The sequence below is a fragment of the Taudactylus pleione genome, unplaced genomic scaffold, assembly GCF_031769625.1.
Source record: "Taudactylus pleione unplaced genomic scaffold, aTauple2 ptg000117l, whole genome shotgun sequence".
NCBI classification, from domain to species: Eukaryota; Metazoa; Chordata; class Amphibia; order Anura; family Myobatrachidae; genus Taudactylus; species Taudactylus pleione.
The window spans coordinates 20732236-20876414 of NW_028284519.1; the positions used below are offsets into that span (position 1 = coordinate 20732236).

Sequence of the window (144179 nt, forward strand, 5' to 3'; positions counted from 1 at the left end):
AGTGTTTTGCATTTAATGTTATTGCTCTTTTAAATCTCTCTTGACAAGAACTGCTGACAAGTGGTAGCTTTGAAAAGTTGAATGCTTAAGCTGCGTACACACTTGCCGATATTTTGAACGATAACAATATCTTTATCGTTCAATCATTCACTATATTGGCCATTGTGTACGCCATCAACAACCAGCAATGCGCACCCCCGATGGTCGTTGACGATAGTTTTCGTCGCCCGTACTTGCAGCCCAATTTTCCCAATGTCATTGAAGTTACACTGCATATCATTATATCGATGTATCATTCATCGTTTGTAAAATCATTCACTTTGTATGCCCAATATTGTTTGTCGTTCACACCGGGAAGGGAAATCTTACAACAATATCGTTATTGTTGAATCATTCATACTATCGGCAAGTGTGTATGCAGCTTTAGTAAGTATACCCCCAAGAATGCATTTTGGAAGACACATTTATGTTTCATGCATTGAGCAGGACTCAACTTAAGGAAGGGTTATAACACATCAGTAGATGCAATGAAGCCCTTTTTCAGTGATAAAAGTGGCTCAAATTAAGATTAAAATGGTGCCATTGTATTTTCAAACAGTTTTTGTGCATCTGCAGCACAATTTTTTGTTTCTCATAGGAGTTGTTGAAAGGGCCTGATTCAGACCCGGTCGCTAGCAGGCATTCGCTCGTGGCTGGCGATGTTTGCAAATATGCGCATGCGCGAACTAGTCCGAGCGATCGGGAAGAGCTCTCTCGCCCAGCAAAGACAGCCCAGTGACAGGAGAGGCCGTTTGTGGGTGGTGACGGGGCAGACCAGTAGTAACAAGGGAATGGAGGTGCGAACGCAGGCGTGCCTGAGTGTTTCAACGCCGTTTCAGAGGCATGCATAATTAATAGGCAGCGTCATTGTACACGTCACCTGACTGGTTTTTACACTGAAGTGCTCGCAGTGCTTGCGGTAGGGTAAAGGCAACCACAAGCGTTGCGAATGCTTCCGTTGGTACCTGATGTACCGATGATTGTATACACTTCCTGGAGATGACGTGCGCAAGTGGGTGTCTTAAGACAGGCTGGTGGGTGTCTGCATACACAAAGTGATCACACGCCAAGACATAGTGGGTGTGCTTATGCCTTGCCGTGCGATCGCCTGCCTTGCTGGGTGTGTTCAGAATTTACATACGCTGGGAACGAGCGTACACATCTAGCGAGCGGGTCTGAGTCAGGTCCAAAGTGTACAGATATAAATAATGCCATCAGAATATACAGTTAACATACTGTAGGCTACTTGCCCCACTTTTATACAGTTTTACATATGTGTGTCCTGGCCAACCCCTTATCTATCAAATGCAGCTTCAGGAGGTCGTGAGCCAGATCCTATGGTTGTATCCCAGAAGTCTCAGCAGCCGGAACTCATTGCCCATCATTAACACTGTTATGCCACTGCTGCATTTCATTTCTCAGACTCCGTACCTGAGGTACATCAGCCAAAAACTGCCAGGCCCACCTGGAACCCCAATTACACTATTACAATATGACTACACAAAGCATACAATGAAATAGTATCACTATCCAGTATTATTTATTTATTATTAAAGGTGAGTTATATAGTGCACACATATTCCATAGCGCTTTATAGGGTATATATTGGCGTTGATGTATCAAGTAGTGAAAATAGTGGAGAAGTTGCCCATAGCAACCAATCCTCTTTGAGGAAGCATTTATGAAGTACACACCCTGCACTAATTGTAGATATGCCCCTGAGTGGTGGGAGGATGATAGGATGAATGATCAGCTTAAATAAAGCATAGGGAAAGGGGTGAGAGCTGCAGGCTGAGAGGGGAAAGACTGAGGTGACAATACAGATGAGGGGTGTATGGAGAAATGATGGGAATGGATGGAGGCCTCTGAGGAATATGTGGTCAGGAATTGGTAGGGAAACATATTTGTACGTAAGTAAGAGATTATTGCTAGTAAATAATATCCTCATATACAGGTATAAACTCCTGATAAGTAGATCTGCTGCTTACAGAATGAGGAGCATGGTCTTATTCTGAGCTAGGCGTAATGTTGATTTTTTTCAACTGCGATTGTGCCCAGAGCCGCATGCACAGAGTCATAGTTACTATGGTGACACACAGTCTCAGAAATGTCTTGGGCGTCCCTGAAAGGTGGCTATGCAGACGCATGGGGATGGTTCTCCTTATGGGCGTGTTATGACAATCTAAAGATGCTGAATTGGGCGTCTCAGTCCTTGCACAGTCAGATGCACCACGGAAGGGCTTGTAGCGGTGTTTGCATGAAGTCACAGTAGCAGTACCAGCAAAAGCTGCAGACATGGACACTGCAGCATCCGACGCAGAATCAGGCCCTGTAATCGCCGTTATCCACATTTCTCCTCCTTTACAGTAATTGTTTGAGTTGAGGGGAAAATATCACAAGAGGATCCAGTCACATTTTATAATAGTTCACAAAGAAACAACATCTGACCGAAAAATAAACCAAATGTCAATGTTGATTCTGTGACACATGCCATACATTAACTGCATTATATTCTGATGGGCAAAACATATTTGTATGAAGCCCATTTGGATTACTGGCACCTCAGGAGATGTGATAACTTGGGCTGTGGTAAGGGTCCCAATGACACAGACTTTGTTTCAGTGCAACTAGGGTCCAGATAGACCCCAACCATGTATTGTTTTCCTTTTGTATTTGTCTAATATAAATATGAAGGAATTAATTATATCAAAAGAAGTACAAGGCATGTCGTGACTGTCTCAGAGGCGTCTGTGCCTGCAACTGAAAATTGGTGCACAGTGATCAAGCATACTTGCAGACTATCTGGCTGCTCCTTCCGGGAGGGAGCAGCAGAACAAGGGGCGTGGCCTGCAAAAGGGGGCGTGGCCGGACGGGTTGAGGTCATTTGCGGCCGTGACAGGGGGCGGGGCCACACGATCGCGTAATTTTAGCCCCTTCCCCACTAAACAATGCCGGAAAAAAAAAAGAGACGTTGTGAAGCAGGGGGCGGGGCAAAAATTACCCAATTCGATGAATCGCTTCAGAGCCCCCCCCCCCCGCTGCAGGTGTTTAACAGGGAGACAGGGGATCGGCAGCAGGCGGGAGGCTTGTCTGCCTTTCTGGGGAGGGTAGGCAACCCTGAGATCAAGGCTCCGGCGGCTTACTTCCAACAGACATTCTGATTGAGCATAGGGTTGCACAGTACATCGATGCTGCAATTGATCATGTGTCCGTGTATGCAAGCGGCTGACTTAAGATGTCGCTAATGGGCTTCTCAATACAATTCCCAGTGGTTGCGACATTTGCATGTTTTCACACAACCGCTACGTACGGGATTGCAGCCGCTATGGGATTTCCGTCCACCTCTGAATTAGGCCCATAGTTTTTAACAATTTTTAGGCCAATAAACCACTGTTATTACAGGGTTGCAAATGTCCTCATCCCAATTGGAATACAATAAAGGTATCCATGTCAGTATCCTACAAGGAACCAGAAGCCACAGCAGGCTAATATAGTGTAAAACTGGTGGATCTATAAACAAAATTCAAACAAACTTCATAAAAGTGGTCGCTTACAATTTAAACACATAAAAGGCTTATGTGAAGGTTGGACTAGGGGTAACCCTGGCTCCCATCCGCAGAAGAAGACTCCAGAGACCCAGACAGCATAAATGTGAAAGTCCGTCCTTAAATTAAAGGCATTCAATTCCCCTCAGGAGTGATAACTTTGGGTTGTTATAGGGGTTCCAATAACACAGACTTTTTTCGGTAGATATTTAACAGTCCCCAATAATTTTTTTTTTTCCTCTTATATTGTTTTTAGAACTATTATGTAATGTATGTATTCAAAGATTCTTGTTACAGAACTTTATATAATATCTACATACAGTCAGGTGCATAAATATTGGGACATTGACAGAATTTTCATATTTTGGCCTCTATTCACCACCACAATGGCTTTGAAATTAAACAAACAAGATGTGCTTTAACTGCAGACTTTCAGATTTAATTTGAGGGTAATTACATCCAAATCAGGTGAACGGTGTAGGAATTACAACGGTTTCTATATGTGCCTCCCACTTTTTAAGGGGCCAAAAGTAATGGGACAAACTAAACAATCCTAAATCTAACTTTCACTTTTTAATACTTTGTTGCAAATCCTTTGCAGGCAATTACAGCCTGAAGTCTGGAACGCATAGACATCACCAGACGTTGGGTTTCATCCCTGGTGATGCTCTGCCCGGCCTCTACTGCAAATGTCTTCAGTTCCTGCTTGTTCTTGGGGCATTTTCCCTTCAGTTTTGTCTTCATCAAGTGAAATACATGCTCAATCGGATTCAGGTCAGGGGATTGACTTGGCCATTGCATAACATTCCACTTTTTAGCCTTAAAAAACTCTTTGGTTGCTTTTGCAGTATGCTTTGGGTCATTGACCATCTGCCCTGTGAAGCACCGTCCAATGAGTTCTGAAGCCTTTGACTGAATATGAGCATATAATATTGCCGGAAACACTTCAGAATTCATTCTGCTGCTTTTGTCAGCAGTCACATCATCAATAAATACAAGGGAACCAGTTCCATTGGCAGCCATACATGCCCACACCATGACACTACCACCACCATGCTTCACTGATGAGGTGGTATGTTTTGGATCATGAGCAGTTCCTTTCCTTCTCCATACTCTACTCTTCCCATCACTCTGGTACAAGTTGATCGTTGGCTCATCTGTCCATAGGATGTTGTTCCAGAACTGTAATGGCTTTTTTAGATGTTGTTTGGCAAACTCTAATCTGGTCTTCCTGTTTTTGTGGCTCACCAATGGTTTACATCTTGTGGTGAACCCTCAATATTCACTCTTGGGAAGTCTTCTCTTGATTGTTGACTTTGACACATATACACCTACCTTCTGGAGTGTGTTCTTGATTTGGCCAACTGTTGTGAAGGGGTTTTTCTTCACCAGGGAAATAATTCTTCTGTCATCCACCACAGTTGTTTTCCATGGTCTTCCGGGTCTTTTGGTGTTGCTGAGCTCTCCGGTGCGTTCTTTCTTTTTAAGAATGTTCCAAACAGTTGATTTGGCCACAGCTAATGTTTTTGCTATCTCTCTGATGGGTTTGTTTTGATTTTTCAGCCTAATGATGGCTTGCTTCACTGATAGTGACAGCTCTTTGGATCTCATATGGAGAGTCGACAGCAACTGATTCCAAATGCAAATGTCACACCTAGAATCAACTCCAGACCTTTTACCTGCTTAATTGATAATGAAATAACGAGGGAATGGCCCACACCTGTCCATGAAATAACTTTTGAGTTGATAGTCCCATTACTTTTGGCCCCTTAAAATGTGGGAGGCACATATAGAAACTGTTGTAATTCCTACACCATTCACCTGATTTGGATGTAATTACCATCAAATTAAATCTGAAAGTCTGCAGTTAAAGCACATCTTGTTTGTTTCATTTCAAAGCCATTGTGGTTGTGAATGGAGGCCAAAATATGAAAATTCTGTCAATGTCCCAATAATTATGCACCTGACTGTACCTCCCAATTGTCCTGCAATTGCGAGGTTCCCTCCCTTTCACTGAGGCTCCACCCCATTTCTCAGATGCCATAAGCCCTTTTCCAGAGACACTGCCACTTATCGGGTGCACATAGACTTTCGGCGTGAGAAATTACCTGTATCTAGGAAGAGAAAAGATGGGAGGTATGTATCTATTATGGTGCTACTAAGGCTGGTTGCTGAGCTCACTATTTCCTACACTTCCATTGTTCTGCTTTCTGTTCTGCCACTATGATTACGTTTTGATGATCTTCTCACAATTCCTATTATTATCTGTTATTCATCTGGGACCACAAGGGTTTGGTATGGAGAAAATATACTTTTTATATTAATAAACAATAGTGAATTAATAAAAATGTAAAGACTCCACTTACAGATAGAATATCCTGAACCGCAACAGTGGGGAGGAGGGTGTTGTCCTGCACCATATAAGTAATATCTGCAGAATATTCTCAGAAAGCACTCGTTTTCAGGGGATAGCCAAAAATATTAAGGGGCATATACAATTGGGCGCGGTATTCAATAAAAAAAAAATAGTGGTCGCTGGGTTTTCAGCTCTGAAAACCCCGCGCCGCATAAAATGAAAAAAAACAAAAAACGCCTACCTGGCAGGGGGTTTCCGCAGCTCCCAGTGGCTTCCCCTCTCTCTTCTTACTGGAGAGGGGGCTGCTGGGAGTCACGGGGGCTGAAGGGAGGAGCAAGGGCTGCTGGGAGATGTAGTTCTCCCAGTGCCCATTCCGGGGGGGCCACACACACACACACTCATGCACACTTACATACACCATACACCACACCACACACACTGACATACTGTCGACGCTAAATGCAAAAGACAGCGCTGAGGAAGGTGAGTAAGGACTAATTAAGCTAATTGGAAACTTCCAATTGCTTAATTAGTCCTCAGCGGGGGTGTCAGAGCAAGTCCCGGTGATTTTTCCTTAAATCATCGATTTTAGGAAAAATCACGCTTGCTTAGGAGGTGCGTGAAAAAAAACCTCCCGGTGCGTGTTTTTTAAAAAACCACGCACCTAATAGAGTAGCAAAAAACCCACACCTGCAGGAAACACCTCGCAGGTGCGGGTTTTTTGCTATTTTCGCACACAATTGAATATGCCCCTAAGTATCCACTAAATGTACCATGGAGAGTACTATGGTCCCTCCATTTCCAACAGCCCCGACTCACAATATAGAAGTGAAATGATTGCTGTTGCGATCGTATCACTAATTTACACATCTCATGGATGGGCTCATTTCAGAGCCCCTCTCCCTGCGTGTGATTTTTAGTACATTCCCTGCAGTGAAACAAATGGACTCAGACTGGAACAGATGCAGACACACTGAGGTCTCAGGAGAAAAGTTGTTCTGGCAACGGGCGGAACTGCCAGAACAGGTTTAAATAAGGCGCCCTGGTCCCTCATAGACTGCAGGTTAGCAGCCTCTGATTGGTGGTTAGTCAGTCAGGTGACAGCAGCCAAGATGGTGGTGCCCATGTGCCACCAGTGTGAGAGGTTACTCAGGAGGGACGCCAACCACTTAGCGGGTAGGCAACCATGGAACTTAGGGATGTCTTCGGCAGCCAACAGGAGCACCCATGGCTGTGAGGTGGCACTGCCTATTCAGGTAATGGGACCTGGAACCCTGATGTGTGACAATTGGTGCTGGACATTTTTTCCTGTATTCTCTTCAAGTCTTTATCATAAACACTCCACTACTGCAATACTAGATCCTCAATGTCTACGTATCTGGCACAGAACTTTCGTTGCCCTTGGAACACAGGGGGCGGGGCTTCTCAAAAAGGGGCGAAGCATCTAGAAAACAGGGCGGAGCCTCGCAGCACTAGTTTATGTCACTATAGGGGCCGTGCCCAGCACTCTCCGAGATGCTGGGCAGCCCCCAGGCTCTCCCTACACTGGTGAACAGATGCCATGCGCATGCGCATGGCATCTGTTTACCTTCTGCACACCCGCTGCTCTGCTATGTAGCTTAGTGGTATGTGCTCTCCCCAACTTCCCCCCCACCACAGGACACTGTGGCCTGTGGGTGGGACAGTCCCAGAAGAATGGGACTGTCCCGCTGAATGCGGGACAGTTGGGAGGTATGGTCTAGTTACTAAGCCTTGGGTGGAGATAAAGTGGATGGAGATAAAGTACCGACCAACCAGCTCCTGTCATTTTTAAAAAACAGCCTGTGACATGGCAGTTAGGAGCTGATTGGCTGGTACTTTATCTATGTTCACTTTATCTCCATCCAAAGCTTAGTAACTAGACCCCTATAATTTTAAAACCAAAGAATCCATTCTATCCTCCTACCATAAGACTCCCTCCTTGGATGTTGATGTCCACAAGTTCCTACATTTTCAGAACTTTTCGGTTGTGCTTTTGCAAAAAAGGGGGGAGTTTTGAGGAGTGTTGATTTCTACATCAAAACAACTATTGTTTTACCCTCCATTAGCCAGATCGTCTGTGAGTTATTGAACAAGGTCAAACCACATTTTACAACACCCCTGAGGAGGCTTATAGACATATTTCTGACCTGTAGGTCACTGTCCCACTCTACAAATCCCCCATAACCTGTAGATCACACTGATGTAGTATGACATAGCCATACATAAGTTTTGGGAGATTTGAATGTTTTCTCTCTCCTTTGTAGCAAGGTCGGGGAACTGGTATCATGTCCTGGGGTAGATCGCACTGCGCAGCAGCTGAGAAATCACACAAAGTCCACTGGTCTGGTGCAACAGGTCACCGCCAGTTTTATTAGGCAAACAAACAAAATAAACAGAAATAAACACCTTGCCGTCTGGCACTAACTATACAGATGTGATCCTAGCTCACTAATAAAACAAAGTATTAGAAGGGTTTTTCTGGTTTAATTTACCTGCTTTCATCAATACTGATTCTCACACAGAGACACGAAAGTCTGTCCTTTCCCCAGGCAGTGTCTCCTGTAATGATCAGCCTCCAAGCACTAAAAAGCAGCCACACAGCTGAAAACCCTAATTAGCTTCCTGTGAAGCTAATAACCCAAAAAACTCCTAGCACAAACACCTTCCTGCGGTTTCAAAAGACATAGGTCAAGAATCCAGAGCAAATATACCTGCCTTCCACTATGATGCCAGTGACCTTGTCACATATCCCCCTCTCCTGTTTCGACCCTGGTGGCGGAACACTTGCAGCCCCCAAACAAAAGATGCGGGACAACGCATCTGCATTAGCCAGTTGGGACCCAGGCCTATGTTCCACAGTACTTGTAAATTCCTGCAAAGCTAAAAACCATCTTGTTACTCTGGCATTTACTGTCATCCATTTTAATGGGGCATGATCCGTTACGAGCTTAAACCGTCTGCCCAAGGGGTAATACCTCATAGTGTCCAACGCCCACTTAATGGCCAACTCCTCTTTTTCAACAACAGCGTACCTTTTTTCATGGTCATTGAGTTTTCTGCTCAGATAAACAATGGGATGCTCCTCCCCATCCCTACTTTGGAACAACACTGCTCCTACGCCTACCTCTGAGGCATCTGTCTGAACCACAAACTCTTGAGAAAAGTCTGGTGTTATCAACACCGGTTATGAACACAAAGACACTTTCAATGCCTGAAACGCTTCTTCAGCCTCAGGGGCCCATTTCACCAAGGTAGACTGTTTCCCTTTTGTTAGGTCTGTTAGTGGCACCGGTGTGGTGGCAAAATTTGGGATAAACCATCTGTATTACCCAGTAGTCCCTAAAAAAGCTCTAACTTGTTTTTTGTTTACGGGACAGGGACAGTTTTGTATGGCATCAATTTTGTTTGACTGGGGCTTAATCAAGCCTCTCTCTATGGTGTACCCCAAGTATTGAACCTCATCCATTGCAAGGCAACATTTCTTAGGGTTGGCTGTCAGGCCGGCCTTCCTAATTGAGTCCAGTACCGCCTGTACTCTGACTAAGTGAGATTCCCAGTCTGGACTTTGGATTACCACATCGTCCAGATAGGCCGTGGCATACTATCTGTTGGGTTTCAAAATTCTATCCATTGTAAGTTGGAAGGTTGCTGGGGCCCCATGCAACATCCTATACTGGAATAGCCCTTCTGCAACAGAAAAGTCTGTTTTTTCTTTCGCCCTATCAGTTAATGGTATTTGCCAATAACCCTTTGTCAAGTCCAGTGTGGTGAGATATCTGCCTGTCCCTAGCCTCTCTATCAACTCATCCACACGTGGCATGGGAGACGCATCAAATTTGGAAACTGCATTTAACTTACGAAAATCGTTACAGATGCGTAGGCTGCCATCAGGCTTCGGAATCAGAACTATGGGACTGGACCACTCACTATTAGACTCCTCGATGACACCAAGTTCTAGCATATTCTTAACCTCTTTAGAGGCAGCCTCACGCTGTGCTTCCGGAATGCTATATGACTTTAGATTGACCTCAACTCCTGGCTCTGTAATGAGATCATGCTTTATAATAGCCATGCGGCTGGGCAGTGCTGAAAACAAATCTCTGTTCCTAATAAGCAACTCCTTAGCCTCATTCTTTTGAGCGGCTGACAGGGTTTCGGACACTTTTACTTCTGTAATCAAAGGGACTGACGCTACTGGTGAACTTGGTTCAGCTAACAGAGCTAACCTATCTTTCCAGGGTTTGATAAGGTTAACATGGTAAATCTGTTCAGGCTTCCTCTTGCCTGGTTGGTATACTTTATAGTTAACCTCACCCACTTTCTCCCTGATTTCATACGGACCTTGCCAAAAACTTGCTTTCCACTGTGGGTATCAAAACAAGCACTCTGTCCCCAGGGGAAAATGTACGAACCCGGGCATTCTGGTTATACACTCTCTGTTGGGCCTGCTCCGTATGTTCTTTGACAATGGGCACCATGGCCGCAATCCTATCTTGCATCTGAGAGACATGTTCAATTAAATTTTTATAGGGTGTGGGTTGTCCTTCCCATGTCTCCTTAACAACATCTAGCAACCCTGTGGGATGTCTTCCATACAACAGATCAAAAGGAGAGAATCCTGTGGAAGACTGTGGTACTTCTCTAACAGACATCATCAAATATGGCAACAAATAATCCCAGTTTTTTCCATCCTTGTCAACAACCTTTTTTAGCATACTTTTCAAAGTTTTGTTGAACCTCTCGACCAATCCATCCGTTTGAGGATGGTAAACCAAGGTTCTCAAGTGAGTAACTTTAAACAATTTGCACAACTCCTTCAAAAATTCTAGACATTAAGGGGGTACATTGGTCAGTTAATATTTCTTTTGGTATTCTCACCCTGCTGAAAACATGCACCAGCTCTCTAGCTATACCCTTGGTTGACATATTATGCAAAGGGATTACCTCAGGATATCAAGTAGCATAATCCACTATTACGAGGATATACTGATGTCCCCTAGTAGACTTTAACAAGGGCCCACTAGAGGACTCTTGAAATGGGGTCTAGATGCATGATACTGGCACTCAGGGCAGGAAGAACAGAATTCAGACACATCATTATACACCCCAGGCCAAAAGAACCACTGCAAAACCCTTTCAATGGTCTTTTCAGCCCCTAGGTGTCCTGCGGTGATATGACCATGAGCAAGGTCCAACACAGTTCTTCTATGTCTGTGGAACAACAAGCTGTTCTACCACATCCTCACCCCTTTTTGTCACTTGATACAAGAGCTCATTGTTGAGGGCCATGTGTGGAAATGTAAGCCTGCTATCTGGGTCTAACGGGTTCCCATTAACAACTTTCACATTTTCTCAGGCTCTTATCAAGGTTGAGTCCTTTAACTGTTTAGATGAAAACAAATCCTTTCTCACTTCAAGGGGAGGTATGCTTTCCGCCATGTCTATCACCTCTGCCTCCTCTGGAGGAGGTCTCACTTTGTTCCTCATCATCTATCACTTCCCCAGCCATACTAGCAACAGGGCAAGCGTCTGAGGGTTCCGGGGTCACACCTGCGGCCAGCATATCACCAGGATGGTCTACTGGCTCTATACTGTTCGCCTCTGCGACCACACCGGACTTCCACAATTTCCAAAAATGGGGAAAGTCTCTCCCTATTATAACATCATGTACCAAGGAAGGGACCATTCCCACATTAACCACAGCTGAACCACAAGGGGTCTCAATATTCACTTCAGCAGTATTATAATAACGGGTGTCACCATGTATGCAAGTTACACCAACAGTTGTTTGCTGGCCCTTTAAAGCATTTACCAACCTATCTTTCACAAGGGTGATTAGACTTCCTGAGTCCAATAATGCCTTTACCCGGTTACCTCCCATAACAACCTCACACATTTGTTTTTCTGACTCAGTTGAAGGTGTAACAGTATAGGCTAGCCTGAGAAAGAAAGACATTCTGCAACGTTCAAAAACAGCATCACATTGCATAGGTTCTTGAACAATTGGACAATTAGCAACAACATGTCCTGGCATACCACACCTAAAACATTTAATCACATAACTGTCAAGTCTTTTAGGCATGTGAGACCTTTCTGGCCCCACTGACCCATCTTTAAACTGAGCACTAACAGTCTCTTCAGTTGTAAGTTCTCTTAACCACCCAGGACCCTTTTCCCACGGAACAGTCTTACCGGGTTTCACCGAAGTGCGCTGTCCTGGATCTAGGAGCCGCTGAGGTATAGTCAGCAGTTCCTCTGCCGCCAGATACCTTTCCACCATCTCCACTATCTGGTCAGCTGTCTTAGGATCCCCATGGCTCACCCACTTGCGTAAAGCCATCGGCAGGGACCTCAAGCAACGGTCCATGACAACTCTTTCAACCATCTGAGGTCCAGTTAGTGTCTGTGGTTGTAACCATTGTTTGGTCAGGTGAATTATGTCATGCACTTGTGAGCGGATAGGTTTGTCCATATAATACACCCAGCGATGCACACGTTGCGCTCGGACCGACAAGGTAACTCCCAGGCAGGTCAGAATTTCTGCTTTTAGCTTTTCATAGTTCAAAGCATCTGCTGTGCTTAAGTAAAAGAATGTTTTTTGAGGCTCGCCAGAGAGAAAGGGGCCAGCAATCCAGCCCACTGATCCTTAGGCCAACCTAAAAAGCAGCCACACAGCTGAAAACCCTAATTAGCCTCCTATGAAGCTAATAACCCAAAAAACTCCTAACACAAAGACCTTCCTGAGGTTTCAAAAGACATAGGTCAGGAATCATGGACAAATATACCTGCCTTCCACTTTGATGCCAGTGACCTTGTCATACCTTGTAGTGATGGAACGCTCCTCTCTATCGATAGGAATGCTCCCTATTGCTAATCACTCACCCTACGTTATATAGTTAGCTTATTGTTTACTGCTCACCTCTCATTGAGGTGCAGGTTTACTATTTGGTTTTATGCTTTATCTTTGGTAACTGTGGCATGTATTGCTCTCACATAGCAATGCCCAACTGTTTATTCTTTTGGTTAGAAAAATGTGAAAGTTACTGTATGAAGCACCACTTTGCATGTTATTTTAATGATGATATTTGGCCACTGTACTGCCATGTTTTCCTTTATGCCTTCACCTTACTATTAGCTAATAATGGCTGTTGTGTGTCTGGTAATGTGCCTCCTTCCATCATTTTGTGGGGTGCTTGGAATGCTGGTCCTTGTCCTTTACCTTGTCTAGATCCTCAGTGCCCCCGGGGTTGTGGGTAGACATGTCATCCTCTACTTCTCGAATCCCTGACCCGATCCCTATCTGGTTTAAATTTATCTTCTGGAATGTGGGAGGATTAAATTCACCTAGTAAACGGAAGAAAGTGGTAACTCATCTTAAAAAGTTTCATCCCAACATAATGTTTCTTCAAGAAATGCATTGGGCTAACTCTGACTCCTCTACTTTTAGGGCCCCTTGGATTTGGACTTGTGTTTCTGCCTCCTTCTGATCTAAGGACCTGATAGTGATTGCGGGAACATGCAAATGCTAATCTAATTTTTTCCCTTTGTGCTCTATGGTGCGATGGAGTGTATGAGCTACTGTGTTCTCAATTACAAATCCAATGCTTCAGAGGCCATGTTTAGTTGGATTAGAGGAGATCAATCAGGTAGGGTTGGAGAATTGCTGCTCTTCAAGCAGTCCATCATTTGATTGATCCCTGACATCTTCTGAACCCCTCAGACCATTAATTTATCTTCTTCAGTCCATTGATCTTTCTCCCGTATAGAGATCTGTATATACTTATTTCTGAAACTTTGGTTGCCAGACTTGTAATGTATCTATTCATGACTCATGATCTCTAACCATGCCCCTTTCTCTATGACCTCGTTGGGCATTCATTTGATTGCCATTGGCACTTCCTTGCATATCATAGCAATTAAGAGGACGTAAAAAACTTCCTGAGTATGTGATGGACAGAATATCTGGATGACAACCTAGAACATTGGAATTCTCCAGTTTGTTTTTGGGAGGTGTCAAAGGCGGTTATGTTATCAGTTCTGTTTCTAAGCAATGGAAGGAAGCTGAAGCAACCTATGAATTTCTTCAAGCCCTACTGACTGCAAGTTTCTCAACCTATTTCTCTGACCCGACTGACAATAATTTACTTATATACAAACGTGCCCGCCATCTACTTGACAATTTCCTTCTGACACATGCTCGTAACAATGTGGCCTTAAGTAGACAAATATTACAGATGGGATTAATAAATCTGGCCCCTTATTAGCACACATGGCAAGACCATCGCGTACACACCCGTATGTAGTGCCTCTTTAGTATCCTCATACATTTTTGCTAACTACTTCCTCTAGGCTATACATGTCTTTATGCTGACTCCACTGTGGATGCTGAACTTCAGACTCTGCTACTTTATGATGCCAATCTCTCAAAGTTATCGCGTTCTCAAAGAGAATTATTATAGGGTGGTGTGATGGAAACGTAAATACTTTTTACAATATCCCATCTGCCTCTTAATAAGTCCCCTGAGCCTGATGGCTTACCTGGTGTATATCATAATTTAATACCTACCCTTCTAGAGTTGTACAGGACCATTCAACCTAATGCCCCTCCATTTTCAAGTTTTAATGAGTTGCATACTATTCTCATTCCCAAACATAAAAAAAGACCTGGACCGCCATTGCAGCTATTGCGGCATAGGTGGCATCCTCTCGCAGGCCTCAGATGGAGGTAATGATTCCTAGCCTTGATACACGGAAGGCCTTTGACTCGGTTTTTTGGTCCCACTTGTATGCTGTGCTTGAATTTAGGGAGCTTGACCATGATTTTGTTAGACTGATCAGATATTTTTACTCTTCCCACTCTACTTTACTTGTGATGTTCTAAGGGGTGATGGACTCATTTTGGGATGGGGAAGTTGCCAGTGATCTCCCTTTTCTCATTACAGGTTGAGTCTCCCATATCCAAATATTCCGAATTTTTTTGGCATGACTCAGATAATGAAACCTTTGATTATTGATGGTTCAATGTACACAAACTTTGTCTAAGGCACAAATTATTACAAATATTGTATAAAGTTACCTTCAGGCTTTGTGTATAAGGTGTATATGAAACATAAATGAATTTCATTTCTGTACACAAACTTTGTTTGAGCCCCAAAATTATTGAAAATATTGTACAAAATTACCTGCAGGCTGTGTGTGTAAGGCGTATATAACACATAAATGCATTCTGTGTGTATGTTGTGGTCCCATTCCCAAGATATATCATTATGGTATGCAATTATTTCAAAATTCAGAATATTACGTTATTTAAAATACCCCTTGTCACAAGCATTTTGATTATAGGAGACTCAACCTGTACTAGTAAATTTAGCCATAGATCCTGTACTTCGATTACTTCAACAAATTTCCTACTTTAGGGACATTTCTCTTGGTCATCGTGAGATCAAGGTGTTTGCCGATGACCTCCTCCTCTGTTTCCGACCCTCTGGATTCTTTACCTCAAATTCTCCATTTGTCTGAGTTGTTTGGCCAGATCTCTGGATTTTAGAAAAACCCTAGTAAATCTATAGCTATGCTACTGGATGCCCGCAAAGTCTATCCTAGTTGTGGAAGTTTTCTTCCCTTTCAATGGGAGCCTACCAGTTTTGCCTATTTGGGTATTCAGCTACCGAGAAATGTTGGTGACCTGAATGTACCGTAACTCCAGCCACTTAACATTTGGTCGACAAACTGAAGGGCTGGAATCACCATGCATTATCCTACATGGGTAGGGCAAATTTCATTAAAATTACATATTTCCCTAAATTACTTTACATGTTTTGACTCAAAGTTGTTCAACTCCTTACATATCTTTTTATCGAAAAATGGTCACCCTCAAATTATTATGAGGAAATTATATAGTCTAAGGCAAATGGGGGCATTCATTTTCCTAACATACTCACTTAGAATTACGCTGTTATTTTTTGGCATTTGAGGGACTGGTTAGGGACTACTGATATCTATTCTGCTACTTCATTGGAAATATATTTCCTCCCCAATATGGAACTAATTTATTACATCCACCTCCACCTCTACGACCAGGAGGTTCCCACGTCCATGAGGGATAATCCACTACTTTGGTCCATTAGGAAACTCCGGCATTTACTTTGTCATGTGATGAGCCTTAATGCCCATAAATCCCTTTATCTAACCCTGTTAGGAAACCTTGAATTTCTGGATGGCATGGCTGCCCAACCCTTTACATTTTTGGAACCTTGGAGGAATCTCCTCCATAGAATATTTGGTTAATACTCACACCCATAGACCACTCTCTTACCTAGTAGTGACTCAGATTTGAATACAAGCATATCCGCTTGCCTTTATGCAAGCTTTTTATTATACTGGACTCTGTCCAAGTACGATTGGCACAACCCCTTGGACTGCGGATAGCGCTGGAGTGATAATGTGGCTCTCTCACTTTGGATTTTATTCGGTCACACTCAGGGTTAATTGTAAGGTATTAAGGACGAGCTCCTATAATGAGCTGTTCTTCAATGTCTTTCATTAAACATATTTGTCACCCCACCTTAGATATCTCATGGGCATTTTCTCAACATGCCCGAAATGTCATACTGAAAATGCAGATCTATTTCACTGTTCGTGGGATTGCACCCTGGTCCGTAATTTTCGGCTCCAGGTTTGCCAGGCTCTGTGATTTGTCTGGACTCGAAACAGGGCCCAAAGTCTGTAAGGCTGGAGGCCGTATAGTGAAAACTAGGAGGTTTGATAGGATTTCACCTCATGTAAGAAGTGGAACTGGTGTATTGATACTGGTAGTACAGTAGAGATCTGCAAGGCACAATGTAACAGTCAGGGACTGTGGAGAGTGTCCAATTCAGACAACATACAGAGTCTCTGAGGATAATGAAGAGCTAATTAGCACAGGGACCAACTGTATATTCAGAGCTCACTTAGTATGCTGGTAATGCTCAGATATATGCTGACGACTGCAAGAGGTACTGATAGCACAACAGGAACATACTGGAATTTGTGGATGATGCTGAATAATATTAGTAGCACACAGGAACAATTTGAGAGCCTGTAATATGTGCAAAAATATACTGGAAGCACAGTAGAAGTACAATGGAGACTGTGATAGTGCTGAAATAATACTAGCAGCACAGTAGAACGCTGGAGACTGCTTAGTGCTCAGTAGTAATGATCAGTACATGGAGTAACAGCAGGACACTGAATAATACTAGCAGCACCACTGGAGCAAATTGGAGGCCAAGGATAGTGCTGATAGCACAACACAACAAAATCAATTGGAGACTGTGGATAGTGCTGGCAGTACAACACAACAGGAACTATTGAAGGCTGGGAGTCAAATGCTGGATACTGCAGGCTGGAGCTAACAAGCAGGTAACAGTAGGTGTACTAGCAATGAGTAGTGGCCAGGGAGAGACTTAAATAGGGTGCCCGGGCAGCCGATAGGTTTCTGGAGATGTGCAGGGAATCTGGTCCAGGATTGGTAGTAGAGCGGTCAGCTGATCTCAGGCAAGATAGTGGCACCCATGTCCCGGCAGCACTGGCTCCACATGAAGAAATTAAATAGACTCTGGGTTTGGAATTACTTGAAACACGTTCTGAGAGCCTAAAAGAGGTATGTACTGTGTTTTAGTGACAGCGTTGAGTATCTAATATTTTAGAGCTTGACAGTCCAGGGTGTGACAAGAATTAGACATGCAGAGACCTACTTGCTGATTTATGTCACATTCACCCCTGAATGGGCGGTGTTGGGAAATCTTCCTGGAAAGCAACGAATGACTACAGGCTTTAGGACATTATTGCTGGCTATTAGTGCTGCGGCCAAGACGACCATCCTCCAAACCTGGATACACCCCCCTGCCCTTCGTTTGCATAATTATTTTATTTGTTTCGTATGGAGTGGATTGTCACTTTAAGAGAGAAAAAAGAACTGAATTATTCTTGGAAGTTTGGGGAAGTTTTATAGTACCCTTCTCCTATCTCTACATTCCTAACTTGATAACAGATTCAAAACAACTACTACTTGGTATGCTCTCCGACTCCTGGATGGCGACCTTCCCATGACTATTTCATTCTTGGTAGAATTCTTGGTGTTCTTGGCTCAGCCCTACTTCATTGATTTTTTTTTTTTTACTTTGTCTCACTTTGTAAGCTTCTGTAAATTGTGGATTATTGTTTTTCCAATGTCATGATAAGTAGTCAGTAACATAAGTATAAAAAAATTGGTACAATATTATATGTTCCACTCCATTGCTTTATCCACTCTTCTAATGCTGTTTTTTATAACCATCAACTTTGTATTGTCATGTCTTCTTAGCCATGCTTCAATAAAATTGCACAGGTCAACAATTATGACACCTGTTTCCACAAAAAGAAATCCTGAAAACATGACCTATTGGTAGTACTTGATAAATACAGTAGTTTGCACCAGTCAACACAGATGGGTATATGAAATATAATAGTTTTCTAGAACCTGAACATCTTATCTGTCCAATGATATCAAAATTTCAAAAAGTGTTACCCAAAAGGTCATGTAATGATATAATCTCCTACACCTATTTATGGATTATTTTCTAACCCTGTGTATCAGAAAATCAGAGTTATTTAAAAGATACAACTATTTATTTTTACACAATATACGCATGAAAAATATCCCACTGATAACATTACTGGCACCGAGGTCTGTTCACTTTATAATACAATCACATCATCAGGGATGTAATGCAGTTAGAAATAAGCTTATCCAGAAAGCAAAGGACAGCCATCAGTGGAATTTGCATGTGAATTAATTAGACTTATTATTGAATATAATCACTTCAACTATGCAGGCAGATATTATTATCTATGGCAGAGTTGAACGCAAATCAGTTTTGCGGATGGATATGGTATTCTTTTCACACTGTGCATGCGGCAGGGCTGAGTGCACTCATTAACAGGCACTTCATAGTTGTATGTAACTCAGTCGCCTCTCCACTTACAGCTGAAGTGTCGCAATTGGGCGTTCACTAGTAGCCAAAGTTCAATAAGGGCATGTTGCTGGAATTGCAGAGATGCATGGAAGCAATGATGGTCCGGTTCTCAGATGGATCTCTTACACCAAGGATAGGACTGGGGCAGGTGCACATTGTTAATGACTGCTATGAAGCCAAGTGCATGGGCAGGGACATGCTTTTGCACAGATGTGTAGAGCAGCATACAGGAGAAAACCCGCAGTTTCTTATGTGCATGCGACGCGAGTGCAAATGCTCCCAATATGCATTCGAAACTGAATCAGGGCCATTATGTGCAGACCGCTGGAACAGCAATGGGTTCTAATTTTGCACCAGCATACGCCAATATTCACATTTAACATGAATAAAATGTGAAATTGCCCATAAAAATTTCCAGCATTCTGCATTACAAATTGCTAATTTGTGTTATCTTTGTGATTTGTTCAGATATAAGATAAAGATTCAGACGTGGTTTACCTCCATTATTGATTTAAACAGCATTCACTTTTTAGATGTTACTATATTTCGCACAGATGAACAATACTGTATATGAACAGACTGCAATACAACATTTTATTGTATTAACCATCACCCTACTCCATTTAAGGATGGACCTCTTATATAACAATTTATGAGAGTATTGTGTAACAATCCAGGGTCCACATTACCCAAAATACAATTGGATGAAAGCAGCTGCTAAAAAAGCATAAAAAGGAGGCAACGCTACCAAAAGGAGTGACATGAAGCCTAGGAAGACTTATAAAATTACTAACATGTTTATCTTATCTACAAGCAACAAAATTAATAAAGTGACTAAACAACACAGATGACATTTTGGAAAAATACAGATGCTACTACGCCCAACAGTGAATATTGGGACCACTAGGTTTGCTAACTGGTTAGATCATACGAAATGAAAATGCTTCAAGTGTACCAGTTATGCAAAAATGTCAAGGAATACTCACAGGAATTAGCTTTTTGCACTCTGACAGTTGCAGAAATAATAGAATTAAACACAAACTTGTACTATGGATAATATTATTTATATGCTTATTTGTCCCTCTGGACCAACATATGTGGCCAAAACCGCTAGGAACATTCATGAATGCATGGCGAATCACAGATCACCAATTAGAATTGCATTGACAAAAGAAACCACCAACAAACCGGTCGACAGACATCTTTTAGAAACAGGTCATCAAGTTTCCAATTTAAGAAGTATGTTAATTGCCTGTATGCCACTTCTCGTTAGAGAACACAATAGAAATAAAGTATTACATAAAAAGCACGCCAAGTGAATACATGTACTTGACAAAGTAGCAGCAAGAGGACTAAATAAAGCAAAGCATTCACAAATTTTTTGTACATAAAAACATTCAGGTTAAATTTTTTTTATTAGACATCACAAACAATGATCGTTGTATGCATTAGTTGTCTCTAATAAATGCAATATTCCTTTATCTATGCTGTGAATTTTCTAATGTGAATTTGAGGTAGGGCTGTTTTTGATATGTCCTTACGTGTTCCATAGTGAAAAGCAAGTTATATGTTCCTTAGATACTAATAGGGGTATTCAATATGGGAGCGAAAACATAGTTTTTGCGTTAATATAGCACCTACGACATCATTATCGCAGGTTTTAGTTTTACACCGTATTCAATTTCAAAGACTTTTCGCAGGTTCGAAAAGTCTTTGATAAAAAACGGGGATAACTTTTCACCATTGAATAGGTGTCGAAAAAAAGTGCAGAATTGGGGTTTAGGGGTGTAGGCTTAAAAAAAAAATAGCCTGCACCCCTGGGAATGACATTTAAAAAAGAACTGTGTCAAAAAAAGTTTAAAAAAAAATAGGGACACCCCAAAAAATTTATTTAAAAATTGGGGTGAAAAAAAAAAAAAGGGAAAAAATTGTTTAACAATAGGGAAATAGGTTCAGGGCTATTCTGCAAGTATGCGGCAGGTGTTTTCTAGAATAGATTTATAGTGGCAGGTGCACAATTGCAGAATTTTTAAAAACTTACTTTAGGGACATCAAGATATGCTAGTACGACTTCCGGTGGGCGGGGCATCAAGCATGGCCGCTTTTTAGTTCAGCTCCTCTCTGAAGGCTTAGGATCCAGTACCATCCTGCAAAGCCTCTCGATTTAAGGGCTTCTCCTGATAATACCATTAATTTGGAGACCCTGGAGATACCTTCATTGCCAAGGAGCGCCTTTTGATTGCACTGGAGTCCGGCCACCAACTTAGATGGCCTGCATGAGCGCTGGCAGCCTGTTTGGCGCGAAACACATCTGAGAGCTGGCGGCTCTCCCAGCGGAGTTTCCTGCATCTGCCCTCCGGCCTTGTCTAGGAGGAAACACTTACCTGCTACCTGTCGGCGACCCCAGACATCCTGCATCGGATACGCACGGGTGTGCTGTGTAAACCTGGCGCCGGCGGGACCACGCGGTGCGGCTGTACGTAAAGCTCCCTTCTAACCGTCTGGTCCCTGGAGATAACGACTTTACGCTGCGCTGTTGTCAGCCTGGAGGCTCCGACTGCTGGATCTGGCTGCAGGGAGATTTTACCTTCCGGCGGCGGGAGATGTACTCACCTGATAGCTTGCTGTGAAGCTGAAGACGTGGTTCCCTGCTCTTCCCGGTGATCGCACTGTTTGTCGGACGCTGGACGGGCTCCTGTGTACCTGAGGGGCGTTTGTGTGAGTACCGTTGGGGAGCGCTGCTACTATCTCGGAACATATCGCATAAACGACTGTGCTGGGGGAGACTCACATCAGGCATTATGCCTTTCATTGTCTCTAACTGTGGGATCTAATTAAGAAGGGCTGAGAGTACTGCCGCTGAGACTTCCTTCAGACAGTCACATAATTGAGAAGCGGCCAAAGTTTACTGCCCTGATACTTACTTGGGACTCGTCACGGATGTGACTTTCGACTCTGACCACTGGCTATTCAGCTTTACAAGAAGATACCGAGCCCTACCAGCCGAAAAATTTGGCTATTATAAAACAGTCTGGAACGCCAGTGTCTGCTGTTTGATCTATTGATCTTACTGGTTGGTGACCAATCGTAATAACTATCCGACTCCCCCTGCTTCTCTCCCAACGCCGGTTGCCAGCCAAGGTGTCAATTTTATCCCCATACCGCTGTATCTGCGAGCTGAGGATTCGCTGGTTCTGACCCTGGACTGCTGATGACCGGACTTTCTATTTTTGCTATCCTGGGAGAGGGTGGAGGCCGGGGTGCTTGGCTTGCTACACTTGGCTAATAATCCGGCTGATCCTGATCCTGGACTTTGTTGTACCGTACTGAAAATCTGATAAGTAACACAGCTAAATATATATACTTGCTGTTTTTCTTTATGTGAGCTTTTAGTATATTGTACTTTGAACAGTGAAGATATAATTGCGGTTATTATCTGTATTATATCTGATCTAATATTGGTGCGTGGCTGCCATCTACTGGTCATAGTGACAAACAACAGTATCTAATTCTAGCCTCTAAGCTGATGGACATTTCACAAACTATCTATACAGCATTGTTACCACATACTAGCAGTAACGGAAGCAAATTTTGTTAGTTTTACTTTATAAGAACACGGTGTATCATGGAACCATATTAGGGCTTCATTATATAGAGGAATGTAGTTCAATCACTATTGTTCAGAATATAAGACATGGGTGTTCGACAGAGTGATGCATATTTTTGAATCTTCATAACATGTCTACAATTTAGGGATGGTTGATGCACATCTACTCCTGAACCGTGCTTTACCTCTTGTTAATTTAGTGTCTTGTTGAGGAATTTGGAAATTATCTGACCTTATTATCTGCGAAGGATCTACTTTGAGTAGAATTTTCAAGGGATCTCTCGTTAGGTTATGGACAGATACGTCCGTAAATCTACTCCCGCTACATCTTCACAAGGGTCGACAAGTAAAATGGGCAAAGTAACTAAGACTCCAGCTAAAGTTGTTCCTCCTTCTCCATCACGTAGTGACACTGCTGATGTGGAACCTGAGGAAGCTGCAAATTTCAGTCATCATTCTCAGGGTCCTTCATCGGTTGCTGAAACTGCTCAGGAAATTTCTAAAATACTAATGCCTTTAATAGATAAGAAACTGGATTCCCTCCAGTCATCTTTTGACGCTGCACTTGCCAAAATAGATTCAAACACCTCCAGACTCGCTGCCTTAGAGCAGCGAGTTAGTGACGTAGAGGATCGCTCCCATGATGTGCAACAAATTGTAGGTATGCAAGCAGAAAGCGTTCAATCGCTTTTAGTCAAAATTGATGATATGGAAAATCGGCTTCGAAGAAGTAATTTGAGGTTTATTGGGGTACCTGAGCAAATAACTGGTCAGGCTCTGGTTCAACTGGTAGCCCACAAAATTCCTGCAGCCCTAAATTTGTCAGAAGATTCCATTTTGCCCCACGTAGAGAGGGTTCATAGAATAGGTCCAGAAAGACCAGCGCCTAATTCACGATCCAGACCGGTGATTGCAAAGTATCTAGACTTTCGAATGAAGGACAGGATACTTGCTGAATATAGGAAGACACCCACACTAATGGTAGATGGTTTTAAGGTGCTCATATTCCAGGATTTTTCAGCAGCGGTAACACAGAAAAGACGGGAATTTTCAGATGTGTGCAAATTACTGTATGAGCGTAACACTAGATTTGCTTTATTATACCCTGCCAGACTGAGAGTGGAGGATGGGGGTCAAACATTATATTTTTCAGACCCTAAGATTGCTAAACGTCATTTTGGTGTGGGTATAGACAGGGAGCGCTCACCGCAGCAATCACCAAACAGATGATTGGATAACTGATATAACACTAGTTTAGGGTTTGGCTCTAATTTCTAAATAACCACGATCATCCCTGAGAGTAGATTATGCACTTATATTCGCTATTATTTTGTTAAATGTGACACCAATGTTGAATACCATAACGTCTAATTGACATGAAGGAGCATTCCTCGTTTTGGTGAAGATTTTCTACTGTACTGATATACGTTTTGTTTTCTACTTTATAAGTGTTATTGAGTAGTTCAGGTGTGAATCACAGGTTGCAAGTGATGAACACCACATTGAAATGTTGGAGAGAAAATAAAGGAAAAGGGTGTAAGAGACATTGCTCAGAAGTGTATAGTGCATCTATTTTTTTATGGTTTGTTTTTCATTTTTATTATTTTTATTTACATTTTTTATTTTGTTGGCTCTCTCTCGTTTTCTCTCTCTCCCCCTGGGGGACTCCGGGGCCAGAAGGCTCGCATTCTTCAAAAAGGGTGGTCTCCGCTTGCTGGGACGGAGTGCCACGTTTTAACTTAATTTTGTTCTTAGACTGTTTTGTCCCACGGCAAGGTATTGGATAAGACATGTCTAACAATATGAGTACCGGTAATACTGGGTCACAGGTTGATAAGTTAAAATTTTTATCCTGGAACATTGAGGGTTTGAACTCTACTATTAAACGCAAAAGAGTAGTAACTCATTTAAAAAAATTTAAGTCTGACGTAATGTTCTTGCAGGAAACGCACTGGGCAGAGGGAGATATTTCCACATTGAGGGCCCCATGGATAGGGGAATGTGTTAAGGCTAGCTGCAGTAGAAAGATCAGGGGGGTGGCCATAATATTTCAAAGGGATCTGCAATATTCTATTATAAATACCATTGCGGATCCCAATGGAAGATTTTTGATTATTGATGTAGAGATTGAGGGAACCTGTTATACTCTGGTAAATTTGTATGCACAGAATGTTTCACCTCAAGAATTCATAGGAAGGGTGATGGACATTTTGGCGCAACGTACTAACTATGCATTGATAGTGGCGGGTGATTTCAATTCAGTAGAGGATCCCTCATTAGACAGACAACCGACTCCCCAATCATCTAATATGGCAATATGGAGACAATTCCAATCTTTTAAAGCAAATCATCAACTTACAGATGTTTGGAGACTATTGAACCCTACAGATAAATCATACACCTTTTACTCTGCAGTCCATAGATCTTGGTCGCGAATCGATTTGTTTCTGGTCTCAGATAGCTTGGTATCTTGCATACAGGATTCCAGATTGCATTCAATTCTAATATCTGATCATGCGCCCATTACAATTTCTTTGAGTTTAACGCAGTCATCTAGGGGCTTGAAACATTGGAGGTTTCCGTCTTATTTATACAAGTCCACTAAATTTAAAGATCACCTACTAGTACAGTGGATGAATTATCAAGACGATAATATAGAGGCATGGGATACACCAGCAATCTTTTGGGGTGCATCGAAGGCTGTAATGCGGGGACAGATCATAGCTTTTGTCTCTTCCCAACGGAAGGCAGAAGCTGCTGTGTATAAATCAATGTCAGAGGCCCTAACTTTAGCGCTACAAAATTATATAGCAGACCCTACTGATGTCTTTAGGGAAACGTATGTTCAGGCAAAACAACTCTTAGAATCACACCTTTTATCCCAAGCTAAAAAGGATGTACTGTTCACTAAGCATAAATTTTACAGGTGGGGGAACAAAGCTGGACAGTTGCTTGCTAACATGTCTAAGCCCTGTCGTAGAAGAACTTATATCACAGCCATTAAAGATCCGCATACCAATGCTTTACTCACAACGAATAATGAAATTATAAATAAGTTTGAAGAGTACTATAAGGACTTGTATAGAGATCTTCCTTTTGATCAGTCTCGGTATGAAGCTTTGATCCCTGATGACCTGTTGCCTATATTAACTATAGAACAACAGGAGGCACTTTCTGGGAAAATAACACCAGATGAAGTGCTGTTGGCTATTTCACAGTTACAACTCGGGAAATCACCGGGCCCAGATGGTTATTCAAACGAATATTATAAATTATTGCGCCACCAGGTAGCCCCGATTTTAGTGGATCTGTTTAATGACATGATAGACAACAATTCTCCATTCCCATATTTTACAAATACAACTACAATATTGATCCCTAAACCTCAAAAGGATGTGCAAAAATTAGAATCGTACCGACCTATCAGTTTGTTAAATACAGACGCGAAGTTGTTAGCTAAAATTATGGCAAGTCGCTTACAAACTATTTTGCCAGAATTACTAACTCCTCATCAATTGGGTTTTGTAAAAGGGCGTCATTCAGTTTGAGGAGTTAGAGCGGCTATTGCTGCAGTGGCAGTGTCAGCAGGGGCATCTTCAATTTCTACTAACACTCTATTAAGTTTAGATACGACAAAGGCTTTTGACACAGTGTTATGGCCCCATCTATTTAATGTATTACAAATGCGTGGGTTTAACTCTTCATTTATCGGATTGATCAAATATCTTTATTTAACCCCAATGACGTCTCTAATGATAAATGGTTGTACTAGTGCACCTATAGAGATGTTCAGAGGTACTAGACAAGGGTGTCCTCTTTCACCCCTCTTATTTGATCTAGCTATAGATCCGCTGATTAGAATACTGGAGAAGGACGATCATTTTAAGGGAATAAAGATTGGTTCTAAAACAATAAAATTAACAGCATTTGCAGATGATATAATGCTTTACATTGCAAATCCTCATGACTGCCTAACGCATATACTAGGGCTTTTGAAAAGTTTTGAAGAAATATCAGGGTTCGCGGTGAACATAGGTAAATCAGAGGCACTTTATTTGGGTTCGCGCAATTCATTACCACGTCTGCCTAGTGATGTTCCACTTAAATGGGCCAAAGACAGGATTACAAACTTAGGTATTGTGCTTCCTAGCAATTTGGCAAATTTATATCCTTTTAATTATAGACCCATTATAAAAAAAATTTCGGACGAATTGGATGGCTGGAGGAATATCACTCTGTCATATATGGGTCGCGCGAGCTTAATCAAAATGATTTCATTTCCAAGGTTAATGTACACGCTCCAAATCCTACCTTTGCTCATTACAGTTAAGGATCTGAGTCTTTTAAATAAAATATTTAGGTCCTTTATATGGAATGGTAAGCGGTCTAAGATTAGTTTGTTAAAATTGCAACAAACCAAATTGAATGGTGGAATAAGCTTTCCAGATATCAGATTATATAATAAAGCAGCTATGATCCGTTATTTGTCGGATTGGATAAATGGATCAGAGAATTATGCTAATACCTCACTTGAGCGAGAATTTTTAGACCAGGGCGATTTGATTACGTTTCTTCACTTCCGTGACCAGGAGTTACCAATCGCAATTAAAAATAATCCTTTATTGTGGAATACAAAACGAGTATGGCACTTGATAAGACAAGAGGCGGGCCTTAACTCACACAAATCATTATTTCTTCCTTTAGTGAAAAATCCACATTTTCAGTCGGGGCAGGCGACATATCCATTCACAATATGGCGTGTGGGTGGCATTCAGAGAATAGGCTGCTTGGTAGATAAAGAAGCATGTCGGGTTTTATCTTTTAGCGAAGCGGCAGAACAGTACAATGCTTTGTCGGGGTTCCCCATGGCCTTCCTGCAGGCACAGCATTATATCAACTCAGTAATCCAGATGTTTGTGGCGGAAGATTGGAATAATCCAGTAGATGACATTCTTTCCAGGCCTCCAATACTCAAGAAAGCTATTTCTAATTATTATCAGTATTTTAAAATATCTTTGGATCACGCGTCCAATGCTAGGGGACTTTCGCAGTGGGTTCAAAAATTTCCTCTGTATACACCGGAAGAGTTATTGACTGCCCTTAATTATTCCTGTAAAACTTTAACATCAACAATATATGTGGAGATGTTTCTAAACATTTTTCACAGAGCTTATTTGTCTCCGCATAGAAGTTTTTTAATGGGACGTTCGGCTTCTCATTCCTGTTATAGGTGCGGAGAAGATAATGCGGACTTATATCATTGTTTTTGGTCGTGCCCAATAGTCCGAGGATTTTGGTTACGGATCAAACGATATGCGGAGTCAGCTTTACTCAATTATGTCCCTTTCATTCCAGAGTGGGCTATTTTTTGCATTATACCTACAGATATGAGAGCTAGCAAAGGAAGCAGAAAACTGTTATTGGCAATTAGCGCGGCTGCTCGTAAAACATTATTGCAGGAGTGGATTTCGACCACCTCCCCATCTTTTGTGTTATTTAAGACAAAGTTATATAACATAATTCGAATGGATTGGGTAGAGGTAGTCTTAGAGAATGAAAAGAAAGTGGAGAAATTTTTTGATATGTGGGAATCATATATATCTACATTATCCCTCGACGTGCGACGCCAAATATATTATAGTGTGAAGGATACATCTTGGTTTTTACTCCAGACTGTTGGAAATAATACACCAATAGACATCAACTCTGCCACGACCTAATGTGTTTTCATCAGATACAGATGATTATGGATCCTTTGGGGGTGGGGGGGGAGGATTGGGAGAGAGCTCTTTTTTTTTTTTTTTTTTTGGGGGGGGGGGGTTCTTTTCTTCTTTGGTAGACACACTGTTACTATATTATTTTCACAACAATTATGATCTATATGTCTACTGTACTCTATGTATATTTATACTTTGTGTGATTGTTATTTTGATGTATCTGATTGTGCTTATGTGCGATGTCTCAATAAAAGAAATTGTTTAAAAAAAAAGATATGCTAGTACCCATTTTCATGTACCGCAAATTTGATGGGACCACTTAAAAAAAGGAAAAAAATAACCTAAGTGCTCTTCTGCATCACTTCTTCAATGTCGGGAAAAAACACCTGCTGCGGCTATTTAAATCCCCGACTTTCAATTACAGGCTAAAACGGGGGTACCCATAGTGATCCCCCATGTTTTTACAACTTTAAGGGGGGTCCTACAATTTTTTTAAGGAAAATTTTGTAACTTTACGCAAATCCCACTTCGCAGGCTCCCGTTTTTGTTAGTTTCATATTGAATACGGGGACAAGCGGGCGCGCGCCCAATACTTTAACGCAGGTAAAAGCTCCGCGAACTTTACGTTTCATATTGAATCCCCTCTTTATATCAAGAGTATGCACTTGTGTTCATTAATGGGGAATTGTTTTACTAATCGGTCCTAAGTGATGTGTATTATACGCCAAGAATCGTACTATACTTTTTGTAACTGGGTTGACCATCATAATTTCTGTTTGCGCAGTTCAGTGTCACAAGTAACGTCGGTGCCTGAAATTGTCATGGTATACTTGAGTTATTCATGCTAGAAAGCACATTGTTTCACTGGCACAGAACACAGACACTTCATTGATCACAGCTGAATCAAATATAAAACCTTAGGTAAGTAGTGTTCTTTTCAGTCACTTTTGCACTGGTATTTTTTTTTTTTTTTTAACTTGAAGGAGGTCCTTAATGAGGACCGAAAAGTTGACATTGTGACACAGCTTTAGAATAAATAAGAGAATTTTTGAAGAAGCATAGCAAGTTGGCTCTCTCAATATACATTTTCTATAAACACACAAACACATTTTTTACATTTCTACTGCAAAAGAGTAAAAAAAAGTAAGAAAATATTTTTCTATGAATTTTTTTTTAATATTACGGTGCATAAACTCATACCTCTTCAAAATCACTTTTTAATTCAGTAACAATGACATAGGATCATTTTTTTGTGATGCTTTGGGATGAGAGAAGTCATGTCTGGTTAACTCCACACTTCAAAATGAAAAAAAAATATTGTCCTTATGAAAGTCTAATTAAAACGCCCTTTAAAAGGATCTATTTGGACGTATTTTGAACATTAGAAAGTGGGCTGTCATTCACAGTACACGAAAGCAAAGTCCCAGAATCCCTTGTGGTTTGAGCGATTGGCATCTCTGAGTAGACTCTTGTGATTGATGTGTTTTATGAACCTCATGGTTTCTTTGTCTCTGTAAACCAAGGCCAGGCAATTGTTCTCTGGATACACTGTGAGAAGCTAAGAACAAGAGGAAGGGTTATGAGCAGGATTAGGTGTAACCAATACATACAACAGCAATACATAGGAGGAGGGAAGAAGAGCAGAATACAAACTGTAGAGAACATAACAATCACCCACATGCTGCACTGTATAGGAATGCCCATTCGCTGCTCTCTTTGTGCAGTGGAATACAGTAGATTATGGTATTTAAAATGACTAAATCTGGAATATGAGGATTATACAAAAGAGCTACTAATATTTGCAAATATTATATGTATGTAAACGTTTCTGGAGCATATCACAGCTGAAGATACAGGAGACGTACTTCCCAAAATTTCCAATTTGAGAATCATCATATTGTAGGACTACTACCCATGTTTAGTTGCAGGACAACCAAATCTCTGCAGGATACAGATGTGTCCTACATCTATCCTCAATAAGCCATGCAGCGTGACATGCTTGGCGTGAGTGAGCCGCCAGTACCCGTGCAACTAAATATGGACCCACAAGTGGCGTCATCAGCGGAGGGATGGGAGGTCAGCGCAATGACGACAGGCTACACACTACAGGACCAGGATGCATACCGGGTTCCCATGGTAGCGAACTGAAGTGATCCGTACTACGAGCCAGGAGCTGATATCATACAGACCTCAGTCGTCACAGACAACCATCCCCTGGACCACCACAGCAAATTTTCCTGTATCCTGTAATAGACCAACCTGTCAGTTGTGACAGACGGGGTGTTCCTTATAGGTTACTCTCTTGTGTCTCCTATAGGATGGACTGATGGATGGGCAGTGCAGATCTCAGTGTAGTATGAGAATGAACTAACTAACAGCAATGACGGAATGCTTCTGTTCATGTATTAATGTTATGTGCAACATAGTTACTTGGTGGTCAAACTACAATTGATTATATTCAATCCATTTTTAGATAAATCAATCTGTGATTACTCTGTCCAGGTGCCGTGAATAAACTAAAATTATAGTGAGCCAGATGTTAATTGCTTAGTGATACACCTAATATCTATCTTTTGTATCCATGACCTCAAAGACGAATAACTGCAAGATTTTGACAAACAGATCATTTTGAGCTACATTATGAATGCTTACATATTCATCTTGACAGATTTATTGAAGGAAGTCTCTGTACTCTATTGCATATTGAATGGACTGTACCGGTTCCAAGTATAAATTAATTAAATTGAGCCTCCTTAGATCTAGAACTGTTCAAAATCCTCCTGAGGTTTTGTATAGTAGGTAAGAACTTGTGCCCTCTATGTCACAGGAACAGCAGCAATTACCTTATTCTAAAAGAGTCTGTAGACTGACCTGCAATGCCTTCAGGTCAACTGCAGCTGACGGAATCTGGGATTTCACTATATTAATACCTCCTGGTAGAGAGTAAAATTCTAGCTTGTACCTTTGACATACATCACAGCCCTATTGAACTTAAGTGGTGAGAAACCATTCCTCCACATACAGAATTCTGCAATCTGCTAGATTTTGCATGGATCTGTTTTTAGTGCTGATAGTCACCATAATGGTCTTGGCGCTATTCCCTATTCATGAAGGAACGAAAAGGATGTTTAAATTTAGTCTCAATAAACTGCCGAAAATGCAACTTTGTGCTTCTCTGGACATAAGATGATGGTCTTTTTAGGAAAGTGCCTTTGTTGGACAAAATATAATTGTCACTTCATAGTCGTGCCTATCACCTTAGGACCTCTCGCTGCATTAATTATATTATTTACATTTTTCTCATATTATGCTACTCATTTGATCCTCATTCTTACCTTAATGATACAATAGGAGGACATCAGCACAATCTCACATTTCTGTCTGTTTGGTGCAAAGAGATAATGAACCTACTGGATGGTACCCGATCTCAAGCCCGACATTTAAAAGTCAGGTTCTTTTACTGGGACATAATAGCATTTGCACTGCAAACCAGTATTTGTGCAGCTTTGTAAATGAGAATTAGTGCAGATGGCATCACATAGCAAGGTAATATGAGAAGATTTCAGCTGTAGCACTAGAATTCACTAATAATGTGTATAAAGTGCAGGGGACATCTACAGCTGTTGTTGTTCCTCAGTTTCTCCCATTTACTTTACCTCCTCATCTTCCTCTTTGGCGATGTAAGAAGTGAATCCTCCATACTCTGTTTCCCAGTCTAAAGCAAAAAGGAAAATGTTATAAAACTAGCCGCAAGGTCCAGCATGTTAGTAAAATGAGCAGCATGTTTACACTACATTCACTAAGCTGCATTACCTTTTACCTGTCACCTAACTACACCCAGTGTGGGAAGCCATTTGCAGGCATCAAGCAATGTTCAGATAAATGCAGCCAGTTTACAGGGAACCAATGAAATCACTTAGGCACTGAATGGAAATGAATAGGTGGCTATGGGGGAAAGAGTAGAGAAGTTGCCCATAGCGACCAATCAGTTGCTATCTAGCATTTACTAAGTACATTCTATATGATAGGTAGAAGCTGATTGGTTGCCAAGAGCAACTTCTCCACTCTTCAGAAAGTTTGATAGATCACCCACATTGTCAAAAATTGTTGTCAGCTAACAAGATGGCTGCCATCACTGTGTATACAGAGAGTGAGACATGTACTTAAAGATGTAAAAGATAATGAAGGGATAATTATAATATATGTACTCTAGCCAGGTTCACTAAAATGAACTGTGATACTGACCTTCACAACCACAGAACAACTGAAGGTCCAGAGCAAACTCCTGCCGCTCAGGATCATGGTCATGAATCATGGTGTAGTGCCCATGCTCCCAGTGTCTTAGTTCTCCACTACACATTGGAACACTTTCACCTGTAAGAGAGAAAGGACCCAATGAAAAAGAGAGATAGAAAAGGGAAAGATAGACATAGAGAGAGACACAGACAAAGAGGGGGAGAGAGAGAGACGCACACACAATGAGGGAGAGAGAGAGAGAGACACACACACACAAACAAAGAGGGAGAGAGAGAGAGAGAAGCAATGAGAGAGAGAGAACAAGTTAAAGAATAGTACTAAAAGTACTCACTCCCTGCCTCAGCATTGGGACCAGATTGCTCAACCCCACAGTCACCAACTTGTGCAGAGGTCCTAGCACTACTTTGGGAGGATCCCTCTTCTTCATCAGACTCCTCATTAATGGGAGCCAAGAAATGTAGCTTAAGGCCAGTGAGATTAGACAGCAACAGGAAGAAGGACTCTGATCTCAAGAGCTCCATGCAGCCAGTCACTGCATCAGGTAGGTCTCCTGTTGCCCGCTTGTAACACCTAAATCACACCCGGACAGGTAAGAGGGATACCGAATATTATTTACAGAAGCAGTGCCCCCCCAGGTCATTCCCTCACCTCCTGTTGGGTGGACCCAGCAGCTCCCACTCAATAGCCTGTGTCTCCAATGCTGCACATACTGCACTGAATTTCTCTTCCTAAAATGAGACGATAGCAAAGAAATAATAATCTGCCCTCTATTCTCTCATTTACAAACATCCACTTTTTATTTCAACAACACAATGTCTTCTATGCTAATGTCAGTTTACTGATTATGATGTTCCTATCTATTACAGCGTTCCCACCTTCTGTGATATTCCCTTCATAATGTCAGTCTGGTCCTTATTTCCTTCCTATTACCAACTCATTTTGGCTAAATAAACAACTGTATCTGCGGGTCCTTCAATCCCCCCTTCAGCTGCTGTAACACAAACCTTAAGGAAGTCTTTTAGGAGAATTTCAGATGCTTCTTCAAATTCCTCTTGAATCTGGTCTTCCAGAGTCAGGTAAAGTGGATTTATCCACTCATGTAAAATTTCATGCTGTGGAAAGGATAAGCAGATAATTCACTAGTGATATATAGTGCATCCGGAAAGCGCTTCACTTTTTCCACATTTTGTTATGTTACAGCCTTATTCCAAAATGGAATAAATAAATGTTTGTACTCAAAATTCTACACACAATACCCCATAATGAGAACGTGTAAAAAGTTTTCTTTGAGATTTTTGCAAATTGAATAAAAAAAAACAAACCTAAGAAATCACATGTACATAAGTATTCACAGCCTTTGCCATGAAGCTCAAAATTGAGTTCAGGTGCATCCTGTTTCTACTGATCATCCTTGAGATGTTCCTACAGCTTAATTGGAGCCCACATGTGGTAAATTCAGTTGATTGGACATGATTTTGAAAGGTATACACCTATCTATATAAAGGTCACACACTTGACAGTGCATGTCAGAGCACAAACCAAACATGAAGTCCAAGGAATTGTCTGTAGACCTCAGAGACAGGATTGTCTCGAGGCACAAATCTGGGGAAGGGTATAGAAAAATATCTGCTGCTTTGAAGGTCCCAATGAGCACAGTGGCCTCCATCATCCGTAAATGGAAGAAGTTCGGAACCACCAGGACTCTTCCTAGAGTTGGCCGGCCGTCTAAACTGAGCGATCGTGGGAGAAGGGCCCTAGTCAGGGAGGTGACCAAGAACCCGATGGTCATGCTTTCAAAGCTACAGCATTCCTCTGTGGAGAGAGGAGAACCTTCCAGAAGAACAACCATCTCTGCCAGGGGCGTATCTATAATGTGTGCAGGGTGTGCGTCGAACATGGGCCCCGCACCGCACACCCTGCACTCATAATATTACTTACCTCTCCGGAGTCCCACGTTGGCGCTGGTGTCCGGCGCTGTAAAACGACTGGAAAATGGCCGCGCGGCCATATTCCCGACATTTACGCATGCGCAGTACAGGGAAAATGGCTGCCGCGGCCATTTTCCCGCTGACCTGTGCGTACATTATAGATTCTGAGCACACTCTAGTGTGCTGCTGGCCGCCGGGCGGAGAAGAGGGAGCCCGTGTCGGAGACTGCACACGGGCCCCCTCCTCTCTAGAAATGCCCCTGATCTCTGCAGCAATCCAACAATCAGGCCTGTATGGTAGAGTGGCCAGGCAGAAGCCACTCCTTAGCAAAAAGCACATGGTAGCCCACCTGGAGTCTGCCAAAATGCACATGAAGGACTCTCAGACCATGAGAAACAAAATTCTCTGGTCTGATGATACAAAGATTGAACTCTTTGGCGTACATGCCAGACGTTATGTTTGGAGGAAACCAGTGAAGCATGGTGGTGGCAGCATCATGCTAGGGGCAAGTTTTTCTGCGGTAGGAACTGGGAGACTAGTCAGGATAGAAGGAAAGATGAATGCAGCAATGTACAGAGACATCCTGGATGAAAACCTGCTCCAGAGCGCTCTTGACCTCAGACTGGGGCGACAGTTCATCTTTCAGCAGAACAGCGACCCTAAGCACGCAGCCAAGACATCAAAGGAGTGGCTTCAGAACAACTCTGTGAAAGTCCTTGAGTGGCCCAGCCAGAGCCCAGACTTGAATCCAATTGAACATCTCTGGAGAGATTTGAAAATGGCTGTGCACCGACGATTCCCATCCAACCTGATGGAGCTTGAGAGGTGCTGCAAAGAGAAATGGGCGAAACTGCCCAAAGATAGGCGTGCCAAGCTTTTGGCATCATATTCAAAAAGACTTGAGGCTGTAATTGCTGCCAAAGGTGCATCAACAAAGTATTGAGCAAAGGCTGTGAATACTTATGTACATGTGATTTGTTAGGTTTTTTTTTTTTATTTACATTTGTAAAAATCTCAAAAAAAAACTTTTTACATGTTGTCATTATGGGGTATTGTGTGTAGAATTTTGAGGACAAAAATTAATTTATTCAATTTTATAATAAGGCTGTAACATAACAAAATGTGAAAAAAGTGAAGCGCTGTGAATACTTTCTGGATGCACTGTAATTACACTGGGTTCTATGTAATTGCAGAATCTTACATCATGGGATAAGCCAGCAGGTAATGCACTAGTGATATAATTACTCTGGGTTCTATGTCATTTAAGAATCTTACATCATGGGATAAGGCAGCAGGTAATGCACTAGTGATATCATTACACTGGGTTCTATATAATTACAGAATCTTACATCATGGGATAAGGCAGCAGATAATGCACTAGTGATATAATTACACTGGGTTCTATGTAATTGCAGAATCTTACATCATGGAATAAGGCAGCAGATAATGCACTAGTGATATCATTACACTGGGTTCTATGTAATTACAGAATCTTACATCATGGGATAAGGCAGCAGATAATGCACTAGTGATATCATTACTCTGGGTTCTATGTAATTGCAGAATCTTACATCATGGAATAAGGCAGCAGATAATGCACTAGTGATATCATTACACTGGGTTCTATGTAATTACAGAATCTTACATCATGGGATAAGGCAGTAAATAATGCACTAGTGATATAATTACACTGGGTTCTATGTAATTGCAGAATCTTACATCATGGGATAAGGCAGTAGGTAATGCACTAGTGATATCATTACACTGGGTTGTATGTAATTGCAGAATCTTACATCATGGGATAAGCCAGCAGATAATGCACTAGTGATATAATTACTCTGGGTTCTATGTAATTGCAGAATCTTACATCATGGAATAAGGCAGCAGATAATGCACTAGTGATATCATTACTCTGGGTTCTATGTAATTACAGAATCTTACATCATGGGATAAGGCAGCAGATAATGCACTAGTGATATAATTACACTGGGTTCTATGTAATTACAGAATCTTACATCATGGGATAAGGCAGCAGATAATGCACTAGTGATATCATTAGTCTGGGTTCTATGTAATTACAGAATCTTACATCATGGGGTACGTGAGGATTACGGACAGGCACAGGGTCCAAAGTCCGTGGTGGTCTTTCCAAAGATCTGCCATGAAACCATCCGCTTACAGACAAGCGACATTTGTCCTCACAGAGGACCTCTGAGACCTGCAACACGAGGGAGGAATATGCAATAAAATATGAGAAGAAACACCACCTAGGCAGGTTAGATTTACTAAAGTGCGGGTTTACAAAAGTGGAGTTGTTGTCCACAGCAACCGATCAGATTCTACTTATTTATCTAGTACCTTCTAGAAAATTATAGCTAGAATCTGATTTGTTGCTATGGGCAACATCTCAATTTTTTTTAAACCTGCACTTTAGTAAATATACCCCTAGTGTTTGATGATATGAGAAAGAATGGGGAAAACATAATGCATCCAATCACTTGCATGACTATTTTACGTTATTTATATGGCGCCACAAGGAGTCCGTAGAACTTACATAACACGTAATCAAAAGCAATGCAAACAAGACCAGAAAAAAAATGCAAAAGAAAGTATGAAACATAACGTGGGATACAAGCTATATAACCATGATGCACATACAGTCAGGTCCATAAATATTGGGACATTGACAGAATTTTCATATTTTGTCCTCTATTCACCACCACAATGGCTTTGAAATGAAACAAATAAAAAGTGGGAGGCACATATAGAAACTGTTGTAATTCCTACACCGTTCACCCGATTTGGATGTAATTACCCTCAAATTAAATCTGAAAGTCTGCAGTTAAAGCACATCTTGTTTGCTTCATTTCAAAACCATTGTGGTTGTGAATAGAGGCCAAAATCTGAAAATTCTGTCAATGTCCCAATATTTATGGACCTGACTGTATATGGTCATAAAACCAACAAAGCAGCGGCGGATGAACCCACAGATTCAGTGCCACCGTTGGCAATGGGGAGGAGATGATGGTATAAGTTAGGGAAGGAAACACTCACAAGGGAGGAGGGTCCTGTCTGTAAGAGCTAGGATAGGAGTGACACAGAGGAAAGAGTGGGCAAGGACTATGGAGCGTGGGTAGGATGAGAGCTGTAATAAAGAAGTACATTTTGAGAACCTGTCTGATGCTTTGAAGTGAGGTGGAGAAAATAATAGGGAAAGGGAGAGAGTTCCAGAGGTAAGGAGCAACACGGACAAAACCTTGAGAGGCAGGAGTGAGAGGAGATAATACTCATTGTGTCCACCGCCATTGCAAGCTTTCCCTCGTATCCCATAAAAATAGACGCGAAACTTGTAATGTAGGCACTACAATAAGTGCCGATATGTCAGCAGTTGGCGATGCACAGCAGGATATCACATAGAAATCAATTCCCCCCTATACAGCCTTGATTGACAGCATGTTTTATAAGAGCTAAATATTACTCCAATATCCTCACAAACATGATAAAAAAAACCTAGAACAGAAAAAACATTAGGTGGCCATTGCATACTGCGGTCACATCTTGCACTTTTTACCTGGTGGAACGAAACTGGAGAGACTTCAAAGAAGACGAGTGTGTTCCATGATGGGATAAGAGACTTCGTAATAGGTCCAGGCTGTGCCCGCTCTGTAAAAAGGAAAAAGTACAGTATGAGTGAATATATATTATATATATATATATATATATATATATATATATATATACACATACACACATATATACACACACTAGTGGTACACAGCGCTAGACTTTTCTCAGATAAATTGTTTCAAATATATGTTCATAGAAAACAGTCAGTTCAGTATTTCAGTCCGCTTTAAATGCACTACCCCTATATATAGGGTGGCTGCTCCTCTTCCCAAATAACTGTGCTTCAACCAGCTCCAATAGTAATCTGAAAAAGGTGGAAAAAAGCACCTCCTAGTGCAGTATTTTTGGTAAGAAAGAAATCCTTCACCAGGACTTGGCACCCTCTATGTGTTGAAGGTGTACCTTTATATGGTGGACTACACCACTTGATAATTCACATGTACAAAAATCTTGGATAGCAAATCACTGGGTCCTTATCCCTTTGGCACAGTACCAGGATTAACTATCCGGTAAGACTGAGAGCAGGCATGAAAAAAAGTAAAATAACAGTGTAATTCTACACACACAGGTTTATTTACAGATCAAACCAAATAGCAAATGCCTGTACATAAAAAAAAGTTCAATAAAAACGTATCTGAAGTATACCGTCTCCATATTGGTAGAGGATGTAGTATATGACCTTATCGCCTCAACGCGTTTCGTCCTTGTGTCTTAACCTTTGGACTTCATCAGGAGGAATAACATAATAGTATGCTCATGCACATATATCTTTTTTTGGAGTCATTACATATATATATATATATATATATATATATGTGTGTGTACTTTCTTTCTAAAGTATGGTTCACTATTATTTTCCCCTAATGACAACCTTAACTTTTAATAACTGAAATTTTGCTAGACACCTTCATTTTTTTTCTTTCTTATTTTAATATACAGATTTAGTTGGACATATTATTTAGAAAACATGAAAAACGGTTATTGTAGGGCTTACCAGTGCTGTATAGGTCAAGAGACCCCCCATCCGCCGCAGTCCATTCAGGAACCAGATACAATATAAAAGCAAATCTTCTCCCTTCCAGCTCATCGTCATGACACAGCAACACGTCTGTGCAGAGTGAGAAAGAGAAAGGCTATGGGACACAGTAATATACAGAGCCTCAACAAATAGGAATATTTTTCTGGAATATATGACACCTAGGTGGTGCTGTTCCTTAGAGGGTAACTATTATTTAGATACCAAATGCCCTGTCTCTGGTGAAATCTTATAAAAGTGGAAGAAAGGCTAATTTAATGGATGATATTACTCGGTGGAGCTATAAAACACAAAGATTTAGGAAATTAAAGAATTTGACTTGAATTAGGGCCTGATTCACAGATATACGTTCTCGTCTGATGATGAATGCACTTCTATGATGGTTAGGGGGTCTGCGGAGGACCTGTTCTGGGCATATGGAGAATGGGTCCTGCAATCTCACTCGCAGATCCCCACAAGCTGCAGCATGATTGACATGCTGCGGCGTTTGGGGTGTGTGCCTTGTCGCCGTTCCCGGAAACTGGGGTGTGTCGCCCCCGTTTTCCAGGAGGTACAAGGCCAGGGTCTGCGTCAGCGGACACAGATACCTGGCCCAGTGTTCTCCTCAGAAAATTTTTCCAGCTGGGTGGCATCAAGAAACATCCGGGCGGGGGCCTTCGCAATAATAAAATGTTTTAAATCCATTTTTTAAACAGCCCTCAGATACTGGCCCCTATTGCAGGCTACATAGAATATATATTTATAGAGCAGCTCCACATATACTGTCCCCACTTGCAGGCTACATAGAATATTTTTTTTATACAGCTACACAGATACTGGACCCACTTACAGACTCCCAAATACTGTCCCCACTTTCAGGCTCACAAATACTGTCCCCACAGATTTTTTTTTTTCAGCTCCAACACTGTGAGAGTGGACGCAGGTCTACTCTCTTCAATCAGTTCAGGCGACTGTTCCCGCCTTAACAGTGCGCCTGTGCTTTTATACAGGGGGAGGGATCTTTGCCCTCCAGTCTTACACCTCCCTGCACTGTGATGGACAACGTCCCCCTGCACCGTTGCAGCATCCCCTGCCCGGCGCTCTCACCCGCCCCAATGATGCATCCCATGCTCGGCACCTCCCCCCATCCCAATGCCGCGTCCCCTGCCCGGAACCTTCCCCGCCCCAATGCGCCGCCTCCCGGAAGCCCCACTAACGTATCCTTATTGCCGGCGGACACGGAACCTCCAATGTGAAGAACATGTGACGACGGCGCTCGGCGTCACATCCGGCATCCGTGGAAACAAGTACACATTAAGGTTGACCTGGGTAACAGGGGACGCAGCGCATTGGGGGAGGGGGAAGTGCCGGGCGGTAGCTGTTTCTTGCCCGACGTTGCACCTGCTACAAACAGCCTGGGGAGAACACTGCTGACCTCATGCATGACCAGGCACCAAGCTTCAGTTCCCGCAGCCTGACCAAAGGGAGCAACCATAGTGACCATCGATCGGCTTCAGTGCTGAGATCGCACATGCAGCAAGGGGGTGTCTGAGAGCTCCTTCTGCACATGAATCTGAGATGGACGGATTTGCACAGCCACTTGTGTGCACCTCTGAATCAGGCCCTTAGTCAGGGAAAAAGAAGAAAGGGGGTTGCAAACAGGACTAGTAAGTTTCTATATATTTTACTTCTGACAACACTAAAACACTATTGAAACTTCCAATAAGTAGAGGAATTCCTGTCTTTAAGTTTTCAGACAAAAGCTGTTTGCACATCTATGGCACAGTAACGCATGCAGCATATTGCTGGCTCTATGTGTCTACCTCACACCTGTGTAGTTGTACTGGGCGCACGATACATCTACAGTCGTCTCCAACTCCACATTGGTCACCTCTGAAAGCCACTGGCGGAAATCCTCAAACAGAACCTTCCTTAAACAGAAAGAGGATGAGAGAAGTGAGGCAGGTGGGGGACTGTGTGATAAGAGTGGTGGGTGGAGCACACTGGGAGGAGGGAGGGGGGGGTTGGATGTCCCAAATATGAATCTATCACCTAGCAGCCAGATTTGCTCAGTGTGCCTTATGGAACCGGGCCAAATCAGAGAGAGCGTGGGCAACCACTGAGGCAGGAGTGCTAGGAATGGAATCGGTCCCCTCACGACTGGCACGTCCTCTGCGCGCCATCCAGTCATATCGCATCCATTAGCTATTTGGGACTTTGCTTATCGCGGTTATAAAATCGCACCCACTCCAGCCCAACAGTTCCACTATTAACAATCCTGAAATCCTTCCTGGGTGTAGCCTGACTCCATTTAAACACTGGAAACTCGGAGGGGGGGGGGGGGTATTAAGGTGCCTTCCCCTGGTGTAGTAGCCTGCATCTGAATGAGCAAGCACTGAGATGCCCACTTTCCTTGCCTCTGGACGCTGTAACACTGCCGGTGATTCTTGACTCAGCACCATCAGCACTTGCACCAGTCCTATGGCAGGTGCAGTGTCTCCATCTGACTATGGCCTCTGTGGTTGTGGCTCTGTGTCTGGGAAAGCAGCTGCCATCACTGACATGCCTGAGACACTCCCATGACACGCCTGCGACACTCCCATGACACGCCTGCGACACTCCCATGACACGCCTGCGACACTCCCATGACACGCCTGCGACACTCCCATGACACGCCCATGACATGCCTGCGACACTCCCATGACATGCCTGTGACACTTCCATAACACGCCTGCGACACTCCCATAACACGCCTGCGACACTCCCATAACATGCCTGCGACATTCCCATAACACTCCCATGACACGCCTGCGACACTCCCATGACATGCCCGCGACACTCCCATGACATGCCTGCGAGTCTGACTTTTTCTGCGTTCACTTTGCTGTCCCTTTTCTGACACCATCTGTCCTGATTGCAGCAGTATCTTTGTGTAACACGTATCGTAGGGGTTTGCAAGACTATTGGTGCATGCGCAGTTTGCTGAACTGCAGGACCATCGGCATTGCCTGCACCTCTGAACCAGGCCCTAGATGAGCACTAAAGGTTCTATATAGTGACCATATAACAATCTCACCTTAATGCACTTATGTGTGGCTCTTTCCTGCTTTTCAAATCCTCTGACTGTAAAAGAAAATTCATAGAACAATATTGAGGACACACAGCTACAAACACCATACGCACTGTAGAGGGGTCACTGGTATCTGGATGCAAACAAGTTGGATGTATTAATTTCATCTCATACAGAGATATGTGTGAAAGATTCCTGGCACCAGTTTGATCTGACATAATTTGGTGCTGCTGGCAAATCCTTCCCCTGCCGCTATATAGCTCACTGTCTGTGACTTTCTGTATTTGCCATTGACCTCATCATACAATGATACTGCCCCCGTCACATGCAGCCCCTCCTCACTCACATAATCACACGAACAGACATGTCACTGTAGAGATGGCCAATGAGCATCGATGGTCTTGCAATTGATGGAGGATATCCAGTAGTTCTTCACCATCATATGGCAACATGACAGCGACGGCTTTTTTTTGTTATCCCCTCTTGAAGGGAACAGAGCTTAGCCCCACTTACTTCCCTGATTGGGCCGCCAAGTGCCATGCCCCTCTGCAGAAATGTCCATCGTCAAGTGCAAACCATTGATGGTTCCCACTGATGGTTTCATGCCATCGATGTTAACTACCAATTGCACCATCAATGGTTAATCGCTAGGTCACTGTTTCCCACAAGACCTGCTGCGAGTATTCAAATGAAAGTCAAAGTAAATTGCTTTTGAAAACACAAATAGGGATGCACAGACTATGAGCATCTAATGAATAAAGGAAACAATAATACAAAATATATAATAAACTTAAAACAAACCTGACACTGTCAAAACATGCTAGGTAACGCTCCCATAAATGACAACTAAAGTAACATAAAAAAATAAAACTAAAATACAAGAACGTTATCTGAGCTCCCTAGTCCAGTGGTTCCCAAACTTTTTTGAACCACAGCGCCCTAGAGTATCAGAACTGTTTAAACGGCACCCCTAAGCCAAAATGTTATTGAGAAACTCCGAAAAATTTTTAGTAAAGTGCAGTAAATTGTGCTGTCCTGTCATCCTTAGGGTCAGTTATGTGGTGGGGGACAGGTTTGCGCTTCTGTTTGTCTACAAATTTACATTACATTGACCATAAATAATTTGATTTGGTGCTGGACCACCAACCGGAGGCATCCCTGCAAGTGTCCTGAGGCACCCCAGGGTGCTGCGGTGTACAGTTTGGGAACCACTGCCCTAGTCTTTTTACAGGAATATTCAAAATATGATTGGCTGCAGGTTGTCCAACACCCACCAATTTCAAAGCTGAGGACATCCTTGACTCTAAACACTAGAAGAACAGTGGTCACAGGGGTATCTTCCCCTCCCTATTTTTATTACTGTACAGTAGGGATCCGGTTGAAATCCCAACAGTCAAGATGCTTACAATGCCGGAGCCGGCATCCCGAAACCTGTCAGAATCCCGGTGCCGGCATCCCAACGGTAAGTACTGCGGTTAAGGGGAAGGTTTAGGCACTAAGGGGGGGGGGGGAGGTTAGGTTTAGGCACCAGGAAGGGAGGGTTAAGGAGAGGGCTAGGATACTGACCGACAAGTGTTGGTATCCTAACCCTGTCAGGTTGCCGGAGTCTGTATTGTGACCGCCAGCATCCTGTATCCAAGCCGTACAGTATGATGATGTACCATACAATAGAAATTCTGATGTACAACAGTTATTTATTAGTGTATGTACTTTTTATCTGTACAAAAAGATAGATCTGAGAATATCCTAGACAAGAACAAATTGAATATAATCAGGTGTTCAGACATCAATCAAAAGCACTGTAAAAAACAGCAAAACAAAGACACAGACACTGTAGTATCAAATCTGGTCAGGTGGTGGCAGCAGTTATCCTCCCCAATAATTATTAATGGCAAAACTACATCATGTAAACTTATCAATTTAATTAGGCTCCAGACAGGAAGAACTGGGTCATTGACTGCTGATTTGTTACATCATGTAAATTGTCCGCATCATATTAGAATTAGTAGGTTTTGGGGAATTAAAGTCTTTCTATATTGCAGATTTTATTTTTCATTTTTAATATAAATAAAAGGTGGAATCTCCATCATAAAATCATACACTTGCCACTAATCTACTTTTCAACTCTTTCATGAAGTAACTTTTTTTCTTTATTTGCACAAGTAGTCATGTGGCTTACTGTACCTGCTGAAATTTGTACAGATCATTGGATTTGTCATTGAAATTCAAGGCCAGTAATTCTTCCTTCAACCCATACAGAAATTCTGTGTTTTGAATGAAGGGATGGATCACACAATGCTGGAAAGGGACGCAATCTAAGGTAACAGGACCTAGAGAGAACACAGTAACATAAATATATGCAACATGAACAATATAGATAAACCACGTTCAGACCTGGCAAAATGATTATATGTGTGTACATATAATATTCAGGCGCCCATAAAAAATGACTATATACTTGATGATGTCTAAAAATGAAGAAAGCAGATCCTAATGTGGTAATCTGTACTACACACCTAAATATACTAAAACAATAAAAATCTGGATCTATAGTCAGTATCAAATGAATAAAACTGATACATCAGTGGTGTAATTGACAACTCTGACCAGCCAAACAAAGAGCGCTAAATTGTAATAAAAATCGATTTAATACATAATTAGATAAAAATAACACATCGATAACACACACATAAACATTCACAAAGCTGGCGATTAATAATGAGAATAGTCTAACTAAGCAAATTGGGTACACCTCTGCAGTAGGTGTATCTCAAAAATTGCCCTAAGAAAAAACAGTTCCACCATATGGTTTTGATTATCCGGGTAGGTAATGTGTTTCAGACATCAGAGTCACCATAATTTAAATCTCACCCTTGAAGGTATAATTACGTTTGTTTTGAAGTTGGTACTTAATAACAAAGCACCAATTAATGTCAGTCACCTGTACCAAGTGATTCTGAGGTTCTTCAGCATATCTTCATTGGTATGAACCTTAGTCACAGTAAGATAAAGTACTGTCCATACACGTGTGTTAAAGACTGGTTCCCATAAATCAGTTGTAATAATGTGTCTTACCGCCGGCCGGCTGTTGCACAAAAAGTCCTGCTCTGTCAGTAGAAAACAGACGGGACTCTCCAGTCGTCACTCGCAAAGCATTAACCTACCAATGAAGATATGCTGCTGAACCTCAGACGGACTTTTCGCCATCGGACTTTTCGCCATCATCGCCATTTTTTCCTGGGATAAAGTATCGGGCGCGTGCCCACTTATCCCCGTATTCAACTAGGAATTAGCGAAAACAGGACCCGGCGGAAAGGTAAGTATCGAAAAGTCCTGTCAGTTTCGGGGAAATCAGCCTGTCACCCCCTAGAAGATGGTATAACATGGGGGGATCATTATGGGTACCCCAGATTTGGCCTGCAGGAGGAAATTTGGGTTTTCAAATAGCCGTGGCAGGTGCATAAATGCGGCTTTGAAGAAGTGGTGAAGAATAGCACTAAACGGTTTTAAAAAAAATAAATAACTAGTCCCATCAAATTTGGGGTACATGAAAATGGGTGCAAGCATATTTTTAAGTCCCTCAAGTGATTTTTTCAAAAATCCACCTGCCGCAACCACCCGCATTCTAGAAAACACCTGCCGCATACTTGGGAACCCCTCCGGAATCAATTTAGCTAGTTTAGAAGTTTGTCCCCCATTTTTTTTTTTAATCGCCCCCAAAAAGAGAGTACCTTTTTTGGGTTGTCCAGAGGAAATTTGTAAAAATGTTTAGACATAGAATACCTTTGGGGGACATTCCAAGGGGTGCAGGCTACATTTTTTTTTTTTTAAGTCTGCACCCCAAAACCCCAATTCTGCACTTTTTTCCACCACCTATTCAGTGTTGAAAACTTATCCCAGTTTTTTTAAAAAGACTTTTCGCACCTGCAAAAAGTCTTTGTAATTGAATATGGGGACAAGTGAAAATAGCGAAAATGACGTCATCAGCGATAAATTATCGCCGATAACAGACTTTTCGCCTCTAATTGAATATGGCCCTAAGAGCCATATATTATTGCACCACCACTAACAGCATGGCACAGTATTTACCTTACCCTTAGTGTTCATGCTGCCCATAGTGTTACAAAAATGTATAACTAAAGGTGCATACACACACAACAATTTTTTGTACGATTATCGTTTAACAATAATCGTTTGAAAATATCGTTCACTTTCTGAGTCAAACGATGAACGATTATTGTTCATGCGCGTTCACGTTTGTAGTTCAGTCAGACTTGTCAACTCAACGATTTTCATTAAGTTAATATGCAAAAATCATTCATTACATTTAAATGAACATAGTAAATGAACAACTTTAGTAAACGATTTTAGATAATTTTTTCAAGGTAGAAAATAGTTTACTAAAATCGTTCATTAACGCAATCGTTGTGTGTGTATGCAGCTTTTGCCGTGGATGTTGTACAGATGTAACCAGTGGCTGTGCCAAAGCAGCGCGCCTAATGTGTTTCATGGAATAACCCACCACTTCATCAGATGAGACTGCTGGTTAGTCCACAATGATGCCACAGAAACGTTACTTTAGGACTACTTATAGGGCCAATCTTTACAACATCCTCAGCCTAGTTATAACTCATTGATCTTGGCACTGTACCCGCTAACATAACATGAACATTAGGCATAAATAAACCTCCAGCTCATGTGCTGTATATCATCACACAGACCGATCTGCTTGTGCATTGGACCAGTTAATGGAACGCCAGGATATTTTATTCTCTATTTCATATACTCTTCCAATAAACTGACAGAATGACATGATAACATAATAACTAGGGCTGTGCTGTTGAGTGGGTGTGGTATATGTGTTGAAATATTCTGTTTTTTCCATAACTCTGTCTCTAACTGAAGTGTCAACATTTGACAATGTTGACATTTCTGAAGTCTACTTTTGCAGGTGTCGACATTAATAATGTTGACATAATCAATGGAGACATTCTGACTGCATACTCTGTTGGGTATAATAAGAAACTGAGCAATGATCCAGCACAGGGGGCAGAATGGACACAGCGTGATCAGTGTATACTTATTATTACTCTGCTCTATGCTGCTGCCCACACTCCTTACTCCATGGTGATCACTGTATGTCACTGTGTGGCACATGGTTCGTGTCTTGTCGCCACTCACCGCAGCGGGCAGCCTCCCTCCCCTCCCAGGCTGTCCTGGCCTCTTCTCTCCCGGCCTGCTCCCCCAGCGCCGCTGCCAGCTGCGCCTCCACCTCCCGCCGGCCCCTCTTGCTACCCCCGTGTCCCCCTCTGCGCTGCTGTTGCCGCTTTCCGCTCATTTCCAGCCCCGGGGATAGAAACAACCGCGGCTCCCTGAACTACCACTCCCATAATCCCTCAGTGTCGCAGCGCTGTGACGTCTGTCTACCATCGCGGCGCCCGGAAGTGACGCGCGTGTCTTTCCGCAGCACCATTGTCTCGGGCTTTGAGCGTTTCGGAGACCGGGAGAGCTCCCGCGCCAGTGATACCCGATCCCGAGGGACAGCGGCCGCCAGCAGCGCCCAGGATGTCGGTGATTCCTCCCAATCGCTCCCAGACCGGCTGGCCGCGGGGGATCAATCAATTCGGCAACAAGTACATGCTGCAGACCAAGCCGCTGACGCTGGAGAGGACCATCAACCTGTAAGACCACTTTCACCGTTCATATGTGTGTGCCCGGCTCATGGTGCCCACTAGTGGATGAGGAGAGGAAGGAGACTGGTGCCCACCAATGGAGGGGGAGAGGACTAGTGTCTGGTGCCCATCAGTGGAGAGAGTAGGGTCTGGTGCCCATCAGTGGAGGGAGTAGGGTCTGGTGCCTATTACTGTGTGTGAGGGTGGTAATTGGGACAGGTACTGTGATTGCTGCTGCTAGGCCTCTCATGGCTGCTGTTAGTGCACAGGGAGACTAGTCCACCATTAAGTGGTCTATTTACTAAGCAGTGTTAGTGAAAAGAGTGAAAAGTGATATTGTGCCAGCCAATCAGCTCCCAACTGTCATTTTTCAAACACAGCCTGTGAGATGACAGACTTAACACTTTTCACTCTGTCTCCTAACACTGCTTAGTAAATAGACCCCTATGGGTCACTATGTCAGCACTGAAAACCCACATTCTAGTTATTTTTTCACTTTTATGACACTTTGAATTGCACTTTTTATCACATGCATTAGTATCTGGCTGCATCATTACTTTATAATATGGTCTAGTTCGATGTTTAACTTTAGTTTTCCTTTGCTGCTTAAATAATGAGACTGGCAGTCAAGGTAGATTAAGTAGTAATGCTTGCTGCCAGGTATGACACCTGCTTTATGGATGAGATTCAATTATCCGCAATGTGTGGCAACTGTGCACATGACAGATAATTTTAGCGGGGCAACATTGCTCTTTTTAATACGTACCCCTATGGAGCAATGTTGTGCATGCAATGTGCCGCCATTACCCACGTTTTGACTTTAATTGAATTGCACATAATGGATGAAATTGAGCATACTTAGTAACTATGGCTTATTCATATGCCAACATTTGTTAAGGGTACATGAAATGTGTCTGCTCAGCTATATGCAGCTCTAATACAGTTATTGTTTAAAAGGTGGCCAACTACTGAGAGCGATCCTTCCTTTGAACTTACAGTACACAAAACTACACTTGTGCATCATGCTTCTCAATTATTCTATTGGTGCGTTCATTGCTTTCATCTTTCTCTATTCCTGCCACCCCCTAATTTATGCCGGTGTCATTCAGCACACGTTGGATAAGTATTGTAGCTATTTAGAACAAGAATATTTCTATCTCTGACAATTTAGGAAGATGGAAATTAAAGTGGAAAAATGACATCTTGTGTATAGGGTGTAGTAGGTATTACCGCCGGCAGCATGGACGGCAGTTCAAATCCCGACAGCAGCAGCCCGGCAAGGGTGAAAATCCCAATCGTCCTAAGGTAAGTATCGCTAACCTAATTCTACCCCCTAACCCTCCCTTAGGGGCGCCTAAACCTAACCCCCCCCCCCTTCCCCGCAGCCTAAACCTAAGTCTCCAGGGGGGCTGCCTAACCCTCCCTTCCCCTAGCCTAACAATCCCGGGGGGGGGGGGGGTGCCTAACCCTAAGTCCCCCCGGGAGCCTTAAAACCTATGACCTCAGTGGAAATGTCTCCCAAAAAGTCTGGAGTAATTTGGCTACCTAGCTCCTGGGATTCCGAAAGTGTAAAAAAAAAATTTTTCCTTTGTTTATGCTTCGATTTCTCGACAATTACTTGTGAAATATTGGTGCCCAGACAACTTAAATATGTCCAATATTTTGAATAACTCCACATAAATAACCCAAATTGGTACATCATTCTCAGATATTATACATTGGAAACCTGTATGTTACTTTATTTTCCAGCATTCAACTTTTCTGATAGATACACCATCTGAAATACCTGGAATTGCCCATGTTTAAATCTTCAAGTTACTAAATTTTATGTGATGTCGTCCAAATCCATTCAGTGGAAGGTCCAGAACAGGCTCCCTGGGTCAAAGTTCTCCTCGGCACACTCCAATGTGAGGTCCGATTCGGACCCCAACCACTCCATTAGGCATCCCAGACCAATTGCAACTCCTCTGGATTTGGAATCCAGTGGAAGACACGGAACAGGCTCCCTGGGTCAAAGTTCTGCCCAGCGTACACCAACTAAAGGTCTGACCAGGACCCTAACCCCCTAAAACCTGTCAAAGATCCAACTGGACCACCTCGCGTTGGTTTCATCCCAATTGGTGCAGGGGTGTCCAAATGCACAAACAAACAGACCAATGAATTTTATATATAAGCTTTGTCGATTTATCACTCTGCCGCGTTGTCGCTATGTGATCTAATAGCTTACTTTTTCGACATTAGATTTGGCAGCCTTACCTTGAAAGCTGTTGAAGATATTGTTAGACAAACTAACTATATATAGATAGATAGATAGATAGATAGATATCAGTAAAAGTCAAAAGTTTGGAGACACCTTCTCATTCAATGGTTTTTGTTTATTTAAATTATTTTCAAAATAGTAGATTAATACTGAAGACATCAAACTATGAAAGAACACATATGGAATTATGTTGTAAACAAAAAAGTGTTAAATCAAAATATGTTTTATATTTTAGATTCCTCAAAGTAGCCCTCTTTTGCTTTGATGACAGCTTTGCACACTCTTGGCATTCTCTCAATCAGCTTCATGAGGAAGTCTCCTGGAATGGATTTCCAACAGTCTTGAAGGAGTTTCCAGAGGTGCTGAGCACTTGTTGCCTTCTTTTCCTTCACTCTGCGGTCCAACGCATCCCAAACCAGCTCAATTGGGTTTAGGTCAGGTGATTGTGGAGGCCAGGTCATCTGACGCAGCACTCAATCACTTTCCTTCTTCGTCAAGTAGCCCTTACATAGCCTGGAGGTGTGTTTGGGGTCATTGTCTTGTTGAAAAACAAATGATGGTTCCAGTAAGCACAAATCAAATGGGATGGCATGGCACTGCAGAATGCTGTGGTAGCCATTCTGGTTAAGTGTGAATTTTGAATAAATCACCAGCAAAGCACCCCCACACTATAACACCTCCTCCTCCATGCTTCACAGTGGAAACCACACATGCAGAAACCATCCGCTCACCTTCTCTGTGTCTCACAAAGACACGTCGGTTGGAACCAAAAATCTCAAATTTGGACTCATCAGCCCAAAGTACAGATTTCCACTGGTCTAATGTCCATTCCTTGTGTTTCTTGGACCAAACAATTCTCTTCTTCTTGTTGTTCATCCTCAGTAGTGGTTTCTTCGCAGCAATACGACCATGAAGGCCTGATTCACGCAGTCTCCTCTGAACAGTTGATGTTGAGATTTGTCTGCTACTTGAACTCTGTGAAGACTTTATGTGGTCTCTAATCTGAGGTGCTGTTAAGTAGCGGTTTCTGAGGCTGGGAACTGTATTGAATTCCTCATTAGAGCCAGTTTCATCATAGCGTTTGATGGTTTTTGCAACTGCACTTGAGTTCTTGAAATTTTCTGTATCAACTGACCTTCATGTCTTAAAGTACTGATGGACTGTCATTTCTCTTTACTGAGTTGAGTGGTTGGTGCCATAATATGGATTACAACAGTAGTCAAATAGTGGTGTCCACTGTGTACTAACCCTACCTCTGCACAACACAACTGATGGTCTCAAACACATTAAGAAGGCAAGTAATTCCATAGCTTGACTCTTGACAAAGCACACCTGTTAATTCAAAACCATTCCAGGAGACTACCTCATGAAGCTGATTGAGAGAATACCAAGAGTGTACAAAGCGTCATCAAAGCAAAAGGGGGCTACTTTGAGGAATCTAAAATATAAAACATATTTTGATTTGTTTAACACTTTTTTTGTTTACAACATAATTGCATGTGTGTTCTGTCATAGTTCTGATGTCTTCAGTATTAATCTACTATGTGGAAAATAATTTAAATAAAAACCATTGAATGAGAAGGTGTGTCCAAACTTTTGACTGGTACTATATATATATTTATTCTGTGACAAATGACGATAGCTGAATATCAGTTCTGCCATGGTTAAACATTGATGTTCCATCTCTGCAGAACAATCTCATGAGATCATTCGAATAGTAAGTGCAGTTAAATTTTACCTGTTTAATTTCCCTAAAAGGGATTTAAAAAACAAAATGTATTTTAAATACCAAAAAAACATTTACTTCTCTAAACTGGCAAAACTCTGAATGAGTGATTAATTGCTTTATCTTATGTTCCATATGTTTTGTAATAGTAACTCGCATTTACGTGGTAACTTTGTAGAATGCAGTGGTGGGAATTACAGTAATGATTCTTTTTTGACCTACCTTTTATGCACTTTAACAACATGAAAAAATGGATGTGTGTGAACGAGTCCTGAGAGCCGTTTGAAGCTAAATATGTCCAGAAATAGATGGGGAATAAAAATTAGGAGCTACCGGAGTGGGCTATTACAGATGTGTCCACATCTATCCTCCGTGCGCTACAAGTCACGCCACACACAACGCAGGAGCTCCGTGTGACTCGGTAGCGCTGAGCGTATTTTCGTGCAACGGTTTACATTTAGATGTGTCTTATTCGCATAGCGATGCGAATAGTTAGCACAAACAGCTTCTGCTGATTAAAATGATATGCAGCATGCCAATGTTCTGTGAACAACTGCGGGTGTATCTGCATGTGAAACACTACGTTAGTGTTACAATCACTGACACTGTAATGTAGCGTTTCATATGCAGTTACACCGCCTGTTGCTCACAGAACATAGGCATGCTGCATATCATTTTAATCAGCAGAAGCTGCTTGTGCTAACTATTCGCAGCGCTATGCGAATAAGACTCTTTTGAAGGTAAAAAGTCACACGAAAAGACTCTCAGCACTACCAAGTTGCGCCACTGCATGGCGCGACTAGAAGGACTGTTTAGCGCGCAAGGAGGCTAGATGTATGTGGACACATCTGTATGTAATCTTGAGAGATACTTGTGCAGGATGTCTTCCATTGTGGTCTACTCAATCTTTCAATATCAGTATGCTTTTGGTGTCGTAGAACAGTACCAAGAAACATAATTTTTTAAAGTATAAGACTGTCACAGTATATATCCCTATTCACTGTACTAGGACCAGGGTTGCATAAAATCTGATTTAAAAAAAAATATAAAATCAAAAACAAATGTATTTGATTTAAATCAGATTTTTTGGAATTAAATAGGATTTTTTCTTAAAAAATTTTTAAGTAAACGTTTTACATTTTTAAACGATTATATATAAAACATTTCATAGAAAAAAACCTATTTAAATCAAATAAATCAGTCTATGATTTTTTAATTTATTTTTTAAATCCAATTTTATGCAACCCTGATAGGACGCTATGATTTACCTTATTCCATTTTCGATAGTGTTCATTCCAGCACCCTGCACCTGTCACAACCTGTGCAGTTCCTCTTTCGTGCCCGGGGTGTCTCTCTCTGCTCAGCAGTTTGTTGAACAAGAGCAGAGAGAGACACCCCATGCAGGAAAAAGGAACTGCACGGGGTGTGACAGGTGAAGGGTGCTAGAATGAACACTATAAATCATCCGCATCTGTTAATATCTATATTTTCACTGATTCACAATGTCTGGCTGTTCGTAGCTCGCTCACAATAGTGATATTCTAATCTTTATCTGCTAATACATTTCTCTTCATTTATATTTTGTATATATCAATTGTCATTACCGTCATGCATCTTATACATTAACTATCCCCCTATTTGATTATTGGGGGGGGTCCTGACTGTTCTCACATGGTAATTATATGCCGCTGTTGTCTTTCCAGATATCCTCTTACAAACTACACTTTTGGCACGAAGGAGCCCCTGTATGAGAAGGACAGTTCTGTGGCAGCTCGGTTCCAGAGGATGCGGGAAGAGTTTGATAAGATTGGAATGAGGCGCACTGTGGAGGGGGTTCTAATTGTACATGAGCACCGATTACCTCATGTGCTTCTACTGCAACTGGGTACCACCTTTTTCAAGCTGTGAGTTGGGCCACGCTTGTTTGTCTGCAATACATAACTAGCTGCACCATTGCTGCTCTAGCTGCATTTGCCTGTGATTTAAATGAGCACCCAGTCTGTGGAGTGATGTATTTTATAAAGTCGTTACATTTAAAATCCATGTTACATTATATAAAAGTATTCTTCAAAACATCCATGTGTGGTGACACGCTGCAGTTTTGTCATTCAGTCCAATCGTAGAACTGTTTCCCACATAGAGGGCCACGTTGCACATGTTTTGTAGATGAGGATTACCGACAATTGTGGAAGACTGGCTGCCAGCACTCTCCTACCACTTCCAGGAATCGCCTGACTTCACACATGCACCATGGGAGTCATTAGCTGATCTAGCTTTCAATTGAGCCGGATGATACCCGGGGGGGATATGTATGAAACCTTGGAAAGAGATAAAATGGAGTGAGATAAAGTACCAACCAATCAGCTTCTTACTGTCAGTTTTTTTTTCAAACACAGCCTCTAAAGGGACAGGAGCTGATTGGTTGGTACTTTATATCCATTCACTTTCTCTCTTTTCAAGCCTTAGTAGATGGACACCTCAGTCTGTAAAATGGCAGTTCGAATCTAATTGGTATTTTATCTCTCTCCTCCTCCCTCCAAGGTTTGATACATCTCCCCTTAGGTCAGATGAATAATGACCAAAGAGGCCTTCCAGATATGCATATGTGCAGCCAGCCTTAGTTTCCTTACCTTGATAAAAACCTCTTCATAACAAAAAATACATAAAAGTTATTGTTCTCTGTTATCAATCATCTCATCTTATCATGAATTGTTTTATGTTTCTTGTCAGGCCTGGCGGTGAACTCAATCCTGGAGAGGATGAGGTGGAAGGACTTAAACGTCTTATGACCGAAGTATGTAACTGTTTTATTTGTTCTTAAGGGGGAGTGTGGTTTTATCTCATCTTGAGAAGTATTATTTGTGCACGCTATCTTACAAAGTTAAGGTTACTGTTTGTTTTATCAGGTTGAAGGTGTTCACTATTGAACCTATTGAAGTAAGCTATCGTATACATTAAGCTTAGTCAGCGCAGAATTCAGTTTGGTATGTGGTGTAAATGCTGCTGGCTTTAGCAATGAAATCGGGCAACAGCCGGAATCAGTAAATTATATTCCATTCAGCTAATAATTTGTTTCTTGTATAGTGTCATTTTAATGACTGATTTAGTTCTTCTCACAGTTGGGGCAGTGTTGTGAGAATATAGGTGACTTAAGGCAAGTAGTACGAGAGTAATCCTTTCTCAAGCTGTATGTATGTGATCTGAAACAGAGATTGCCGGCCCAATATGTGAGTGAAAATGTATAAAGTATTATTTGTCTTCTAGATCCTCGGTCGTCAGGATGGGGTGCAGCAGGACTGGGTAATCGATGACTGCATCGGCAACTGGTGGAGGCCAAACTTTGAACCACCACAGGTTGGTGCCTAAAAGTTCCAAGCTGTACAGAGGGCATGTAGATGGACCCTTTAGATTTTTGTCCAATCAGTTTTCACGATTCTTTGGTGAAGTAAAAGTCTAAACTGATTTGTGCTGATCTCCATTTTGTTTTCTCTAGTATCCCTACATTCCTGCTCACATTACAAAACCCAAAGAACACAAGAAACTGTTTTTGGTGCAGCTTCAGGAGAAAGGTAAATAGATGGTTGGTTTTCTGCTGGTATTGTCTTTGTATCACCATGGTAGCATATAGGGTGATGGACAGTCGGGTAGTGGCAGAGTTTGATAAATGCCAGTATACTACTTACAGTGCACCTGTCTCCGTAACATTTCTAGTTTGTTCCTATTATTTTTTAAATACCTGTTACTATGGGGCGGTTCAATTCATCGGGAGTTAAATAGCGCCGGGAAGTTTGTCCCAGAGCTATTCAATTCAGCACGATGTTTAGTCCAACAATTGCAAGTTAGTCCGGAGAATGCTGGTTCTTGCGACTTAACCTGGGTGTTTAGTCGCAAGAACCGCCACTAAAGTGCTGGCTGCAAGGCTGTTAGCGCCGCGCTAATTCGGAAAACAGCCTCGCAGCAGGCACTTTAGTCTGATTTCTCCTCGCACCCACAGGAGGGTGGGAGAAGAAATAATTTAGTTGAACTAACTGAATTAAATACTTGATGCCAATTTTCCATTCTATCACGTCATCAACTGTTTGTCAACCTCTGTGATAGGGGATATAAACCTCTAACACATTTACCGTAATAACTGTCATTAGCCCTTTTCCCCTTCTTGTTTTAGAAGTACTTCTATATGCCACTAATTTTATACCTGTGATCCCATTCTTTATTGGTTGGTTCCAGTTTTGGGTTACTGTTTTTTTGGTAATATAAGGTTTTCCCCCCTCCTTATGTTATATAGTAGGATCTGTATATACTCCTCCTCTTATACAGTACTTTTACGGATAATTGCCAATCCTGCCTCATATAGAATCTAATAGAGCCTGAATCCTGTGTAGAATGTGTTATCCAGTCTGAGCTATGCATGTAAGCTAGGGTCAGATCAGCTGAGGTTCTATGGTACATCAATAAAATCAGTAGATCAGGATTTTCAAAGTAACCACCTCCTTTATGTTTTAGCTCTGTTTGCAGTCCCAAAAAACTACAAACTTGTTGCAGCCCCTTTGTTTGAATTGTATGACAACGCCCCAGGTTACGGACCCATCATTTCTAGCCTTCCGCAGCTCCTCAGCAGGTATGTAACATTGACGTTAAACTAGCAGAGCCCAATGCTTTAATTTTCCTGCCTGTTTCATTATAGTTATGTTTGTTTCCTTTTTGTTCTTCAATAATCAATTACAATAAGACAGGTATTCATATTGTTGCAAGTTAGTAGTATGATTTCTGTATCATTCGATTTTGGGCACCGGACAGTGGGGTATATAGAGTCTGTTGTAGGACATTGGTTCTCTTACACATACCCATTGTACAGGGAACTCGGCATAGACTGATCCAAGGCAGGGTGTTTTTTGTTAGGCTCCATCGGCAGTCTGGACTTTTACTTATGTTTTTGCTTAATGCTATATGTAAGGTAGACATCCTCGCTTGACTGTCAGCAGTTCAGAGCAGGATGAGGCGATGCTATGCTCTTTATCACCTCTCACAACCTCACTTCCCCAAGAGACGTCTTTTAGTACTGACACATAGCTAACTTGGGCCCAATCAGTTGGGTGTAAAAGTCCCCAGGAGGTGCCACCTCCTCCCAAACGAAGTGACTGGAATCCACAGTCATTTCTGATGGAGGACTTGAACCTGCTAGGCTGCAGATTCCAGGTCACGTGGGGCCACCATCAGAGGGGTTGACTATCTCCAGAACAGTGGCTGCTAATCTGTTTGGCCCTGGGATTTGGTGCAGACCTCAGTCAGCATAGATGGCACCTGCTGCGGGAATGATTACAGTTGAGAATTGCATAGCAGCCTAAAACAGACACTGTGCTAAAAACTTCTGCCCTCCTCTCTGTCCCCAGCTGCAGGGAAGTACTTCTAGCTGGGGTTGGATTGCATTGCAATGTAGCTTATGTTTTGTTCTTTACTAAGTTCATTTGTATTTGTTGATACCTAGTAAACTTTTTTGGGGTGCTTTTCAAATTTGGGCCACGATTGTAGCTGCAGTAGTCTCTGCTTGCTCTGGTTCAAGGTTTGGCAGGTGGATGCAAATATAAAAATAAACTCTAGAGCCTCGGTGATATCGTATATATGCTTCTGAGCTGGATAAGATTATTGGTTAGTGGATGGGTTGAAAGAGTCCTTTCCTGCTGATAAGTTTGGCAAAAGTGCAGGGCCTTTGATTTCTGACCTATTCCTATTCTGCCCACCTGGTGGAGATGCTGGTGGATGTCTGTCTGCTACTGTACCGGGATCAGTGGTTTCATGCCAATTCCTTGGTGAGTGCATTACAGATTGGGGATGCATCATCAATCTCCAATCACCCTTCCAATTGTTTTCACTGTGGACTATATGAAGTGCACTTCATTGTGATTATCCCAATGCTGTTACTGTGATTATCTCAGGTGGATGGGTTCTATTTAAAATAACTTTTTGTTCATATACCAAATTATTCTTTCTTCTTCATCCACTAGGGGACACTGGAGCTTCATGACAGTGGGGTATAGAGGGTGGGTTGAGTTGAGCCTGGCACTTTAAAAATCTACAAGTGTGACTGGCTCCTCCCCCTCTATGCCCCATCAGCCCCAGTTTTTAGAATGTGCCCGAGTAGAGCCGGTGCACAGGGGCTGTCTCCAGCCCTTAAATTAAATAACATTTTGTAAAAGAAAATCAAGCAAGAGGACAGGCAGACTGTTGGCTGTGACAGTCTGCCTGCATCGTGGGAGCCGCCTGAGAGGGGACCACACGGCTACTGCAGCCTGTGTCCGGTCACTCTATGGAGGGGAGGCTGCTTTAGGCAGTTAAGGAGTCATCAGACTCAGCGGGGCCCGCCACAGCTAACACTGGCTTGTGTCCGGGTCCCCGCTCTCCCCTCACTGCCCAGCGCTCTGGCCGCAGCAGCCCGGTAAGTAGCACACCTCTCCTGACTAGCAGGAGAGGTGTAAATAATATGCTGGGTCTGGAACAGCGCGCGGCTGTCAGTGCCACGCTGGTGTTGCAAAAGAACACCGGCGCTGGCTGTTAGGTAGGCGCGCTTGGAGCGGCAGTCCTACCTCTGCGTGCCGGTGCTTGTGTAAAAGGCACCGGCACGTTTATAACTGGCGGCGGTCGTGCCGCTGGCCCCCGCTGTCAGCGCGGGAACACATGAGCGCCTCGCTTCACCAGCCGCGCATGTTCAGCTTAGATGAGTGTATGCTGCACGCATACAATAGCGGCGGCCATTGGGAGGAGGAGCTTATGGGTCCCTCCTCTTCCTTCCTTCCTTCACTGCCTGGGCTAGTTTGGCGCGCTCTGAACGGGAGTGGCGCCTCAGAGAGCTAGAGGAGCTACTACATTGGGCTCCCTGCAGGCACTGGACGGAGAGAAGAGGAGGGGGAGATCTGACAGATTCTACAGGGGGTCTGTAATTACAGAAGGTAGTTTTAACTACCTTCTGGTTTCTATTGAGTAGCATTATTAAGATCTGCTCCTCCCTTATATTGCACTGTCTGCCCCTGTTACTGAGCTGCATTATTATTGAAATTCTGCTCCTCCTATATTGCTTTGCCTGCATCCTGAGTAGCATTATTATTGAAATTCTGCTCCTCCCTTTATTGCTCTGTCTGCTCCCATACTTGTGTAGCATTATTATTGAAATTCTGCTTCTCCCTATACTCCTTCTGCATTCCTGAGTTGTATGTGGTTTCTGGCTGTGAGTACATGATGACTTCCAGGACAGAAAAAGCTGCTTCACAAAAGCTGTTTGCCTGCACTAAGTGCAGGAAGAAATTTACCCATGCTCGCTCCGAAGGGTCTTCCCTGTGCGAGACGTGTGAAGCAGAGAGTGCTAACACGCAGTCTGTCACTCCCTCCATCATAAATAGTTTGGCAGGGTTCATGGCGGATCTTTCTTCTGAATTAGCCGCTTCCCGTAAGGAACGGGAGGCCGCCAGAGATCTACCTAGCACATCTCACCCTTCTTTTCTAGCAACAGAACCAGCGTGGGCTCAGAATTTAGTCCGCTCGGTGAATAGCCTTGCTCAGGTGATGGGTTCTGCGTCTAAAGCTCCTGAAGCTACGGTAAGTTGCTCATCTAAGTAGAGGGCTCTTCCGGCGGTTCTCCAGTCAAATGAGGATTCGGCAGCGGATCACTCGTCTCAGGAGGAAGGGGAGATGCTGGACGAATCAGACGTAGAGACTTACTCACAAGAACCTGAGGCAATGCACTCATCCTAGCCGTAAGGGAAGTTCTTAAGATTTCTGGCCAGAAAGCTCCAGAATCGTTAGAAGACTCCTTATTTGCCAGGTCACAGAAGATTGCTGTCACATTCCCTGTTTCTCTCCAGTTGGACGAACAGATGACGGCAGCCTGGCAGAATCCGGACCGTAAATTCCAGATTCCTAAGCGTTTTTTCTCTCTTTACCCATTTCCTGCGGACAATAGGAAGAGGTGGGAGACCCCGCCACCTGTGGATTCTTCGGTTTCTCGGTTGTCAAAGAAGACCACGTTACCTGTTCCAGAAGCTACTACATTGAAGGAAACCTCAGAGCGGAGATTAGAAACCACTTTGAAATCCATTTATACGGCCGCGGGTGCACTTCTCCGGCCGGCCTTGGTAGGATCTTGGGTCAACAAGGCTGTGAAAAAATGGGCGGAACAATTGACTGAGGGTCTTAAATCCAACACTCCGCGGGCAGATCTGATTACCTTGGCAGAACATATTCAGGAGTCTGCAGTATACTTAGGAGACTCCTCCAGAGATATCGGCCAGATAGGCGCTAGGATTTCTGCTTCGGCGGTCTCTGCTCGCCGGGCAGTTTGGCTTCGTGCCTGGCAAGCGGATGCCGAGTCAAAAAGAGCAGTGGAAGCTCTTCCTTTCACAGGCGATATTTTATTTGGTCCAGAGCTGGACAAGTGGATCTCGCTGGCCACTGGAGGTAAGAGTACCTTTCTATCTTCATCAGCACCTCCTCCGCGTCACTCGTTTAGGGGACCTTCCTTTCGTTCCTTTCGAGCATCTGCAAGATTTCAGGGACGATCGCAAGGTTCGTCTTCAGCGGGGCGAGGAGGCCGTGCTAGAGGACGTCAAGCAAATAATGCCCGCCGTCCAGATCCCAAGCCAGCAGACAAGCCTGTGGCATGATGGGCTCCCATCCCATCTCGGAAATCCGAAGGTGGGGGCTCGTCTCCAGCGTTTCTCGGAGGTTTGGAGACGGACTTCTCCAGACACTTGGGTTCGGAATCTGGTATCTCACGGATACAAGATCGAGTTCGCTTTCACTCCTCCTGTGCGTTATTTTACAACAGGTTTGCCCGTCGATCCCTTGAAGCAACTAATTTTGCGTCAAGCGATCGAGAAACTTTTGCTGGCCGAGGTTCTTGTGGCGGTTCCCACTGCACAAAGACAACAAGGGTTTTACTCAAACCTTTTTGTGGTTCCGAAACCGGATGGGTCAGTCAGACCCATTCTGAATCTGAAATCCTTGAACCAGTATCTTTCATTTCACAGGTTCAAGATGGAGTCTCTCCATTCTGTCATTGCGGGACTAGAGGCAGGAGAGTTTCTGGTGTTGATAGATATCAAGGACGCCTATCTGCATGTCCCAATTTGGGTTCCTCACCAGGCTTTCCTCAGATTTGCCATCAGGGAAGCTCATTACCAGTTTCAGGCCCTGCCATTCGATCTCTCGTCAGCTCCCAGGGTATTCACCAAAGTGATGGCCGTCATGGTGTCTCACTTGCGCTCTCGGGGGGGTGACGATAGTTCCATACCTAGACGATTTACTCATCAAGGCTCCGACGGCAGAAGTCCTTTTACACCAAGTGTCCCTTACACATCAGATTCTCATTCAACACGGATGGATTGTGAACTTCCAGAAGTCTCAGTTGATGCCGTCCCAGAGACTTCAGTTCCTAGGAATGATTCTAGACACTGTTCTGCTTCGTATATTCTTGCCAAGGGACAAGGCCATAGCCATACAGGAGCTGGTTCGTCTGGTGCTCAGACCCAGGAAAGTATCTGTGCATCTTTGCATCTGTCTCCTGGGAAAAATGGTGGCTTCCTTCGAGGCCATCCAATTCGGCAGATTTCACTCCAGAATTTTTCAACTGGATCTTCTGTCTCAATGGTCCGGGTCCCACCTACAGATGCATCGGCTGGTGCGTCTGTCTCCCTGGATCCGCATATCCTTGCTCTGGTGGCTTCGGACGGAGCATCTGTTAGCGGGTTGGCGCTTCGGAATTTGGAATTGGACCTTGGTCACCACGGACGCCAGCCTCCGCGGATTGGGAGCGGTGGTGCTGGACAATCACTTCCAGGGGCTTTGGTCGCAGCAGGAATCCCTCTTACCAATCAATGTTCTCGAACTGCGGGCAGTCTACAGAGCTTTGATACAGGCTGCTCCTCTGTTACGAGGACTTCCGGTTCGGATACAATCCGACAACGCCACGGCAGTGGCATACATAAATCGCCAAGGAGGAACCCGCAGTCGTCTGGCAATGAGAGAAGCCAGTCGCATCCTTCTGTGGGCAGAAAGACACGTAGAGGTAATTTCCGCAGTGTTTATTCCGGGAGTCGACAACTGGGAAGCGGACTACCTCAGTCGTCAGGATCTTCATCCCGGGGAGTGGTCCCTTCATCCCGAGGTCTTTCATCAACTGGTTTGCAGATGGGGGAAACCACAGATAGACCTGATGGCATCTCTGATAAATCAACTACCCCTTTACTGCTCCAGGACCATGGATCCGGCAGCGGTGGGAGCGGATGCTTTACTGATCCCTTGGCCGTACAGCCTTGTGTACCTGTTCCCACCGTTTCCGCTCCTCCCTCGGATTCTCAAGCGGATCAAACGAGAGTCGTCCACCGTCATCCTAGTGGCTCCGGATTGGCCTCGTCGGGTTTGGTACTCCGATCTATTATTCCTTCTGGCAGACGAACCTTGGCCTCTTCCGCTACGATCGGACCTTCTACAACAGGGTCCATGTGTGTACCCGGATTTACGGCGGTTTCGTTTAACGGCGTGGCTATTGAAACCGCCATCCTAAGAAGCCATGGTGTTTCTAGGTCGGTCATTCCTACCATGCTTAGGGCTAGAAAACCGGTAACATCAGCGCATTATCATCGCATTTGGAGGGCTTATATCTCCTGGTGTGAAGGTCGTGGATCCTCCACTTCCTCTTTTCATTTACCGCGTCTTCTTCTTTTTCTTCAAAAAGGCCTTGATGCGGGCTTACGCTTGGGATCGCTTAAAGTGCAGATTTCTGCTCTTTCAATTTTTTCCCAGCGTCGCCTAGCTTTGATTCCGGAGGTTCAGACCTTTTTTTCAAGGGGTACTTAGAATTCAGCCCCCCTTTGTGCCACCCACGGCTCCTTGGCACCTGAATCTTTTCTTCAGTCAGCCGCCTTTGAGCCTTTGCAGGAGGTGGAATTGAAGTATTTGACTTGGAAGATGATCCTTTTATTGGCCCTGGCTTCGGCCAAACGAGTGTCTGAACTTGGAGCCTTGTCCTGCCGTTCCCCTTAGCTGATTTTTCACGAGGATCGGGCGGAACTTCGTACCCGCCCTTCCTTTTTGCCCAAGGTGGTCTCGGGTTTTCATCTGAATCAGCCGATTGTAGTGCCAGCGTTGTCGGACTCTTGTGGGGATTCTCACTCCTTGGATGTGGTTCGGGCACTTCGCATTTATGTGTCTCGTACTGAGGGGCTACGTAAATCAGAGGCTCTGTTCGTCCTTTATGATGCTAATCGGCGTGGCTGGCCTGCGTCTAAGCAAACTTTGGCCAGGTGGATTCGTCTGACTATTCGTCGGGCATATGTGGCTTCTGCTAGACCACCGCCGGTATCCCATTTCTGCGCATTCTACGCGCTCTGTGGGTACTTCTTGGGCGGCACGTAGAGGTGTCTCAGCTTCACAGCTTTGTAGGGCAGCGAAGTGGTCTTCGGTTCATACTTTTGTACGTTTCTACAGATTTGACACTTTTGCGGCTTCAGCTTCAAATTTTGGTCGTAGTGTTTTGCAGGGCGTTCAGCACTCTTCCCCCCCCCCCCCTACCCCAGGAGGGTAGCTTTGGGACGTCTCCAGTGTCCCCCTAGTGGATGAAGGAGAAAACAGGATTTTGGTACTTGCCGTTAAATCCATTTCTCCGATTCCACAGGGGACACTGGACGCCCACCCAGTGCTTCTTGCCTGTTCTCAGTTACTTGTTCTGCTTCAGTTCTGTTGCAGTTTGGTCTGTTTTCGTTGTGTGACTGTTTACCCCTGCAGCCTGCTGTGTTCTTGCAGTGTGTCAGTATGTTGGATTGTTTATTTTCCTGTTCTCCTTCTCTGTTCTTCAGTCTGTTCTCCGTCTCCTCTCGGGCTCAGTTCTTTAAAACTGGGGCTGATGGGGCATAGAGGGGGAGGAGCCAGTCACACTTGTAGGTTTTTAAAGTGCCAGGCTCAACTCAACCCACCGTCTATACCCCACTGTCATGAAGCTCCAGTGTCCCCTGTGGAATCGGAGAAATGGATTTAATGGTAAGTACCAAAATCCTGTTTTTTTTGGCAATTTTGAATCGCCAAACACTCAACACTTGTGTTCAGATGGGAGGGCTCAAAGTGGAATTGTTGAGATCCATAACCAACTGGATAGAAAAGGACAAATACATGGAATCTATGGTTGTCAGTGGTGCTGCTTGCATGTTCCAATTTTGTAAGGTCACCAATGCTTGTATGATTTATGGTTCAATCCCACCATTCTTATTATTGGGTGCTGTGATTTGGTCTTGGAACAGCTGAATGAGTGTTCACAGAAATGATGGCAATCACGGCTGCTCTCTTGTGGTCCAGAGTGGTGAAACTCATCCCCTATCTCACCTATCTTTTGATCAAGGCAGAATCCACAACTTTGCTTTCAGCACCCTGTTAGGAGCCAGGGAAGACACAAGTTCCACTGGAAGTTGGATTATCCAGAAATCCAGTCTGGTCCCTGATTAGAAGTTGGTCTTTCTAGTTCTGTTGTTTGACACTCGACAGCAAGATGATTCATCCAGAGGGCAAACTGGCCTTTTTACAGAGTGGTAAGGTGTCTAGTCACTCTTGGACTCTTTCCACATTTCATGCTGGGCAGTTTGCATGGCTCTATTTAAGGGCATTTCAAAATGAGCTTCCCTCAAAATGGGACAAAAATCGTACAACCACTTGATTAGATAATACATTGGTCTGTCTCCGAGAAGGCCTTTGTTGCTCCTCTGGTGGCACAAATATGAAAACCTCTGCGGTTCTCCTTTGTCATAAAGAAATGGAAAATTGTGATGACAGATGCCAACCTCCTTGGCCTATGGAGCTGTCGTCCTTGACTAGCGGTTTCAGGGTCTGTTGTTTCCAGTGGAACTCAATCTTCCAATAAATATTTCTTGGTTTTATGTGCCAGAACAGAGGCTCCTTCTGTAGCTGGGAAAACTCATAAGGATTCAGTCACAGTGTTATCGCAGTGAGGTACTTCAGCCATCTGGTAGGCACAAAAAAACTCCCTTGCAATGAACAAAAGAAGCAGGATCATGCACTGGGAAGACCAAAATATTCCTGCAGTATCTTCTTGTGTTTATACCAGGGGTGTAAAACTTAAGAGGCCAACACTTCAACCGCCCCGTTCTGTAGCCCAGAGAGTGGTCCATTATGCTAGACCTCTTCCAATGGATCATGTAGTGATGAGGTCAGCCAGGTGTTGACATGATGGCATTCTCGATTGGACCACATGGTGGAATGTATCTGCACAAGGACCTGGGATAGCAAGTGTTTCTTCTCAATACTATGTTGGTCTTATGGAATATTCAATTGATTATCTATTCCCTCCGATGGTGGGAATTATCTATTCCACGTATCCGAAAATGGGTAAAGCAGGAATCTGTCCAATAGTAGTGGCAGACTGACCAAGATGGTCATTGTACACTTATGTTCTCAGGATATTAGTAGGTCTGTTACGTTATGTTCCTCTAAGAAAGCTCCTGTTATCTAGAGGACCTTTTACCAACAGGGACTGGCTTTAGCGGTGCGGCAGTTGGAGAAAAAGAAAGGGGTGGGGGGGTTCGCATTTCAGGATATGGTTTCTCTGAACCATTTGCACGTCTCAACGAAGTATGCTCATAGGGTCTGGAAGACTTATGTCAGTTGGCGTGAGGGGCGGATATTTCCAGCTACTTCTTTCCCATTAGTCCGCATACACTTTCTGCAGAATGGCTTCGTTTATGAGTTAAAATTGAGTTTTTAAAGGATCTGCACTCTGCTTTCTTCCAGAAGACTGTGTACTTTCTACCGGACGTGCAGACCTTTTTGTTGGATGTGCGCCTTTGCGACCACCCTGCAGTCCTCATTTAGTATTGGTGACATTCCAACAACCCCCGTTTGAACAGTGGAGTTGAAGTTTTTCACTGACCAATTTATCTCTGCCCATTTCCACGGCCCGAATGGTATCAAAGCTTGTTTTTGGAAATCTCCCTATCAGATGTTTCATGAGTACCAAGCCTGGTTTTAGCCTGTTGTGGTTTCTGAGTTTCACTTGGCTCAAGATAATGTGATCTTTGCATTATGGGAGTCATTCAGACCCACTCGCGAGCGGCAGTACGCTCGCAAGTGGGTCGATGGTCCCCACTGCGCATGCGCACGACGGAGGGAGCTCCGTCGTGCGCATGCGCGAGACCCGGCGAGCGAAGGACTTTCCATCGCTCCGGGTCTCGCACCAAAGGGGGCGTGCTGTCGATGTTGATTGACAGCACGCCCCCTTTGGTGGGCGTGCCTGCCAGACGGAGGCGTTCCCATGGGAACGCCTACCGTCTGAAGCCGGCCCCACTGACATCACTAGTGATGTCAGTGGGAGTGATTTTGGCTCTGATAGAGCCAAAATCACTCCTGGCCTTGCGGCTGGGAAACCCGACCGCAGGGTTTCCCTCGCAATTCCGATGGTCGCGATGGTCAAGACCATCGCGACCATCTTTTTGCACGCTCGTATATGCTGTGGGTGGTGACCCACAGCTATACGAGCGTCCAGGAGGACGCTCCATATTAATGGAGGAGGGCCCTGATTCAGAGCGAGCGCTCTGGTCAGAGCGTCCGGCTCTGAATCAGGGCCTATGTCCTAATTCACATATGGAGAAGGGAAATTTCTTCACTTATTGGATGTTATGGCATTAATGATCTATGTCAAAAGGTCATTGGAATTTAGATGGTATATGATGCTTACAAAAGAGGGTGGCCTGCATCAATACAAACTGTAGCAATGTGGATCACCTCGGTGATTCATCAGGCTTATATTAGGAGTAGGAAAAACTATCCCTTACAATGTGAAGACACATTCAACCAGATCGGTGAGCACCTCATAGGTCGGTCTGGGACAGTGCTATGGCTGGGCAGTTGTATCCGGCAGCCACATGGTCTGTGGTCTAGATCTTTACAAAATGTTACAAGTTAATTGTGTTTGCAGCTAAGGACACCAGTTTTGTTGTGCAGCTTTGGGACATTGCTATAGTCCAGTGTCCCCCATGGAATCATAGACAAAGCAGGACTTTAATATTTGCATTAAATCCTTTTCTCTGAATCAATTGGGAGGCATTGTGTGTCCACCATATTTCACTGTTAAAAAGTGTGCCCAATGTAAATGTTGGCCTCACTTTGTGTTAGTTTCTTTCAGCTCTGTCCTGTAACTGAAGGCCTGATTCAGTATGAAACGCAGCTGCGAATCCGTATGGAACGCAGCTGCTAAAATATGCTCATTTGCCAAAACTCAGCCACCATAAAGACGCCCAATGCTGCCTTCTCATATCGGTCCAATCTCTCTCTGCATAAACATCGGTACCATCAATTCACATCGGCTACTCGCAGCAGTTACAGCAGGTCTGACCAGCCACAGACACTACAAGTCTCATTGCACGCAGAGGGCTCCAATTCTGCGTAAGCATGCGCAGTGTCTATTTTATGCACGCCCATGAAACTGCCTTCATGTGGACACACACCTGCGTTTTTCTGACCACTCCTTCGTCCCCCCCCCCGGAACGCTGACAGCCTGTCACTCACTTTGCGATGGATTCTTAGGTACCATGAATAAAGTTAAAATGCATGTGTAAAGGACTCTGTGCACAAACTAGTTGTGTATGTATGTATGTATGTATGTATGTATAATATATATATATATATATATATATAAATATAAACTGATGAAAGAAAAAAATATATATGTATATATATAGTGTTTTTTTATTTGGGAAAGGAAACTTTTAAAAGTTTTCGTCATCCCTCAGTATGGAGTTTAGCCAATGTTTTATCAGCTATATCTATTAGATTTTCATAAAATAGAAGCTGTTTAACTGGATTAGTTACTAGTAACAATCAACCTCGTTTATAAGGTATTCACCTTCTGATTAACATCTGAAAGCACTATAGCAATAATTTCCTTAGATAGAAAATAGTTATTTAAGACACTGCTTTAACCAATTGATATTATGAGTATGATGTAATTAAGGTCCAAGGTAGATCCCAGCTACAGACAGTCTGTTCTGTGGTTGTTATCTCCATTTGCCCATATCAAGCTCTGACTACCTAACGTGTTGAACACAGGCAGTCTGTTTTGTTTAGCATGTTTTGTCTTACATTGTGCTCTTATGGTGTATGCTTAAAAATCACAGGGAAAAGATATACGGAAGATAGCAACTGCAAATCCCCTATAATATAACATATACAGTGTTCCGACCTGAAAATAAAATTTTAGATACATACAGTATTATTTTTACAACCATACACTTGAGCCTTATCAGAGAATAATAGATTATCTACCATTATTTGGGAATGCCACATCTGTCTGTGGATGAAAAGATTACAAATATCATGAGCAGAATGTCTAACAAAGTAATCTACACTCCTGAGCATAATGTCTAACAAAGTAATCTACACTCATGAGCAAATGTCTAACAGAGTAATCTACAATCTCTAAATCTCTTCCACAGGTTCAACTTTATTTACAACTGATCTTTTGTGAAGTCTTTAGATAACAACGTGTGGGTGAAGCGGTCTCTGTGAGCACAGCTTCATAATGTGGTAAACTTGACAAAATAGTTTTTTTTTTCTCTCCGAAGTCCACATACCTTGTTGCTGTCACAATATAAAGACTGTGCCGACTTACGCAGCAGCGAGATATGTTAGTGTTTTTATTTTATTTTTTTTATCGTTTCATTGTCGATCACTTTTCTTACATAATAAAATGGTTTAAAATTGTCTGTCAGTTTATTTTCTAGTGCTGTTACGTAAGAAGCCTGAGGATTTTGATTTTTACAATGGAAGTATTCTCATACAGTTCTGGTCAATATTATCTATCATATACTATATCTCCGGAAAAAATAGTGACACAGCTTTGGTTTATAGACACTCGTGCATGGCACAGAACAGCTAAGGATAAATCAATAACAATTTGAAAAACTAACAGGAGGAAATCTATGTAAAAAATTTAATATTTCCATGACACAATTATTAACACCCCTTTTGAGCAATTGAAATTAGATTAGATTCAACAAGTGTGATATATTAGAAATTAAGCAAAATTCCTGCACAGGCAGGCCAAAGAGACTATTGTGTGGGGCACTCTTAGTTAATGAAAAATATAATAGTAAAATATAATAAATATGATGTATACAGGTGTTCATAAGTCAAAAAAAAGTGCAAAGTGAAATATGAAGAGGTTTTAAAATACCGTGATAATGTAATAATGTGAACTATTTCTTAAATTATTTAATGTGTCGTGTTTGAGATGTATTATAATTAATTTAATATTAAAAGGAATTTGTTATGATAATATTGATGATATTTTATAAAAATACAGTAAAATTGACATGTTCATTCATGCCATAAGGCGCAATGCTATTTAATCTAAAAGTCCAGCTGCTCTCTTTTATGAGGAGTTCTTTAGTCACGTCTCCTCCTCTTATACCAAGGTTGACTGTTTCTAGCCCATAGATTTTTATCTGTTGATAGGAGCTATTGTGTTTATGATAGAAATGCCGTGCTACAGTTGGAAGTTGTTTCATTTTGGATTAATCAGATTTTGCATTCCTAATTGTACCCATATGTTCCATAATTCTTTGCTTCATCATACGTGTAGTCATCCCCACGTATCTCATCCTGCAAGGACACTCTATGCAGTAAATTACATTATTGGTTCGACAATTAATATAATTTAGTCAAAGATATAGTGTTGCCAAATTTGTCCTTGATTTTGGTCTCATTACTGATGTATCTGCAAATTTTACAGGATCCACATGGGTACGTTCCGACAGCAAGTGGTTTTTTTTGGGGGGGTGTTTTGTGTAATGTCTTTTTGTCAATTTGTCCTTTAAATTTGGAGCTCTCCTCCAGCTCATGGAGACTCTCTTATCCAATTTGGCTGCTAGATCATGATCTGACAACAATATGTGCCAATGTTTTTGGATCCTTTGTTTGATATCTCTCCAATTGTGACAAAAATTCCCCACGAATCTGGTTTCTTCAGATTTCTTAGAATTCTTATTTCCAAAAATCAGAAATTCCCTTGTGTTCTTGGAAACATAATTGGATGCCCTTTTGATTAATTGAGCAAAATTCCTGCACAGGCAGGCCAAAGAGACTATTGTGTGGGGCACTCTTAGTTAATGAATTATAATAGTAGAAAAATTGAATTGTTTGTTTATTTAAAACATAAACTTTTAATAATACTTGTTAAAATAATAGTGTGAAAGACACCAAGAAAAATATGGTAAGGTGTCCACTATAAATATATAGAAATATATATTATTTAAGATTGAAAAATCACTGGTTTCAATAATAAGGTCCTGCTTTACAGAGAAAAACTTAATTGTTATAGCAGGAAAGATTAGGCGAAAGTAATATGAGCTATCTCTCTATCCCATATATGGAGAAAGAAGAGAGACTCACATATACATATATTTTCATGTAGATATATATGTATAATAGCAGCTACAAGATAAATGATACAAAATTATCACTGGTAATATATAGTATCTTTTTTATGCATGGGATTATGATGAATAATTTTAGTAATTTCTATGAGACACCAAAGATTGTAAATCAGCTCAAATTGTTGTGAAATAATGCAATTAATTGTTTCTAGTCAGAATTGCAAGAAAATTATCTCAGGTCTATTACTTGTGTCAACTCAAAACACTCTACGAATAGTCTGAATCAAAATTATATTCAAGTGTCATACAGTAAAAGTGTATACATATAAAAAAATGAGAAGTTGATACGTAAATCACTTGCATATATATAAAAAAAACACAGAATATTTGAGTGAATAGATAGTCTGATACAAAATCTTACATAGATTGTTCCCAAATATCATTACAATTAAATTGTGTACATATAAAAATGAGAAGTTGGTGCATAAATCACTTGCATATGTGTCACAAAAATAGACTTATGAGTGAATAAATGTAGAGAAATAAGTAAAGTCAAAACACTGGTAAGTGTCACCCCCACTTCTGCTTTTGCATGGAAATGGTGCAAGCCATGCAATGAGAGAGTGAGGAAACTGGTGTCTATAGAAACAACAGCAATGGTAAAGTCTGCTAGGGCTCTGCCAGGTGTTAGATAGACCTTGTTACCATAAAGGCATTGCAGGGTTAAATGCTCCCAGGAGCGTGTGCCCCCACGTATGCCAATTTATTTTTGGGATGGTGGGATCGTGAAATTGTTTTTGATGAAAGCAATGATCACCTTACACAACATATCACCACCTGGCTACGTTATATCGACGACATACTGTTGATGTGGGATGGCACTCTCATAGAACTAGAAGAATTGATGCGCACCCTCAACAAAAATAACATCAATCTCAAGTTTACATATGAGGCAAGTTGTACTGATATATAATTTTTAGATCTAAAGATATATAGAGATGAAAACAACATGTTGGCTACAGAATTATTCAGGAAGAAGACCGCTACGAATAGCCTTCTACATCATTCCAGTTCTCATTTTCCCCCAACGTTGGATAATATCCCTAAAGGGGAATTTTTGAGACTTAAAAGAAACTGTTCTGATAATACCACTTTTCAAATTCAAAGTTTGGAATTAACAGAGCGCCTCAAAGAAAGATGATATAGTAGGAAGATCATCAAAAGGGCATCCAATTATGTTTCCAAGAACACAATGGAATCTCTGATTTTTGGAAATAAGAATACTAAGAAATCTGAAGAAATAAGATTCGTGGGGAATTTTTGGCACAATTGGAAAGGATCCAAAAACATTGGCACATATTGTTGTCAGATCATGATCTAGCAGCCAAATTGGATAAGAGAGTCTCCATGAGCTGGAGGAGATCTCCAAATTTAAAGGACAAATTGACAAAAAGCCATTACACAAAACACCCCCCAAAGAAACCACTTGTTGTCGGAACGTACCCATGTGGATCCTGTAAAATTTGCAGATACATCAGTAATGAGACCAAAATCAAGGACAAATTTGGCAACACTATATCTTTGACTAATTATATTAATTGTCGAACTAATAATGTAATTTACTGCATAGAGTGTCCTTGCAGGATGAGATACGTGGGGATGACTACACGTATGATGAAGCAAAGAATTATGGAACATATGGGTACAATTAGGAATGCACAATCTGATTTATCCAAAATGAAACAACTTACAACTGTAGCACGGCATTTCTATCATAAACACAATAGCTCCTATCAACAGATAAAAATCTATGGGCTAGAAACAGTCAACCTTGGTATAAGAGGAGGAGACGTGACTAAAGAACTCCTCATAAAAGAGAGCAGCTGGACTTTTAGATTAAATAGCATTGCGCCTTATGGCATGAATGAACATGTAAATTTTAGTGTCTTTTTATAAAATATCATCAATATTATCATCATAATAAATTCCTTTTAATATTAAATTAATTATAATACATCTCAAACACATGACACATTAAATAATTTAAGGAATAGTTCACATTATTACATTATCACGGTATTTTAAAACCTTCATATTTCACTTTGCACTTTTTTTGACTTATGAACACCTGTATACATCATTTTTATTTATTATATTTTACTATTATATTTTTCTACACTTATTAACCTACAGCCACACCATACTGGACATACCCAACCTCGTCTGATCTTGGAAGCTATGCAGTGTTGGGCCTGGTTAGTACTTGGATGGGAGACCACCTGGAAATACCAGTTATATTTTCTACCACTAATATAACTCAGCTGGACTATATAAACACACTTTCACACAATTCACTCAATGATATAGTTGTCACACTTGTAATTTATTTTATTTTATATCTAATTTATTTTAGGTTTGAGACAGTATTATTATAATTTTTCGGTAAATAAAAAACAATATTTTTTCCTTAATTTTTTCATTAATCTGTTTTTGTTAATTATATTTATTTTGTTATATAATTTTTAAAATAAATGTGGTTTCAAATAGTAACACTAGATGTTTATTTGTGACCAATTTAAAGTTATGACAGACTAAATGATCTGTCAATCACTTTATCTCACTAATGATGGATTTTCTTCAGTGTTAACTGATAAATTGCCCAGGTACACATCAATCACAGAAAGATGTCCCTGATTGGCCAATCCATGTATTTATACTGACAGAGTCTCCTGCAATCTTTGTGTGAACAAGCCTCTTGGGCGAAACGCGCGTCACCACCTGAGTACCTGTCAGCTGATTACGGTCACATGACCGCAACTGCATGATTGTCTGCAGAGTCCGTTTCCCCTAAGTCGGACTGGAAGCCTTATCCGTGAGCTGGAGACTTACAGCTTTGACTACAGCGCTTGTTAGCTGAGTATCAATATATGATTACTATTGTGCGATTCACAATAGGCATTCTTTTATTTCTGACTTAGGAGGTGTGCATTTAACCGCTAGGTATACTGCATAGAGACATGTGATCGCCGCTGTGCGATTCTAAGCAGACGCTACTGTGCTTTTGATTAATAGATTTGTGCATTAACTACAGCTATACTGCCAATCAATTCTTCATTAAACAGGAGTAGAGATATGTGATCGCCGGTGTGCGATTCAAAGCAGACATTAGTATATATTTGATTTATATTTAAACCAGAGTAATATTGACAATTTTCATCCTGACAGGAAGAGAACACAGCAGCATTGTATTGGACTAATTACTTGTATTTAAACACTATGTGCATGGTCTAATAGATATTTCTCTATCTCTCCTGGTAGTGGTCTGATTGCTCCTGGGCGCATTTAACCCTGCAATGCCTTTATGGTAACAAGGTCTATCTAACACCTGGCAGAGCCCTAACAGACCTTACCATTGCTGTTGTTTCTATAGACACCAGTCTCCTCACACTCTCATTGCATGGCTTGCACTATTTCCATGCAAAAGCAGAAGAGGGGGTGACACTTAGCAGTGTTTTGACTTTACTTATTTCTCTACATTTATTCACTCATAAGTCTATTTTTGTGACACATATGCAAGTGATTTATGCACCAACTTCTCATTTTTATATGTACACAATTTAATTGTATGACATTTGGGAACAATCTATGTAAGATTTTGTATCACTCTATTCACTCAAATATTCTGTGTTTTTTTGACATATATGCAAGTGATTTACGTACCAACTTCTCATTTTTTTTATATGTATACATTTTTACTGTATGACACTTGAATATAATTTTGATTCAGACTATTCGTAGAGTGTTTTGAGTTGACACAGTAAATAGACCTGAGATAATTTTCTTGCAATTCTGACTAGAAACAATTAATTGCATTATTTCACAACAATTTGAGCTGATTTACAATCTTTGGTGTCTCATAGAAATTACTAAGATTATTCATCATAATCCCATGCATAAAAAAGATACTATACATTACCAGTGATCATTTTGTATCATTTATCTTGTAGCTGCTATTATACATATATATCTACACGAAAATATATGTATATGTGAGTCTCTCTTCTTTCTCCATATATGGGATAGAGAGATAGCTCATATTACTTTCGCCTAATCTTTCCTGCTATAACAATTAAGTTTTTCTCTGTAAAGCAGGACCTTATTATTGAAACCAGTGATTGTTCAATCTTAAATAATATATTTTTCTATATATTTATAGTGGACACCTTACCATATTTTTCTTGGTGTCTTTCACACTATTATTTTAACAAGTATTATTAAAAGTTTATGTTTTAAATAAACAAACTATTCAATTTTTCTACTATTATAATTCATTAACTAAGAGTGTCCCACACAATAGTCTCTTTGGCCTGCCTGTGCAGGAATTTTGCTCAATTTGTTGTTTCTGACTATTGGGTGCACCACCAACACCATTATCACTGCAAAGGATTTTTTCCAAAGCATATATCATTACGGTTGGTTTATCTATTTATTTATTTTCATAATCATATTTATAATATTTACTCATTGTCTCTCTGTGCAGAATCTCAGTTCCCACCTTCCCCTTTCCTGTTTTTTATGTATATTAGAAATTAGTCAACTGTAATAAATTGTCAGTGCTCACATGACTAGAATTAACCAAGGAATGAGATCGCTTTATTAATTAAAAAGGCCACTTTTTATTCCCAATTACTTTGTTACAATGTTGTAGACAGATTGCAGAAGTGCGATTTTCACCAAACACTAGACCTCTAAAGGGTACAAGACCATCTCCAAAGACCTTTGCAACCCTGCAGCAATGTTATTTAGAAGTTTGCTACACATGAAGCTGTGCAGAACCTCCCTGGATGTGGGGGGGAATGAGGAAATCTATGAGAGAAATTAGAAGTTTGAAACGAACTGTGGAAAAAACACCTATAAAACATCAAGAGCTTGAAGCTGACCTGGAACAATCTCTCGACTTATGTTTTTAACCTGTATCATAGGACACACATTAAACTAAGAAGAGCTTTATGGGCGAAGACCAAGGAGGACTACTGAGAAAAAAATAACCATCGGTATGACCAAAATGTACCTAGACAAGCCACAATCCTGGGCAAATGTTCTGTGAACAGACATAAACAAAATAAAATCGCAGACCAACCATTTGTTTAAAGACTATGAAATGGAGATTTTAAGCATAATAACACCCTATCTACAGTTAAACATGGTGGAGGATCCATAATGTGTGTCTGCTTTGCTGCCTCTTGTACTGAAGGCCCTCACCGTGTAGAAGTAATCATGATATCCGAGGATTACCTGAGCTTTTGGAGTGAAATGTGCTACCCAGTGTAGGAAAACTAGGTTTGGGCCAAAGATCATTGGTCCTCCAGCACCATAAAAATCCAAAACACACATCCAGTAGCACAAAAGAATGGTTGAAAAAGGAAAAAATGGTCTGTTTTAGCGAGTCGACAGTGGAACCTTCGGAATTTAATGAATAGAGACTGAGAATCTGAGGTCTTTCAGTTAACATGACCAAAATTCATCTCAATCAGCTTGACTGGTCTTTGGTTGCCTGCTACCATCCCTCTACTCTACACCATCACACCTCTATGCACATCAACACTAGTAGGCCAGGGTGCTGGTGAAGGAGAGACTGTCCTGTCCTGCTGACTGATTAGCTTTTGATTTGCATACTAGTTGCCCCTCTCACATGATTGCTTCACTGGCCTGACAATGGGGGTGATTCAATTCGGAACAATGTTGAAGGAGTTCCCGAGCTTTTCAATTGACAGTGCTGTCAGGTCTGACTACAGGATTTCTGCTCGCACCCTTCTGGGTTGCAGGCAGAAATTGGACTTAAGTACAGGCAGCGATGCTGTTGTCCGGTTTAGCATAGCGATAGCAGCAACGCACCTAGGCACTTTAGTCAGAGACTGCAGGTTGCCGCTATTAAACACCCAGCTTAAAGTGCGATAACCGGCATTGTCTGACTTAGGTGGTTCTAGTCAGGCTAACAGCGCGGTCAATTGAATAGCTGCGGGAATTCCTTCCTGGGGCTATTCAACATCAAGCTGAATTGAATTGCCCTATATGTCCTTATTAAAATGATAATAGAATTAACATTATTGCATTTTAAGGCAACAGCATCACAACAAGTTAACTTATAATTTAATGTAATTTTGTTATTAGACATTTGATAATTGGACAGTTGTAAATTACAGTATATGGGTAGTCGAAGTTACTGAGAATATGGGCATAGCCTAATACAGGTCATGGAACTTGATTTCAAATTGATGTGTTTCTGGGGCTAAATCACACATTTACAACAAACAACATAGATTTAGATCGATTTGAAATTGATTAAAATTGACCTTTAGTAAATATACCCCATAGTCGTCTTTTATAATATATAAAGTGTAGGATATGTTCTATTTTTCTATGATAATATTTTTTAAATATATGAAATAAAATGTAACTGAAGTAAGAGGGAGTATACTGGGTAGGGGAGGAGAAATCAGGTTTTAACTGTTTTAGATGTGTTGCCACAAAAGTACATTGTTTGACATATTCTGACTTACTTGTAGCGCTATGTTGTGGTTGCTTTTGAATGGTCTGCTACTTTTTACTTAAAGAATTTAGGACCTGGTTCATATTTGGGAATTGAGTAAGAAAGAGCAAGTAACTGTGCACCTTGGCAGAACCATGTTGCACTGCAGGTGGGACAGATTTAAAATGTGCAGAGAGATATAGATGTTGGAAAGATGTGTCCAAACTCTCATCTAAATTGCATTGTAAAAATAAAGCTGCCCAGTATTTGTCTACATGCAAAGGTATTTACCCTGCATGCAGAAACAAAATGTATGTATTTGCACCCCTTGTATTGCAACAAGGTGTGTCCAGGTGCATAGTAATAACACTTTCAGACTTCGCGGCTTCAACCTGGCTCGGACCCGGGACACCGAGCACTGGGCTGCCCCTTTCACACTTATGGGAGCGACGCAGGTTATTCCCGGATCATCACCCTTCACACCGGATACAGTTGCCACTGTCCCCGGGAATCAGTTTATCTTAGGCATGACCCGAGTCATCAAGATCGGGGTCGTAGACCCGTGTTGCAAGCCCCGGGAAAAACCCTGCTAGCGAGCAGGGTCGTGGACCTGGGTCGCACTTTTCAGACTTACGCCACACTCGTGTTGATGCGCGTTCACGTGCTAAAAATCCGAGTTTGAGAGCAAGTACCCCTTACAGACTTAAGTCTATCTTACTCTATTCCCAAATCTGAATCAGGCTCTTGTGGAACAGAGATTAACATTGGCAATAACGAACAGGATAGTAGCAGTTCAAGTTTTTCTTCCATATGTATTTTGGTTATGGATTGAAAGATCTACAGTAAAAAGGTAGACAATGTCTAGATAGACACCAGATGTTAGACAGGCAATAGGTCGACAGGGACAAAAGTTTGTCATGTAAGAAGGTCGACAGGTAAAAATGGTTGACATGGGTCAAAGGTCGACATAAAAATGGTCCACATGTTTGTGGGTTTATTTTTCTAACTCTAATCTTCACCCTAACTCTCCCTTTGGTGTCTGACCCTAACCGTCCCTTCTAGTGCCTAACCCTAACCGTTGGGGTAATTGCCTAACACTAACCCCCCGGTAAGTGCCTAACCCTAAACATAACCCTAATAATAATAAAATAATATATAATGTCGACCATTTTCATGTCAACCTTCCGCACATCGACATTTTGACCATGTCAATCATTCGTACCTGTCGACTTTAGTGTGTCGACCTTTTGTACCAGTCGACCATTGTCTGTCTAACACCTGGTGCCTATCAAAACATTGTCTACCTTTTTACTGTAGATCTTTAGACTGTATACCATGTATTTTGTGGACTCCTGTAAAATGTATTATGTGAAAGAACAAGTTGAGTGCAGGTACTAGAATGCAAACAGTTGATAGCCAGCCATAAATATTCACAACCACTGAACACAAACAAAATGAATCGAAGAATAATAAATGGAAATCAAGGGGGGCGTGGCCTGGACAGCTCTGTGGGTAGACGTGCTTCTCCCCAGCTCCGGTGAACCGCAGCTTTGTATTATAAATTAAAGGAGCTTTCTCCCCCAACTCGCACCCTGTGTGGGCTTGCTTCCCTCTCACCTACCTCGCCCATCTTTCCGGAGGGATTGCTGTGCCAGAAGACAGCTCCGTTGTGGAGATTCAGAGACCTCGGGCCTACACACCACAGGAAGCCGCGGGCTAGAGTGCGAGATCTCCGTCGCGGCAATACGCGGTGGTGCCTGCGCGATTACCGGACTTCACCCAAGGCTCAAGAGCGCTGGTTGCTACCCTCCCAGTACCAACTTACCTGTGGGATCCCGCCGCTGCTACAGCCGACAGCTTCGGGAGATCAGGTCACTGCCGGAACTCTGCAGCGGCCTTTACCGGCATCAATTAGAGCGGCACTCCCGGATAGCCACAGCCGCCGGCATACACGCGGCCTTACCTCCTACCCCAGCTCCTGCTCCGTTCCGTCCGGAGGTCCCTCCCTGCGGTGGTGAGATCCCCACTGACGGAGGTCTGAGGTTGGAGACTCCTCGTGGAACCTCCTGCGTTCTGACTGCGCTCATCACCTGACAGTCACCCGGTGCTCAGGCAGCCACGACTGAACAACTGATGCTGCTCACAATCTCCCCTGGTTAACCAGTTGACTGCCCTTCTGTATTGATTAGAGACCTGCGATCTCCCCCCAGGTTGGCCCGTGTCTGCTGCTCAGCCCTAAGGCACTGTCAGAGGCTTAAGTCCTATCTCTGCCCTGCGTGCAATTGTCAGGTCTTTAACCCTGTCTGCTTGAGTACAATGACACACTAAGTGGGCATGCCCCCCATCCCCTGGGTGCTTTGACCCTATATATATATATATATATATATATATATATATATATATATATATATATATTTATTTTATTTTTTTTTACTTTTATTTTTTCTCTCTAGCCTATTTGTTCCCTGACATATTTACTGGCACTGGGTCATTTTTCTCTGGGAACCCTGACACTGGTGGCCCACACATGCAGAAATCTACTACCAAGACTCCTAAACAAGGGGGAAGTGATATTTCACAGCACTTCACGAGAGGCACGAAATCTTCTCAACAGAGGGGTCCCCCTTCCCCCCCTTCCATTGCCATGGATAAGGATGGCTCTCACTCACCCGCTCCATCGACTAAAGAAGACATTCTAGCTCTTTGCTCCCTCATCACGGATTTTAAGGACTCTCTTGAAACTAAACTCGACAAAGCAGTTGCCTCTATCAAAGCTGAAGTTTCAACTCTAGCTGCAAGAACCACTAAACTTGAATCTCGCCAGGACGGCTTCCAAAAAGCCTTAAATGAGACCAGCAGAGACCTGGATCATATTGTTACTGAACTTTCTGACCTTCGTTCTAAAAACGAGGATCTGGAAAATCGGGAACATAGGAATAATATCCGCATTCGTTACATCCCGGAATCAGTTTCTCCTGATGCTTTTGGAATCATATCTTTATAGACTTTTTTTCTTTCCTACTCCCCGACCTTGGCTCACGCTCACTACCACTTGAAAGAGCTCACCGCGCTCTTCGGCTGAAACCCAAGGATAGCGACCCTCCTCGTGACGTCATTATGAGGTTCCTTAGTTATAAGGACAAAGAACTCGTTCTTAATCCTACAAATGGTAAACCGTACATCCTATTCGAATCAGCCAAGCTCCAATTCTACCAGGATCTTTCACCCCTGACGATTGCCAAGAGGAGAGATTTTCGAGACTTAACCCAGGCTCTTCGTGATAGAAGAATCGGATATTGCTGGGGGTTCCCCTTTAAGCTTATTGTAGACCTGAACGGCAAGACTGTTATCATTCGAGATCTTCGTGAATGTAAGGACTTGCTTCACTACCTAGAAGAATCGGGCCCCTCCCCGGAAGGGAATCCCGATGTCTCGTGAGTGCCTTACCCACCAACGATTGTGCCTTGTTCCTGCTCTACTATTCTCCACACTTAAGTCTTGATTTTTTACTACCTTATAATCGTGATCTGATTACTGGTTTCCGCTCTGTATTCACCCCACCCCCTGTCTCTCTCCCCTTTCTTGCTCATCTCTCTTCTAGGTAATATAGTTGAGATGTAGATTGTTTATTTACGTCTTAGATATGGTTAATGTTTGTTACTAATATCTGGACAAATTTGTATTATGTTCTGTATCTATTTTTCATACACAAATATCTAGCTGCTCCCTTCGTTAAATTAAGGTACTAGCTCATACTGATCTATTAGGATATTTACTGTCTATTTTATTTTTTTACGAAGACTAGAGTTTTGAGATATAGTAGTGATTTCCCGTCTTTTTTCTCTTTGTAATGATAGTAACTTTTATGGTTATAATTCGTCGCTATTATTGGAACAGTTCTGTATTATGTCATGTATCCACTTTCTGTACATATATTTTTAGCTATTCTCTCAGTTTTGGTACTAGCTAATATTGATCTGTTATGCTACCTTACTGTTTATTATTTTCATGTCTTGTTTTCTTGGTTTTTTTTTTTGTTTTTTTTCTTTTTTTTATTTGTTTTTTTTTATGATGTTTACAGCATTGAGATATTGTAGTGATTCTCTGCCTTTTTCTCCTTACTACAATTGTAATCTATAACTTTACCCTATATATGTCTATTAGCTTTTTTTTTTTTTTTTTTCTCTTTCTCCTTTTTCTTTTGTATGTCTCTCTAAGAGTTATGCTCCTTTTTGTGATTATAACTACCAACCTGTCACTTCTTTCCCATCCCCGCCCCCTTCTGCACCCAGGGGATGCTCCTGCTCTCATACGAATCCTTTTCTGTTCTTTTCTTCTCTCTTTTAGGAGATTTATATATTTCCTTTACTGTGACGCTGCTAATATTACTATATTTTATTTTTGTTGTGTTTTTACTTTCTTAGAGGTTTATCTGGCTTTTTTCTTAGCCTGTTCCTCTTTGGACCTCTAAGTCCAACCTATTGAGTACATTCACCTCCTTCTTTGTAGGTAGGGTTTTCGTACTCAATCCCTGCTGTTGTTGCTGTTTTTCCTTTTTTTTATTTTTTCCTTACCCCTTTTTTTTTTTCCTTTCCTCCTCTTCCCTATCTTCCCTTGCGAGCTGGGACCCTTTTCTCCATTCTACTGCTACTTCCCAGCCTACCCAGAGCTAACCTGACATGCCTCTCACAGGAAACCCACTTTCGTTCACCAAACCACCCTTCTCTTATCTCCAGAAACTTCTCCACCGTGTTTTATTCCTCCAGTACGTCTAAACATAATGGTGTGGCCATTCTCATTAAAAATAATTTACCTTTCTCTCAAGACTCTGTATATACTGATGCAGATGGTCGATACATTATTCTCACTGGCAGGCTTGGACACACAGAGGTGACTATCGCTGTGGTATATGCCCCTAATGTAGGCCAATGTCGTTTCTTTAATTCTTTTTTTAAAATATTGCATAAACGTCGTACTGGCCATTTGATTCTTGGAGGCGACTTTAATTCTGTTTTGGATCCGACCCTGGATAAGTCTTTTTCTAGGACCCGCCCCTCTACTTGTCCTATATCTAAAATTCTCAGTAAACATATGAAAACGGCTGGTCTTTTTGACACATGGCGTTCTCTCAATCCCTCTTTTAAGGATTACACATTCTATTCCAATCCCCATCGTACTTACTCCAGAATTGATTTTATTTTATGTAGTCTCCCCATCTCCAAACACCTTACATATGCGAGTATCATTCCTAATTCCTGGTCTGATCACTCTATCGTTACTTCCTCTCTCGATTTCTCAGACATCCTGCTCACTAGGCCCACTTGGAGGTTAAATGAGACCCTTCTTAAAATCCCTCATTTCCAAACTAAAATTATAGATGTTTTAAAGGATTACTTTGCTCTTAATGTTTCCCGCTCCGGATGTTCTCCCATGGAGTGGGAGGCTCACAAATCTGTCCTTCGTGGGCACATCATCAGCTTTGCTTCTCACAGAAATAAGGAACACAAGCGTCTTCTTCGATCTCTCACAGATCAGGTTCACTGTTTGGAGTCTCTCCATAAGCGCACGCCCACTGACGCTCTTTGCAAACAACTCACTACTGCAAAATCTGCCCTTAACTCCATTCTCTCTGAAAAAATTGAAAAATCTCTTAGATGGCTGAATCAGCGATTCTATGAAAAAAGCAATAAGACGGACACTCTTCTTGCCAATCGTCTAAAGGCTCGCAAAGCGGCTATGGCGATTCCTGCGCTTAAGGATCATTCTGGATCTCTACAATACAGCCCTTCCAAAATCAACTCTATCTTTAAAGATTACTATTCTTATCTTTATAACCTCACAGATCACGATCCGTCTCCACCCCCCCTCCCTATTTCCATTACTGACTACTTGACCTCTTGTGATCTACCCCACATCGATGCTTCCACCTCTGAATCACTTAATCTCCCTATAACTGAGGAAGAGGTTTCCTGTGCGCTTAAACATCAGAAACCTTCGAAGGCACCTGGTCCGGGCGGTCTACCCTTTTCTTACTATAAAACATTCCAGAGCTCTCTAATCCCCCATCTCACAAACTCTTTTAATCAAATCTTTGAAGGTTATTTTTTTCCCACTGATACCACCAGGGCTAAAATAACAGTTATCCCGAAACCGGGTAAGGACCCCCATATGGTAACTAACTATCGACCAATTTCCCTTTTAAATACGGACCTCAAACTTTTTGCCAAAATTTTGGCAAATAGACTAAACCCCATTCTTTCTTCTCTCATCCATCCGGACCAGGTAGGCTTTGTCCCCTCCCGCCAAGCCCTTGATAACACTAGTCGTACGGTAGACCTTATACACCACGTAAACTCTATCAGTCTTCCCTCTCTCCTTCTTGCTCTTGATGCCGAAAAGGCCTTTGATAGGGTCTCTTGGCCCTTTATGATTAATACTCTCCTTGGCTTCGGTTTTCACGGTAGATTTCTCCAGGCCATTAGGGCCCTTTATCACAATCCTTCCACTTCGGTTCTTGCAGGAGGTCTTCTTTCTGACTCCTTCCCTATCTCAAATGGCACTAGGCAGGGGTGTCCACTCTCCCCGCTGATCTTCGCTCTAATTATTGAACCCCTGGCTTGTAAAATCCGAGGGAACCCAGACATTTCCGGTATTAATGTAGGTGACTCCTCTTATAAAATTTCTCTATTTGCTGACGATGTCCTGCTTACTCTTACCAATCCCTTGATTTCCCTCCCAAATCTGTTACAAGAAATCTCCCTTTATGGACAACTTTCCGGTTATAAAATCAATAACGACAAATCGGAAGCTTTGCCCCTCCATATTCCGAGGTCATCTCTAGATCTCCTCCGTCTCAATTTCAATTTTAACTGGCGCTCGGAATCCATTAAATATCTTGGTGTCAATCTGACAAAATCTTATCATGGTCTCTACAAGGCAAACTATCTCCCTCTGTTTAAGGCCATAGAACAAGACCTCTCTCATTGGCGCTCTTTATTTATCTCTTGGACAGGTCGTATAGCCGTGATTAAAATGAATGTCCTTCCCAAACTCCTCTACCTTTTCCAAACCCTTCCTGTGGCAGTCCCTTCCCGCGTTCTATCTTCTTTACAGGCAAGTTATGGCAAATTTATTTGGAATCACAGAAGACCTCGTATACGTAGAACAGTCCTTTTCAAGACCACTTCGGCTGGAGGCCTAGGTCTCCCTTCGTTATCCAAGTACTACCAAGCCTCTAGACTTAGTCAACTAGTCACCTGGCACTCTCCCAAGGGAACCAAACGATGGGTTGATCTTGAAACTGCACTCACCAAAACCTCATCGGTCTCAAACCTACCGTGGCTCCCTAGAAAACTTAGACCTCTCTCTATCTCGCTGGTCCCATCAGTTACTCTTACTTTATCTGTATGGGACTCTCTCGATACTAAGTTCTCTCTGTCTGCTCATCCCTCGCCTCAGACACCTCTTTGGTTTCACCCTTCTTTTCTCCCTGGCCATTCGCCCCTCATGATCTCTACATGGTCGGCAGCGGGCATCATCCGCTTTCACCACATCCTGGGAGATTTTGCCCCCCAAACTTTTACAGAGATGCGGGAGATACATTCTTTACCGCAATCTTGTTTCTACCAATATCTTCAGATCCGTCTTTGTCTATTCGTCCCTTTCTTCGTTAGACGCATTACGAAACCCCACGGCTATGGAACGCCTTTGTATTTATAGACCCACGGAAAAGGGCTTAATCTCTCAGATCTACCACTCTATACTAGATCAGGATTGCCCACCCCTAGAGACTCATGAGCGTTGTTGGGAGATGGACTTTGGTACCTCTTTGGGAGAAGACACTTGGGAGGCTATACGCCTTAATATATCGAAATGCTCAATTAGTGTCTCCATTAAGGAAAACTCTTATAAGGTATACACCCGCTGGTACCTTGTCCCGGAGCGTCTTCACCAAATATACCCTAACTCTTCCAACCTTTGCTGGAGACAGTGTGGACAGGTCGGCTCCTTCTACCATATTTGGTGGTCCTGTCCACATATTGTCCCTTACTGGTCCATGGTCCAGTCTACTATATCGTCAATGATTCCTCATGCTCTCCCTCTTTCTGCTGCTTCGTTGCTCCTGTGTGCCCCGGTCTGTCAATTATCCAATCATGAGAATAAGTTGACCCTACACATCTCCTGTGCCGCCAAATATCAAATTGCTAGTTCTTGGAAACAACCACTCCCTCCCACTCGTCAACAGTTTCTCAACCGCATCTGGTTTGTGGCCAAAATGGAATACATCACGAGTCTCCAATACAGCACGGTGGACAAGTTTAACGCAATATGGTCCCCCTGGTACGGTTCCCACGGTGTGTCCCCTCCTGGTTCCTCATAATTATCTGCCTTCTGCTCTCTTTTTCTTTTTCTTTCTTCTTCCCTCTATTCCTCAACCTCAATTTTTTTATTCTATCCCCCCAGCTCGCTCTCTCCCTCTTCCCCGCTCCTTGATTTTTTTTTTTTCTCTTTTCCCTAACTTTCCCCTCTACATCATTCCCAAGCCTTTAATTTGTAATTATTTACTTACTTATTATTGTTTTTTTTTTTTTTTACTTATTGTTTTTTTTTTTTTTTTTTACTTATTATTGTTTTTTTCTTCTTTTCTTATTATAATTTTTTTAAGGTTTTGCGGAAAAAGGGGAAATAACAATAAGAAAAGTTCAATTTCAATGTCAGTATATTGTTATACCTGTTGCTTTTCTATCTGTATGACGATTATTTACTGTTTATTTCGTTCTTTATTCCCCCCTGGGGATTGAAATCTGCAACTTTTTTTTGCTGTTTCCTTGGTATTGACACCCCAATAAAATTATATGATTATAGAAATCAAAGCCGCTGACTTTGCAACAAAATAGAAAAATATTTAATATGGAACATAAAAATCGAAATCCGAGGCAGTGTATATTAAATACACATTTATGGAAAATACTGTTACCTGACCAGTGTACGCATTCAACCTATTGTTTGTTTATAAGGACGTGTGTCTGGATCTGTCTATCAATGGGGATGCATTTATATGTTGGGGAATTTAACAGAATGACTGTGGTATCTTGAAGACAAAATACAGCTGGATATGAAGAGCATCTTAGTGAATGTGCAGTGATATTTACCACACCTGCATAATTGAGTTTCGATGTCCAAATACTCAAATCATAGTAGTTTTTTGTATAGAAATGTGTATATTAGATGTGTCAATTACAGTAGTTCCCTGTGCAGTGAGGGTGGTTTAATAAATAAGATAACCTCTGATTGCATAAATTTATTCAACTCGTACATGTACATGTAATCAATAGTATGGCCTTGGTACAGATTATTTTACCACATAGGCCCCATACTTGTCTAAGCATGTGTTCCAACGGTACCGCTGCATAGAAAATAATCAATAGGAAGTGCCTGAAGTCAGGACATAATGGCTTGCTGAACGAATTGCCCTCTGGGACCGGCTCAATGTGTCACAATAGCGGACAGCATTCACAGTACCTCCCTTGATGAGGAAATCAAGAAACGCGTGCTTGTGGTCCCAAAACATGGTTGCCATCACCTTCTTTGCTGATAGTTGTTTTAAATTTCTTTGAAGATGGGAACAATGTGTTTCTTCTTCAGGGTCCATATGGATCCACAGTGATACCATGGGGATGTGACTGTTTGCTAGTTGCTGTATTGATACTGCCTTTTATTTCTGACTGTCAATTATAACTATCACTGTTTTTTTCTCATCCCTCTGGTACAGGTGGGTGGGTTTTTTTTCTCTGTACTTCCCCTTTACTAGTATTTGTGAAGGCTGTCACATTGCATCGCATTTGTTACCTTTACTATTGAATATGTCAAAAGGTAAAGGGAAACAGGAGGTGGATGCCCCTGTGCTGGATTCATGTAAATACTGTTTGGAGGCTTTGTCCCCCTCATGACTTTATACAAGATAGTTTGTGTGCGGTCTGTTATATAGAACCACCTCACTAGTCCAGATAACCAACCCCTGTACTGGAGCCATCTTGGGTGTCCTTGTCTCAGGTACTGAAGCAGTGTGTGGATTGTATGGCTACTCCCACACTGCCTCCTTGTATGGGATACTCACAGCATGCTATGTTTGTCCCTCCTATACATCCTTCCTGGATGGATGTTTATGCCCACTCAAGTCAGAGTACGGCTAAGTGGAAGTTATCTTTTTATCAGTCTGCTCAGCATGTAGATTCAGACGCATCATCGGAGGAATCGGCTGACGCACAGGGTTCTTCTCCAGGGTCTAGCTCGGCTACAGTGGATGTTCCTTCTTTGGTGAGGGCGGTTAAATCAATCCTAAATATACAGGATGATGAACCGGCTCCTAGACAGGAGGCTCCAGAAGGTGGTAAAAATTGAGTTTCCTAAATCTGAGCAGCTCACTGAACTTATGGAAGAGGCATGGAGTAACCCGGATAAACTGGTTTGTGTTACGAAAAAGATTAGTATCCTTTCCCAGCTTCTGAATGTACTAAGTGGGAAATTCCTCCTACTGTGGATGCTCATGTGATGCACTTAGTCAGTAATGGTACGTTGCCTATTCCGTCAGCATCTTCTCTTAAAGATCTGACAGATTAGAAATACTGAAACATGTCTTAAAACAGTATTTTCATCATCTGGAGCTGTTACTCGATCAGCTATGGCTGGGGCTTGGATAGCCAATGCTGTTGAAGAATGGACGGGGGCATTGGAAGATTCTCTACCAGATGGTACCAGAGAACAGCTGACATAGATCTCCCACATACGGGAAGCAGCCTCCTATTTGGGTAGATCGTTGTGCATATTTTTTATTTGATGTTGTGCACAGTACGTTGAGTTCGTTGGCAATATCACAAAGTCAAATGCATTTGTCCTTCTGAATCAGACCTTAAATGCACCACAAATGGTCATCTGTGGTGGATGTGCTTGGACGTCCGGATTGCTGCTCACCTTGAATGTCTGTACTGCTGTTATCAAAGGCAGTGCACCAAACCTGTTTCTGTGAAGTTATCACCGTACACCTCAACAAGTTGGTGATGTGCCCTTTAAGGGGGGCATCCACTACACGATTTTAGCAGGCGATTGAACGATAACGATGTCGTTTTCGTTCAATATTATAAAAGTAGTTTATAAATCGTGCAGTGTTTGGTTGTTAACGATCAACGATGTGCTCTCCCGCTGGTCGTTTGATCGTCTCGTCAGTCGACTGAACATGCAGGTCAATTTCACTTGATCTATTAAAGATAGTTTGCAAATCGTTCAGACTGAAAGATAAAATTTCAAGGGAAAATCGTTTGGAGATTGGACAGGGAGTAGATCGTCTAGTGGATGTGCCCCTTTCGATGCAGAATTCTGATCACACTACGCACCTCAATGCTTAACCATGCTTCAGCCATCTTACAACTGATGTTGTGACAGTATGACTGATAAGAGGCGCAGTCTAATGGCCATGAGGGGCAGCAGTGGTCTACCTACTCTGGCCTTGTGGGAAATTACAATGAAATAGAAAACATCACACATGTGAGAGGTCTTGTTACTATATATATATATATATATATAAAATATAGAATTCCAAAAGCTGCCAGCTCTCGAAGAAATATTTCACAGCTTCTTCCGATGCACGTTTCAATGACTTACATCCATGTCAATAAGAACGGCACTCTGAGTCAAATTGTAAATGCAACAAATTCTTGTATTATGACATCAACGTTTCGGAGAGTCAGCCCTGTCGTCAGGTCCTGACGATGGGACTAACGCGCCAAAACGTGGATGTCATAATACAAGTATTTGCTGCATTTACAATTTGTCTCAGAGTGCCGTTCTTATTGAGAGATGTGTGTGTGTGTGTGTATGTATATATATGTATATGTATATATATATATATATATATATATAGCATTTTATAGGGAAAAGGATGCATAAGGTAAAATAAGACTAATATCTTTAAACAACAAGCTCCTCAGCTACTGTTGTGCAGTGTTCCTTATCGATCCTAGTGTAAAGCTGAGTACACGCTATACGATAAGTTGGTCAATCTTGCGATCCGCGATGGATTGCAATGACCATCGTATAGTACAGTGGTTCCGAAACTGGGTGCTGCGGGTTGGTGGTCCAGGATCAAATTATTATTGGTCACGTCAGATGGGACGCAGACTACGTTGTGTGGTTACATTAAGCATGAAAAAATATATTGTTGTCGTATGGCGGATTGTGTACTGTGCATGGTGATGTGATATATTAATACATCCCATCGGCACATCGCTAAAGTGTGTACCCTGCTTAAGTTAGACAATGAGCACAAGTGTCTTATAAGATCCTTTGTGATTAAAATGTATACTCCTCCCTTTGGCAAAACCCTGTATGTCAGTAATGTCATCCTGTGACGTCAAAAAAGGAAGAAATTATGGGACCAAGGCCTGGGCACTTCTTAAAGGGGATTCCAGATAAATATTACCAGCCCACCCTTTTTGGGTTTTTTTCAGTCTCCTTCGTAATGGTAAAACATTCTTATTTTCTACTTCAAATTCCATGGCAGAAGCTATACACCTCTCAGAAACCTGCTCTCAGCCTGCACCAGAAACGATTTGACAAGTCTGCATGTTACATGGCTCCCTATTACTCCGTAATATGCTATATTCAGTTGTACATTATACTGGTACCTTACACTACAGTGTACATGGTAGCATAGGTTTGCACAACAGGCTGAGCAGTGCTGAAATTGTGGCTCGGTAGAGATGAAGAAAAAAAAAATATTTTACCATGAAGGTGGGATAAAAAATGGGTTATTTACAACTGGAGAACCCCTTTAGGGAGTAATTTATCTTGTGGGTGTTTTTATTATTAGCAATTATTGCAGTCAGCTTGCAGCTTGATCGTGGCTGTTGCACATTATGGAAGGGGATGTAGTCGGCATCCCGGCGGTCAGAATCTCAATCGCCGACACTCCAATTCAGTTGCGGAGGAGGGTTATAGTACTTACAGTACCTGTAGGTGTCGGGATTCTGACTGTAGGATGCTGTTGTCGGTATTCTGACCGCCGATATCCTGGCCGCTAGGAATGGCCCAGTGTAAACCTGTTCCCTACTTTTGGAACTTGTAGTTATATTCTAGGTATGTGTTGCAGACCAGTTGTGAATGCAACCATAGCCTCTACTTCTATTATTTTTTTTTATTGAAGTGTAGTTGCACTTGGTAGATGCTGATCAGGCATACAAGTATGAAGTATGCTCCTTTACCATGAACATACAGCAACACAGGATTCATGAGACTCTGAAATTCGAATGTTGAAACTGCACCAGCAGTAACTGGTCACTTAATGTAAAACTGCAGCTCCTTCCCTTCTGCACCAGTAGTAACTGGTTACTTAGGACCTGATTCAGACCCGGTCGCTAGTTGTGGCCGTTTGCACCTAGCATATGCAAATTTGGGTTAGTGACGGCATGGCAGGCAATCGCACGCCAAGGCGTAAGCACTCCCACTATGTCTTGGTGAGTGAACACTTTGTCAATGTAGACGCCCACTAGCGCACGTCATCTTCTGGAAATGTCTTAAAGCATTGGTACATCGAGGACCATCGGAAGCGAACGCATTGCTTGTGGTTGACTCTACCCATCCGCAAGCACTGCGAGCTCTTCAGTGTAAAAAACAACCAAGTGACGTGTAGTAGGACGCATCTTTGCTAATTATGCACACCCACAAAACTCTGTTTGGACACTCAGACACGCCTCCGTTCGCACATCCACTCCCCCGTTCACAAGCACCTTCCCCTGTTACCACTCTCAAACGGTACATTCTGTCATTCAAAGTAGCGGGCAGTCTGTGTACTACGAGCGCACGATTTCCCATCGCTGAGACTGGCTTGCGCACGCACACTGTGAATTATATGCATGCGCAGATGGGCGACTCGGTCAGTGCGAGCGGCCGCAGCTTAGCGAGCAGATCTGAATCAGGTCCTTAATGTAAAACTGCAGCTCCTTACCTACTGCACTGAAAGAAGGATGACATCCTTACTGTCTAAACCCAGTAGAACAGGTTATAACTTCAACAATAAGAAATGCAGCAGGCTAATACAATATACAGTCTAGTGTGCAGGCCAACTGCCAGTAAGGAAATAGACAGCAGATTCGGTATATAAATACATACTTCTCTCAACAGCTGCATCCTTAACCAAGTGTCTGTGAATAGTACCTACACTTTAGCAATGCTTTCAGTGAGCACTCCACAGACATACATATCTGGCACATTAAACGTTAAGTGAAATTATGAAGTGCATCTACTTTTGAGCATAGTTCTGAAAGGGACTAACCAGATTAATCCCCAACAGTTACAAGCTGACTCCTGTAAAAGCTGGACTTGCCAAACTGATAACTGAGAAAAGAGAGCGCTGGGCACCTCCAGGGTTTATTCCTCTACTGCAGTGGTTCTCAATTCCAGGCCTCAAGTACCCCCAACAGGTCATGTTTTCTGTATTTCTTTAATAATTCACAGAGTTAATCTATGTTGACGATGATGAGTCAGTAATTATTCCACCGGCTTACACATATTGAAATTCTGAAAACATAACCTGTTGGGGGTACATGTGGACTGAAATTGAGAACCACTGCTCTACTGTCATGGGGCTGCTTCTAAGGGACTTCCCAATAGGGAAAGGACCCATTCCTAACCAACATCCAATCACTGGAGCTAGGTGGAGTGCCCCTATAGTTTCTGACCCCCATAGTGTGTAGGCTCATCTCTGTTGCAAAGCTCTAGAGAACCCCTTTTCTCTGAGGTAAGCTGAAGCTTCCTTTGAGGGCAGAGGTCCCCAAAGAGAGGGCTTCCAATGGATATGGGGAGGATGGTGGCCCATAATATTTTATCTGCCAACCCCAACAAATAACACAATTGTGGAAGCAATTAGTGCCAATCAACAGTTCCATAAGACTCCAGGCCTTTCGGCTGAAATTGTAAAAGCTGTCTTATCCCTGGCAAAAATGTTGTTACCTAAAAAAATTGTTTTGTACGAAGTATTATGCTTTGTGCGCTTAGTGTGGCACAAGCGCCTATGCGTTTTCAGGCAACCAGAATTTTGCATAGGCAGAATCTCCCAAACTCTGCCATTATAGCCCCCGCTTTATGAATATCCATGCTAGAGCACAGATGACTTAATTAGTACCCCAGTCAATTTGATTTAACTATCTAGACACAAGCATGTATATCCTTAAAACTGGACTGTACTGGTGGCGTTTGGGAAACTCTGGCCTATCAACTATTGGGGTTGCCCTTAAGCCCCACAATGTCCATGGGTGTGGATACTTCATAGCGACAAGGCAGTGAAACAAAGTGTTGTGGCCTTGTCATTAATAGGCCACATTTGCAAATGTCTAGGACAACATTGAGGTGGGTACACTTAGGCCCTCCAGCTCCTGTGGAACTACACATCCCAGCATGCCCTGTCACTGTTTTGATATAACAGCATGCTAAAACTGTGGTAGGGCATCCTGAGATCTGTAGTTCCACAGCAGCTGGAGGGCCAAAGGTTGGAGACCAGATGATCAGTAAACAATGCGATGGTGGTCCTGATACACAACAATGCAATGCAATCTACCAAACGATATATTGTACATCGTTCTGTTGTTTCATCGTTAACTATATAGTGTTAACATATCGCCTGGTCATTTGGTAGAGCGTACACACTGCATGATTTGCTGGAAATCATTGGCGAGATCCTCAGATTGAGCATGTTGGGGTGACCTGAAGATGCGACGGACGACGACGCGGGAGCACGTACACACTTGACCATTTGTCGTTCCGATCCATCAGAATCAGCCTAATCGTTCAAAATTTCATCTAATGTGTAACCAGCTTTACACCTAGCGGGTGCCCACATGTTGGCACCAAATCAGACAGGGCTTGCTGTGGTTTTGGCCCTTGTTCTGGTGATGCTGGTCACAGGTCTGTTTAGGAGGATGATCACAGACCACTACAACCCCTTCTATACAGTATAACACATAGCTACCGGCATGGCAGCCTGTCTTATGCCCCATGTATGTAGGGGAGGCCATGTAGAAGACGAGTCCCCGCCGGAGGCCGCTGTAACCCGGCCCCTCAAGCACAGGTATGCCGTGAATGACTCGCCGCCAGCAGAGGGCGCTGTCACAACGGGAGACCAGGCCGCCCGCTCACCCGCCGGGAGAGAGTGACCCGAATAGTAACGTCCTGCGGCAGAGCAGTGCCTTCCCGACCGGCTTCTTACAGAGATGCCTCTGCTCTTCCTGGAGCGCTTTCCCTGGCCTAGCCTGCGGACGTACACCGCTCTGAGCGGCCTGCTATTGGGCCTCAGCCTTCTCAGCGCCTACCGGAGCCTGAGCGGGGAGCTGGGGGAGGCAGAGGAGGGCGACCCGGGCGAGGCAGAAGAGGGCCGGGTACAGCTGTCAGGAGACGCCGGGGAGGTGGTGGTGGAGCTGGGCCGGTATCTGGTGTCAGACAGCCTGGGAGTGTGGGTGAGTGCTGGGGGTAGGCTGCTGAGTATCTGTCATGTGTGTGCCTGATATGTCACTCTGTCATATGTGACATGATCCAGTGCTTAGGCATGTATACCACTGAGGGTGGTTATATATGTGTATACAGGTCTGTCAGTGTGTGTCGTGGCACTGTATGTCATGTTTCAGATAGTGCATTCAGTGCTTAGGCATGTATACCACTGAGGGGCTTTATGTGTGTGTATAGGACTGTACAGTATATAGCTATACAGATGTGACCAGTGACCACATAATGTACACCGGGATCTTCAACCTTTGCCCTCCAGCTGCTGTGGAACTACACATTCCAGCATGCACTGCCACCTTTTTGATATAACAGTATGCTAAAACTATGGCAGTGCATGCTGGGATGTGTAGTTCCACAGCAGTTGGAGAGCCAAGGTTGAAGACCCCTGGTGTACACCTTTACTTAAATCCCACTAAACATACCCCTTTGGCACACCATGCGATTTAGCTGCACCAAGTGACCCGCCAGTGACTTTTCAACAAAATGGGTTTTATTTGCATCACTAATGTGACAAGTATAATGCAGTGATACACTGACTACTGGCATTACATGTATCTTCTGTGTGCGACAGGTCCCATGCAAGCGACTACACCATGCCTCGTGCAATATATTTTTATGCTTAATAAAGCGTCTAAATTGCAGCAAGCATCTTGTATACTATGGTGCAAAAATGTTGGGGAATGAGTGCACATCTCCTACAGAGAGAGAAGTAAGGCACACAACAGTAAGCACAGTGTTGACATTACATTGAGTATTTGCTCATTGGAAGTCAATCCTCCGCTATAGATGACTCTGCTGACAGCGGCCTCTCTGGTGATTTGTGTATACAGAAGTATATGTAATTTGCATTTTCTGTAGAGATTTAAGCTTGTACACGTCATGTGCAATAGTGTAATTGGCAATAGTTTGTTGATTTGTGTGTCACACATTACATAATAGGAAGCAGCTATTGCGTGGATGGATACCAGTGTGACTGATTCACAAGAAATCCTGTGACAATATTACAGCCAGCATATGGGTAATGATCTCCCTGCTGTAAGTGATATTTGGGTCATGGAGGAGCTCCCTGACCATATAAATGCATGAAGCTTGCTTATATACAGGTCACAATCCTCTGCAGTGGTAACCAAAGCATTTAATAGTCGTTTAGGCAAACTTCCTATAGTACATAAGTTCTCTAACAAACACTGAAATGGTGACAACAAAACTAAATGACTGCAGCGCTGGCATCAGACATCAATGTTTAGTGGCTATTATTTCAAATAGTCTAAATGTATACAGGTTGAGTCTCCCATATCCAAAATGCTTGGGACCAGGGGTATTTTGGAAATTGGAATATTTGCAAACCAAATTGAAATGTCAGGAATAGAACACAAATCTTAACACAGAAAGCATGTATACTTTATATACACCTTATACACACAGCCTGCAGGTAATTGTGTACAATATTTTCAATAATTTTGTGGCTCAAACAAAGTTTGTGTACATACTTGAATTTAATTTGTTTCACATACACACAGCCTATAGGTCATTTTATACTTTATTTGTAATAGTTTTGTGCCGTAAACAAAGTTTGTGTACATTGAACCATCAAAAATCAAAGGTTTCACTAGCTCAGTTATGCTAAAAATATTCCGTATTTTGGAATATTTGGATATGGGAGACTCAACCTGTACTAACATCTCTTGTGTGTTGTTACTTTATAGTCTAAATAATATATTAAGCTTCGACAATTTCAGACTTTCCATTCATTTACACAGAGAGATCAATAGCCGTTTCAGAATCCCTAATTACTGCTTTTGATGCCAATAAACAGGCATATTCTTGATTTTGCTGGTTATTTATTTAATTACAGAAGCTACCAACTTGTTTTCAGAGCCACTGATGTGCATTTTTGTCCAACAGACCATAAACAAGGGGCTCGATTCAATTCAACGTGAAATGAATAGCGCCAGGAGGGAACTCCCGGAACTATTCAATTCAGCTCGCTGTCAACACTGACTAAGGATTTCTTTTCGCATTTAAGGCACGAGGGGCGCGAGAACCGGCATTCTTCGACAAAACAGCACCCTGAATTGAATAGGTCTGGGAGCTCCCTCTTGCGCTATTCAATTCTCGTTAAATTGAATCCAGCCCAAGGACTCGTAAAAATTTGCGTTACACTTTTGTTGATCATATACAGATATTTATTTTTTCTTGGCTGCTCATGTTCTAGAAAATGGTGCAAAAAGTGAAAATTGCATACATTTGGTTAGGAAAACATACTCATACTGTATCATTCAGAAATATTGAAAGTGTTCGTAAACATTACCTATATGCATGTATATATATTTTGTCAAATCATATTTTAAAATCAAGGTAATTAAAATATTCTTAATTTCTACTTCAGGGTCCATAGGGTATCCACAGGATACCTTGGGGTATAGGTGTGACGTCAGTCGCAGGGCACCAAAGAGTTAAGCTTTCAGCCTCCCAGGATGCACTAGGTCCCCCTCCTATACCCCGCCCCCGGGCCAAGGCACCCCAGTTTAGTTTGGTGCCCGGCCGGAGTCGGGTGCACCTGTTGGAGTGGGGGCTAGAAGAGCCCCTGAAGCTTATTCTTCATGCAGCTGTGGCTGCACATCTGGATGAACAGCATGGACAGTCAGTCCTGACGTCCATGCTGTCTTCCCTACACCCCGCCGGTACCAGAACGCCGGTACTGATCCGGGGATGCTGGTGGGCGTCTGGGGTCACAGCTAGCGGTGACCCCAGATGCTCCGGACCATGGCCGGATTCAAGGGGGACAGAGGTAAGCAGCGGGGTCCCGTGGTGGGTCCCCGCTGATCACATGGTCCTAAGTCCCCAGGCAGGGGGCTCCCTGGGGACTGGCTGCAGCGTGGAGCCAGGCGACCAACCTGCGCTTCCACTACCCCCTGGGACAGCGGACCGCAGCAGAGCGGTAGCGCTGCGGCGTCCCAGGGGTTAAATGCATGCCAGGGGAGCGCGCCTTCCCTGTCTCACAGCCGGCGCCTCCCCCGCTGCACACAGCCCTCTCTGCATGCTGCCGACTGGTCCTGTGGCAGCGCTCCTCCCCCAGGCCAGCCTCCTCTCTGCTCCTCGGCGGCCATCTTCTCCAGAACGCATGGTGAACGCTGCTGGAAGCGCTGGACGGAAGCATCGTGGTCTGGGTCCCCCCGCATACCTCTCCTCCGCTGTGGTCAGGTCTGTGTATGCAGCGCTGTGTCCTACCAGGCCCTGTGTCTGTGTAGTTGAGTGATCAGCGCTGTTAGTGCAGGAATTGTTATTTCTCTGCATTGTATGTGACTGTGCTAGCGCTGCTGCCTGTAACTTTTCTTCTCTAAACTGTCAGCTTTATTACTGTCCCTGTTCTTCTGCTAAAGCCCTTGCGGTGCGGTGCTGCAGGGTGGTCTCTCGCCTATTTAATACTTAATTGGTGAGAGAGGTCACATACGTGGTGCCATCATGTCTGAAAGTGATTTTCCCCTCCGGCTACAGTGTACCACGTGCAAAGTACCGTTAGCGGAGGGGGAGGGTAGCGCGGAGGGCCTTTGCCGGCAGTGTTTGTCCATGGCGCGGCCTATTACGGTTACAGCACCGGTACAGGAGCCGCCCTGGGCTTGTTTCGCTCAGGCGTTAACAGCTTTAGTGGGCCAGTTAGCTCCGCAGCCCGCGTTTACTCCGATGGGTTTGTCCCAGCAGTCTGTGGTGTCGTCACCCATGCAGGGGTTCCCACGACAATTGGTGGTACCCCACAGTCTCCCTATTTCCCCGCTCCCGTGTTCTCAGGAGCCAGCGTGGGTTAACTCCCTGACGAGTTCTGTACAGCACTTGTCGGATGTGTTGCAAGGGGAGTCTGTGATGCGGCCTCATAAAAGGCCGGTGGCGTCTCTGTCCGCTCCTTATGAGGATGACGAAGGGACGTCTGATGATGGGGAGATTCTTGATCCTTACGATCAGGAACCTCTCCATACTAAGGACGCTGATGCTAAGTCCAAAGTATATATTCCTGGACTTATTCGGGCGGTCCGCACAGCCTTGGTGATTGAGGACGAAGTTCCCCCAGCGGCTAAATCTAAGTATGCCTTTTTCAAAGATGTGAAGGGCGATGCCACAGTCTTTCCTCTTTCGGGTCAGTTGGTGGACCATTTAGAGGAGGCGTGGAAACAACCTGGCAAAAGATACCAGCCGCAGAGACGCCTGGCGGTGGCTTATCCGTTCGCGGATAATTATTTTGCTAAGTGGGAATCCCCTCCACAGGTGGATTCTCACGTGACCCGTCTTGTCCGTAGTGCCACATTGCCGATGCCATCCATGTCCTCCCTTAAGGATGCTACGGACCGCAAGGTAGAAATCTGCCTGAAGTCCGCTTATTCCCTTGCAGGGGGGGCAGCACGGCCGGCTATGGCCATTTGCTGGGTTGCCAGAGCGATGGAGCGCTGGGCGGATTCATTAGAGGCTTCTTTTGAATCCGACTGTCCGGCCGATCAGGCGGAGTTGATTGGCAATCTCCGTGATTCGGCCACCTACATCAACGAGGCGGCTCTAGACATTAGTACTCTGGTGTCTAGAATTTCTTCAGCAGCGGTAGCTGCTCGTCGCACCTTGTGGCTGCGATCCTGGAAGGCGGACGCAGATTCCAAGAAAGGTCTGGAAGCGTTGCCGTTTACCGGAGAAGTTCTCTTCGGTCCGGATCTGGATAAGATTGTGGCCACGCTGGCGGCAGCCAAAACTGCTTGTCTCCCGTCGGCCGCTGCTCCTTCTGGTTCGGGACCATCGTCCTTTCGGTCATCTAGGGCCCAGGGCAGGCCCAAACCACAGTCGTTTCCTCGACAGGCTGGCCCTAAGAAATCGGTCAAGCCCCGGAAGCAGGCATGGAGTACCAGACGTCCGGCCCCCAAGCCAGATGACAAGCCTGCGACCTGACGGTCCGGGCCTCCCTTTGGGGGATCCCAGGGTGGGAGGCCGCCTGCTACAGTTCGCCCAGTGTTGGTCGACCACTACGACAGACACTTGGGTTCTGGAGGTGGTTTCCCACGGATACGCCCTCTCCTTCCGGCACAGACCCCCGGCTCGCTTCTTCACCACGGGTCTCCCATCAGACCGGAACAAGGCTACGGAGCTGCGGAAGGTATTGCACACTATGCTCCAGGCTGGAGTTATAGTGGCAGTTCCATTCTCCCAGAGGGGCCAGGGTTTCTATTCAAATCTATTTTTGGTACAGAAACCCAATGGGTCATATCGTCCGATTCTCAACCTCAAAGCACTCAACAAGTCTTTGCGGGTCCCGAAGTTTCGGATGGAGACCCTACGGTCCATCATTCTGGCGCTGGAACCTGGGGACTACTTGGTGTCATTGGACATACAGGACGCTTACCTGCATGTCCCTATTCTTTGGCGCCATCAACAGTTCCTCAGGTTTGCAATCCGCAGCGACCACTTCCAGTTTCGGGCGTTACCTTTTGGCCTGGCAACAGCACCACGTGTTTTCACCAAGGTGATGGCGGTCATGGCGGCTTCTCTGCGGCTGCAGGGAGTCCGCATGTTGCCGTATTTGGACGACCTGTTATTGGTGGCAGGATCTCCAGAGCTCCTGTTACGCCACTTGGACCTGACCATTGCACTGCTGCAACGGCACGGCTGGCTAATCAACTGGCAGAAGTCCACTCTAATCCCGTCTCGGAGGATTCTGCATCTTGGAGCCTTATTGGACTCGGGACAGCAAAGGATCTTCGTGACGGAGGACAAGATCTCTGCTTTACAGTCAAGGGTGCGCAGTTGCCTGCACAACCGCCGGGTGTCCTTACACTCGGCGATGAGGTTACTGGGCTCCATGGTGTCGGTGTTCGACATGGTGGAATACGCCCAGTTTCACTCCAGACCTCTGCAGCACCTGATCCTGTCCAAGTGGAACGGGCTGACTCAGTCTTTGAAGTCCCAGACGATTGTGCTCACCCAGGAGGTTCGCCTGTCCCTTGCGTGGTGGTTACAGACGACCCACCTCAACAAGGGACGTCCGTTCTGGGTTCCAAATTGGGTCCTGTTGACAACGGACGCCAGTCTTCGGGGCTGGGGAGCAGTTTCGGGTCCACACTTGTTCCAGGGCAGGTGGACGCCGACAGAAGCGGAGCTTCCAATAAATATCTTGGAACTCCGTGCGGTCTTCAATGCTCTCCAGCAGGCACAGCGGTTTCTCCAGGGTCGCCCGGTGCAGGTCCAGTCGGACAACGCTACCACCGTGGCCTACATAAACAGGCAAGGAGGAACTCGCAGTCGGGTGGCTCTCGTAGAGGTCTCTCGGATCCTGGTTTGGGCGGAGCGCAATCTTCCGGCCATATCAGCGGTCTTCATCCCGGGAGTGCTAAATTGGGAGGCGGACTTTCTAAGTCGCCAGGACGTTCATCCGGGGGAATGGTCCCTGCACCCGGACGTTTTTCAACTACTGGTGGACAGGTGGGGTCTTCCAGAAATCGACCTCATGGCGTCCCGGCACAACAACAAGTTGCCGGTGTACGGGTCTCGCACAAGAGACAAAGGGGCGTCTCTGGTGGATGCTCTGTCCGTCCGGTGGACGTTCCGGTTCGCATACCTGTTCCCTCCGGTCTCCCTTCTTCCACGGGTAATCCGGAAATTCAAACAGGAAGGAGGGACGCTCCTGTTGATAGCTCCCGCGTGGCCCAGACGGCACTGGTTCTCAGACCTTCAGGGTCTGTCCGTGGACATTCCTCTGCGGTTGCCGCTACGACCGGACCTTCTGTCTCAGGGTCCTTGCCTTCACCCGGACCTGACTCGGCTGTCTTTGACGGCGTGGCTGTTGAGACGGCCATGCTGAGGTCCCGGGGGTTTTCCAGCTCTGTGGTGCGTACCATGTTACGAGCTCGGAAACCGTCTTCCGCGAGGATATACCATCGCGTGTGGCATACGTTCTTCCAGTGGTGTCGACCGAGAGGTTATGCACCGCGGGAGTTTCGTCTGTCTCGGATTCTCGCCTTCCTGCAAGCGGGACTAGATCATGGGCTTCGCCTTGCTTCTTTGAAGGTACAGGTTTCGGCCCTATCTGTCTGGTTTCACCGTAGGATTGCTACAATCCCGGATGTGCGCACCTTTATGCAGGGTGTTCTCCGCATTCAGCCGCCCTTTGTTCCACCTGTGGCGCCTTGGGATTTGGCTGTGGTCCTGAGGGCTCTCCAAGGACCGCCGTTTGAACCACTGGGCTCAGTGGATCTTAAATGGCTAACAGCTAAGACTGTTTTCCTTCTGGCCATTGCTTCGGCCAGACGTGTTTCTGAGTTAGGGGCTCTTTCTTGTAGACCCCCTTTCTTGGTTTTTTATGGGAACAGGGCAGTGCTCCGCACTCGGCCTGAGTTTCTTCCCAAAGTTGTTTCCCAGTTTCATGTTAACGAGGAAATAGTTGTTCCGGCCTTTAACTCACCGGGTCTTTCCGTGGGTGAGGCCTCTTTGGATGTTGTGCGGGCCTTAAGGACTTATGTTGACCGCACTTCTTCGTTTAGGAAGTCGGACGCTTTGTTTGTCCTCTATGGCTTCCGTAAAAAGGGTTGGCCTGCTTCAAAGCAAACTTTGGCAGCCTGGATCCGTATGGCTATTTCTGAAGCTTATCTTCATGAAGGCCTACCGGTCCCTCCTTCTCTGAAGGCTCATTCCACTAGGTCTGTGGGTCCTTCGTGGGCAGCTCGACGTGGTGCCTCGGCAGTTCAGATCTGCAAGGCTGCTACGTGGTCTTCTGTCCATACCTTCGTGAGGTATTACAGGTTTGACACCTTCGCCTCTCAGGATGCTTCCTTCGGGCGGCGGATTCTCCTTTCTGCACAGGAGCGTCCCCACCCTTAAAGGATACTGCTTTGGGACATCCCCAAGGTATCCTGTGGATACCCTATGGACCCTGAAGTAGAAAATATGAGATATGGTAAGAACTTACCCTTGTTATCTCTATTTCTACGAAGTCCATAGGGTTCCACAGGACTCCCGCCCTGTCGCACCTGTGCTGCAGATGGGCTTTGCTCTGGTCACCGGTTTTCCATCTCCCTCTGGTGAGAATGTGATTCTTGTATGTGTCCAGATCTTTGTTCTCTCTCTTCCTTCTCCTCCTCCGGCCTATGGCTTGGTAACTAACTGAGGTGCCTTGGCCCGGGGGCGGGGTATAGGAGGGGGACCTAGTGCATCCTGGGAGGCTGAAAGCTTAACTCTTTGGTGCCCTGCGACTGACGTCACACCTATACCCCAAGGTATCCTGTGGAACCCTATGGACTTCGTAGAAATAGAGATAACAAGGGTAAGTTCTTACCATATCTCATATTATTTAAAATGAGATTTAAACATTTTCTTCATAACTTTGAAGCGTTTATCACAAGTTCAGTATTTTATTTTGCAGTATCGCCTGAAAAACATGTTACTTCCAACATTGCTGTTTGATTAAATAAGCACTGTTTTTGTATAATATTATCAATTCTTACATATGACACAAAAACTTTTCATGTGTTTACTAAACAGATGGGAAATATTTTTTTCTGCAGTTACATAATATCCTTTACTGAAAGTATCGGCATCTACTGTAATAGATCTGGTTTAGTTCTGGGTACGGTCCTGCTGCTTTTTGTGGTTACTGGTTAGTCATACTTTCTTGGTTTTCTTTTATGATAGCTTGTTGTGTATTAAGGCCAGCTAGACATTTTTTGTTTTCATTTGTGAATGTGCTGAGGCTGACAGTCGTTTGCATATAGTTTTATGAGCCGTGGTGTAATTACAAACATGGAGCCCATGCGGTTGTTATGGGATAAGTCCACTATGCAAAACAGTAGAGGCCGGTCTGTCAGCTGTACGCATACTGGTTACCAGTTCTTCACATGTCCCTATAGCACCATACTCTGTGGGGTAGATTACGAAAGCTTCTAACACAGACAAGCGGTGGTGTTGCCCATAGCAACCAATCAATCAGATTCTAGCTATCCTATCTTTATTACATTCTTGAAAATGATAGACCACTTGTTTGTTTTAGAGCTTTTAGTAAATCTAACCCTGGATGTTTACCCACATACTGTTCCTCAGTACTTATCCACATTGCTTTCTTTGGAAGGATTACACCCAGTGGCGTCAGAACGATTTTATGTTTGGGAGGGGGCAACGTTAAATCGTTCCAGTGGCCGCCGCACCCCCCCTTCTCCCTCTTTCTTATTTGAGTGGTGGCCATGGGCGGTCAGGACTGTGCTTTATAGCAATAGGCTGCACAGTCCCTGCACTGCACACAGGAGGAGATGTAATGTGCGGTCTTTTAACTTAAAGCCCGCACATTACACCTCCTCCATGTGCTGCAGGGGCCGTGCAGCCTATTGCTATAAAGCACAACCCCTGTCCGCCGCTCCTTTCTAAAGTTTTGGAGGGACGAAACACTCCCTTGCCCCCCTGTCCCCATGTCCATGATTACAACTCGCTCATAGTTCATGATCTCAATGCTTTTATAATGTTTCCAGACAAAAACTCTTTTTCAGTAAGCACTTATTTTATTTCTAATGGAGCATACACACGGTCAGATGAACAATTTCACCAAAGATTTGAACGATTTTTGACTGCATTAAAATGAATGGAATCGTCCAAGTCTTATCTGACCATCGGGAACGCACATCGTTCAAATCGTTGATATGTCAGATATGTCAGATTTTCCTTCAGATATGAACGATTGAACGATTTTTTAAATTGTTGTCGTTCAGATCTCAAGAAAAATCTGACCGTGTATGCACCATAAGGAACAAGAAATGGTCCACAGCGCTGGTACACATCTGACCGTATAAAAACAATGCACAGACAACAACGAATAATATACACTTATAGAATACAAAATAATACAGTGACCAACAACAAAATAACAGAGTATAAACAGAACATTATTGCAGATCCAGCTATTGATAAAAAAGGGAGCATCAGTGATAAATACCACCCATGTGAGGTAGGCCAGGAGCATGGGCTCGAGAAATAGGGCTAGTGAGACAGTGGTGTAGTGTTAGAAAGAAAAACACAAAGGAAGAGGGCCCCGATTGTGAGAGCTTACATCGAAGTGGCAGACACAAATAGGATGACACCAAGGGGAAGTTTTTGCGCCCGTCTCTTTTCTCAGGTAGTGTATGGAGCTATTCAATTAGAGACCCGCAATCAACCTGGATGCAGCAATTAAAGATTACTTCTGCCCACAACTCAGGAGGATGCAAGCAGAAAAAAGTTTTAACTGCTGCCTAAGGGCTTCTAGAGGGTTGATCACTGTTTTATAATTGAATAGCTCTGGGCACTTTATCTGCCGGTACAAACAGTGTGACACAACCCGTGGCTAACTGACTCTGCCCTAAATGGGGGGTAGACATGTTCGCGAAGGAAAAGAAGTAAGTAGGGCTAAGAGGCTTGAATAAAGAGGTGAATTTTGATGGCACATTTGAAGCTTTGGGATCAGTGGCTATACTAATCGGACATGGGACTGTGGGGGTCATTCAGACCCGTTCGCGAGCAAAGTTCGCTCGCTAGCGGGTCGATGTTGTTAGACTGCGCATGACGGAGGGAGCTCCGTCGTGCGCATGCGCGAGACCCGGCGAGCGACGAGAAATACGTCACTCGGGGTCTCGCACCAAAGGGGGCGTGCTGTCAATGGTGACTGACAGCACGTCCCCTTTGGTGGGCGTGCCGGCCAGACAGAGGCGTTCTCATGGGAGCGCCTAACGTCTCAGTCCGCCCCCACTGACATCAGTAATGATGTCAGTGGGAGTGACTTTGGCTCTGAGAGAGCCAAAATCACTCCTGGGCTTGCGGCAGCGAGACCCTACCGCAGGGTCTCCGTCGCAAGCCCGATGGTCACGATGGTCTTGACCATCGCGACCATCATCATAGTCACCCACAGCTATACGAGCGTCCAGGAGGACGCTCCATTTTCATGGAGGAGGGCCCTGATTCAGAGCGAGCGCGCTGGTCAGAGCGTCCGGCTCTGAATCAGGCCCTGTGTTCCTCAGGTCGGAGGCAGCAGAGGAAAAATCCTAGACACAGCAGTGAGAAGTAATTGGTGTGGTAATGAGGTGTGGTCTTCGGCAGAGCTGAAGGAGTGTAGGTAAAAATGAGGCTTGAGATGCAGAGGTTGGAGGTGTGGTTCAGGGCTTTGTAGGTCAGTTTGGACTTGATTCTATAGGTGACAGAGCATGTGTAGGGGTTGGCAGAGCGGTATGTAGTATAGATGGGGGGAGAAGGTCTAGAGGGCCAGTAACCAGACCCTTGGCTGACTCTGATAGGTAAGGAAAGAGGAGGGGGAGTAGTCTCAGAAGTAGATACAAAAAAGGAGGGTTGGGGACGTAGGAGGCAAACCAACAGAGGTCAGTGTCATGGAGGCCGGTGGCATAAGTGTCTGCATGAGAAGAGGGTGGTCAACAGAATCGGAGGCAGCAAAGTGACTGAGAAGGTTAAAAATTGAGAAGTGACCTTTGGAGGGGAATTCAGTTCAGCCAATTGGTCGTGATGTGTCATATCGGAACAGCACATTGCATCCACAAGCATCGTATATTTTCCCTCACAGCCCAGGGAAACTTGCACTGCTTTTATTTTTTGTGTTCTTATTGCAGGATATATTTTATGTGGGTTGGGTATGAAATCCTGGCTGTTGGGATGCCGCTGTTCAAAATACCAACAGGCATCCCGACAGACAGAATCCTGACACCCATAGGAACTAAAGGTAAGTATTTTCTCTACCCTAACCCTCCCTCCCCTAATGCCTAACCCCGCTAGCTAACGCTAACCTCCCCCTAATACCCTGATACTTACCTTCGGGCTGCCGATGGTCGGGATACTGGTGCTGGCATCCCGACCTGTCGGGAATTCGACGCCGGTATTTAGAATGTCGACATCCCGCACGCCTGGATGCCGACTACATCCCATTTTATGCACTAGCCACTAGATTACAGTTCTGTTTATGCACAAGCCTCAAGGGGATGCGTTCAGCATCTCGTCATACTCTAACTTGCATTTTTTCTTTTTTTTAAATATATTTTCTTGAAGTTATGCACAAAAATCATGAACACACAATACAATTCAAAGTTACATGTATGGGTTCATAAACAGATAAACCCAGCAAATAGTATTACATAAGGCCAAATGTTTGAATAATTAATGATAACAAATATACAATATGCCATCAATTAGAAGATGAATCGTACAGCAAATAGGTGCTAATGAAAAGATAAGACACACAAATATTAAATTATTAAATTCTCATCTGAATAAAATAAAATCTAACTTGCATTTTAACATTGTTGGCATAGTGGCAACATAGTCCCCGCTATCTTCTGCTTGCCAACTTCATAACTGTTGAAGTAATGTATATTTTACGCCTCCTGATTGGAAGATACTTTACACAGAAGCCATCATTCATCATATTGTAGTTCCTCTTTAAGTACAAACCTCCAGATTTGATGTATGTTTTATATATTATCCACCAGATCTGATGATGACTATACATAGTGGCCAGCAATTTAGGTGTTTTCTACTTATTCTAGCAACCTCATTGTTTCCTGAATAGTATATTGAAACTGAAGGTGGGCCAAAAGATAATGTTCACCTGAAAGTCCTAATTATGGCTACATATAGATCAAACACCTAAAACCTGTAATCAGAAATATTGGTGTTTCATCAATCCAATAAGCAGCACTCCTGTCTAGCCCACTCCTCAATTAAGTAATAACCATTTGTTACAAAGCGAAGCCTATTGTGGGGGGTTGTGTATTAACAGACAGTAAAAAGGTAGACCGTGTCTATATAGACACCAGATGTTAGACAGTCAGTAGGTCGACTGGGACAAAAGATCGACATGTAAGAAGGTCGACAGGTACAAATGGGCGACAGGGTCAAAAGGTCTGCATGAAAATTGTCGACACATTTTTTTTATTTTTTGTAGCCCTAATCTTCACCCTAACCCTAACCATCGGGGTAGGTGCCTGACCCTAACTGTCCCTTGTAGTGCCAACCCTAATTATCCGGTAAGTGCCTAACTCTAAAGGGGCGCATCCACTAGGTGACTGGTGAAGGACTGAACGATATCGTTATCGTTCAGTCGTTCATTAAACTGTGCAATGCCTACACTGAATGATATGTCGTTCAGTGTAGGCACCCTCCCTCATCCCTGAACATGCTCAATCTGTCGTTATATTGGCAGATTGACCAGCATGTTCAGGCGATGATTGATATCGGAAAAAACCAACGGGAGCGCACATCGCTGGTCGTTTCCGACCTTTTAGAGCTCGATTCATGCACAATTAATGGACAACTGAACGATAACTATGTCGTTATCGTTCAGTCGTCCATTAATAGCTGCTAGTGGATGTGTGCCTTAACCCTCCCTTCTGGTGCCTAACCCTAACCTAAAAAAAAATAATAATAATAATAATAATGTGTCAACCATTTGTACCTGTCAACCTTCCTACACAGCAATCTTTAGTGTGTCGACATTTAGTGTGACAACCTTTTGTCCCAGTCGACCTAATAACTGTCTAACATCTGTTGTCTATCTAGACATTGTCGACTTTTTACTGTCTGTCTATAGTCCGGAACCCAAATTCAATGAAGCACTCACCAGTGACCAGTAAAACATACAAATGTAATGCTATGGAAAAACATGATGGGTACAGTATATGAGAGAGTACATAGTATGTGTAAAAAGCCTTACTTAATTTAGATGAACTGCATTTTTCTTCTTTAGCCACAGAATCTACCTTGGGGTATGTAGTTGGAGAGATCCATTGCACCAAATAGCTACAGCTTTGAAGCTCCCAGCATGCACTGGTGGTCCTCCCTATGTACCCCGCCTCCAGCCACAGGCACTCATTGTTTTTTTTTTTTGTGTGGTGCGCGGCAAGTATCCAGACGCACCAGTTTAACAGCGGGGCTGCCTAGGCAGTCCCAGGCTTTTTTTTCTTTTATGATTTACTGTACCTTAGTTTTTTTAACTTCTGAGCCAAGCAGTACTAGGCGCTGAATAGGACGTAGATACTGCGACTCAATCTACCAATGCCGAAACGCCAGTACCGCTATATGCCCTGGGGATCTCGACAGGCCTCAGCGAGGCTTAGCTAGCGGCGTCGCTGGGGTCCGGACCGATATCGGATTCACGGAGATGGCAGGTAAGCGATTCCTCGTGAGGGGAATCGTGCGCGATGCAGTCCAGGCCCCCGGTGTAGGAGCCGCACCAGAGGCGGCTGTGGGTGAAGGCCTCAGGCAACCGCAACCGGGGCCATATCCTCTGTTGCCAGGTATGGGTAGTAGACTCACTAGAGCGCACTAGTTGGCGTCTACTACTGTGAGGCAAGTGTACCCGTGCCATCAAAATCTCAGCTTAGGGGGAGATAGGCGCTCCACCGGCCACTCCTCCCCCGACCCAGACGCAACTTCCGGTTACGGATTCCCGCCTCTGGGTTGCTACTTCTGACCACCTCGTGTGTGAGACGCTCGCAATTCACAGTTGTGCGTACTGCTGCAGGCTGGTTGTCTCAGAGGTCTGGTCTGTCTCCCTGTATACCTCTCCACTGGGTTTGGTATATAGCGCTCTATATCCTGCCAATACCCCAACGGGGCTGGTCAGTTGATTCAGAGTCAATACGCAATGGGAGATGTTTGTATTTATGCATTTTATGTGACTTACATGCTAGCTGCTGTATATATACTGTCTTTTGTTTTTCAAACTGTCAGTTATACCTATCACTGTGTTTCTCCTCATCCCTCTGAAAAGGTGTGTGGGGTTTTTCATTTGTGAAGTGGGTCACATTGCATTTTTGCTGTGCACCTTATATCGATCACACATTGGTCATGTAAGGGGTAAAGGTGGGAAGGGTGAGCCTTCGGTGCTCAAGTCATGTAAATCCTGTTTGGCAGGCCTGTCTGAACAGGATTTTGTGCAAGATGGATTGTGTAATGCCTGTTGTAAACAGCCACCTTTTCTATCTGGTACACCTGCACCTACACGAGTCATCTTGGGTGGCGTCTTGGTCGCAGAATCGCGTGCTCCTACCACGATATTGCCTCCTACTGTGGGATACCCTCAGCAGTTGCATCCTTCTATGTACATGTCCCCTATGAATCCCTGTTGGTTTGATTCTTCTGCTCACTCTAGTCAGAGTATGCTGCCGTCTATAGCCCCACAGAAGGGAGTACAGGCGAATAGACCAGTGGCAGTAAAGAAGCAGGGGAATAAGAGAAGTTCTCTTCAGACATTGCCTCAGGATTCTGACTCAGCCTCCTCATCACACTCTGATACTCACAGTTCTGGGTCTTACTCAGTGGAAGAAGACCATCAATCCTCTGTGGATGTCCCCTCTCTGGTTAGATCTGTCCTCAGTATAGAGGAAGAGGAGGTGCCGCCGAAAGCTAAGACTCCGGTCTTTAGGCGTCAGAAGGTGGCTAGAGATCATTTTCCTCAGTGTGAGCAACTGACGAATCTCATGTCTGAAGCATGGTCTACTCCAAATATGCATTTCCATACTACAAGGAATTTAACCTCTCAATATCCATTTGCTCACGGTGAATGTAGCACATGGGAAGTTCCTCCATCAGTAGATGCTCATGTGACTAGATTGATCAAGAGCTCTACGTTACCCATTCCTGCGGCATCCTCGTTGATAACTATTTAAAATCAGTGTTTTCATTATCTGGAGCTATTACCAGGCCAGCTATGGCTGTAGCCTGGGTAGCCAAGGCTATGGAAGAATGGATGAAGTCTCTGGAGGATAGCATGACTAATGCTACCAGAGAACAGCTGTCTTCCCTCTGTCAGATGTGAGATGCAGCTATGTATATGGGGGAAGCAGTCATTGACGCAGGTATCTTAGCTTCTAGGGTATCGGCAGCTTCAGTTGCAGCTTGAAGAACCCTTTGGCTAAAAACCTGGAAGGTGGATACAGGTTCCAAGAAAGCCCTGGAATCCTTGCCTTTTGTGTGGAAAGTACTGTTCGGACCAGAGCTGGATGACATAGTGTCTTCTCTGGTGATGTCTAAATCTGCGGGGTTGCCATCTACGACTACCCCTAAGTATGGGCTGTTGTCAGCTCTGTCCTTTCGCCCACAGGGTAGGGCAAAGGAACAGTCTTTTTCTAGACCAGTGGTTCCCAAACTTTTTTGAATCGCGGCACCCTAGAGTATCAGCATTTTTTTCCACCGCACCCCTGGGCCAAAAGTTTTCTTATTGAGAAATTCAGCAAAAAATAAATAAACAAAATTGTGCTTATATGTCACTCTTAGGGCCGTATTCAATTGCCGGCGAAAAGTTTTCGCCGATGACATCATTTCGCCTGTCGGAAACTTTCCGCCGTATTCAATTGCAAAGAGTTTTCGCCGGTGCGAAAAGTTTGCGACTTGTAACCAGCGGAAAAGATTTGCCTCGGAATGGAGGCAGAAAAAAGTGCAGAATTGGGGGTTTGGGGTGCAAAGTTGTGGCAACACACCTGCAGCCTTGGTGCAGCCCCCCAAAAGGTAAACTGCATCAAAAAAAGTAAAAAGAAAACACTTTAGAACACCCCAAATAAGTACTATCGTTTTGAGGGCGAAAAAGTGCAAAGTTGGGGGACAAACTTAAAAACTAGCGAAATAGACTCCAGGAGGGTCCCCAAGTATGCCCCAGGTGTTTTTTACTTTGCAGGTGTTTGCGGCAGGTGGATTTTCCATGATTTTTAAAACTTAACTTTAGCAACTTTTAAATATGCTAGCCCCCATTTTCTGATACCCCAAATTTGCTGGGACTAGTTATTTTGATGAAAAAATATTGCTAAATGCTATTCTTCACCCCTTATGCAAATACACTAATTAGCACCTATTGAGACCATTTAAGTACCACAAATACCTTCAGCAGGGCTATTCGGGGGTATCCATACGGATCCCCCATGTCAGTGCATATTTTGGGGGGTGTCAGGCTGATTTCCCCTAAACTGACAGCACTTTTCGCCTGTTTGAGTTTCGCCAGGTCCCGTCTTCGCATCCCTTGGAATTGAATAGGGAGAAAAGTGGCCGTGCGCGATACTTGTCCACATATTTTTTTTGATAAGCGAAACCAGTGCTAATGGCTGCTAATCACATTGAATAAAAATGATTTTATTTGGTACTTGACCACCAACCTGAGGCACCCCTGCAAGTGCCCTGAGGCACCCCAGGGAGCCATGGCACCCAGTTTGGGAACCACTGCTCTAGACAGAATAATTCCCACAAGAGACGGCAGACCAAGAAGTCCTGGTCAACCAAGCGTCCTGCTTCCAAGCCGGACGGTAGGCCACGGCTTGACGGGGCGGGCCTCCCCCTGGGGGGTCTCAGGTTTAGTGGCCGACTCCTACAGTTTTCTCAGGGCATCAGACCACGTCAGATGCCTGGGTTCGAGAGGTGGTCTCTCAGGGTTATGCCATCAGGTTCCTGAGGCATCCCCTCAAAGGTTTGTTGGTACAACCCTACCTTTAGACCCAGTCAGGCTTTTGGCCTTCCGGGAGTCTATTGGGGCCCTCCTGAGGTCGGGAGTCGTAATCCCCGTTCCTGTGACACAACAGGGAAGGGGTTATTCTATTTTGTTTTTGGTTCAGAAACCAAATGGGTCACTTCACCCTATCCGGAATCTGAAGTCTCTCAACAGATTCATCCATGTGCCCAAATTCTGTATGGCAACCCTACGGTCAATTATACTGGCAATGGAGCCTGGAGATTTCATGATTGGTGGTAGATCAGCAACATTACCAATATCAGGCGCTACCCTTCGGGCTGGCCGAAGGCCCCTCGGGTAGTTACCAAAATAATGGCAGTGATGACGGCTCATCTCAGACAAGAAGGAGTCGGGATACTGCCAGGTTGGCATACTTGTTTCCTCTGATATCCCTCCTCCCAAGAGTTGTCAGAAAGTTCAAGCAGGAAGGTGGCAGGTTAATACTAATAGCTCCTGCCTGGCCCAGGAGACATTGGTTCACCGATCTGACATGTCTATCCATCGACAGGCCACTTCCACTGCCTCTGTGACCGGATTGGCTAATGCAGGGTCCCTGCCTATAATCGGATTTACCTCGGTTGGCTTTGACGGCATGGCTATTGAGGCTTCTGTCTTACAAGCCAAAGGTTTCTCTGCTTCTGTGATCCAGATGATGATGAGGGTAAGGAAGCCTGCTTCAGCCCGCATCTATCACAGGATTTGGAATTCATATTTTCGTTGGTGTACCCAAACAAAATATAACCCTAAGGTTTTCAATGTTTCAAGAGTACTTGCTTTTCAGCAGGCTGGGTTAGACTTAGGTCTGCACCTGGCTACCTTGAGGGTTCTGGTTTCTGCTTTGTCAGTTTTGTTCCAGCACAGAATTGCGCCCCTGGCAGATCTAAGAACATTTTGCATGGGGTCCTATGACTGCAACCTCCGTTTGTCCCTCCGTTTGGCACCATGGGATTTATCCTTGGTTCTCAGGGTGCTGCAAGCTCCCCCCTTTGAACACTTGGATAAGGTGGACTTAAGATGGTTGACAGCAAAGACACTTTCTCCTCGCTATCTCCTCAGCTCATAGAGTTTCTGACTTGGCAGCACTGTCATGTCACTCTCCATATTTGATTTTTCATAAAAATAGAGCTGTCCTTTGTACTAAGTCGGGTTACCTTCCGAAGGTAGTATCCCGTTTCCACATAAATGGGGATATTGTAGTCCCGGCTTTTCAGTCTTCAAACCTGTGTGCAGGTGAAGCTTCCTTGGATGTGGTTCGAACCCTTTGCATCTACGTGGAGAGTACCGGCTCCACCAGGAGCTCTTTGTGTTATATGGGTTTCATAAACGAGGATGGCCAGCTAACAAATAGACTTTGGCTCGCTGGCTACGTACGACTATTGCTCAAGTCTATATACAAGCTGATCTCCCTGTTCCTAACAAGGTGACAACACATTCTACTCTGTCTGTCGGACCGTCGTAGGCGGTTAGACATGAACAGCCGTGCAAAGCAGCCACTTGGTCTTCCGTCCATACTTTTATCAAATTCTGTGCATTTGATACTGTTGCCTCTCGGGATGCTTCCTTTGGGCGGCGGATTCTCCTCTCTGCTCAGGAGCGTCCCCACCCTTAAGGGAACTGCTTTAGGATGTCCCCAATGTAGATTCTGTGGACCCTGAAGAAGAAAATCAGTTATGGTATAACATACCTTAGAACCTTAGATAACTTTTTCTTTGAGGTCCATAGGGTCCACAGAGCACCCACCCTGACACATCAGGCCTTAGTTGAGTTCTGTTCTTTTTCGTATCACTGGTTCCCTCTTTGGATTTGAGAGTGTTTCCTTGGTACATTGTACTTCCTTCTCCTCTTTCCGTCTCTTGACGTTAGGCTTGTTTACAAACTGAATGCCTGTGGCTGGAGGCGGGGTATATAGGGAAGACCAGTGCATGCTGGGAGCTTCATAGCTATAGCTGTTTGGTGCAATGGATCTCTCCAACTACATACTCCAAGGTAGATTCTGTGGAGCCTATGGACCTCGAAGAAAAAGAGTTATCTAAGGTATGTTATACCATAACTCTGATTTTCCTATTGATAGTATATTGCACTTTGTAGTTGCTCAAGTACTAAAATAATAAATGCCTTATGTAATTTCAGTACATTGTATATATTAAACTTCAGATCCTCAGCAAATCATTGATTATTCTGCTCTGAGGCTTGGTCACTAGATTAGCCCTATTCCCTGATTGGGTGCTGCATGGTCTGACTATGTTAGAAGTTTGGCCTCATGATAGCTTGAGAATTGGAGCAAAGAGCAGGCATAACATTGTAACATTACTGCTGTAAGGCTGTTTTTGATACATTTTCAGATGCACTTAGTTATTTTGTAATAAAGTTGAACATAATATAGTCTAATAACAAAAATATTTTGTTTAAAGCGTTCATCACACTGTTTACTTTTGTATCAGAACAACAATGGGTAAGTGGGTTTTTCGAACAGGTCAGAGTTTTTTCCTAAATAAAAGAGCTTGTTGCAATCCTGCTGCTCGGCCCATGTGCCAAATGACAAACACTGTGACTGTGTGACTCATTAGGGGCCAAATTGGTGCTTAGTTGTTGCTCTGCAAGTCACACATACATATTGTAGCCCCTTATTTGCTAGCACACGATGGGCTTGATTAACCAAGCAGCGTCCTTTTCATAAAAATAGATTGTCAGCAAATTATAAACTGGCGACTTTATTGAAGGCAAACTCGGCTTGTCGGGTTGGAAGATATAACTAACCAGCCTTGCTTTGCCTTTAATAAAGTTACTGTTTTGTAAGTAACTAAAATTGTCGATTTTAAAATAACACTTAGGCCCATAGTGTATATTTTCGCTATATGGACGTCAAAAGTTTCAGCTTGATATAAGTTGCAGCGTCTTCTTCTACGTGGCTGGGTCAGTAATGATACTGTGACTGTAACATATTAGCTATATAACTTTTCATAGAGTAGCCATAGCTGCTTTACTAAACTATTTTAAGTTGCTCTGCTTTAAAAATAGCATGTCCTCTTAGCTTCCATGTGTTCTATGTGGTGCTGCTGGCAGTGCAGGGCTGAGAAATAATAGGAGGATTTCCTGGTCCAATTAGAACTGATGATAGGGGTCTATTGGCCTAATTCAAAGTTGTATGCTAATGCCGCCTCTGCTGCGCCTTTGTATAAAAATATGCAAAAGTCGCAGCCAAACCGGTCACAGGGCCTGATTCAGAGCTGAACGCTCTGACCAGAGCGCTCGCTCTGAATCAGTGCCCTCCTACCTGAAAATGGAGCGGCCTCCTGGCCGCTCGAATAGCTGTGGGTGACCACCCACAGCATATGCGAGCGACCAAAAAGATGGTCGCGATGGTCTTTGACCTTCGCGACCATCAGGCTTGCGACGAGACCCTGCGGTATGGTCTCGCTGCCGCAAGCCCTGGAGTGATTTTGGCTCTATCAGAGCCAAAATCACTCCCACTGACATCACTAGTGATGTCAGTGGGGCCGGCTTCAGACGGTAGGCGCCAACATCGACAGCACGCCCCCTTTGGTGCGAGACCCGGAGCGACGGAGAGCCCGTCGCTGTCCGGGTCTCGCGCATGCGCACGACGGAGCTCCCTCCGTCGTGCGCAATGGCAGTGGGGCAACATCGACCCGCTTGCGAGCGTCCTTTGCTCGCGAGCGGGTCTGAATGACCCCCACAGATCATTGGATTGTAGCAGTCCTGACCTAGTCTATGGTCGTGCAGAGTGGGCATGGGAATTGTGCCGCTGAAGCCATATTCCATGCGTATGGCATCACAGTTGTAGGGTGACACGCCCCCGAAACAGTGGCGACATGCCTGCATTTTGTACTGCCACTCTCCTTTACCTCCCCCAAATGCTCCCTGGCTGTCAGTCACACGGCAAGTAAATAATTGCTGGGTATGACTATGGCAATGTACCTTCATGCATGCGCTCTGTGACTAAGACACATGCAATGTTTACTGATAGTTGCTCATCTTCGTAAACATCGGAAAAGCAAACAAATTCTGAATCAGGATTTTACAGCAATTGAATCTCCCCCATAGAAAGTTCAATTGCAAAGGTTTTGTTTTGTTAATAGAGATTTTATTGGTTTCAGTAACTAAATGGGGACGGTACAGATATATAAAGAGAGAAGGGGGAAGCGCATAAAAGATTTTCAATAGTAGAAGAAAATAGAAATAAAAACACTGTGATGGTAGTACCGCTGGAGCAGTAGTAAGGTAACTTATGAATTCAGTCAAAATTAGCATGAGCTCCATCCTTCTAATAGAGAAGCCTTGCATAGTACCATGGGGTGTACTTGAATTTTATCTATTTGGGTATTGTGATATTTTTTATACAAGTATTTAATATGCGTGATGTTTGTTGTCCCGATTGTCTTTTAAGATAATGCACAAGATGACCCTTCTCTATTTTTGCTTTAACCAAATCCACCTACGGAGAGTAAGATCTGTACCTACTTTTGGACACATATATGAAGGAAGACTGCATCCGTTCTGTTATGCTTATTTAAAAGGCAAATATTTTGCAATACAACAGTGCAACTCCTATGCTCCTATTAAGAGTAACTGTTACAGGGAGTCAGTATATTTGCTTCTAGTCTTTCTTGTTTATGATACATCGTTGGAGACCCGTCTCATGCTGTGAGTGTAGTTTTGTCAGGTAAGGTTGATGGACACTGGTGTAACTGCATGGATACTTCTGTGAAACACCTGCGTGCGGACAAGTCCATTTATTGGTGATAAGTTGATGTATAAGTATCATTGTCTGACATTTATTATCTTTTCCTCCCTACTTGACTCTGAGGTAAAGAAAAGCTTGGCAAAGAGGCTTGCAATCTATTACTTGATGATTGAATTTTGAATGACATAATTATTGATTATTTTTTGTACTTCATGAAATAATCCTATGTTCATAACATTGTTGCATTGTTATTGTATATGTAGATTGTTTATATGATGGTAGCATCTCTTTCCCATTTTTGTATAGTTTATGTGATTGGGGGTAATAGTGATACTTTCATTTTGGAACTGACTACAACTATATAGCTGGAGCAGGTTGAAGGGTTTTCTTTTTTTTGTGAAACTGCATTCTAATATATTGTAACATTTTGGGATGGTGATTTGCAATGTATCAGATTTGCAGTGATTTTTCCGGTGGTAATAAAACGGTTTGTACAGTAACTCGCAAGAAAACCCCCAAAAATGTATGAATTTACCGCAAGGTCAAATCTAGCCAAACAACACTCTTCTTTGGGAAATTATGAGCTGGATGGACCACTTATCAGCAGCTGTGAGGGTGCACATGATGGGCCAAAAAGTGCGAAATACACATCAGAAAGTTTGATGAGGAATTTGGTGTTCCAAGTATTCCTTGGCTTGTGGACACCTTCTTCTTTTTTTTTCTTTTTTTTTTTTTTTTCTTTTAATTCATTTTAATACATTTATGGTGTTAGTGAAATTATAAAACAAGTATGAAGTGTATATGGGCACCTATACTATCAGCAGCATCCAGAAATGGCAATTCCTATCTGCTCTCCATAGCATATCTATGTCCTGTAACCTCTGCATGTGGAGTTACTTCTCTTCCTTAGGCCCCATATTTGGTGTAATTAGCATTATTAACCATGTATTATTATGTCATTGTTATGAGTGAGTCACCATGCAAATGAGCAGACTATTCCCAACAACAGCAGAGGAGTGCCATCCACAATAATACACTGAGTTTTCCTTGCACATTATATTGTATCTACCTTTTAAAATGTTTATAGTAATCTGATCTTTGTAAATCTTGTAAATGATCTGTTTTAAACATGTTTATTGTGGAACGCTAGATGATTGAGAGCCAGGACTTTTAATCCATCCATGTTTTTCTGACTTAATTAGAAACAAGATTTACAGATGTGTCCTTTTATACAGTGGTTTCGGTCGTGCCACATAGACCCTCTCAGTGTGTGAGGTCCCGTGTGACTCGGCTGAACAACGTCTTTTTAGCCTTATTAAAACTACTGTGACAAAACTGCATTACTAGCATAAACTGAGCTGTTGGGTTTGCAACATTTGTACATCTGTGTGAGAATCGGTCTGAAGGGCTCCAATGCGAACGCCTGTGGCTTTGCCCCCACCAGGTTTCGTTGTGCTTTATCTTCGACTTTGTTCGTGTGTAAAACCAATTCCTGTGCAGCCCAGCATCTCTGGTACATGTGAGCTGCTTTTCGCTGCGGCTGTAACGGAACTAAAGGGGCCTATCCATTAGCAGATCTTAAGAAAAGACAAAAGATTTTTCTTTTGAAAATTCCTTGGGCTGCTGTGACAGATATCAGTCATGTACATGACCGATATTTGCAATAGACGAACGACGAACTATATTGGATGACATCATTCTTTGAGTGGATTTTTTTTTAATGTTCCTGTTCATTTACTTTAAAAAATCGTTCATCGCGACAGATATTTCTAATATCTGTCAGCGATAAACAATAATTGACCAACATGTTGGAGAGACAAAAGACCAAATTTGTCGTCCGCGGGAGTGCGCATTTTTATCCTTCAGAGCCTATCCATTAGCAGATAAATTGAACGACTGACACATTTATATGCTACTGGATAGGCCCTTTAAGATGCTAAATTTAAAGGGAAGCACGGTAGGCTCATCATCTCAGAGCGCCTGTTCCGTCAGGCATTTCGCATCTGCACAACTGAGCCCTTGATTTTTGTCTAATGTGGACTGTAATTGAATCTCATAATGTTTGTCTTGAATCTTTATAACTTGCAGTCTAGTTTTGTTTATAGTCCTGCTGACTGTGGTCTCTCTCTTGTCCCTGTGCAGGTCCTGGTGAATACAGTGTGTTGCTTGCTGATGCTTGTTGCTAAATTAATTCAGCATGTGGTATTTGGTCCGTTACGTGTCAGTGAGAGACAGGTGAGTACAGTGACCCACAATTTGCTAAATGTGCTCAACACTTCTCTATGGGAATAATGCTCTCATGGCCAAAGCCACATCCCCATTGGCATCTATTTCATGCATTTTGCCTGCGTTTTCAAAGCATGAATATGGGCCTGAAAGTGTAAACTCGCATTGTGGTTTTCTGAATGCTGTTTTATTTGCATTTAAATCAAGTTAAACGCATTAAAGTTAATGGAGTGATTTCCAATAACCACCAAACCACTAGTCCTACAACAGCTTTATGTGAGGTTATACCTACGTTTGAACTTGTGGTGGTGTTGGATGACTAGCTTGCAGTATAGACATGTAATTGCTGTGAAGAGATTGGTAGATTGCATCACATCGTACAATCTTACTGATCACATCAAGTCCAACAAAGCAAATAATGGAAATTGAGAGCAAATATTTCCACGGACTTCGCATTGTTGAGTGACCTTTTTTGGGCATCCAAATGCTATTTTGTGCGTCCATATGTAATCTTGAGCATTTTGTCTACATATGTGTTTTTGTTTTTTTCTGTTTTTTTTAATTTCTTTTAATATATTTTTGGATTGTATTGAAATGCTTGTCTGTGCAGATGGTGACTATATCTCACTCACTCTCCTTGTCTTCATAGCATCTAAAGGACAAGTTTTGGAACTTCATTTTCTACAAGTTCATCTTCATCTTCGGCGTCCTGAATGTCCAGCACGTGGAAGAGGTGGTGCTATGGTTTCTATGGTTCGCTGGCCTGGTCTTCCTCCACCTTATGGTGCAGCTCTGTAGAGACCGATTTGAATATGTACGTATAACAGGACATGTAATGTGGTGATATTCCACCCACCTACTCTGCTCTTAGTGTCTTAGTTTTTTTACTTGTTTGTGCCACAAATCCCCACCATGTACAGTTATTGTAATATTTTATTTATTTACTTGTATGTGCTGAGTGTGATAATGTACTGAGTTAATCTGTACTTCATGTGTCCCCAGCTGTCCTTCTCTCCTACCACCCCAATGAGCTGCCACATCCGTGTGTTAGTTCTTCTGTTCACCATGCTTATGGTGTGCTGTGGGCTTGCCGTCCTGTGTGTGTTCGCTGGATATGAACACGGGATGCACACACTGGCGTTCATGGCTGCTGAGGTTAGTAATCTCTGGTAGATTATATATATATATATATATATATATAGGCCGTTTCCTGACCTTGTAAGGAATGGGTAGAGGGTGCACCAATTGGGGTCTTTATGATGAAGTGACTCAATCTGTACACTGCTTCATTCAGATGTCATTCCCGTGTATAGAAAATGCCATCAACTGTGTTCCAGGGTAAGGCAGTTTATGTAGACTATGGATTATTATGTATTTTACTTCAACAATTTAGTAGCTGTTCAAATACAATGGTGCTCTGTGAAGAATACCATGCATTTGCTGACCTATATAGGAAAAATCTCTAGACTGTATTATAGGAGTAAGCAACATGTGGCACCACAGCACCTATGAAACTTCACATACCAGCATGCCACAGTTTTAGAATGCCCAAACATCAAAATCGTAGCAGGTCATGCTGAGATGTATACAGCCATGGCCAAAAGTTTTGAGAATGACATAAGTACTGGTTTTCACAAAGTTTACTGCCTCAGTGTTTTTAGACATTTTTGTCAGATGTTACTATGGTATACTGAAGTGCAAAATTCCAAGCATTTCATAAGTGTCAAAGGCTTTTATTGACAATTACATTAAGTTTATGCAAAGAGTCAATATTTGCAGTGTTGACCCTTCTTTTCAAGACCTCTGCAATTTCGCCTTGGCATGCTGTCTATCAACTTCTGGGCCACATACTGACTGATGGCCGCCAATTCTTGTCTAATCAATGCATGGAGTTTGACAGAATTTGTGGGTTTATGTTTGTCCACCCAACTCTTGAGGATTGACCACAAGTTCTCAATGGGATTAAGTTCTGGGGAGTTTCCTGGCCATGGACCCAAAATTTTGATGTTTTGTTCCCCGAGCCACTTAGTTATCACTTTTGCCTTATGGCAAGGTGCTCTGTCATGCTGGAAAAAGCATTGTTTGTCGCCAAACTGTTCTTGGACGGTTGGGAGAAGTTACTCTTGGAGGATGTTTTGGTACCATTCTTTATTCATGGCTGTGTTCTCAGGATGCTTTACTGTTGGCATGACACAGGACTGATGGTAGCGCTCACATTTACTTCTCCGGACAAGCGTTTTTCCAGATGCCCCAAACCATCTGAAATGGGATTCATCAGAGAAACTAACTTTGCCCCAGTCCTCAGCAGTCCAGTCCCTGTACCTTTTGCAGGATATCAGTCTGTCCCTGATGTTTTTCCTGGAGAGAAGTGGCTTCTTTGCTGTCCTTCCTAACAACAGGCCGTCCTCCAAAAGTCATTGTCCTGTGTCATGCCAACAGTAAAGCATCCTGAGACCATTCATGTGTGGGGTTGCTTCTCAGCCAAGGGAGTGGGATCTCTCACAATTTTGCCTAAGAACACAGCCATGAATAAAGAATGGTACCAAAACATCCTCCAAAAGCAACTTCTCCCAACCATCCAAGAACAGTTTGGTGATGAACAATGGCTTTTCCAGTATGATGGAGCACCTTGCCATAAGGCAAAAGTGATAACTGAGTTGCTCAGGGAACAAAACATTGTAATTTTGGGTCCATGGCCAGGAAACTCCCCAGACCTTAATCCCATTGAGAACTTGTGGTCAATCCTCAAGAGGAGGGTGGACAAACAAAAACACACAAATTCTGACAAACTCCAAGCACTGATTAGGGAAGAATGGGCGGCCATTAGTCAGTATGTGGCCCATTAGTTGATTGACAGCATGCCAGGGCGAATTGCAGAGGTCTTGTAAAGAAGGGTCAACCCTGCAAATATTGACTCTTTGCATAAACTTAATGTAATTGTCAATAAAAGCCTTTGACACTTATGAATGCTTGTACTTTTACTTCAGTATACCATAGTGACATCTGACAAAAATGTCTAATAACACTGAAGCAGCAAACTTTGTGAAAACCAATACTTGTGTCATTCTCAAAACTTTTGGCCATGGCTGTAGCTCCACAGCAGCTGGAGTGCCGCAAGTTGCTTACCCCTGGTGTATTATATGTTGCTGTAATATACAAGCTGCATATGTGTACTGTACTTTGATGCCCTCTGTTTATGTTCTGCTTGCCAAACTTTTAGCTATAAAATCTGTAGTCACTGTGTGCACACAACACACTGCAGAGCAGTTCAGGTGAATGATCACATTTATAGTGTCTTTCGATAAATTGGATTATAGCATGAATGTGTTATAGTATCATAAACTAATTAAGTGTGTAATCATAATATAATGCCCACGCGCAGGCATGTCAGTCATGCCGGTCACATCACTCCATTTGTTTAATAAACCATAATTGTTTTATTGCAGTGCCATGATTGAGTGATAACTAAGCCCATTTGCTTTTGCATATACTGGAGTTCTTGTACTATTTAATGTTGAAATAAAAACCAAGCGTTCGTTGGATACAATTTACTAGGAGAGGACAGTTCATGTTAGAACTGCAGACGTTTACAGAGTAAGGGGATATAGCCAATGTGATTTTGAAGTTGTGCCTAAAATGTGATGTTCGGTAGAACTACAGTATGGTAGCGATTCATTTGAGGGTGAGTGCCGCGAGGTACTGTCAGAACCGCCAATATTGCTTTGAACCCAGTAGCGGTGTGCAGGAAAATTGGTAATGTTGGGGGGGCAGTGTTCTACCACAGTGTGCGGGGCCACTCATCACAGAGAATTGAGTACCTCAAAAAATGGAAATCTTTTATTGTAAGTAATGCAAGTATGTTGCTAATGTGCCCTTCTATCACCATAGATTATTATGTGTGTGTGCGCGTTTTTGATGTAGAACAATTATGCTTATCCTCCCAATTTCAGGGTTCCTTGCTCTTTTAGGGTTTGCTTATCGGTGATCTCTTTATCATACTTGACACTACATAGAGCTGCTTATTAAGGTGGGTCTATGCTCAGTTATTGTTATAGCTTAATTGTAAGGCAACACAAAACCCTGCAGTGCCATGCAGTTAGTGGAACAAATCATGCAAATGATGGTCTGTGTTGCACTACCATTTCACAGAGCAGACCTTCAGCCATGACCAGCAATCGCTCCTTCCTAAGCTCACTACAGAGGACTATCAGGCTCAGGAAAGAGAGAGCATGCTTGTAATTGTCCTGTATAATCAGAACATGACTGTGCTCTGACATGGACCTGACACAATTAGCAGTTAGTATGTGCATGCTGCTGAGGTTAGTGAAAGTGGAAGTACCGTAAGCATGTACATATGACGTGAGAAGAAATGTAGTAAGTGATGTGTAAATATATATTGATTAGCACAAGATTCCATGGTAGTGTAAAGGCAAATTGATATGCAACCCTTTGGCTTAAAATATAAAATTGCTGGGTTTCCCTTTACGATCTGGAAGGTACAGGATTCTAGGACTGTGTGTTTTGTTCAATCCACTTTAAAACCTGCCCATGGAATCCCATTACCTTATGCAGAGCTGCAGAATGGATTTAGAAAACTTCCTGTGCTCTTATGCTCTAACATCTGCATGTTTTCAATCTTCTTACAGTGTTTGTTGGTGACAACGAGGACAGCTCATGTTGTGTTGCGGTAAGTAGGGAATGTTCCTGAGATTATACGAGAGTGAATCTGTGCATAGGTTCTACTGATCAGTGGTAGTCAGGGAAACCACACTGAGGAATTGGGTTTTATGGGACCAACAAAAAGTAGATATAACTTAGACATGCTAAAAAACATGGGACCTAATTGAAGTGCCAACTCATGCAGCAAAATGATGATTGTTCAACTGTGATAGCCCTTTTGATGGGTTAGCTTCTAAAAGTGGAGTTTATTTTCATATAGAACAAATGTATAGAAAAAATGTGTTGTCCCTTTTGCACAAAATTTCAGGAGCAGCAATAATCTCACAATAGTATCACCAAATACTAGATATAGAGCATAATACAAAAAAGAAGGACATACGCTCCTAATTGGAAGACAGTGGACAAACAAAAATCTTTGGGTAAAAAAAAATAGTGTCATACAGGCATAAATTTCCCAAAGTTCAAAATTCACAAATACAAAATCCAATAATGATGAAGCATTCGTCATCCAAGTTCCCTCTGAGTCACTGTATTAGTCTTCAACCTCAAAAAATCATTTAATCACCATACACATAGACAAAACAGGTGCAAATAAAAATGGTGAGCCGTACTGCGTACCAGAACAGAGTAATAATTAGGCGTAACACATGTAAATTGTATTCTATGATGTTCAGCCTAGGCATGGATATCAGAGTAATAACCTGCATGTTGCTTATATATAGGTTCAGAGTAATAACCTGCATGTTGCCTATATATATTGTGGTATTGGTCTAATATTGAAATTGTCATGTTCTATGTACTGTGTGTCTATGGGCAGAGCAACACCTGACACTATAATATTATCAGACTGAGGTCATTCAATTCGTTACCCAGGTTTTTTTTTGGCTATATATGATTTTTCTCTTTCTGGTTACCTGTGGAAATCAAGTTGTAATATACATTATATTTACCTAATCATATGTGCCTTTATTAATATTGTGTTAGCACCTTCATTTTGAGCAGAGGTGTTATTTAAATAATATTTTTGCCCAACCATTAAGGACTAATTTTTTGGGATATCTTCCCACTATCACTGTAGATAGTTATATTACTGTCTATTTGAGGAAGACAATATATAAAAATCCTTTTTCTTTATGCTCTTTTTTCATCTTTTTGTCTTATGTATATTTTCTATGTGTCTATATTAATAACTTTTTAATTCATATCTAATTAATAATAATTTTAAATTGGAACTATATAAGAGTGCCCCCAAAAAGAGGTTTTTTCTTTTTTGTTTTGCTCACTTGACAAAACCCACCCTTATAATGCATCTGCATGATCCCAGCGCTGCGACAGAGATCGCAGCCTTGTATCACAATCGGAGCAATCGCGATTGTTGTCCTTTTGGCCAGGCTTTGGTAGCTGAAGCTACCTCGCAAAGGGGCCGGGTCCTGGCGGCTTACGAGGCCAGGAAGTCTGCATCCATGGACACAGACCCTGGCCTCAGCATTCCAAGAAAACAGGGGGGCACGTCCCTGTTTCCGTGAACGCAGGCCATCCCCAGCACTACCCCCAAACGCTTTTGCCTGTCAATCAGGCAGAGGCTTGGGGGAACTCCATGTGGTATTGCAGGACCCGTTCTGTACATGCTCACAGCATAAAACATCGGGTTAGCGTACATTTCTGAATCATGCCCACAGAGCGATGATATGCCTATTGCCTAGCCTGATTGCTTTGTATATGGCCATGCTACATAATAGTAAATAGGATACCAATTTCATTTGGTAATGTTACCATTGCCATATATGTACAATTCACATTGAAAACTGGTCACGTATTTATTTAGCTCTATGTTCATCAGTTATTTATCATAGTTTTTGTTCAGTTGAATATCTGAAATTAGCTGTGGGAATCCTCATTGTCTAAAATAGTTTATTTGCTGGGTAAAAGGATCCATGAACTTGATCAAAAGGATGGATCATATACACTGAAAGGCAGCCATATTGGCTTTATTACACATTCATCTCCGGAGCGGGTTTTGTACACCGTTTAGTTATAAACCATTTTTCCTGCCAGCATAGCCTATGATAAGCAAATGCTGGTGTGAGACATTATGGTTCCAGAACATTATTGTGCTTTAAAAATAACAATGACCTGAACTGGGAGTGTTCATTGAGTATTCTCTTGTCTCCATGATAACCAAACACATGCCCTGCAGCCACATGTTCTGTGGCCTCAATTGTATCATGCGTCTGGCTTGTTCAGGGTTTACCCTAGCATTAGGTCATGTTTATTCATGATGTTTACAATGCACTGCAGCTATGTAGAGACATTGATCCTGCACAACACCAGTGTAATGCATTGCAACCATTTAATTGCATAATGCCAGATAGTTTGTGTATTCTCCATCACTTCTGATTATTGCCAATTACAGATGTCTGGAGTCCAACCTACTACATGCAGCAAATACATCTGTTTCTTTACACTATTATTACATCTGTTTTTATTATAGGTATGTGATTCACCTGTGGGACCTAAATCACGAAGGAACATGGGAAGGCAAAGGGACATACGTATATTACACAGACTTTGTGATGGAGCTTGGTCATCTGTCTATGGATCTGATGCATCATATCCATATGCTGGTCAGTATAGACCCCCCCCTCTCGTCTGACTTGTTATTACTGTACCTGTTACTGTATGACAGTTTTATGTTTAAAGTCCTACATTTATATTTCTTGTGTCCTGTATTTTGCCATTTAGACATCTCTTATTGTACTGTGCTTTATTTTCTGCTATAAGACACTGCGTACATTTGTGGCTCTATATAAAAAAAAAAAAGATAATTCTGATAGTAATATTTAAAGGATCAATAATGTTCTTGTTGGAACAAGTCTTCTCTTACAAGGTTACTAACTCTTGGCAAGCTAGACTCTAAGCAGCGTCCGCGCCCGTGCTCTCACTCATCCACACTGGTTACCCAACACTTAATGCACTTTCCCTAAAAAGCTGTATTTGTGAGGAAACTTTGCAACTTGCACTCATTGTCTGTTCTCTCTTTTCCCCTTCTCAGTTATTTGGGAATATTTGGTTGTCAATGGCAAGCCTGGTCATTTTCATGCAGCTGCGTCACCTTTTCCACGAACTGCAGCGCAGACTCAGGCGTCACAAGAATTATTTGCGGGTCGTCGGAAACATGGAGGCTCAGTGAGTTTTTTTTTTTTTTTTTCGTTGTTTTATGTTGTGTTCAAACAATACACAGGACCGCAACAGAATATGCTGGTGTTATATAAGTTAATGTTGATAATATTATCAATAGCCAAATAATTTTATATCTCTATGTAATCTTTTTTTGTTCCAGTTTTAAAGTTCTCCTGTCACCTACACAGAGATGGCTGTCGACCGCTGCAGCAAACTCTACTGTAATGGTGCAAGCGGCATTCCTATGAATATGGTTTTATCCCACAAATTACATGACTCCAATGTGTGTAGGTGCCAGGAGTACTTTAAAGATGGCTCAGGACTATTGCTTGTACTAATGTTTAGCTGAACAACGATCCCAAGTAATTATTCCCCAAGTCTTGGTTGTGCTGCTGTGTACTTCCCATTCTGTTATTCACTGCTGGTTCTGGTAATGTTCTATTTTCTTTACAAGTTTTGCTATAGCCACTCCTGAGGAACTGGAAGCAAACAATGACGACTGTGCCATTTGTTGGGATTCTATGCAGGCTGCACGCAAGCTCCCCTGCGGGCATCTCTTTCACAAGTAGGTCTTTATGATCTGTACGTCGTCATGAATGTAATTCTTTTGTGATGTTTGTAAGAAAAATTATCTAAAAAGGTTGTAGCTCAGCACTCTATGGGGACAAAGGTGGGGTACTTGTATAATCAATCTGGCGGATAAATGCAGATTAGATCACCACAGATATAAATTGCATCCAATGTTTCAGTCTCTAAAGGGACCTTTTTCAAGGAGACATCAACAGTGTTAGAATAAAATACTCTATGGGGTCTATTCAGCAAGAGTGACGATGTTGACCAGAATATTATCGGACAACAACATCACGAGTTTTTATCAATTATGATAAAATATGACTGCTATTCAGCAATATTTTCTGCAGGGACAGCGGTTGCGCTAACACGCTCTCCCTGCGATGTCACCGAAGGCGTTGTTTTCGGGATTACAAAAACAATCCCTTCTGTTTGTTCTCTGCGCATGCTCAGTCATGCGCTTCGGAATAGTCTCCGTCCCTGCTTGCGGTGACCGCCGATGGGGCAAGTACATCTCCTACCTGTCCAAATTGATTGACGTGTATACAGGCTTTATGCTAGCCTGTATACATGTATATTTATGTGCGATTATATTTAACATATAAATGTTAAATATAATCGCACATAAAGTTTAATGTCAATCACTTTCGGCAGGTTTAACATGCTCTAGGTGGACTTACCTGCCGGCGCTCACCGGGAAGCAGGCACGGAGACTGGACGGGCTTACAAGATGCTGCAGGGACTTATGGGAACATTTCCCACTGTCCCTGCAGTTTTCGGGATATTTAAGTATTTTCTTCATATATATCGCCATTCTGAGATGGCGTTCTATCAAGTAAATATTTATCGAGTGATTTAACACTTTTTGCTTTGCTGAATAGTAAAAAGTGTTAAAGCAATATAGAGATCAAATGGCCTGATCCCTACAGTGCGGTATTCAGCGGGATGGGAATTAGGAGAAGATAATTGCGTTATCTTCTCCATTATTCCATTGCTGAATAGGGGATTTACGTACAATGCAGAAGAGACCCCTAAATGTCCAAACTCGCCCATAATAATACATGCAGCCAGTGCTGGTTATTCACATCAAGTGGTTGCTCGGATTATTTGGATGCTAATCACTGAATGACGTATAGATAGTGTAATACGACTTCTGTAATGGTAAAAACACCCACATCATAATAATTAGCTTGAATTTGACAGTTAAACTGCTACACAGTACAGAATACGCAGTATTTCAAAAACTCTTACTATCACAATATGGGGTCTATTTACTAAGGGCGCACATCGACTTGCCGATTTCTATGTGCGATTGAACAATATCGTTATCGTACAATCGCACATTAATCGGGCACATTGTCGGAAACGACCAGCGATCCGCGATCCCGCTGGTCGTTTCCGGCATCAATCATTGGCCGAACATGCTGCACAACCCTATGATAGCGTCAGGTTGAGCATGGTAGGGGCTGATTTATGTTTCTACACTGAATGACTGAACGTTCAATGTAGGCACAGCACAGACTGAGAAACGACTGCACGATTACAATGTCGTAATCATGCAGTCGTTTTTTGGTCTGCTAGTGGATGTGCCCCATAAGTCTTGGTTAGAGATAAAAGTGAACGGAGATAAAGTACCAATCAGTCGGCTCCAAACTGCCACGTCACAGGCTGTGTTTGAAAAATTACAGGAGCAGGTTGGCTGGGACTTTCTCTGTTCATTTTATCTCCATCCAAAGCTTAGTAAATAGACCCCTCAGTCACAATGTACAGTATCAACAAAAGCGGTATATAACCATATGTTAGCAAATATAAATTCAAATAAAAGGTAACTGCACCAAATTAAACCTCTTAAATGTTATGATGGTATAAGACATAGAAGTGGTTGTTTATTATAAACAGTCTATCTAACAGTGCAGTCTGAGGTTCAATATATATAGATTACAGACTGTAAATTGAATATCGTAAGTCCATGTATGAAATGGATAAATTAACCTTTGATCCAATCTGCAATATTTAGGTGGCTTGGTGAGGGTTGGGTACGGGATGCCGGCGCTCGGGATTCCAGGCGTCAAAATCCTGAGGCCGTCATCCCTGCAGGGTTTGGATACCAGGTAGGCCAGATAGGAGGTTACAGTAGTCCAATCTAGAAATGACCAGTGAGTGGATGAGGGTTTTAGTAGCATCCTGGGTGAGAAACGGTCTGATCTTGAAAATATTTTTGAGATGGAAACGACAGGACTGCGAGAGGTTCTGGATATGTAATTTGAAGGAGAGGGAGGAGTCCAAGATAACTATAAGACAGCGCTCTTTGGGACTAGAGGACTTAGTTGTGTAATTAATTGATAAATAAAAAGTGTGAAGTGAGGTTATGTGGGAGGGTGGGAAGATGATCAGCTCAGTCTTAGACATATTAAGTTTAAGAAATCGCTGGGGCATCCAGGAAGAGATAGCAGAGAGACAGTTGGAGATACAAGTGAGGAGAGAGGGGAAGAGGTCAGGGGAGGAAAGTTAGATCTGAGTGTCATCAGCATAGAGATGATAATGAAGATCAAAAGGGCTGATGAGTTTACCTAGAGAACAGAACCTTGTGGAACACCTACTGTAACAGGATGTGGTCGGATAGTGGAGTGGTCAGAGGAGACAGAGAAGGATTGGTCAGAGAGGTAGGAGGACAGCCAGGAGAGGGCAGTATCACGTAGACCAAGGGAGTGAAGGATTTGCATGAGGAGAGGGTGGTCCACAGTATCGATGGCAGCAGAGAGGTCAAGGAGAATGAGCATAGAGTAGTGGCCCTTGGATTTTGCAACAAGGAGGTCATTGCTGACTTTCGTGAGGGCAGTTTCAGTTGAGTGTAGAGGGTGGAAGCCAGACTGAAATAGGTCAAGCAGGGAGTTGGAGGAAAGAAAGGCGGTAAGGTGCTTGTAAATAATACACTCAAGGAGTTTGGATGCAAAAGGGAGGAGAGAGATGGGTCGGTAGTTGGTGAGAGTGTTAGGATCAAGGGTAGGTTTTTTAAGAATGGGGCAGAGAAGGGCATGTTTGAATGCAGAAGGGACAGTGCCAGATGAGAGGGAGAGATTGTGGAGGTGGGCAAGATGGGAACAGGCACAAGGAGGTAGCGGAAGAGATGTGAAGGGATAGGGTTAAGGGGAGGTGGATTTGGGGGGGGGGGGGGGACCGGATGAGGGCCACGACTTCCTCTCCAGATACAGGGGAGAAGGATGTCAGAATTGATAAAATGGATGGGGATGGGTGATCCAGGAATGGATGTTTAATGTTTTAGGACACTTCAATTTCCAGTTTTATTGAAATTTTAGGCAATTCAAGTCCAGTGAATAAACTGAAATGGTACAAAGATCAGCAGTAAACTGCTAGAGGTTTAGATTCGCAAAATCTGAAAGACAATGTAAACTTCACAATTAAAAAAAGGCTCTTTGAGTTAAGAACTTAAAGCCTGATTCAGAGCCGGACGCTCTTTCAGAGCGTCCGCTCTGAATCAGTACCCTCCCTCTCTTTTTTTAGAGCGGCCTCCTGGCCGCTCGCATTGCTGTGGGTGACCACCCACAGCTATAGCGAGTGGCCAAAAAGATGGTCGCGATGGTCATGACCATCGTGACCATTGGGCTTGCGACGAGACCCTTGTGGTAGGGTCTCGTGGCCGCAAGCCCTGGAGTGCTTTTGGCTCTATCAGAGCCAAAAGCACTCCCACTGACATCACTTGTGATGTCAGTGAGACCGGCCCCAGACGATAGGCGTTCCCATGGAAACGCCTCCGTCTGGCCAGCCACGCCCACCAAAGGGGGAGTGCTGTCTCTCACCATTGATAGCACACCCCCTTTGTAGCGAGACCCATAGCGACGGCTTGGCCGTCGCTATCTGGGTCTCGCGCATGCGCACGACGAAGCCGGCTCCCTCGTGCGCATATGCACTTGGCCAACATTGACCTGCTTGCGAGAGCTCAGCGCTCGCGAGCGGGTCTGAATTAGGCCCTTATATCTATCCTGCAGCAATGGAAGTAAATTAAGCCATTAAAGTTGATGCAAACATATCCTATAAGTGCCCAGACTTCTGTTGATTACTTTATGACAAACCCCTTGTCTGTATAAAAGCAGTGTTGGAAAAGACTGTTATTACACCCCCTGAAGTATTATTAGGAAAATATTTTTGGCAAGCAGCATATTGGTATTATAATAGTTAGAAAAGGGCATTGAACAAAGGAAGACATACAGACCATAATAACCTTTAAATGTATAGGTTTTATTCAGAGAACACTAAGGTCAGTGAGTAGTTTCCCATAACATCAAAAGGAACTTGGAAACTCTGCCAAGGAAAGGTCTGGCATACCCAAAGCCACAACAGAATCAGAACAAAAGTTTGTGAGTCAACAGCTCGTGTAATAGGCGGCTCACAAGACAACAGCTCAGACGCAGCTTACCACTTGCCGATGGAGGCAAATCTCAGTTCTAACTGTGAAGGGAAGACTTAAAGCTACGGATTTGATGGGTTAAATAACCAAAGATAGACATTGTCAAGATGGCAGTAATAAGATAAAGAGGCTTGCCAAGGAGCCCTGTAATTGGAATACCGAAGGCTAATGAATCCAAATTTAAATCTCTGGTTCTTCATTCAGGGTTTTAGTCAAATAGGTGAAAGAATGGTTCCGCAGTGTGTCCCTTCAACTGTCAAATATGGTGGAGGAAGCATGGTGGTCTGTGGCTCTTTTTCTGGATCCCAAGTTGGTGGCTTACTGAACCCAAAGAACTACCACAACATTTTGCAGCTCCTGAAATACTGTCTGATCTATGTCTAGATTCATGGGTTTATCCTGTAGCAAGATAATGATCCAAAATATTACTCCAGGCTATGTCAGAAATACTCTCAAGGGAATAAAATGGTAGGCTTCTAATTATGTAATGGCCAGCATAGTCTCCAGATTTAACCCCATTGAGCTGGTTTGGCTTGAACTGGACAGAATGTGAAAGCAATGAAACCTACCAGAGCAATACATTTGTGAGAACATACATTTGATTTCCATTGTAGAAAGAGTGGCACAAGGGTGTTTGGCAGTTATAGCTGCAAAATGTGGCTACTTTTAACAAAATGTAAACAACATTTTTGACTTGTCAAACAAAATGATTATTTGATAACTTAACTCCATTTCTTTATTACTCAATGCTTTAATATTCAGAGTACAATGGACATTAAACTGCTTAAATTTAAGTAAAATATGGGGAAATTTTTTTTTTCTATAACGTTTAACTGGTAGTGTACAAATAGAAAATAAAGCAATATATTGAAAATTGAGAATTCACAATGTGTAGGCTTTTTTCCTCAGTTATACTAAAAATTCTTGCATAGGCTGGAGCAAAGTGTGAATCCATTGCCGTACCTGTACTTTGTAAGTAGCGTGAATTTTAAAGCTTAAAGTTGTTGAGGTTCAAAATAAGCTCAGTGCGAGAGATCACAAACTTGGTTAGTGGACCTTTTATATCATTTGTTGCCAATGAGTGTTTATCTAACAGCATGAATAACTTCTTGATGAGGGATGGTAGCGTAGAGAGTGGTAACATCCTTCGTCACACAATCTGTACCAGGAAAGACCATCTTTGAGATTAATTTAGTTGTGCTGTGTATTAATTTTGGTCAGCTCTATATGTATGGCTGGAGAATGATGGTGATCTATGTAATGAAGGGATAGCACTAAACCCCATGCCGAGTTTATCGGCCTGTCCTGTGGATGAGTTATGTTTTATGTATTTGGTGTACCATGTGTCACACTGCTCAAATTGTGTGAATTACCTTGCCATTTACTGCAGGTCAGGATTTCTGCCTGACCTTGTTCGAGAACCATGACATCACCATCATGCACTATGTCAGCTGCTAGCATTCTTCCAGTGGGAGTGCTCCTGCCTCAGCTGACCTCAGCAGCCTATCATGGACTTGCAGCAGATTCATATCCCCTGTGAGAACTTCCTCTGGTGCCAGAGCAAAGAGTTGCTTCCCAGTGTTAAATTCAATCCTGTGGCTCCTTTGCGCAGAAAACCATCACTGCCATCTGGCTCATTATCTACAGTTCCTGTGTCCTGATCCTGTGTGCTGCTGTATTCCAGTTTAGGAATCACATGCTGTTCCAGTGAATTTACTCAGCAAACCGTTGCAGTCTATTATCCAGCTCAGTGCAATCACCAGCTGCACTGATTAGAGGATTCCTGCAATCAGCCTCTGCAAATCTGTTCCTGACCCTGGCTTTGTTGCTGACCTGCTTCTGTCTAATCCCTGGTACTGCATTTGGCAATCTGGTTTGACCTTGGCTATCCTCTACGATCTGCACACGTCTGCTCCCTGACAACCTTGTTATCCGTTTGGTTCTGACCTGGCCTGTTCACTACGCTGAAAGTCTTCTCCACTTCATCCAGAGTTACCCAGCATCTGTATAGGGGAACCTATTATGAGGGCCGCGACCTGTGTTTCGGTCGCAGCCAAGCCCATACCCTCTTGTGAGGGTCCTTGGTGAACACCGCCGGCACATTAGACTCCGCGCCTCAGAAATAGGTCACGCCAATCCCCAAATACTGGTTGCGTCCATTTGCCATCCGAGAGTTGCGACACCATGTACTGGACAGGTATGATTGGAAACTCCCTGGTTAGAAATATTCCAGTGTTTTTATCCACCCAGCCAATTATCAGAACCCAGATTAATTATCTATTCCATATATGTTTTAAATACATTTTTTGGATCCCTGTCAAGAAGCCTCTAGGCCTATCGCTATTGCTTTAAAATATGTTGACATTAATACATATAATCCAAAATAACAGGCCTGCTTTTATCACCATATCCTTTTAATTGAATGCCCCGAAAATTGCCTTGACTGAAGCTGGTATCCTAATAAGTAGATATGCACATTTTTAGATTTTAACGTTGTGTTATACTAACTATATTTTATTCAGTATTTAGCCATCCACAGCCGAGCAAGCACTTGATTTGCTTAACTTATCCCGGTCGTTGTATGCTGGGTATAAAGCATTTTCCTTTAATATCGCTAGTTAGTGTGTCAATGAAAAAGGTCTTTTTAGAGATTAAATTTATGTTTCACTTCTAGAGAGTGCTGCTCTTAATGCAATTTAGTGTAGTAAAAAAATAAATTACATTATCAAATCTATTCTCCTTTGTGTCACGGCTGGGCTTTCGTACTCTAACATTCAATCACTACTAGGCTCACCATACATGGTTCAATACTTGTTAAAAGAGAAATGTGCATAAAAAGACATTTATGTTTTCTTTTTTATTGTTAAATGTTAGTAATACAGATAATTGACAAAGCCGACAGTAAATACTTTTAAAATGGGCCTTTGCTTAATTTAAGCCTCACCCTTGTTATATGGGCTTCTGACATCTGTAGGTAGGGGATGTAGTCATAATCCCGGCTGTCGGGATGCCAACGGTAAGTAACGGGGTTAGTGGGAGGTTTGGGAATTTAGGGTTTGGCACTAGGGGGTGAGTTAGGTTTAGGCAGCAGGGAGGGGTAAGGAGAGGGTTAGGATACTTACCAGCAGGTGTCAGTATCCTAACTCTGTCAAGTTGCCGGCATCGAGATTCTGACCACCGGGATCCTGAGCGCCGGCATCCCTTACCCTACCTGTATGTAGGTACCAGTGTTCTCCCCAGGCAGTTTCCTGCAGGCGCATCGCCCGGTAGAAACAGCCTGTTGCCCGGCACATCCCCCCCGCCCCAATGCACCGCATTCCCAGTCACCCTCAATGTGTCCTTGTTGCCACGGATGCCGGAAGCGACGCCGAGCTGCGCCAACGTCACGTTCTTCACATTGGAGGCTCTGTGTCCACGGCAATAAGGACATGATAGTGAAGGTTCCAGGTGATGGGACACGGCGCATTGGGGCGGGGGAGGTGCCGGGCAGGGGATGCGGCATTGGGGCAGGAGGAGGTGCCGGGCAGGGGACATGGCATTGGGTCAGTGGAGAGTGCAGAGCAGGGGAAGTGGCATTGGGGCGGGGGGTAGTTGTACATCATAGTGCTGGGGCAGTGTCAGGCTGGATCCCTCCTCCTGTGTAAAGTACAGGTGGGAACTGCCCCTGGAAGTGGGGCCAGTATCTGCAGAGCTGTATAAAAAATATATTCTGTGTAGCCTGCAAGTGGGGCCAGTATATGGGCCTCTAGGAAGAAGATAATTAATATATAAATTGTTATTTCAAGTTTAAATCATTATAAGGTCAGGATTTAAAACATTTTATTATTTTTGCGAAGGCCCCCACCCGGCTACTTCTTGATGCCACCCGGCTGGAAATTTTTTCTGGGGAGAACACTGGGTACTATTTAATGTTAACCATCACACTGTTGCCTCTTGCTCTCTCCCCAGCTCATGTCTCCGCTCTTGGCTGGAGCAAGACACGTCCTGTCCAACTTGCAGAATGTCTCTCAATATGGCAGATGGCAGCAGGCCTCGCGGGGAGCAACAGAGAGAGAACATCGAGCAGAATATTATCCCTCTAACCGTGACGGAGGGACGACCCCGACTCAATCACCACAATCACTTCTTCCATTTTGATGGTAAGAATGATACCAGTATCTTCCAGCTGATGGGGTACATCTTTATAAAGACAATATAGTGTATTGGATCCTTGTAACTAAGCTATGTCTGAATAATGTTTGATGAATGAAGATCTCATCAGTGTTTCTCTTTTCTTATAGGTTCAAGGTTTGCTAGTTGGCTGCCAAGTTTCTCAGTGGAAGTGATGCATACGACTAATATACTAGGAATTGCACAAGCTAGTAACTCACAACTGAATGCCATGGTAAGGATGGAGTAAATACAGCAGTGCCAGTTGTACAAGATTATTCCACTTCCTGAACACACAGCATCCTGTCAGACAAGATAGGCGTTATATCAGAAGCTCATCAGGGCTAGCTTGTTGAATGACTGGTGACGTAAAATGTTTCAGGGAGCTGTCCTTGACCTTTAAAAGGAGTTAGGAGCCGTCTTTATTTTTTGTACATCACTATGTCCACCTGTCATTAAATAAACTAGATTGCATATAGTCATAATTATTTATAGAGGTATAAAATGTATAATAACCTTAAGTTTCTAAAATAATAATTGAAGGTGCATGTGGCTTAACGAGCTACATGATTTAGGAGTCAGATAGTAAGAATAGAGGGCATAGCTCACATTTATCATGTGGTAAAGAGTAATGCACTACAGAGTGTTTGGGAAGTCCTAGTATAACAGGCAACACACTTTACTAGTGAAATCCAACCTCAGATGTCCGTAATGCTGGGTACTCACCAGGCGATATATCGTTTGTACAGTCGACGAACAATATATCTTTCAGTCCATCTGGCAGTGTGTACACACACACTATGGCATTCAGAGGCGCTCGCTCTGAATGTGGGCGGCCGCTTGACTTTTCAAGTGCGGCCTCCTGGTCGCTAGCTAAGCTGTGGGTTACCACCCACAGCTTTAGCGACCGACCAGGTTGATGGTCGCGATGGTCAAGACCATTGCGACCATCGGGGCTTGCGACGAGACCCTAAGGTTGGGTCTTGGCAACCGCAAGCCCCAGGGAGCTTCCTGCTCTGATCGAGCAGGAAGCTCCCCACTGACATCACTGCTGATGTCAGTGCGGCCGCCCATAAAACGTCAAGCGTTCCTTAAGGAACGCCTCAGTTTGTGAAACCACCCCCTGCCCCACCCGCCACGCCTACAAAACGGGGCTAGCTGTCGATCACCATCAACAGCTGCGCCTTTTGTACTGAGCTCCGGAGTGAGAGAATTTCTCCCTCGCTCCGGGGCTTGCGCATGCGCAGTGCGGCCGCTGCGCGTGCGCAGACCCTAAACATCGACCCGCTTGCGTCTTTCACGAATATATTGCATCGGCCATGTGCACGACAGATGTGATATATCTAAAAAATATATCTTTCACATCTGCTTGTGTGTACACACAACCGACCGAGCCATATGTTAGCCCCAGGAACCAGCGATCATTACATCACAACTGGCTCTTCTGGCGGCTGGATTGGTAAGTGTGTATGCACAAGGTTGTTTGTGCATAACCTGGCCAAATCCTTAGATCGGCCTGACAGGTTGGTCGATCTAACAATTTGACATTCAAGTGTGTACCCCACTTAAGACTCTGGGCCTGATTCAGACCCGCTCGCTAGATGCGGTGGTTCCCTCCCAGCGTTTGGAAATTCATCTAAGAGGCAGGCGCTCGCACGGCAAGGCCCACTAAGCTTTGGCGAGCGATCACTTTGTGTTTACAGATGCCCACCGGCCTGTCTTTAGCCGCACACTAGCGAACGTCATCTCCAGGAAGTATATACAACCATCGGTACATCGGGTTCCATCGGATCTGACCGCAGCGCTTGAAGTTGACTGTACCCTACCGCAAGCACTGCGAGCACTTCACTGCAAAATTCAACCAGGTGACGTGTACTATGACACTGCCTGTTAATTATGTACGCCTCTGAAACGGCGTTGAAACACTCAGGCAGGCCTGTGTCGGCACCTCCACTCCCCCGTTACTTCTGCCCTGCCCCTGTTACCACCCACAAACGGCTTCTCCTGTCACTCATTCCACTGGGCTGTCTTTGCAGGGCGAGCGAGCGCATCCCGGTCGCTCATACTAGTTTGCGCACTGCGAACTATACGCATTGTGCACATTAGCGAATATCGCCAGCAACGAGCGAGCTTTGCTTGCTAGCGAGCGGGTCTGAATCGGGCCCTCTGTGCGCAGCCACAATCTGACGATCTGTATTGTGTCCACAGGCCCGACAAGTTCTCGACATGTTCCCACAAGTACCATATCACCTAGTGTTACAAGATCTGCAACTCACTCGCTCTGTGGAGGTTACAACTGATAATATTTTAGAAGGACGTATCCAAGTACCTTTTCCCACGCAGGTCAGTGCATTGCCAAGGGCTGACCTTCAGTTTGTTCAAGGCCGGATTTATATTGAATTTCTCATAGCAATTATTATACTGCTAATAAATATGCATGATCACAGTACAAGATGGGAGGGAGGGATTGCAAATGCAGCCTGAAAGTAATACAAGCATACACATCTTCACTTTCCAGAGGCCCGATGACCCCAGACCTGATAGTTCTCCAGATGGCAGCGAGCAGGAAGAGAATAATACTTTTGTTCAGGTAAGTACTTTAGGACTGCAGTGAACTTGTCAAAGGTAATTATTATATGACTTTCTATTGTCTAGATCAGGCATGTCAAACTCAAAATCCCAACCGGACCAAACATTCAAGGTCTAAAGCTGGCCACACATCTAAAGATTATCTGTCCAACCAGCCAACTAGTTGATTGGTTGGAATGAAAATCTGGTAAGGAATACAATCAGCAATTTGCTCCCAAACGCTGGAAAATGGACCAAAACTGTTGTTTGAACAAATAGTTTAGATCAAACATTTAACAAACTTGTCTGATGACCATTTTCATCTGTTTTCTGGCATTTAGGAGCAAATTGCTGATCATCATTTACTCCCATATGTTACCAGATTTTCATTCCAACCAATCAACAAGTTGGCTGGTTGGATGTAAGTTGGTCTAGTGTGTGGCCAGCTTAAGAGTGGGTGGGCCGCTAGAAAAAAAAAATCTTATATGCTATTTTGAAAGATTTTTTTATTAAGAAAAACCAACAATAAAGTTTAAGCAAAGAGATGTCAAGTATCGGGAAGAAAACATTAACTTTTTAATGTTTTCTTACCGATATTTGAAATCTTTTTGTGGTCGCCAATTTTCACATTTCAGGAGAAATCTTATTGGATGTGATGACTTTTAAAACTGAACCAAGATGAAAGTCTGTAAATTTGCACCTAGCAGGAGACTTGTTTCCTTTCGTTAATGAGAATAATTGCAGGCAGTATTTACAGGTGTGATAAGTGACTCCAGTCTCAGCTGCAGCACTTGTCCTGTCCCAGCTCGCTGAGCTTGTTTCACAGGTGCCTGTACAGAGGTCTGGATGTGCAACAGAGGTTCAGCTGGGAGCATGACCGTAGGCCTTGCGGCGTCTGTAGCCGGCAGCGTGTTACTGCCAGAAGGTGGGATTCTGGGAGTGCATGTCTTGTGGGGTGTGGCGTCTCTCCCGGCATCACGTGACACTGTCGCGCTGCATAAAATGTGCATTTGGGCCGCATGTTTGACATGAACTTGTATGCTTTAATGCACCCATTATAGAGATTTGCTATAATATTTCTTTGCACTCTTTGCTGCATAAGACTCTTTGTCTTATGCAGTACCATGATCATGTCATCCTTTCCCTAGTGCCATAGCTTAATTTTGGCTTCTCGAAATGCCTAGCAATGGTGTTGCTCGGTACCTGCTTGTCTAGTTACCTTTCGTGTTCTAAGGAGCAGTCACAAGTGCTAATAGGTGATACTAGCGTAACCGGTATGATTTACCGCCGGACCCCTGGCCGGTGGTTCAAATCCTGACAGCGGCTGCCCGAACAGGATGAAAATCCTGATCATCCCCAGGTAAGTATTCACTAACCTATTCCCCCACCCTAACCCTCCTTTAGGGTGCCTAACCTTCCTCCCAGTGCCTAACCCTAATCCCCCCTCTTAGTGCCTAAATCTAACCTCCCCTTCCCCACCTCCTAAACCTAAGTCCCCCGGGGGGGTGCCTAACCCTAAGTCCCCCCTGGGGGTGCCTAACCCTCCCTCCCCCTAGCCTAAACCTAACCTCCCGGGGGGGTGCCTAACACTAACTCCCCCCCGGGAGCCCTAAACCTAACCCTCGTCTCCCTGTGGCTGTCCGCAGCGGCGCCCGGCATCACTTCGATCGGAATGCCGGGCGCCGGTCTCCTGGCGTCGGTAAAATGACAGGCGTCTATGTGTAGACGCCGGGATCCCTCGCCGGGATTAAGCAGTCGGGAAGCCGGCTGTCGGGATTAGGTCCGCCGACTTCCCGACTGCATACCGTACTAGCATGTCTAATTCTTCTCATTACAAGTTATACTTACTCTGTTGAAGTAATATGTGCCCTGAACATAGATAAGTTGTGTCTCACCTGCGTGGTGTTGGAAAGAAGAGCGGCTGTTACTTTTTGTGCACAACATCCGCACCTAAAAGGAAATGCAGAAGAGATTTTTGCGGATAAGTGTAAAAGTTCATACTTTGGGCATTATCCATTGTAACTTTTTATTTTCAGACAGCAGTGATTGTGGATTTTATGCATAAAAGTGTCATTCTCTTCTCCTTGTCTTGAGCTAACATTTTCTGTGGCTTGTTAATGTCCTGTCTCAGACTGAGCGTGTCCCATTGGATCTATCGCCAAATGTGGAGGAATATGGAGATTTCAGTGAAGTTGAGCCGCAGCCGGTGGAGGTAGATGACTTTGAGGCCAGAGGCAGTAGGTTTTCCAAATCTGCAGAAGAGAGGCAACGAATGCTTGTACAAAGGAAGGAGGACATGGTGCAGCTAGCAAGAAGGTGAGGGAAGAACCATGGAGAGAACTTGCTTATATATTGTAACATTTATAAAATAGAAGACATGAATGCCGTTGATTTGGTTAAAGACCCTGAAAAGTGGCTGTATTATCTAAATGATGGAACTGTTTGCAGGCTTTAAATAATTCTGGTGCGACATGGCTAGACTAGGGGGTAAATTTACTAAAGTGCAGGTTTTTAGAAGTGGAGCTATTGCCCATAGCAACCAATCAGATTCTAGCTATTCTCTCCTGATCATTAAATGTTAAGTAGAATCTGATGGGCAACATCTCCACTTCTAAAAACTGTCACTTTAGTAAATGTACCCCTAGTTGTCTGCTATGGTCATATGTAGTCCATAGAGGCACTAATAGCACCACCTTGTGGTGAAGTCATGGTGTATGCTTGTTTGGTATTACAAAACAACTATTGTGAAGAAAACTTTTTAAAAATTCTATCAAATGCTGGTTTGTGCCTTTTATTCACAGCCTAAAACAAGGATATTCAACATGTGGCCCTCCAGCTACTGTTAAACTACATATTCCAGCATGCCCTGCAACAGTTTTGGCATGGCTTCAGCAAAACTATGGTAGGGAATTCTGGGATGTGTAGTTATACAGCAGCTGGAGGGCACAGAGCCATTGCCATTCATTCACAGGTGTTGTGATTTCACGAGCAACCCAGGATTTACAATGATCCTTGGCTTTCTGTCACCTCATGGACCAAAGTTCCCACCCATCACCTGAGAGGAGTCCTTCATAGTCCTCTGCCAGAAAATAAAAAGAATTGAAGTTTCAGACTAATGACTGTACAGCAGTGTTTCAGACCTCTTCAGCTGATAAAGAGGAGACATAAAAAGGGATTTCAAATAGAACAAGTTTGCTTATGCGAAAAAGTCAAATTCAATGATTACACAGAAAGTATTTATTTTTCCTCTCGTCTAGCTGGGGAAACACTGCAACCACGGGGAATAGAGGGTAGTCCAAGAGTTAGGCACTAAGGAGCCTATTCCTCAACACTAAATGACCCGGTAACCATGTGGAAACGCTAGTTCCCGCATATTTTAGTTACCGGGCCATCCATCATCGGGTCCGAAAAGGATCCCTGATATTCAGTAAACTCCGAAAACTGAAGGTTTTTGGAGTTTGCTTTCAAGAACAAACGCCATTGTCAGATGGCGCTTGTTCTCAGATCACAGCTCCTTCCTATGGGGAAAGAGTTCCGAGTGGACCCCTCCGCTGCCTCCTCACTGCCTACCCGGCGGCTGTGCGCATGTATGACCTCGGGTCACACATGCGTAGCTGGAACAACAGGGAGTAGGTAAATAACACAGCTACTTTTGTAGCTGTGATACTAACCGAGGGGCACAGCTGCTTTTCGGAGAAGCTCCCACACCGGAGCAATGATGAATTGCTTCGGTGTAATCTATCCCTCGCAGCAAGTTCAATACTTCATCATCGGAGGCCGTACGGCCGCCGATTATGAATAGGCCCCTTAGTTTGTAATCTGCACAACTGTGATAAACTCTTCCCCCTTTATAACGTCTGCCATCAGGGAAACTACCTTTTAACTAGATGCCCTAGGAATAAATGCACTTCACAATCTGTTAAAGGCAGTTTCCTTATAAATTAATTTTTTTATTTTCTGCAAGCACCTCTACATCTTAGACCACACTAAAGAAAGTATCTAGGCTTCTCTTCTCACTGACTGGAGGTGGTAATTGCTTATTAGCATTCAGTCCAAAGCTGCAAAGTAATCTGATGTCCAGAAGAGGTCAAGGGAGAGAGCAATAAATATAGCAGTTCCCCCTAAGAAGAGAATGGCATAACGGGAGCTGTGCAAATAATGCAGCTCCCCCAACACTCTTTCCTGTAAGTTACACCGATCATTCTAGTGGCACTAGACTGCCCCAGTAGGTTGTGGTACTTGGCCATCCAAAAGTTGACGTTAGGTCCTTCCTGTCGATTTCCTCTATGACAAGATTTTATAGATTGAGGTTTCCTTCAGGGTAATTGTTCTATTGGCTTGAATGGTGTGGATATTGAATCCATGATTCTCAAAGCTAAGGGTCTCAGACAGCGTGGTTAATACCATTACTAAAGCTAGAGATCTGTGTCTGCTAGAAAGTACCATAGGTTTGGAGATCCTTGGTGTAGGATGATCTTTAGATGGTGGGTTGGTTCTTTGAAGGTACAGATTTTGTCCCTGTCCATTTATTTTCAAAGAAAACGTCCTTCCCAGCCTTAGCATGACTGGGAGCGTTTTCATATAGGGGGTCTCTATATTATTTTTTATGATAACAGACTTATCCTGCGTACTAAGTCCTTTTTTCAACTGGAAGTGATATCTAGAGACCACCTAAATGAATATATTGTTATTTCCTCTTTAAGTAGGTGTCCATTTTCACCTTGTAAGGTGTTATCTGTATAGGAGTAAGGGGGGGGCTTGGACTGCACACCCTAATTTTAAACATAATAGGAGGTGCTGCCAAGCTGAGACTTGCAGTACAATGCAGGGGACATAGAATGCAGGCGCACACTCTAGGTACTAAGAACAATGATAGACAAAATAATCCTGATAAACTACAATTAACATGGAGTATAAGTGAGGTTCTTAGTACATGTTTGGCCAAAAATGTTTATCCATCCACAGCGTCAAGGTGAACCCCATAAGATGGGTCCCTAACATCCCACAAGATGGGTCTATACTGTTGTGCGCTGCACTGTGCCATGTTTAGGCACAGGCTCCTGTAGCTCACCCAAATGTCAGACAGGACCAGGGTGTCGCATACTAATATATTATATATGTGATTGCACAGTGCCATATTGTGTGTCAGACATGTCTGACAATGGTAACGAGCACAATGCTCCACCCGTTCTGCTATCTTGCAGGTTATGTGCTGCAAGTTTAAGTGAGGAGGTTTTGGTTCGGGGAGGGTTATTTGTGAGGTACAAATATAAAGTATGGTGGTTGCTCAAATCGGCTTAATGAAATTGCCCCGATGCTTCTAAAGGGCGGGGTTTACACGGAACCAGAGAAAAAAAAGGGATATTCCCTCCAGCACATTGCAGCAATATTGGCAAAAATACTTGAATCCTACATCATAATAGAAATTCAGAGGTATTAGTTGCATACATTTGCAAATATATGATTAAGCGCCGGGCCAACGTCAAGGCTCCTCTATACCAGCGTCCCTAACATTAATTGTGAGGTGTTATAATCCTCCTTGCACCTCAACCCCCCCTACAACGGTACAGGAACCCCCTTGGGCTGCCTTTTCTCAGGTCCTGGCCTACATTGCTGGCCGCCTGGCGGTACCAGCTGTTTTTCCCCATATGGGGTTACCTCTGCAAACCATCATTCCCTCTCGGGTTATACCACAGATTATGCAGACTCGACCTGTACCACAGCAGTTTGTCATTCCCTTACAGGCAATACCAATGCACCCACCATAGGTAGATGTTTTCTCTACTTCAGTGCAGAGCCTGGCAACTTCCTCTACTGCCCTTCAGACCATTTTGCAGGGTGAGAAACCCATGAAGCCCGCTAAGCGGCCTGTGTTGTCATCTGACTACGGGGAGATTGCGGATGCATCTAACCTTGATTCCCCTCTGCAAGAGGCGGAGACTAGGTCAAATATTAATATTCCTGCCTTGGTGCGTGCGGTTAGATCCATATTGGCAATAGAGGATGATGAGCCTGCCCCTCAATCCAAACACCCTCAGTTTAAATGGGAAAAGGTGACTTCGGCAGTCCCTCTATCAGACCAGCTGGTAGAAAACATGGCTGCTGCCTGGCAATCACCTGGTAAGAGGTATCAGCCTCAAAAGCGTTTGGCCTCATGTTATCCATTTCCTGAGGCTCATTGTAAAAAATGGGAATCGCCCCCTGCGGTGGATTCTCATGTTACACGTATAATAAAGTGCTACACTACCTATGCCTTCCATTTCTTCCTTAAAGGATCCTACAGATAGGAAGATGGAAACTTGCCTGAAATCGATATACTCCCTTTCAGGAGCTATTGGCCGCTCATCCATGGCTATATCATGGGTAGCTAAAGCTATAGAGAGCTGGGCCGATGCGCTTGAGGACTCCCACGGAAGCTCCTGAGAATCGGATGTCATTGGTTGGCCACATTAGGGATGCGGCTGCATATATTGGTGAGGCTGCTCTGGATGCCAGTCTACTGACCTCCAGAGTCTCGGCCGTGTCTGCTCGCCATTCCCTGTGGCTGCGCTCTTGGAGGGCTGATGTTGATTCTAAGAAAGGCCTGGAAGCCTTACCATACAATGGGGAGATCTTGTTTGGTCCAGACCTGGACAAGATTGTTGACACATTGGCAGCATCGAAATCTGCGCTTCTGTCTTCAGTATCTGCCCCTTCAAAGGCTCAAACTTCTTCCTTTCGGTCCTTTCTTCCTCAAGGAAAACCCAAAAGGCAGTCCTTTCCTCGACAGTCCCTGAGTGGGAGGACGACGACTTCAGTTCGCCCAGTGCTGGTGTCAAACCACCAAGGACGCTTGGGTAAGAGAAGTGGTCTCTCACGGGTA

General features: G+C 43.3%; 3 protein-coding genes across 5 annotated transcripts in view; 2 read left to right on the top strand and 1 right to left on the bottom strand.

Annotated features, from left to right (window-relative positions):
• Window positions 1–29454: 29454 nt before the first annotated feature.
• On the bottom strand, window positions 29455–47610 carry OGFOD1 (2-oxoglutarate and iron dependent oxygenase domain containing 1). Its single transcript, XM_088471902.1, has 13 exons — window positions 47359–47610; window positions 44362–44507; window positions 42184–42230; window positions 40938–41038; window positions 39087–39200; window positions 38037–38128; window positions 36555–36683; window positions 33542–33649; window positions 33186–33265; window positions 32869–33107; window positions 32526–32654; window positions 31937–31995; window positions 29455–29838 (listed from the first exon to the last, which is right to left on the bottom strand). Exons 1-13 carry the CDS (start codon window positions 47513–47515, stop codon window positions 29677–29679), a joined length of 1563 nt encoding a protein of 520 aa, XP_088328028.1. The 5' UTR covers window positions 47516–47610; the 3' UTR covers window positions 29455–29676.
• On the top strand, window positions 47540–68586 carry NUDT21 (nudix hydrolase 21). Its single transcript, XM_088471903.1, has 7 exons — window positions 47540–47858; window positions 53539–53739; window positions 54566–54629; window positions 55100–55189; window positions 55329–55404; window positions 56339–56453; window positions 68317–68586. The coding sequence occupies exons 1-7, from the start codon at window positions 47743–47745 to the stop codon at window positions 68336–68338; spliced, it is 684 nt and encodes a 227-aa protein (XP_088328029.1). The 5' UTR covers window positions 47540–47742; the 3' UTR covers window positions 68339–68586.
• Window positions 68587–92811: 24225 nt separating this feature from the next.
• The window catches only part of AMFR (autocrine motility factor receptor), a 56565-nt gene continuing 5197 nt past the window's right edge, over window positions 92812–144179 (top strand). Inside the window, exons 1-13 of one of the 3 annotated variants that reach the window (XM_088471906.1) lie at window positions 92812–92903; window positions 117661–117753; window positions 118394–118558; window positions 118747–118899; window positions 122391–122431; window positions 124916–125048; window positions 125477–125610; window positions 126059–126169; window positions 134549–134739; window positions 134881–134984; window positions 136958–137092; window positions 137268–137339; window positions 139449–139633. In XM_088471906.1, coding sequence (XP_088328032.1) covers window positions 117691–117753; window positions 118394–118558; window positions 118747–118899; window positions 122391–122431; window positions 124916–125048; window positions 125477–125610; window positions 126059–126169; window positions 134549–134739; window positions 134881–134984; window positions 136958–137092; window positions 137268–137339; window positions 139449–139633 — 1487 coding nt within the window. In that variant the 5' untranslated portion in view covers window positions 92812–92903; window positions 117661–117690. The other 2 variants (XM_088471904.1, XM_088471905.1) reach the window with 2 other exon arrangements.

What these genes read in the sequence shown, in the direction of transcription:
- OGFOD1 (XM_088471902.1), bottom strand. Translation starts at nt 47,515, where the DNA reads ATGAGCGGAAAGCGGCAACAGCAGCGCAGAGGGGGACACGGGGGTAGC. An exon ending in GAGGGAGGCTGCCCGCTGCG is followed by an intron (nt 44,508 to 47,358) that starts GTGAGTGGCGAC and finishes TGTTCTCTCTAG; the next exon opens with GTCCTGTTACCTTAGATTGC. An exon ending in ATCCTCACGTACCCCATGAT is followed by an intron (nt 33,650 to 36,554) that starts GTAAGATTCTGT and finishes TCCTTTCCACAG; the next exon opens with CATGAAATTTTACATGAGTG.
- NUDT21 (XM_088471903.1), top strand. Translation starts at nt 47,743, where the DNA reads ATGTCGGTGATTCCTCCCAATCGCTCCCAGACCGGCTGGCCGCGGGGG. An exon ending in CTGGAGAGGACCATCAACCT is followed by an intron (nt 47,859 to 53,538) that starts GTAAGACCACTT and finishes TTGTCTTTCCAG; the next exon opens with ATATCCTCTTACAAACTACA. An exon ending in TTAAACGTCTTATGACCGAA is followed by an intron (nt 54,630 to 55,099) that starts GTATGTAACTGT and finishes TTTGTCTTCTAG; the next exon opens with ATCCTCGGTCGTCAGGATGG.